Here is a 125,261-nt window from a genome sequence, read left to right on the forward strand (position 1 = left end):
TGTTGCTGTTGCAACACTGTTTGCCACTGGGTGTCCCCTTGAGCCTTGTTAATTACTTGGCTAATACTAACATTAGCATCAGCCACTGGCTCGTCACCATCCAGAGTATGTTCCGCACCGACATGGTGTACATTTGCACCACGTCGAGAACCCCGAGTTTGCTCTTCTAGATCTCTGAACAACTCGCGAGCCGCATCCCTCATTTGGGCAAAGTCCTGTTCCGGTTTGGCTAACTCCAAGCGTCTTAGCTCAAGCCTAACACCCGATTTCTCGCACCCGCCACAAACTGCCCAATCAAAACCCTATCTCTTAAGCCCTTCAATGCATTTTTTTCTGCTTCCGTAGCAACCTCTAAAATTCGATCATGCATTCGCATGAGCGAGCGTGAGAAATCCATAAGGGATTCGTCTTCCCTTTGCCGTCTTTCAAAGAGAGCCTTCTGAAGGGACTGTACTGACTCCTCAGCCCCAAACTGGCACCGAAGGAGTTTCTTTAGTGCTGCGTAATTGGAAGGCCAGAGGATTTAAAGAATGGAGTCGCACCCGGTTTTAATGTATGAAGATTTTAATAAATCAGCATTCAATTCTGCAATAAACCAAACAAATTCCAAGTACATGAATGAGTGCACATACCATACTCAGAATACTGCTAAACAGTCTTAACACGTGTAAACAGAAAGATTATTACAGTCCAAACATCTGAAACAAGTGAAAGTAATTAGAAACATAATGATTTTTAAACGGAAACATTAACTTACTACTGTGACCGGATACAACTAGCAGATCAGTAACGGTTCAGCAACAATAGTTCAGTCCAGTTAAACAGCATACAGTTCAGTTAATCAAAACGGTCTAAACAAAAGGAAAACATTTTAAATACAGGAACCTGCCATGTATACTAAATTTACCCTGAACAAATCACTTTTAAATCAATAAGATCATGCCCAACTGATTTACAGTAAACAAATCCTGGCCTCGATGATAATTGCTCTAGAATATTGTAGCGATTCCCGTCTGGTGGTCACCAGCACAGAACGAGCGGCAGTCCTGCTGGCACTTGGGGTGAGGTCGTTAGGCAACCATATATCGCCGCATGTAATAAAAATGTGGGGGAGGGGGTCTAGAAACTGTAAGAAACTACTGACATCCAAGGAGTGAGGGCAGAGACAAGTAACTGATTGACTATTGATCCGTTTTATTAATTATCTCTACAAAAGCACAGTAATTCCTGATTCCCACTTCGTAATCCTCCTTTCCTTAAGGCCAGAAATGGTCCCTTAAGGCAACTGACAACACTTAAGATCACCGAAATCCCTCAAGTAACTGGAAATCCCTTAAGCAAATGGAAAATCCCTTAAGGTAACTGGAACTAACTTAAAGTAACTGAACCGCACTTACGGTAAAACCAAAGCTGCCTTTAGGGCCTGATAAAATCCCGGACTCCGAGCAAACAATACAATGCACAATAGAATATGCCTTAAGGGCCTGATAAAATCCCGGACTCCAGAGCAACCAATACAATGCACAATAGAATGTGACCTCCTTACGGGAGTGGATTACCGCACGTCTCTACGTCCAACTTGCCATACATAACACAGAAAATAATCCAATAAAACCTACCCCTCGGTTACACAACTGTCGGCACCACGCACCGCAACTCCCAAAGCTCCGAACGCTAGCCCTGCTACTACTCCCGACACATTAACACACTACTCACGTCGCCTCCTTAATCCTCCCCGCCAATTGTTAAACACCACTATTGAAAACACGTCTGTACCATTCGCTGTCCAGTCTGCAACTGCCCGCTACGCACTCTCCACGCACGAGGCAGCAGCGTGCTCCCCAAAATGCCCCGCGGCAGCCAGAGCCCCGCCTAACCACCTATTCGCACGCTAAGGGCGCCTGCTCTCGCGCTAAGCCTGGAGCGCCACCGCGCGGTACCATTTCGTTACAATATTCATAAATTCTTACATAAGCAGAACTTGTAACTTGGAACCTTATAAAACGGATTTATAAACATCCGAACTTTAACCTTTGAACTTTGACGTGTATCAAATGCATGTACATGTAACATATTACAACTTCTCAAGAGCAGAAAAACCGTTAGAATTATCTTTAATACTACGAAACTACTGAAAGTCTTAGCCAACAATACAATTCTATAACACTCACCCTAAACGCCGATCAGTAAACCTAAGCAGTATCAGTACAAATTTAAGCAGTTTAGATAACCTTTTATATCAGTAAAGCTATCGAGAAATACAGTTTCTGATGCGTTTATCGGAAAACGGTCGCCTCAGGCGACAGTTCGTAATAAACAAAACTCGACAAAACAGTAATCACACCCGTCACATTGTCATTGTGGCATTTGATTTCATCGCGAGCAACACCCGCTAAGTGGTGAACAACCACCTTGGCCTTATCTGCCTCAGGAATACGACACTGTTGCAGATACACCTCTGCATCTTCAAGCCATTAAATAATGGTTGGATCTCCCGGTCTACCATAGTATTTACTCAACTTCAAGGGCCTCTGAATGACAGATTTAGGCTTATCTTGCCGAAGTGCATCAGTAAGTCCTGCCACCAAACGCGTCACCAGATCAGCCTCAGGTAGGGCCATTGCAAGTCAAGAAATTACGATTCAGTTACTAAAAAGCAAACTAACTTGTACAATCAGAAACAATCATAAACACCTACACCCAGGTGAAGTTCTACTTAACTGTTTCAACAGGATCGGTTGGTTTTTACTATGACTAAAACTAACACAGGTCTACACAATATCATGTGATATTAAACTGAGTGGTTAACTCTTTATCTAAATGTTAAAGTGCTAAATTTGAATAACAATCAAACCTCACACTGCTGATCAATCACTGGTCGTTGCTCTTCACAGGTATAGGCCTACATGCACATGCTCATGACATGTATAGATTGAGTCTGTGTTCCACAGGGTCCAATAGCACTCCACTTGCACTGCTCCCGAACAACGAATCACCACCAGCCAGTCAGGTCTGGAACTCCAAGCTCACACTTTATCTTGGTGGTGTCCACTGCAGCTTGGATCACTCCCTCTCTGGAACTCAGTCAATGCACTGAATGTACCGGACGACAACCAGCAAAGTAGCACAGTTTAGCAACCCCATCGTGTTACCAAAATTTGTAGTGTTTTTAATTTAGTCCGAAGACAAATAAATCAGGCTTGACACCTTGTTTGGGTTGCGTAGGCTCAATTCACACCCTCCTCAGCATATCATGATATATTTACATCTCCATTCAATTCCAAAGAAAAACCTAACATAAAGATACAGTCAATACTTCGTATAAGTTCTTACATCAAATGACAACAAGATTACAGATTACTTAGAGAATCATCCACCTTAGTTTACACTCCATCAGTATGCATGACACTTAACGTTAATGTTGCCCCATGCCTGTTTACATTGTACACCATGTGCTATTTACTCGGTAGACTATTGTCAACATTATTTAGCCTAAATAATGAATTCGAAAATGCCAAAATCTAACTTACCAACCGATCTGTCTTCTATAGAACAATTATTTGGTCATCTGGTCATCTGGTCATCTTATTTCTCTGTTAAAAACAACTTTTAAGAGCTTCTCTCCGACCACACTCCTGGCAACTTGGCGACCAAAACAGAAAAGGGACCAAAAGTAAACCCTGTTCCGTAACCCGGCTAATGTTCATACGCCCCAGCCTAATTAAGTTACTCAACTTACTCATAAAGACCTGGAAGTTGGTTATCACATTCTAAATATTTAGATAATTATTTGCAAATAATTTACATACTACCGGTATTGATGAGAATGAGACTAAATTCCTCTGACAATAAAATAATCCCAAAAGTCTGGCCTTTTCACAACCTTACAACATGTATCCTCACGCTCACCGTTAAAGTGAAAGAGCGCCCTCAGTTGGTTACGGCATCATTCAACAAAAGTGTGATGTATACCAAAATTCGTTTCACCACACGAGGTTAAAAAAAACATATAGTACACTGTACAAACATTAAAAAATGCATTCAAATTTAATAATAATAATAATAATAATAATAACCAGATTTGTATAGCGCTATCCCATCTAGATCATGGTTCTCAGCAACAACATGCAATGTACAAGCATGGTTACTATTGACCTCCTACTTTGGGGACATTAATTATCACAAATAGAAAATTTAACAGATTAGTTTAAAATTTCTCACTTTAGGCTCTCTGTATTCAACAAGTCACGCGTCCTAAAAAAACAAGTACAGAAGTGTGTAGAAGAACCCTTCAGAGTCGAAATGCCAAGCTGAAGACACAGTTGTCAACAATAAGTGGTGGTCAACCAAGTTATCAGTTACACCAAATTCTGATAACAACTCCCAGAGATGAGCTGCAAAGTCTGCTGCAGGATATGCAGTTGAAGTCCTTCATCCCACCTCTTGAAGAACTTGCCCTGAAAGCCTCTTTGAGAATGTCCTGGGCTTCACTTCGAGAACTGAAAATGTAAGAATAAGATTTCATTTCATTTCACACTGTGACTGTGCACATGGGAAAATATTAAACCTTCTAATAAGATAACATTATACTCGTTCCTATAAAAGAGTATTAAAACAATATTTTTCTTTAACCTTCAGGTGGTTGAGAAAGTACAATGTTGTAATGGCAAACGAGCAAGCAAGTAGAAAGATCGGCAAAATGTGCGTGTCTCAAGAGACCCTAAAAGGAGACTTGATGCCATTTCTCTTTCACGAGAAGGATTCCATTGTGACCAAGCAAGCTCCATGTGTGTACATCATTGATTTGCATAAATACACAATGGACATTTTGGAGTACGGAAGGTAATTTAGTTGCAATTAATCTCAGAGATAAAAATAACTTGTTTCTAATAATAACCAAAACAGGCCTTTATAACTCAGTTGATATACAAATTTCACATGTCTAATTGGTGTATCCACATGCAATACATTTTACAGGTGCGGTAAGCTTACATGGGATAAAGGACAACCAACAAACGAAGTCTGGATCAAATTGGGTGGGGACAAGGGCGGAGGCTCATTCAAAATGATGCTTCAGTTTGCCAATGTCGAGAACCCCAACTCAAGACGAAACACAAGTGTGATCTGCGTCTTCGAGGCAAGCGACTCTGCCGCAAATCTGCATGTAGCACTTGACCACTATAAACCACAGGTTGAAGCTTTGTCCAGTAGCACATGGAGGTAATCTTTTGATAACTGGTATTCCCGTTATAATTCCATAATGTAACTCTTGCCCCCCCCCCCCAATCCCGGTCAATAAACAATATAACAAAATAACAAAACAAAAACTTTTTCAATTAGTGAGTATTATGTGACTAACATGTTATAACTCAAGAGCCTCCACCATTGTCCCCTCACAATTTGACCCAGAATGTTATTATTATTATAGCAAGTTTTGTAATTACCATCTCTTTTCTTTTTCAGGGGAAAGAAACTTGTAGTGTTCATGTTCGGTGATTACGAGTTCCTTTGTAGGATGTACGGCCTGTCTGGTCCCAGCGGTAAGTTGCAACCTGAAATGTGAATTGTATTGGTTAATAATATTTTGCAGTATTCTATTTTATAACCATTGTTGCTAAATATTTGTTATAGGTCGCCATTCATGCCTCTGGTGTAATGTAGTTAACAAGGACACGATAATCCCCAAGGCCCAGCATCCTCCTTGTGATCTACGAACTATTGAGTCCCTCAAGATCCATCACCAACAATTTCTGGCAGCTGGAGGCAGGCTCAACATGGCAAAGAAGTTTAACAATGTCATCGATGAGGCATTCTTTGCCATTCCAATCCACTGTGTAAGTAATATTTTATACTTGTGTCACTCATTATTAAAACTTTCTTATGTCACGTTACAAGCCAATTTTACCTTTTAATAAGTAAATACATGTAATTTTCAATTCCTCTTCTCAGGTATGCCCGCTTCCCCTGCATATCAGTCTTGGGCTCTGGTTTAAGTTTTATACTTTGATGGAGTTGGAATGCAAGGAGCTTGGTGAAAGTATCGCCAAAGAACTTGCAAAATCCCACAAGGTGCAGCTGGTCTCGGAAATGGCCCCTTTCCACTGTATGTCGCACAAATTGCAGAGGTTTCTCAGGCTGAACAAAGATGTCAGGAAATCCACAGTGAGATGAGAGAGTTGCAAGACCAGTTGGCATTGGTTGCACTCGTTAATGACAACATTGACGTTGCAGAGGTTGTTGCAAGTGTGACATCTGACATGAATGCCCTGGGAGAGGAACTGATAAGACAGGTACATTTCAAGTTTAATGTTATTCAAAAATTGTATGTAACATTTTCAGCCATGAAAAAGTATGATACTAAACAGCATGTAATCACTTGTTTATTTTGTTTTATTTACAGGAGGCAATCAGTTCAACAAATGTTAAAACTTTGCCTGAACATCAGAATCCACTGCTGCTAAAATTGGATAACACGTTGCAAGAGATTAAAGTTCGAAGACAGGCTTACTATTCGAACACGTTGGAAATCATGGAAATCATGTCAACAAGTGTCTACAGGTAAGATATATATCCCGTATGTCAATTATTAAAAGAAAAGCTTTGACAAATAATTTAATTTCTTACCAGTTGCTTGTTCAATTGCATTTCAGGAAATGAATATCACCAAAGTGACCGGTACAATCGTTCAGGAAACCAAACATCTGTGTCCGATGCAAGTACATCAAGCTGAAATGATTGCAAACAAGTTCTCTGAATTATTCCGTCTTTTTGCCAACTGCCACAATGTGTACAATAAAGCAAGCTTCTTAAGTGACAGTGAAATCGTAACACTTGGTAAGTAAATGCTGATTTAGTATACTATAGGCCTATACATTTTGTTTCAAAAAAATATTCAGTTGAAACTTAACATGTAATTAATGTATTTAAATTTATTTTGTGCCAAGCTATCTAAAATGTTAACCAACCAAATAACTTTATTTTAGATGAAGACATAAGCCACTTCATGTTGTACTACCGCACAACATTTCCTGGTAAGAGCTTTCCGCCAAAAATGCACATCCTGGAGGAACATGTTCTGCCATTCATCAAACTCAACAAGCATGGTCTGGGACTTTTGGGAGAGCAGGGTGGCGACTCCATGCACGCAGTGTTCAACAACAGTACTAAGCGCTTTGATGGGGCTCGAAACACCAAAGAAACCAACCCTGATCTCTACAAATTGATGTGTGTAATGCAAGACCACCTTCTCACTGTCCACCCATCGATTTCAAGCAAGTGTCCCCAACCAAGAAGCCGGAAGAGGAAGTGCTGCACAGCTACTCAATCCCCACCCTAGAAATAAAATAGCAATAGGTGCGTAGATCAGTTTCAAAGAATTTTTGAGCAAGTATTTTTTCTTTTTTTAGTTCATTTTATTTGTAGTCCTACGAATTGTGCAATCAGTATTTTAAACTAAAAAGTAAAAATACATCAATTGAAACACGCAGTTGTTTATAACTCTACAGGACACTACACGTATAAATCCGCAATGACAGTTTTTGTAAAATGGTTTACTAGGGAACAAAAAGGCATATAAAACTCAGCATCATTTTATTCATAAATGATTATTGAAAGGGGCTCCCCAATGTTTTTTATTTAATATTATTATTTTTATTTTTTTACTTTTTAAAATGGCTGACAGACTAAGTCTTCCCCCCCCCATCATTAAAATAACAACTATGACTAGGCCTATAGTATTTAGAATAGAAGGACATCGTCAATAATCACCATTTACATTGATAAATAGTCATGTATAAATTATATAATTAAGAAACGTGTATGTCAGAGTATCACATTGCGACGCATCCCGGCCAGCGCGCCAGCATGGTGTGTGCAATGTCACAATGTGAAGTATCAATTACTCCGTTTTGCACATGTTTTGATCGAACATGACTGAGATTTGATAAGGGTTTGCTGACTCGCCTTTCGCACCAGTCTCTTCCTTATGAGTCACTCTTCACATGAGGATTTCATTAAATCGTGGATTAACTTCCCTACTTCGTTAATTTCGAGCAGAAAATCCAGTAAAAACTCAGTTTCAGTGTTTATACAATGCCAAAAACGTCGGCTTGCACCACGCTCTTTGGGTTAACGTATCTCGTGACACGAGACAGTGTGTCCGTTGGCATGTATTTTAAACGACAGTTCTCATCGTGACCTTTGAAATTATGTAGAGAAAAATATTGTTTATTATTCATGAACCTCGCTACGTCGCACTTTGCATATACAACCGTTGCCAAAAAATTTAAATACGCAATGTAAACAACGTTACAGCTGACAACAGCGAGCGCCCTTCACAGAACGGATTTGCGCGCGTGCGTACAACCGTTTGTCGCCCCGCAACAGCGGTGGATACGCGCGGTCCGCTATCACCCAAAATCACGTGACCAAAAAGGAGGAATTCCTCCTCTTTCGAAGTTATCCGAACGGTTCCGAACGTGTTGTCGTTAACATTCGGACAGTATCGTTGATGTTCAGTACGGACTCGTAATGTCAGTCCTGTCGGCCGTAGCTCATTATATATTCATAGCCGCGACGGTCATGAATACGAAACAAATGAAATGAAAGGTTTTTCTGACCGGTGCGCCTTGACTGAGTTTTTATGCCAGTTATTCCAAATGTAGGCAGGCGTTGTGCCTAAATAAGCATTTGCAAAGCGATGCGACAAGTTCAAAATATATAAACCTGGGAAATCGCTCCGGGATCTGGTGAATTTTTGTCCTTTTTCTTCAAAAATATTTTTTCAAAGGTGTTTTGACATGTGAGTGTTCATTAGACATTGATTGAGGATTAAGTTTCATGATTTTTAAAAGTGGTAAAAATGGGGCAAAATCGGGTGACTAGCTGTCGAAATTATACGTGTTGAACCAGATTGTAAGTAATTGCAATCAAAATAATCTCGTAACCCTCCGGCCTGGCGGCCGTTGGGAGGAGGGTTACGTTATCGCAACTAGTAGTACGTGCAGACGTGGTTTCCCTGGAGATGACCCCCGACCCTGACAAGTTGCGTCATGCTCTATTTTTAACCGTGGGTGATACCTGACCTAAGATTTTTAACAAGAGACGTCAAGGAATCTTTGGTCAGGGAACCAGACTAATTGAAAAGGGGCCTATTTTAGGGGTTCCGTGGTCCCCATCTCCGGACCGCATGAAATTTGATGCAGAAGGGTTTTCAATGGTACTGAGTCCGAATTTGGTTGTTGCTAAGCAACAGACCAATTTTTGGGTCATGATTGTTAGGTCAAAACAGTATTTTTTGACAACGTCTGTATACACTGGGACTATTTACCAATCGTTCACGGCAGTGCAAGAACCTTTTCCAAGTGTTTAATCTGAACGAAGTAAATTTTCCCCTTTTCTGTCGGATTACATGCAAAGGCCTACAACAAAAACCCATGATTTTTATTAATTTAACATCAAGTACAATGCCATTTGTTTTTCGTTGCTACGACGTGCGTGTGTTAAATTTTTATTATCACACGCGCGGCCGAGTTATGGGACGCAGACGCATTATCAAAAGTTTGTTCGTATTTCCACTCGCGCTTGTGTGATAACTTATCATTTTGTCGAACGAGCTTGAAATCGGCATCCTTTTGTTCAGGGGTTTGAAGAAGTATGTTAGAACGGTACAGTGTGGGAACGAAACATGATAATGCTTCGAATGACGTCACCCACATCGCAGGCTTCTGAGGATTTTTAGATCACTATTTGTCGCCGTAATTGTTTCTTTTCGGGATACGGTGCAGGATTTTCGCCAAGCAACAGCAAAAATTGCCTGGTCCAAAAGTGGGGACTACGGTTTTGAACAATTCTAGCGATCATCCCATGGTCTAACAGCAAAAGGGAAACTCCCCAGCACGCAATTAATGAGGTCCCGACTTGATGGGAGTGTGGAAGCGCTGGCCATCGGTAAATATTCATTCATAAACACCTCAGACAATGAAACAGTCGTGTGTTATAGTTCATTCAAGATGGCAGACACTACACCGTTTCGGACTAGTGTTTAGGTATTTTTTTTGGGGGGGGGGGTTATAATTATTTATTTGTTTAGTTGTTTTAGTTTGTGTGTGTTCGTTTGTTATGCGTGTGTTTGTTTTCTTTTCTTTTACCCGTCCTTTTTTTTTTTTTGTGGGGAGGGTAAATTTCCATTTTGTTGTCTAGTGTCTTCCCGATTGGTTCACGGAAGTACGTGTGGTAATTGTTATGTTCTTTCATGCATTTTGTGCGTAAACAAATGAAACATAGCATTCTTACGACGACCCTATGGGTCGTCGTAACTTACGACGACCCTATGGGTCGTCGTAACTTACGACGTGTTCTTCCTCGTTGTCAAGGAACTTGCGGCGCATCCAAATCGTAACTTTGATGAAATCGATTTCATATGCATCGCAACTTACGACGTGTAACCGGTCGCAACTTGCACTTGCGACGCGTCACAGCGCTTCGTGAAATCGGGGGCAGGTCGCCCATTTTCTGTATAAGGTATGTGGGTGATTACGAGGTGTCGTTAAACGACCGCGGTACCACAGGTTCGACTCTTGAAGTCCCTTCGTTGGAGCTCCTTCTCTTCCTTCCCCATGGTCTTACACAGTGCAATATTTGAGTTCAATGATAAAGACGGTCAGACATAAAGGGGACATTATACAATTGTTGCACGCTGTGACGGGGTACATGGCGTTATGTACACCCGAGGGGAAATGGCACCCGAGGCGAAGCCGAGGGTGCCATTTGTGTACAAAACCCATGGACCCCAAAAAACAACGTACAACAATTGTTTTGTCATACATTGGTAAAATGATTAATCCCCTTCTCAAAGTTATGTTGTCATCTTCAAACATTATAACGACGGAGTGTGCGTAGTTTAATAAGCAGACGAACAGTTCTTCACTGTTCCCTCAAACCCACGAACGTTTCGTACTAAGCGCTGGAAATCGACCACATATCTATTGAATGCCAATATATCTTCTTTTAGTGCTTGTTCTAACAGCAGTTTCAATGTAGTGTGTAGAAAGTGTGCTCCTCATATCGATCCCAGTCTTGTCAAATTCTCTGGTCCAGTAAAAGTCTTGAGAATTTTTTCCCCAAAATCGAGCCCTGATTGTATTAACCATGTAAACAAACTGTTGAAAAACTCTTCTTGAAGATAGGGCTATGTAAAATAATGAATTTTTTTTTGTGCAAGTTTGCAGGTGAAGTTTGTATTTTGTTAAAGTCCCAATCTTAGGTCAAATTGTTTGTTTTGTCTCCCTGTATTAGAACAGTGGGCATACTTTCTACACACAACAAAACCTCCAGTTTGCCAGCCACACTTGCAGCATCTGTGATAAAAACAAATGGACACAAGAAGGACATCCTTTGACACAGACATCTGATACATCAATGATAATAATGTTGAAGGAAAGCTGCGATGAAATCCTTAACTTTAAAACTTTACTTTAACAATGATAGCCCATCAATTTAAATTTCCTTGTGCATTGTATTAACTACAAACATTTTACAGCTACTCAAGTCATTCCTGTTGATTTATGCACTTGCTTTTCTAAAAAAAAAACATTATTTAAAATATAATCGGTAAAAATTGATAAATTTGCCGCTGCATTAGTTATGCAAAATTATAGCTTAATGTTCGTTGTCCTCTTCTGTACATACTGATCACTCTCTTGCATGACAGACAACACTGTGAGAAAACGATCGAAACTGGAATTTTTTAATGTTGGAAGCTGCATTATTTCACGAAAATGACGGATTTGTGAGGAAAATATGAGAACCAAAACCCACCGCAGAAAAATGTATGCCGCCATGGAATGTGAATCTGTTGAAATTAGTGGCTTGTTGCAGGTAAGATTTAAGTTATGAAGCTGTGAAATTGTTCCGCCCCAGAAACGGGCCTCATTAGTTAGGACTCTGTTCCTGTGTACAGAGAAAGAGTCCTATATAGGGCTAAGCTGGAGGGGTGTTGTGTTGAAAAAAATCATTGAACAATTATAATTTTTGCATTTATTTTACTTTTTGACCAAAAGTGTTGATGTTTTTTGACCGAAAAGGTATTTACGAATGGGAATCAAAGTGTGTTGAATCGGTTTTCAACTAGTGGTTTAAACCCGCCGAGGCATGGTTCTTGTTCGTCTCGGTAATATTATCAAGTACCAGGCCTTGTTGGGATTATATTAAACCACTACTGAAAACCGATTCAACACACACTGATTCCCTTATTAAACTCTGTGTCATCACAGTGCAGAAGACATTCTAGTACGCGTCTAGACCAAAGATATAAACAACTAGACATAGTGTTTTTTGTTAATTACAAAAACACGGTGTTCGGTTGGACGTTACGTGATGACGTAGTTCAAAAACATTGAACCATAAAGATGTTTTTTATACAATGTGTCGTTATTTTATAGTTAAACTTGTATCACACTTTTGAACGCCTTGTTTCTTCACAAATGCAATATGTTTGTGTGAGATTGGCATCAGTTTTTTGTTTGCAACTTATGAAAGCCCTTTAAAAATCTAGCTCACCCCTGCACTTGATGCTGTACACAGATTTGATAATCAACAGCGCCCTCTTTGGTGGGCAAAAAGAGAGCGCTGTTGGGAATTCCCCCAAAAACTTTCGCGCCATATGATTTTTACACATTTTATTGTTATTCAATACCTGTTGACGTCATTATGACGTAATTAGGCCTGTGTTGTCTTAAAAATGCTAAGGTTCAACTATCTATTGAGTTTCAATGTTCAAATCGATCTCAATCTTGAGTTATGCCGTAGATAAGCTCAAAAGTTGTTTTTTTATGAAAAAAACACGAAGGCGAACTTTGACCCGAACTTCGACCCGGAAGTTAAGGTCGTACGATTTTAGCGTTAACTTTTCAAATGTTGTCCAAGTCTTTATCTATCCGATGCCCAAGTATGAACATCATAGCTTTTATATTCGTTGAGATACTTCAACAAGCAAATGATCATTTTTGAACATTAAAAACCCTGTCATGACGTCATCAATTACGTCATCAATCCAAAAAAGTGGCGGTTTTATCTAATCACTATTACCTATGAACACAGTAAGTTTTAAGTTTGTACAAGCTTTACTTTTGTTTAAAAGCTCAAAAGTTGTTTTTTGATGTAAAATACACAAAGGCGAACTTTGACCCAGGGTAACGACCCGGAAGTTAAGGTCGTACGATTTTGGCGTTAACTTTTCAAATGTTGTCCAAGTCTTTATCTATCCGATGCTGAAATATGAACATCATAGCTTCAATATTCGTTGAGATACAGCAACAAGCAAATTGTAATTTTTCAACATTAAAAACCTTGCCATGATGTCATCAATGACGTCATCAATCCAAAAAAGTGGCAGTTTCATCTACGCACTAGTGCCTATGTACAAAGTAAGTTTTAAGTTTGTACAAGCTTTACTTTTGTTTTAAAGCTCAAAAGTTGTTTTTTGATGAAAAAATGCGAAGGCGAACTTTGACCCAGGGTAACGACCGGAAGTTAAGGTCATACGATTTTGGCGTTAACTTTTCAAATGTTGTCCAAGTCTTTATCTATCCGATGCCCAAGTATGAACATCATAGCATTCATATTCGTTGAGATACAGCGAAAAGCAAATGTCGTTTTTCAACTTTAAAAACCTTGCCATGATGTCATCAATGACGTCATCATTCCCAAAAAGTGGGAATGAACAGATTGTTGATAGCTTTTTAATTTTCACAAAAAGTAAAAGTGTAAATCTATTACATTTATACCTTTCTTTGCACAGAAAACAAATGCTAAGGTTAATACTTATAAAGCGATGTATTTTATTAGTAAAGAGCTAACTATGTGCAAAGTTTGAAGGTTTTGTGATCCTTGTGATGTTTAACTCAAGAGTAAACTTCTTAAAAGATTTTGGGAAACTTTATACGAAACAACAGTTTACTAATTTTAGACTTGTGAAGTAAATAACTGTAAAAGACTTATTTATGAAGTATTACAGAGGTTTCGCAAGTGTACGGCACGGGTACAGATACAACTACGATAACTGGGATGCACGTTAGATTTTGTTAGGCATTAAATAAACACTTATTTTGAAAAGCAATGATTTGTACACAAAGCTTTACCGTGTAGCGCGCTAAACACTGCCTTGAGTGCCGGATAGAAACACCCTTCACGAGTCGATGTCACGAATCCGCTTCCCGGTGTTTGATCAAAACATAACCAATGTTCGTCTTTTTCTGGTTGCATTTTCTCACATTATTAAAAGTCATACGAATCACTGAAGTAGGTGGCCATCTCAGCGAAGCTTCGTCTTTAATTCCGTTTTGATAATTAAGCCATGAGAAGGGCGAACAGGGGAACAATTTGACGCCGAATATGAGCGGACTTCAATTGTAAAATGTTGGTACACCATTAAACTAACGCTACGTTGTAAGTACAACTAGACATAGTGTTTTTTGTTAATTACAAAAACACGGTGTTCGGTTGGACGTTACGTGATGACGTAGTTCAAAAACATTGAACCATAAAGATGTTTTTTATACAATGCGTCGTTATTTTATAGTTAAGCTTGTATCACACTTTTGAACGCCTTGTTTCTTCACAAATGCAATATGTTTGTGTGAGATTGACATCAGTTTTTTTGTTTGCAACTTATGAAAGCCCTTTAAAAATCTAGCTCACCCCTGCACTGGATGCTGTACACAGATTTGATAATCAACAGCGCCCTCTTTGGTGGGCAAAAAGAGAGCGCTGTTTGGAATTCCCCCACAAATTTTCGCGCCATATGATTTTTACACATTTTATTGTTATTCAATACCTGATGACGTCATTTTGACGTAATTAGGCCTGTGTTGTCTTAAAAATACTAAGGTTCAACTATCTATTGAGTTTCAAGGTTCAAATCGATCTCAATCTTGAGTTATGCCGTAGATAAGCTCAAAAGTTGTTTTTTTATGAAAAAAACACGAAGGCGAACTTTGACCCAGGGTAACGACCCGGAAATTAAGGTGGTACGATTTTAGCGTTAACTTTTCAAATGTTGTCCAAGTCTTTATCTATCCGATGCACAAGTATGAACATCATAGCTTTTATATTCGTTGAGATACAGCAACAAGCAAACGGTCCTTTTTTAACATTAAAAACCCTGTCATGACGTCATCATTCTAAAAAAGTGGCGGTTTCATCAACTCACTGGTGCCTATGTACATAGTAAGTTTTAAGTTTATACAAGCTTAACTTTTGTTTAAAATTGCTTGGGAAGGTTCAGAGGTAAAGAAGAACACAAGGAAAATTAAATCTATGAACAGATTGTTGATAGCTTTTTAATTTTCACAGAAAGTAAAAGTGTAAATCTATTACATTTATACCTTTCTTTGCACAGAAAACAAATGCTAAGTTTAATACTTGTTAAAGTGATGTATTTTATTAGTAAAGAGCTAACTATGTGCAAAGTTTGAAGGTTTTGTGATCCTTGTGATGTTTAACTCAAGAGTAAACTTCTTAAAAGGTTAACTGGATTTGGGGAAACTTTATACGAAACAACAGTTTACTAATTTTAGACTTGTGAAGTAAATAACTGTAAAAGACTTATTTATTAAGTATTACAGAGGTTTCGCAAGTGTACGACACGGGTACAGATACAACTAGAATAACTGGGATGCACGTTAGATTGTGTTAGGCATTAAATAAACACTTACTTTGAAAAGCAATGATTTGTACACAAAGCTTTACCGTGTAGCGCGCTAAACACTGCCGTGAGTGCCGGATAGAAACACCCTTCACGAGTCGATGTCACGAATCCGCTTCCCGGTGTTTGATCAAAACATAACCAATGTTCGTCTTTTTCTGGTTGCATTTTCTCACATAATTAAAAGTCATACGAATCGCTGCAGTAGGTGGCCATCTCAGCGAAGCTTCGTCTTTAATTCCGTTTTGATAATTAAGCCATGAGAAGGGCGAACAGGGGAACAATTTGACGCCGAATATGATATGAGCGGACTTCAATTGTAAAATGTTGGTACACCATTAAACTAGCGCTACGTTGTAAGTACAATGACCTGAGACTTGTCAAAACATGAATCGAAATCACGCGTACAGTCAAACGATGCACTATTCCGAGCAGAACACACAGGCCTCATGGACTGATAAAGGTGTGATCAATGGAGCGGAACGGCCAGCCAAAGGGCTTTTGCAGTGTACACAGTTATCACGCGGGTCAACACATCCGTGGGCTTTATCGTCCGATTTCGACCAGAGTTTCAGGTCAAATTGGTATCATCTCTGTGGGAAAGTTTGAGCAGGATCACTCATCTATAACGGGATGCAAAATTTATGTTGAAAAGTTACGTAGTTTTAGAGATCAAAAATTGTAAAATTGTTCAACTTTTGATTTGAACCGGAAGTCAAGGTCAAATGGGGTCATTTTGTGTGTAGCGTTTTTTGAAGTTTGATCGACCTGTCCGATGATATGTAGATTGTCAAAATCGACCATGTGGTTCAGGAGTTATGATTTCTTTAAAATATTTAACTTTGATTTGTTGTAATTCAAAACCTGATGACGTCATCATGACATCACTAAGTTTGTGTGGTCTTATTATTAAGGTTCAATTGTCTGATAAGTTTCAATGTTAAATTCCATATCAATCTTGAGTTATGACAACAAATTGTCTTTTTTTACAAAAAAACACAAAAAACACAAAGGCAGAGTTTGACCTTCCGGTACGACCGGAAGATGAGGTCATACGATTTTGGCGTTAACTTTTCAAATGTTGTCCAAGTCTTTATCTATCTGATGCCCAAGTATGAACATCATAGCTTTTATATTTGTTGAGATACAGCGAAAAGCAAATGTCGTTTTTCAACTTTAAAAACCTTGCCATGACGTCATCAATGACGTCATCATTCCCAAAAAGTGGCGGTTTCATCTACTCACTATTGCCTATGTACATAGTAAGTTTTAAGTTTGTACAAGCTTTACTTTTGTTTAAAATTGCTGGAGAAGGTTCGCAGGGAAAGAAGAACGCGAGGGAAAAAAAAACAAAAAACAGAACAATAACAATAGTTGTTCGGCTATTGGCCGAACACCTAATAATACCTAGGTATTATTCCAGTATGTCTATGGTTTGCAAAACTCGAATATTTGGGAAGTACATTTCTCAACGACTTTTAATACAATGGACCTTTATCATAATATTATGATAAAGGTCCATTATTGCTGCCCCCATCTTGGTCATGTTCCTCAAATCGAATAACAATAATGAATGCTAACACTCCTTTTGAAAATAGGAACCAGACTATTTAGTTCGTCCAGCCTCGGTTTGGTAATTGGTAAAATTGATATTAACGGGAGAAATTAAAGATGGCTGCACCGTGATGAAGGTCTATATCCAACACCAACCCCTTATTGCATGACTGCTGATGAGTTTACCCGCCCTGGGCACGCGCGCACACCACGTCATAGAATATAATATTATTATTTTTATTCTGATTGGTCGATCCATAGCAACAAGTGTGATATTTTTCACATATTGACCATGGAAGATATAGGGGACATCGTAAGCCATAAAAATAACGGCGTGGAGTCCGGGTCCGCTTTAGGGCCCAGGAAAATTTTAGGCCGGAGATGCTTTATGGTGCAATCTAGGGAGTATTAGGGATGATGTGCCCCTCTCAGATGTTGCAATGTAACGCCTATTTCCAATGATGGTGCACCATTTTATTCTCTAACTGCATCTATAAAATAAAATAAACTGCAGAACGCAAAACCTTAAAACACGTGGGGTCCGGGCCTCTCAAGGGCCCGGGAAAATTTATCATTGTAGATCCTCTGTGGTGCAATCTTAGACCAATTTTGAGGCATAATGAAGCAGAACATAAAGCCTTTAAAATGTGTGCAGCAGTAGAACCCTTTGGGTTAACAGCTTCTTCAGGTGTGGATCTGTGACACGAATTCTAGGGGGCAAATCTGTCAAAGAGTAAGCATGATTGTAAGTGTGTTACGGCGTGGGGCCTGGCCCGCTGCTGAAAGGGCACGGGAAAATTTTGCATTCTAGATGCTCTGTGGTGCAATCTTAGGCCATGTAGAGGCCAAATTTTCGAACGAAACAATACAAATTTAAGCAAAACGACTTTTGCACTTTTGGATTTTGAAAATACTTGACTTTTCATTAAAACAAAATTAACATAAAAGGGTATGTTTAGTCGATTGCTTGCAATGTTTGTACGCAAGGTTTACGGAAAATGAAAACAATCTCAGAAACGTCTCAATGAATTTGGTGTCAAATGGAACAGAAATAACACCACTGGGTGCGCAGCCTGAGGTTAGGAGAGGACCGATATCGCTCGAGCTAGTCATGGGGGCCGCAATTACAGACAGAGACAGCGCTATAATTACAAGAGAACTAAAAAGTATGGAAATGACTTGCACGTGCCCTTATAAGTTTATAAGACACACGAGCTAACATAAATTGGGGAAACACCCCCCCCCTGGATTGATGCCAATGACGGGGACAGGGTTTGATCTTAACAGTGCAAAAACTAAGATGGTCAAAAACATGGAGGGACATTTGATTTGTGTCCCCTTATTTACATAGATTCATGCCCGTTACGTGTAAGTCTTACCATGGAGGAAGGAAGAGAAGGAGCTCGAACGGCCCGCAAAATCGCAGAGTAACAGAAGAATACCCTGACAATGCCCCTGTCTGACCAAGGAAAAAAAAATAGGAGACCTCCAGCTGGACGGCCGATTAACTATTAGATCTCTTTGTACAGAAGGTGTGGTACCGCCAGACTGCACCGTTGCCTTCGTGTAAAGTTGAATCATTGGAGACAAGAATTGTGAATATACACGTTTTCATTTACCGTTTGTGGTGTTTCACGGAAACATCATGACATATTTTCACATTTTTTTTTGACTTTCCGGTCACTAGCGGTGGTTCAAAATTTGGGTATTAGCACACGAGGGTGGTTGGTATTCAATTGTGTTTTTTGATTTGGTGGGCACAAGTGTACATAATTTTTATCAGGTCTCAAAAAACATTGTTTTTTTCTGTACTAAATCCATACGACATACGACACCGGCCATACACATAGTTGAGTGAAGAACCAAGTGCGCACGTGCAAACTCACATCACCAGCCCCCGATTTCACGAAACTCATCGCAAGTAGCGACGCATCGTAGGGTTTTCGATGCGTCGCAGACCTAAGACACGTCGCGGCTGCTACGAGCTCCACAATACATTTCACCAAACACGCCGTAAGCGCGACGAGTCGCAATACAAACTATTTTCACTCTTAATAAAAACAACCCTTTGGACGAGGATGAATTGCTAAAGTTCTTCGGCTGTTTTATGTTGTGTACAACTTGGTCATGAAACAGTCGTGTGTTATAGTTCATTCAAGATGGCAGACACTACACCGTTTCGGACTAGTGTTTAGGTATTTTTTTTGGGGGGGGGTTATAATTATTTATTTGTTTAGTTGTTTTAGTTTGTGTGTGTTCGTTTGTTATGCGTGTGTTTGTTTTCTTTTCTTTTACCCGTCCTTTTTTTTTTTTTTTGTGGGGAGGGTAAATTTCCGTTTTGTTGTCTAGTGTCTTCCCGATTGGTTCACGGAAGTTACGTGTGGTAATTGTTATGTTCTTTCATGCATTTTGTGCGTAAACAAATGAAACCTAGCATTCTTACGACGACCCTATGGACCAAACAAACTTCACAATATTTGTTACCGAGGTATAACATCTTTCAAAAAGGGAAACGCCCTCTTCACTCTTTTGAGCATCGGGTGAACGCTTTACGGCGTGGGGCCAGGCCTGCTTTAGGGCCCGAGAAAAATTGGCATTTCATATGCTCTGTGGTGCAATTTAATAGGCAAATTTTGAGGGGGGGGGGGGGACGTTTGATATAGTGTCCCCACCCATCAGAATGTGGCGTCATCCGTTTCCCCCATGGATTGATGCTGGCGCGGGACAGTGTATAGCTGAGCTGGTCAAAAACATGGGGGACGTTTAATTCTGTGTCACCACCATTTTAAACGATTGACGCCCATGATATTGACTGGCATAATTCTGTAAATAGTGTAGGCTACTATTTCTCGTCCTATTTCTCGGCTTAGGTCCCTTAGAGGCCCAAGGGGGAATAGACGTGCACTATTTACCGAATTATGCCAGTCTATAAATATGGAAATATTGACTGCTATGAGGGGCACAATTAAAATTATAGGCCCAAGGTAATGTCAAAACCATGACTATGCCCGAAGCGAAGCTGAGGGCATAGCCACACATTTTTAACTGTGCCCCGATCATTACAATTCCAGACCCGCCAACCTTGTAAAAAGAATTTGAGTACTATCGCAGCGGCATAAACATGATCGCCCAGTGCACAACGGCATATGGCTCAATGCTTACGGTCAGTCAGCAAAAACCATGGACCACTTCATTTTAGATGAACCATTCATTTAATGTAATTATATATCATATTCACACAAAATACAGGCTACTTCATAAAAAAAAAAGTTGTCTCATAATATCAGTGTTTATCTTGGGGGTGGTTGATGTGGCCTTTTCTGACTTTTTGTGCATGTGACCTTAACACTAATAACAGTCTGAAAAAAAAAATCAGTTGACTGCTGGAACTATGTTCCAAATGCCTAGATCAAGGATTCGTACCTTTTGAAGGTACGAAGTGTCTTTTGGACACTTCGTACCTTGGACACTTCGTACCTTCAGACGAGACACTTCGTACCTTCAGGATTTCTGCATAGTTTCTGAATTTCTGCATCAACTGAAGGGTCACATTGCTAGTGTCGCGACATGTCGCCAATAGACATATTGCACCGATTGAGGGCGCTGTGCATTAATTACTTAATAATAAGGCCGTGTCCGAATTGGACACTTCGTACCTTGGACACTTCGTACCTTCCCTTGAGACACTTCGTACCTTCCCGTGAGACACTTCGTACCTTCTCACGAGACACTTCGTACCTTCAGACGAGACACTTCGTACCTTCAGGATTTCTGCATAGTTTCTGAATTTCTGCATCAACTGAAGGGTCACATTGCTAGTGTCGCGACATGTCGCCAATAGACTTATTGCACCGATTGAGGGCGCTGTGCATTAATTACTTAATAATAAGGCCGTGTCCGAATTGGCGACTTCGGCTACAGCTACGGCTAGATCAGCGCGTCTGTCAGTGTTGAAGGATAGGCAGACGCGCGCGATCTAGCCGTAGCTGTAGCCGAAGTCGCCGTTTCGGACACGGCCTACTATTACGTGTTTCCACATGTAGCTGTGAATTAAAGAATTAAACTCAAATGGTGTTTTATTTAATTACTTGTCAACTGATTATGTTGCGCTTCGTGATGAGTATGAAATAAAAACGAATCCAAATAATGTTTTATTTATTTACATGTTGAATGATAGTGATGAGTAGGCTATGAAATAAAAATGAATCAAACCCAAATGGTGTTTTATTTAATTACTTGTCAACTGATTATGATGCGCTTCGTGATCGATGAGTTGGGGTTTTTGCAAACCAGTGGTTAACAAACCATTAACAGCTAATGACCCATTACAGCTAATGACCCATTACCACCGCAAAACAGCATACTGCAAACATCAAAAAACCAATAGCGCGTGTCATTGTCATGGAGTGCACTTTTACAAGTTAATCCAGCTACTTCATCAAGAATCATCCCTCGTCACAATCCAGATTAGGCTGGTAAAGGAGTCCAAGCTACGTCGTTACCAGAGGCAGAAATATCAGAGAGTCCAAGGTATCATTCAAATTAGACCAATCAAAGACTCTCATTACCTAAACAAAGCATTCATGTAGCATTACTGATTTTATCATATTTGTATAAACCTCCATTATATTTGTTTCAGATTTTTGAAAATTACACACCACGAGTCCCTTTGCAGCATACTGTGCGCGTGTACTACACTAACACTGCTATGCGTACAGTTTACAATTTCATCAACGCCACGGGTCGATTTGTAAAACGCTTTATCAATACGTTATCATTCAAACGAAGCCAATCAAAGACTGTCATTCCCTATAAAAAGCATTCATGTAGCATTACTGATTTTATCATAATTTTATAAATCTCCGTTATATTTATTTCAGTTTTTCGAAAATTACACACCACGAGTCCCTTCGCAGCATACTTTATGGTGTACATCACTGCTGTGCGTCAATTTACAATTTCATCAACGCCACGGATCGATATGTAAATCGGTTTATCAATACGTTATCATTCAAACGAAGCCAATACAAGACTGCCAGTACTCAAACAAAGCATTCATGTAGCAATACTGATTTAATCATAATTTTATAAAGCTCCGTTATATTTATTTCAGATTTTTGAAAATTACACACCACGAGTCCCTTTGCAGCATACTTTGTATGTGTACTACACTGCTGTGCGTACAGTTTAAGATTTCATCAACGCCAAGGGTCGATTTATAAAACAGTTTATCAATATGTTATTGTTCAAACGAAGCCAATCCAAGACTGCCAGTACTCAAACAAAGCATTCATGTAGCAATACTGATTTAATCATAATTTTATAAAGCTCCGTTATATTTATTTTAGATTTTTGAAAATTACACACCACGAGTCCCTTTGCAGCATACTTTGTATGTGTACTACACTGCTGTGCGTACAGTTTAAGATTTCATCAACGCCACGGGTCGATTTGTAAAACAGTTTATAAACACGTTATCATTCAAACGAAGCCAATCAAAGACTGTCATTACCTAAACAAAGCATTCATGTAGCATTACTGATTTTATTATAATTTTATAAAGCTCCGTTATATTTATTTCAGATTTTTGAAAATTACACACCACGAGTCCCTTTGCAGCATACTTTGTACGTGTACTACACTGCTGTGCGTACAGTTTAAGATTTCATCAACGCCACGGGTCGATTTATAAAACAGTTTATCAACATGTTATTGTTCAAACGAAGCCAATCCAAGACTGCCAGTACTCAAACAAAGCATTCATGTAGCATTACTGATTTAATCATAATTTTATAAAGCTCCGTTATATTTATTTCAGATTTTTGAAAATTACACACCACGAGTCCCTTTGCAGCATACTTTGTACGTGTACTACACTGCTGTGCGTACAGTTTAAGATTTCATCAACGCCACGGGTCGATTTGTAAAACAGTTTATAAACACGTTATCATTCAAACGAAGCCAATCAAAGACTGTCATTACCTAAACAAAGCATTCATGTAGCATTACTGATTTTATCATAATTTTATAAAGCTCCGTTATATTTATTTCAGATTTTTGAAAATTACACACCACGAGTCCCTTTGCAGCATACTTTGTACGTGTACTACACTGCTGTGCGTACAGTTTAAGATTTCATCAACGCCACGGGTCGATTTGTAAAACAGTTTATAAACACGTTATCATTCAAACGAAGCCAATCAAAGACTGTCATTACCTAAACAAAGCATTCATGTAGCATTACTGATTTTATCATAATTTTATAAAGCTCCGTTATATTTATTTCAGATTTTTGAAAATTACACACCACGAGTCCCTTTGCAGCATACTTTGTATGTGTACCACACTGCTGTGCGTACAGTTTAAGATTTCATCAACGCCACGGGTCGATATAGATAAAACAGTTATTGTTCAAACGAAGCCAATCAAAGACTGCCATTACCTTAACAAAGCAATCTTGTAGCATTACTGATTTTATAATGTATTTCTTTTAACGCTCCGTCAGATTTATTTATGATTTTTATACCACAAATGTGGCATCTGAAGAGAAGAAAGAAATACACCAAAAAATGGTGAGAAAATAAAAATGTGTATCTATTGTATATACAATATCCTTCTATTTCCTTTCAAGTTATCTATTTAATTTAGATTTAATTAAAGCCTGTTTGTGGGTGACAGTAATTCAAACAATTGAAAAACACTATGGGGGAAATTAATGGTGTACAGAATAACAAACCTTTTAATATTTTCGTAAATTATAATAATTAAATTGAGATCTGGCGAAAAAAGCTGTTAACCTGTAAAGGACACTAAAATAAATTATCCGGTAACTTCCCAATTCGTTTGTGCCGTATTGATTTGCCCATACAGTTTGAGCACCGTTCTCCAGTTTCGACCACAAAGGGCGCTTTTTTCTTGTAATTAATTTCTAACTAAAACAACTCATTACTGTGCAAGTTTTACCCTTGACAACTTTAACATTTTATGAAAGTCTACCATAAGTAAATCTGGGGGAAAAGTTTAGGTAGTTGCAGATAACTCGAAAACTAGCGCCCTTTTTGATGATGAATCCCACGGTCTAATAATAACCGTGGAGACAATGCAGCAAATTTGACAGCGTCATTTACTCGTTTTCCGAGTACTGGTAGGTACGGTAGGTACTGCATTCAATTTTAGATCGAGCGCAACCTTTTGAAATGGAGAATCCATCCTATATTTATTTATTCATTTTGTATTTATTTTGGGGGTTGGTGGGGGGGGGGGAGGTGTATGTAATGGAAAATGACCAAGACTTACCTAAAAAAAAAAAATTGTGCGACAGGTATCTTGGCAAATGTTGTTCAACTGTAATTTTTGGCCTAATGGTAATGTTGCATTCGATTTAACAAAATAATCATTCAATTTAAAATTCATCAAAGCAGCATTCAAATTCGCAGACGCTTCTTGAGGCGGTTGTGTCACGAACAAGAATGACGGTACGCTACATTGAACAGAGTGCTACAGGAATTTGACTCGACTCAAAACAAAATTGAATGGCCGAATTTTGAATTTGAAACGCAGTAACAACTGGAGAGGCAAAACAGCTTGAATTCGAACGCATGAAAATAAAATTGACTGCTCATTTGCAGAATTTGACCAAAAAACCTAAATAATAAAGGAAGCAACTTTTTAACCAAGTGTTATGTTTTACATTGCACAATCCAAAAAATGACTGGCCAAAAATGAGTTTAAATGAAAAGACACACCCTTCAAGAAACTCCAGCGAACTTGAATGCTATCTCTAATGGATGAATTGTTAAGTTTTTGAGTGGTGAACTTTACGAGTATAAACACCATGCACATTACAAAATTAATGGATTAACTTGCCATTATATTTGTTACTCGTCGAAACTTGCAAATGCTTAAAACAGTTGTTAACTCTTTTCACTGCTTTTATTGTTTTATATTAACAGATTGTTCTTAAACTTCATTATACTCGTTTTGCTAAATTCAATAAATGTTGTCTTACTCCCATTCACAAGAGAAACAAAACGGCGTGTCTTCAGTTTAGATATAAGTTAAGTTGTTTGTTTCATATTATTTGGAATTGAATACATGCAAACCATTGCTTCCAGTCCATCACCAGCAATCGTTTTCTACATTCGTGTAAGTTGTAGGACGATCAGCGAACGACCATCAAAGGGCGGGTCCTTTCGATAAACTGTTCCACAAATCGTTGGTGAAATCTTAAACTGTGCGCACAGCAGTGTTGTACACACGCACAATACGCTGCAAAGGGACTCGTGGTCTTTAATTTTCAAAAATCTGACATAAATATAATGAAGCTTTACAAAAACATGATAAAATCAGTAATGCTACATGAATACTTTGTTAAGGGAATGAAAGTATTTGATTGGCTTCGTTTGAAAAGTACTGTGTTGATAAATCGATTTTTCAAATCGGCCCGTGGCGTTGATGAAATCGTAAACTGTACGCATAGCAGTGTTAGTGTAGTACACGCGCACAGTATGCTGCAAAGGGACTCGTGGTGTGTAATTTTCAAAAATCGGAAATAAATATAACGGAGCTTTATAAAATTATGATAAAATCAGTAATGCTATATGAATGCTTTGTTTAGGTAATGACAGTCTTTGATTGGCTTCGTTTGAATGATAACGTGTTTATAAACTGTTTTACAAATCGACCCGTGGCGTTGATGAAATCTTAAACTGTGCGCACAGTAGTGTAGTACCCAGTACACGCGCACAGTATGCTGCAAAGGGACTCGTGGTGTGTAATTTTCAAAAATCTGAAATAAATGTAACGGAGCTTTATAAAACTATGATAAAATCAGTAATGCTACATGAATGCTTTGTTTAGGTAATGACAGCCTTTGATTGGCTCCGTTTGAATGATAACGTGTTGATAAACTGTTTTACAAATCGACCCGTGGCGTTGATGAAATCTGAAACTGTACGAACAGCAGTGTAGTACACGTACAAAGTATGCTGCAAAGGGACTCGTGGTGTGTAATTTTCAAAAATCTGAAATAAATATAACGGAGCTTTATAAAATTATGATTAAATCAGTAATGCTACATGAATGCTTTGTTTGAGTACTGGCAGTCTTGGATTGGCTTCGTTTGAACAATAACATGTTGATAAACTGTTTTATAAATCGACCCGTGGCGTTGATGAAATCTTAAACTGTGCGCACAGCAGTGTAGTACACGTACAAAGTATGCTGCAAAGGGACTCGTGGTGTGTAATTTTCAAAAATCTGAAATAATTATAACGGAGCTTTATAAAATTATGATAAAATCAGTAATGCTACATGAATGCTTTGTTTAGGTAATGACCGTCTTGGATTGCCTTCGTTTAAATGATAACATGTTGATAAACTGTTTTACAAATCGACCCGTGGCGTTGATGAAATTTAAAACTGTGCGCACAGCAGTGTAGTACACGCGCACAGTATGCTGCAAAGGGACTCGTAGTGTGTAATTTTCAGAAATCTGCAATAAATATAACGGAGCTTTATAAAATTATGATAAAATCAGTAATGCTACATGAATGCTTTGTTTAGGTAATTACAGTCTTTGATTGGCTTCGTTTGAATGATAACGTGTTGATAAACTGTTTTACAAATCGACCCGTGGCGTTGATGAAATCTTAAACTGTGCGCACAGCGGTGTTGTATACACACGCAAAGTATGCTGCAAAGGGACTCGTCGTGTGTAATTTTCAAAAATCTGAAATAAATATAGCGGAGCTTTTTAGAATTATGATAAAATCATTTTCAAAAATCTGAAATAAATATAGCGGAGCTTTTTAGAATTATGATAAAATCAGTAATGCTACATGAATGCTTTGTTTAGGTAATGCCAGTCTTTGATTGGTCTAATTTGAATAATACCGTATTGATAAACCGTTTTACAAATCGACCCGTGGCGTTGATGAAATCGTAAACTGTGCACACAGCGGTGTACGTTGTTTACACACGCACAGTAGCCTATGCTGCAAAAGGACTCGCGTGCTCTTTAATTTTCAATAATCTAAAATAAATACAATGGAGCTTTATCAAATTATGATAAAATGAAATCTTAAACTGTACGCACGGCACAGTGACTTGTCACAGTATATGAAGCAATTTTAGGGGGACTCTCGGTCTTAAATATTTAAAAATCTGAAATAAATACCAGACAGCTTCATAAAAATATAATAAAATCAGCAGAACTAGATGAATCTCTTGTGTACTGAAAGGGAATAGACCAGTCTTTGATTGGCCTTAACTTGAATGATAACGTACGTTCGTGTCGAGAAGTTTTGCAACGTGGAGAGTGATACGTATGTACCCCTGCAGTGGGTCCGATCGACTCGCAACAAGACAAATTCTGGACGGACTTGGTCAAGTCTAAAAGCGTTCTTACCAGTGTGGTTATTTCGGATCCTTTTCACGTGTAACGCTCGACTCCTGGCGTTTGGAAACTTTGGCCGTGTCCGAAACGGCGACTTCGGCTACAGCTACGGCTAGATCGCGCGCGTCTGCCTATTCTTCAACACTGACAGACGCGCTGATCTAGACGTAGCTGTAGCCGAAGTCGTCGTTTCGGACACGGCCTAACATCTACCGACGCCGAACGAATTAGAGCCGAACACGTGCGTTGTGTGCACGTACATGTACATGTACATCCATGCTTAAGGCTGTACATGTACTACACCAGTTGACCAAACTGGTATGCGCCATTCCCACCCCCTCTGTTACGCATTGGTTTATTAGTTTTCCAGCGGGAGTAAGAATTTAAAAAATAATTCTAAGCCCAACCTCTTTTTTATCGAAGCGCATAATTATCACTCAGATGTGGGGTGTTTTTGATCTGTTGTTTTTGCACTTGGGGTCGAACGAATAACAGTTGATTAAAATGAGAACAAAATTGTCCGTTCGTGCTGCAGTTTTAAAACACCGCGATACCCAGGTCGAAATTCCAGTTGAACCTAGTTAAACTGGGTTTAACTGGAACTAGTTGAAACCAGTTGATAAACTAGTTAAACACAGTTAAAACCAGTTGGTGTCACATAACCACGGGAGGTGGCTCCATACAACAAATGTAAGAAAGACGAACAAGCCATGCACTCATGAAATAAATGAACAGTGAAAGAAACACTTCTAATTTACTATATACATAAATATTTAATTATGAAATTCCTCATCGAACTCTATCAATCAAAATGTATGTCCACTATTCTTTGGCTCTAATTACAATTCCTTGATTCGAATAAAATCTCCTCCAAAATTAAACCAAAATGATGTATCTATCCTTACTAATTGAAACTTCAAATCTCAAAACGTTGTGAACTTAACTTCAACTTACTATCTTCATTCAATGAAAATCAATAAAGAAAAACTATACTCTGTTCTCAAACTCCACAAACTTCTTCAAATGTCAATATAATAACTTGGGCTAGTAGAAACCCTCCACTTCACTTCAAATCTAAATTACGTCTTAGAACAACTTCTTATCCCAACTTCTGCTCACAACTGGAGTGTATAACAACTCCCTTAATCTCAAATAACAATATATCTTCCCAACTTCTTTTTCACAACTGGAGAATAAACAACTCCCTTTTCTCAAATAGCAAATATTCTTCCCAACTTCTTTTTCACAACTCGAGAATAAACAACTCCCTTTCCTCAAATAGCAAAATTTCTTCCCAACTTCTTTTTCACAACTGGAGAATAAACAACTCCCTTTTCTCAAATAGCAAAATTTCTTCCCAACTTCTTTTTCACAACTGGAGAATAAACAACTCCCTTTTCTCAAATAGCAAAATTTCTTCCCAACTTCTTTTTCACAACTGGAGAATAAACAACTCCCTTTTCTCAAATAGCAAAATTTCTTCCCAACTTCTTTTTCACAACTGGAGAATAAACAACTCCCTTTTCTCAAAATCCAAAATGTCTTCACCAAAATTTATGGCTATGGCAGAAGAAAATTATTCTCCCCAATGTTAAATGTATAATGTCAGCAAATACAAAATTGCAATCCAACCTGGCTTTTACTGACTATCTACAAAAAGTGTCTTTACTCTCATGGAAGACAAAAATTACTTAATAAATTGCTCCCATCTTCCTATGATAAATATATTTATATAAGCATAGAGTTTTTATATACAGAACCAGTGTTCCAAAATTAGCGGGCTAGCTGTTCTTTCGACGGAATCCGTTCAGAGGATAAAAAGCTTGAAGCTATACCCAGTCTTCATTCTTGACGAAATTCCACAGTTCAAATGGTTAGCTCAATCATGGTTCATCCAGTGTAGGGTGGTAGGAAAATGAAGTATCCAGATTAATGTCTGTCGCAAATGTTTACCCCGGAACCAGTGCCATCTACAAAATCAATACCAACCACACAGATTTACCATAATGATAATAATTGAACAGTTCTGTCTGGAAATGCTTATAATCAAATAATTTCTACACTTGGTTTGCACTATAATCATAAACTATCAAACTGTACATCTCGTGCTAAACTTAGAATGAATTTCAAAGCAATATTTGTTCACAAAGTATTTCACAACTTACGGTTAGGAGTTCCCTTTAAAACTTAAACGGTGTCTGCTTTAATAGATTTCTGTGGAAACAGCAAAATCTTCAACTTGTCGCAATGATACAATTCATCAAAAAAGATTCTGCATGAAGGTCCTGCAGTATGTCTGACCTCCCTGATAGCAGATCTTGGAATGACCAACCACACCCTAATCTAAGGCTGCAAGGAATTCTAAAACTCACCCAACCATGGCACCCACTCTACAGAACAACAGTCACCTCTCAATGCACACACATACACCCTACATCAGCCCACTCATGTCTTCCCAAATAAGGACTTGTTCACTCAACTGTAGTTCACTGACTGCATCACAGAACTAACTGAATATTCATTGGATCTCTAAACTCTTGACCAATAAAATAAATGAGGGTAATATAAAAAATACACATGGGTTATTTACAGTACTAGATCACTTGTGACAGTTGGTTTAATATGGAAAATGGACAGAGACCATGACTGGTTTATAATTTCAACCTAGTTGAACACAGTTAAACCTAGTCCAAACCAGTTGGTTAATATGGAAAATGGACGAGTTTGATCACTATCCAGTTGAAGCAGTTGACCCCAGTTAACTAGGTTCAACTGGAATTTTTACCTGGGTATAGATATAGCTTTTTGCGTACGTTCTGCAGAATATCTCGTACCACCGTACTCAGGGGTGAAAATGCGTGCATGGTACGCAAAATGCGTACAGGTTGGCAGGTCTGCAATTCATAATGCGACACAATTCATAATTGTGACATTTTCACCCGTTTCTTTTGGTTCGGCATGTTAGATTTAACAGTTACCGTCGACTTTTGCGTTTTGTACAGGTATTTTAAGACATACATACGCCGAATAGAATGAGCACATGTGCCTTTCAGTAGTCTTGGTTACAAGACTCTCAGTTGTGCACGAAAATCTAACCGCTATCTATCTAAGCCGACAGCACTATCACCCCAATAACCACTCGCCACTAGAGGGCGCTCTCATTTCTCTACTACAGAGCCGTATCTTAGGCCGTGTCCGAATTGGCGACTTCGACTACAGCTACGGCTAGGGCACGCTTGTCTGCTATTCTTCAACACTGGTAGACGCACTGATCTAGACGTAGCTGTAGCCGAAGTCGTCGTTTCGGACACGGCCTTATGCACATGACGTCATTTCAGTAGGGCGCCCTTACCTAGAGGTCAAAAGGAGATTGTTCATTGGCCAATCCTGTGTGCCGCGCGTACAAATCTGTGCGTTTAGATTGTTTCGTCACCGTTTTTCCACTAAGATGGCCGCTGGATGACGTCAATGCATAAGGTCTATTGGGTATACGGCTCTGCTCTACTAGTGCTACGGCTCTGCTCTAGTGGCGAGTGGTTATAGACTGTGCAAGTCTCGCGCGCACCGGAGCGAGAAAACACAACAACTGAAGAACTTAATATTTTTATGAATTAAATCTTTGCTTTTATTTTTTCTTAATGCCGAATCTGAACAACTTGCACAGTCTATTGGGGCGCTAGTGGTTAGGTTTTCGTGACTACACAACTGGAGAGACTAGCCTTGCAGTGCTGCATTACCAAAGAGGCACGCGAACGCAGTTATGTTTTATGCACAGTGCAAGCGACCGGCTACTTGGAGATAATAGATATTAATAAATACCTTGGACGGTTTCAAGTCTCTGATTGCTCAAAACCCGGTCACGTGTGAGAGTGTTAACGGTGGTAAAGACCGGCTTTGGAAAATAGCGAAAAGTGGCCACTAAATCAGCATACATTGTGTAAACCTTGCGCGTTGCACTGTTATCGCATGCTTATTTATATCCCTGTTAGTTTCATTGCAACTTCGCGCACTCACGCGTACGCGCGCTGAAAATGTATCAATTTTGAGTGCGCGCCTGTAACATGACGCCGAGCTCATGTGCGCGTTTTAATGCACAAGGAACAGCTATCGTCCAATCATTTGCCTCCTTTGACCCCAGTGAAGGCGCTGAACAGATCATTATTTAAAAGAGTCACTGGTCTCAAAGATCAGTAATGTGATTAACGCACGAAAGAGATGGGAACCATCAAAAGCTCAAATATGGCCCCTGAACATGTCTGGAAGTACCGCCGAGAGAAAAGTCACAAAATTTGGACAATTTTAGCCGTTGAATTCGCTAAAAAAGGTATTTATTAATGGGAATAACAGTGTTCGTACCCGGTCTTCACTGCGTGGTAATGACCTTGGTTGGTGGCTGGCGCTGTACGGCGCCAGCCACCAACCCGGTCATGGAACTTATCGCAAATACTCGGTACGCGCACAATAGACGTGGAATGAGGTGCATGCTGGTCTAGCTAGCTACCAAGTTGGTCGCTAGCTAGACCAGCATGCACCTCATTCAATAGTTTGCGCTTGCGCAATGGTATTTGCGAAAAGGTCTATTACCACGCAGTGAAGACCGGGTACTCGCACTGTTATTCCCTAATTAATATGAGCATTATTTACAACAAGACATGAACCAGAAAGAGCATATTTTAAAGGCAGTGGACACTATTGGTAATTGTCAAAGACTAGCCTTCACAGTTGGTGTATCTCAACATATGCATAAAATAACAAACCTGTGAAAAATTGAGCTCAATCGGTCATCGAACTTGCGAGATAATAATAAAAAGAAAAAACCAACCTTGTCACACGAAGTTGTGTGCGTTTAGATGGTTGATTTCGAGGCCTCAAGTTCTAAACCTGAGGTCTTGAAATCAAATTCGTGGAAAATTACTTCTTTCTCGAAAACTATGGGAGCCGTTTCTCAAAATGTTTTAAACCATCAACCTCTCCCCATTACTCGTCACCAAGAAAGGTTTTATGCTAATAAATATTTTGAGTAATTACCAATAGTGTCCACTGCCTTTAATCAAGTTTTGACTTTTTTCTTATTTTGACAATTTTTTAAAAACATTTTGGCAGCCTTTTGTCGGCCGTCTGGAGTGTTATGCAAGTAGGTGCGCAATAAACTCGTACTTTATTCAAGTTCATTCATGCCTTTATCACTTTTGGCCTGTTATACAGTTTTTCATAAATTATACTACTTTTGGGCCAAATTGGCCACCAATGGCCGCCATCATGGAATTGAAGCATGATAGGAAAAAATGGATACCATAAAGGAAGTGGGATAAAAAAACACAATAAATATTTTAAATCGTGTTTCTATGTTGTTATTTGGATGATAATAAATTACATTTCCCAATTTTTACTAATTTTTGCGGCCATCTTGGCGGCCGCCATTTGGATATCTCTATAGTTCATCCGGGTTGTCTTCATCGTTTAAGGACCACAAAAACCAACCCCAAAACATTGGTGTGGTTACGTTAGGGGGGTGCATGGGGGTCCCCGGATACTCCCCTAAGACGTAAGCTTTCTGTATCTGTGTTGTATGAATGGAGGTGAAACATGCCAATGTATTTTTACGATTAACAAATTTTTTAATCAATTGTGCGCGCCATACTAAACCTAAGGTCTTTCCAATCCACGGCCCTTTTCGAAACTACGCCTTCACACTCTCGGCTGCTCAGGCTAGCTTGGCCCCTGTTGGTTTGAGTTGCACGTGCTTTGCGTATGTGCGTTCTCATGGCTTCAGATAGACTTGTGGACAAGTCGTTAAATCGGCCCCACGCGCTGAGATAGTGGTCTCGCGAGATCACTGCTCTCGCGCGAACTGATGGCTCCCCGATTTCGACAAATCGATTTCGACAAATCGGGGAGCCATCAGTTCGCGCGAGAGCAGTGATCTCGCGAGACCACTATCTCAGCGCGTGGGGCCGATTTAACGACTTGTCCACAAGTCTAATGAGAGGACGGAGCCTGAAGCCGAAACCATGGATTCGAAAAGAGCCCTATAGCTGAGCGCCTATGCAAATTCCTCTGCCATGCCATAAACATCACACACAGAATTTCAAAATGGCGTACCTCCACACGGCCGGTAGTTGAGTGATAAGGTTTACCATGTTTTGCACACAATCGAACGTGTAACTTTCGTAACGGTAAGTTTGGAAGGTACTGCTAGTGTTAGTGAATGCTATTAACATTAACATTAGACCATGATCATCATGGAGGTAGATTCATAACTGATGTAACTTGACTTTATCATTGACTTGGCCCATGATCTAATTCTACCTCCATGCTTAGCTCCACTTGTGTGGCCAAGGCTAGCAGGATTGTGGGGCCATCATTGACTTTGACTAATGTGAATCGTTAGGAAGTCCTGTTTCAACAAGTTACTGTTTCAACAAGTTACAAGGTGTCCCTAAAATCGTGGCAAATCTTTTAACTCTCTGTGCGCGATGTAAACAGTCCCTAGACTTATACAAAAATTTTGGTTTTATTTGCTAAGCTAAGCAAAGAGTCTCCTCTCCCTTGAGTCAAGGCTTGACCAAAACTTAGAAACACGTAGGCCCTAAGGCTCCACTGGTTATTTGCACTTGTATTTTTTGTAAATGCAAAAAGTTTGGTATTTTTGGCATTTCAACAAAAAACCAAGGTACAAAAATTATGTCATATAATGTTGAGCTTTTGAGGCTATATATCATATAAAAAAAATTGCCCACCGAAAAAGTTTCATCAAACACTATTTCAATTCACAATTCACGATAGTCAAATCATGTGACTGAACATTCTGCTGAGCATTCTAGAACAAAAAATACAGAGGCTTAAAGAAGTCATGTGCCTTCTATCATTTTCTAATATTTTTTGAGATTTTTTTTTTAACCCTTGTATCAGGTTTAAAAGCCAATAATTATTCACACTTTTTATTTAATTTTAAATTTGTTTTTATTTTTTTGCAAATTACATGTACCATGGTAATTTTTTAAATGTCATAAAAAATATTGTGAAAAAATGAAGACAACTGCTGGCTCTAGTCATACACAGAGTCTCACAGAACACTTGCAGTCACTGCAGATATTTCTTCCACGTATGGCTTCACCGGGAAACCATTCTTTCTCGTTAGCCTTGAAAACAGGAAAAACTCTAAACAAATGGGACCAGTTGAAGTCATTGAAGATTGGTGTGTGGTGTGAAAATTTCAATGTCCATCAAGTTTTAATTTATGTTTGCATACTTAAGATAAGCAAATGAAGATAATTAGGGCATCGGTTGATATATCGCATCATTATTTTTTCCCAATTCAAAGAAAAAGGCATACGTAATATCATGAAAATTGGTAAGAGGAGGATATGCACTTGAGTCTTCACTTGACTTGTCTCTTGAGACAATAATTTAATAACAAGCTAGTATGATTAATACATTTTTAAAATTACAAAAAACTTTTGAATTTGAAAATGTTATCGTTTCGTTCCAATAATTGTTCTCGAATTAATTTATAAACAGAACTATACTGACTACTGTACTACATGCTAGACCCAGTAACTGGGGCGTTGTACTTCTTTTTTCGAAATGTTGTCATTATCGGTGTGCTGCAGTGACCTTGTTTTTCATTGAGCTGTAACTTAAGTGTAAACAAAAATGGCTCTCTTTAAAGGCAGTGGCCCTTTTGGTAATTACTCAAAATAATTATTAGCATAAAACCTTACTTGGTGACGAGTAATGGGGAGAGGTTGATAGTATAAAACCCTCTGATGAAGTGAAGTAGTTTTCGCTAAGAAGTAATTTTCCACAAATTTGATTTCTAGACCTCGGATTTAGAATTTGAGGTCTCGAAATCAACCAACGAAAAGCACACAACTTCGTGTGACAAGGGTGTTTTTTTCTTTCGTTATTATCTCGCAAATTTGACGACCAATTGAGCTCAAATTTTCACAGGTTTCTTGTTTTATGCATATATACACCAAGTGAGAATACTGGTCTTTGACAATTACCAATAGTGTCCAGTGTCTTAAAAAAATCGGTCTCATGTAATGGCTACTCAACTGTGTTGAGACCGATTTTTTAAAAGAGAGCCATTTAGTGCTCAACAAGGTGGGCTAGTAGTAGTACCAAGAAGTAGGCCTAGAGGCAGAGGTATCAGAGTCAGAGCGCCCCAGTTTAAACTCTTACTAAACTCTGGGTCTAAACTCTAACTGACTACTTACGCTACTTATCTGTAGCTACTACTAGCTGTTGTAGTGTTGACGTACATGTACATGTAAACACACACTGATGCTAGCCCTAAGTAATAGGTTTTTCATATTTTTTAAGTATTTTTTTTATTTTTCTATTTTATTGTCAAGCAAGCTGTTGCTTTATTTCGTTGCACAGAGTAGACTAAGGTTCCCTAACCACTGTTCAACTAGTTGCGATAACATAGGCCTAACCCTCCTCTCGATGGCAAAGCCGGAGGGTTACGAACTAGTAATCGGTATTGTCCTCAAAACGGGAATTTGGTCAAACACAAACAATTTTGACAGCTAGTCACCAGATTTGCCCCTAAACATTTAATATAGTCAACCAAATCGGTGACTTTGAAACTCAACATAGATCCAGAGGCATTAAACAGTCATTCAAGAGGCACAGAACTGACTTGTATTTTTAAAAAGCATTATGTTGAGTTAACGGATATTCATGTTTATAAACATATTACCCGCGGTCCCATCTTACCGTACTAAAAAACAAATTCCCAAATTTGTTTATTCACATCCCGGCCCCGTAGTACCCAAATATAACTTCCAATCCCGTCGTTTTCCATGTAAAAAGCTCATTCCCGTCCATGTTTCTGTCCCGTAAAAAAAACATTCCGGTTCCATCTTCCTGTATATTTTTTTATATACATATTTTTATACAGTAGTTTTCTGCTAATCATAATTGCTGCAAAAGATTATCAAAACTGCTAAATTGTCTCTGACGCCCACTTTTTCAACTTGATGGGACAACATCGTAAATCACTAAAACTATGGAAATAAATCAGAGCTTACACGCAGCCTGCAAGTTAATGGCTGAAACTTTTGTCAGTCGAAGCTGGGAGTAAAGAAAAATATTTCTAGGATTCACATGTTTTGATCATGTAACCAAGTCTTAAATAGTACACATGGATTTGCAGAAAACTGCTCTAAGTACATGTATGGCATCCACCCCCACTTTGCTTTTTGCCCTGCAATAGTAAAGCAATTGTTCACCACTTGCATTCCTCAGCGTTCCTCAGCGGTTCGGCCAGTCAGCGAGTCGCTTAACTGCTGTGGCAATCATGCTTATTGATATGTGGTATAGCTCTGGAGTGGTTTAAAAGTTATTTATCAAAAAGGAAACAATCAGTCTCATATAACTCTGCTACTTCATTAGAGAAACCTATTACATGTGGAGTGCCTCAAGGCTCTGTTTTAGGACCTTTGTTGTTTATTATCTATGTCAACGACATATGCAACACCTGTGACATTATATCATTTTGTCTTTTTGCTGATGATACAAGTTTAGTTTACAGCCACAAAAATGTTACCGTAGCTGTCAATAATTTAAATATTGAGCTTGTAAAAATAAGTACTTGGCTTAAAGCTAATAAGTTTATATGTATTAATTTGTTGAAATGTAATTATATAATATTCTGTACAGCACAGAAAAGATATAATCAGTCTGTTCCTCTAGTTTTGGACGGTGTGGGGCTTAACAAATTGGAACACACTAAATTTCTTGGTTTAGAAATTGATGAACATTTATCCTGGAGAAATCATATTAGTGAAGTTACTAGTAAAATAGCTAAAAATATTGGTATAATTAATCGTCTAAGGAAATTCGTACCCGGTTATATTTTACTAACACTTTATAACTCTTTAGTTCTGCCGTATCTAAAATTACTCAATTCTTACATGGGGTGGTTCCTTGTCACAATGCAATAAACTTCTTACATTGCAAAAGAGAGCTGTTCGCATAATTTCCAATGCTGGTTTTCGCGAACACACAGCTCCATTATTTTTCAATCTTAAAATACTACAAATCATCGACCTTTATCATCTTAATTTGGGTAAAGTTATGTACAAATTTATGACTAACGCATTACCAAGCTGTTTTAGTTCATTTTTCACTTTAACTTCAAAAGTCCATTCATATAATACTCGAAGTACTGCAAAGACAAATTTGTTTGTTTCCCGCCAAAGAACATCATTATACCAAAAGAGTTTTGTTCAGCGTGGAGTTGGGTTCTGGAATGGTCTGAGTAACTCAATTAAAAAATCAATTACTCTACCTGTCTTTACAAGAAATTTGAAAAAGCAACTACTTGTCTGATGGATATTCATAGATTATGACTGTTTCTGCATTGCCTAGGTTATGTTATCTTTCAACACACCTTACATTAGCCGTTGTTGTGTTTGTCTGTCAAGTCTATTGTCTGTACAATATGTGCTGGTGCTGTTATTTTTGTGTTAGTCTGTCCATAGGTTAAGGAACAAAAGCCACGGCTTCACCTGAACCTAATTGTTGTCCAACCGCTTATTACATATAAAATTGTTGTTAATCTATTATTTATATTGCGTATACATTGTAATAGCCTACTTTATCATAAACATGTTATTGTGTAACTGAATGTAATGTTAATCTATGTATTGTAAGATGAATGGGCAACGACGAAATAAATGTTAATTAATAATAATAATATAAATATGCTGGACCTCACAGAAGCCGACCTGTCTCTCCGCAGAGTCACTGGAATATTTATGTTTATTGACATATGTACGTCGTTATGGCCGTGGACCTGCGCGTTGCAATGCGTTCTTTTGTTATCAAAGATGCAGTCTCCCGCACTGGACCTCGCAGAAGCCGACCTGTCTCTCTGCAGAGTCGCTGGAATATTTATGTTTATTGACATGTACATCGTTATGGCCGTGGACCTGGGCGTTGCAAGCGTTCTTTTGTTATCAAAGATGCAGTCTCCCGTAGAATGAACGCGGCTTTATATTAAAACAATTTTAAATTACATTTTTGTCCCAAGAATGGCTACATTGTACTTAGAATTTTGAGATAGACACGTTGATTCAGTTTACAAATAGTGTATAATACAGAGCATATCACAAGGTATGACAGTATGAAGCACAAACACTTCATCACATTTTGTTTCCCCCATTTCAGACCAGCCATGTTTGGTTTCAGGAGATAAAAAATCTGTTTATATTTTCTCTTTAATGTAGACATATTATTTATTACGTTTGTCAGAATTTATTAAAGTCTTCAGTTAATCCAAGATTTTTTCACGTAAAATATTTTAAATTTTCCCCCATATTGGCACGCCATAGAACCCCAAATACATGTAGCAACCACATGATATGATCTAACCTGTAGGGTTCATCTCCAGCCCCCTTACTCATCTTGACATCTTGGACTTGGGCTTTGAAGGCAGAGATGGATTGGTGGAAGATGTCAATGGAAGGGTTGGTTTGGGTGATGGAATTAAACAGGGAGGTGAGACGGTGTATGAAGCCCTTTGTAGTGGCGTTGACCCTGTATTTAGGGACAATAAACAGATCAGGGTAACAGAGGTTGGGACTAGGGAATTTAAGGGGGGAATGGGAATAAAGTACAGGTAAAATTAGAATTAACACATTGTTGTATGAGTAACTCTTTTTTCTTTTTTTGTATATTCTGCAGGATTAAACATAGCTCGGAATACCACCAAGGCCTAACATTGTAATTTAAATGAAAATGACATAATGTCATCATTAAAACCAAAAAGTACTCGACCAAGGTTGACCAGCCAGCAAACTCAGGAAAAAGGTACAGTATTTATACCTAATGCTTCAAGTTATGGATTCTGAATTGAATTCTTTTTACAATTAGATGATGATAAAGAGAAGTCTGTAAATCAGGAAGGATGTTCCCACTATTCACTATTCACTATTCTAGGGAAACCCACCAAGAGTATGACATTTGATACATATTGTCATTTAAAGGGTTTGGGTTCTTTTTGCCATCACAAAACACAAACGTCAACAGATTCGCATTAAACTGACACGATTAAATGAAGAACATTACAGTAAAAATAATAGGCGCTGTAGTTTTTGAGAAATCAGTAAAACAGTCGCCAACATAATTTTGGCATAAACAGCGATTTTAAGGATACTCTCCTGAAAACAGTGCTCCGTTATTTTCAGGTTTTTTTCGTGAAGCTGAAACACAAAAATGGTAAATTAGATACATCTTCATTCACAGCGAGTAGGGATTCATGTCATGGCAACAAAACTTGATCTACTTAAAAAAGGTACCAAAACCCTTGACAAATATACATGTAGGTAAGAAAAGGGACTTTTAAATGAAACAGGACAGGATAATAATAAACTGAACAGGCGAAAAAATAAGCGAAACAGGGGTTTAAGTTGGACTGGGAAAGAACCACTAACGGGAACCGCGCGAAACTGGATTATGGATGAGACTGACAATAATAAGCAAGGGATAAAAAAAAGACGGCAAGAGTAGATTTCACAAAGCACTAATATTCGCCTTAACTTATGATGAGTTGTTTTGCCACACTGTGATTTGTATTGTGACTGTGATTGTCCCTCCACTACCCTTACCCCTACCTGCCTTACACCACGCTACATTTGCATTATTTTTTCATTATTCTCTTGCAACTTCGATTTAGTTTAAATTTTCACAGCCAACTTGCATATGTTGGAAGTGAGAATACTGGTCTTGGACAATTACCAAAACTTATACCATGTAACCTATACCCTAAAATATATGAATATTTATCTTCACTCACATTGAGTACGATTCATGTCATTGCAAAAGAAAATCGATCTTCCAAAATATCAAAACTTTAACAAAAATAGGTTGTTTGAGAAATAGTTCTGGAGTCTAGTGAGCCAAATAAGGGATTAAAAGAGTAGGAGACGAGTTCTTAAACAGTCGTTTAAAACCGGCAGGGTCGTGGCTGTTTGATGAAGGCCCGAGCCGATGGCGAGGGCCTCTGTGGCACAGCCACATCCCTGCAAGGCCTTTTAAAGGCCGTTTTAGAACGAGTCACTAGTCTTTCATTCCCATTCATAAATGCCCTGATGTTAAAGGAACACATTGCCTTGGATCGGACGAGTTGGTCTTTGAAAAGTGTTTGAGACTGTTTGTTATGAAATGCATATGATTAGAAAGATATTTTAAAAGTAGAATATAATGATCCACACAAGTATCAATTGAAATTGCGTGGTTTTCCTTTTACATCATCGACTAACACGGTCGGCCATTTATGGGAGTCAAATTTTTGACTCCCATAAATGGCCGACCGTGTTAGTTCGTAAAGTAAAAGGAAAACCAAGCAATTTCGAGGCAAATTTGTGTGAATCATTGTATTCTACTTTTAAGTCATCTTCCTAACCAATGCATTTTTATAACACGGTTACAAACGCTTTTTAAAGACCAACTCGACCGATTCAAGGCAACTTGTTCCTTTAAAAAGCGAAATAATCTCAAAATTATAGACAATATGACACTGTTTCTTTTGCGAATTTTTTTGAAGTTTGCAAATTTTCAAAAACTTTTGTAAAACTGGTTGGTGCGTGTCGGTCGGTGTGTATACGCGCGCGCGTGTACACACACATTACGCCCTGTTACTAGCTATGAATTGAGTTCCGTGTAATTTAAATTGGCGTACATTAGCTTGCGCGCCCAACATGCGAAGCCGGCCGCTCTTAAAGGATTTGGGTACTTTTTCAAAATGTCCATAGATTTACATTAAACTTACAGGGTTTGAAGATAATGATAGTGGAAAGCTTCCCTTCAAATATTACCTACTGAAGTTGTGCCGTAGTTTTTGAGAAATGAGTAAAACAATGTCATGAAAATAATTTTCGTCTCATGAGATGAAAATTATTTTAAGCATTTACAAGTGTATTTTCATGAAATTGTTTTACTCATTTCTCAAAAACTACAGCACCTCAGCACGTAATATTTTCAGGGAAGCTTTTTACTATCATTATCTTCAAACTGTGTAAGTTTAGTGTAAATCTGTGGACATTGTGTTTTTTGTCCTACAAAAAGTACATACACCCTTTAAACAGCTTCAACTGTGTCTTTATCAACTGTTTAAACACCCCCACGTGACCACTCTCCACCAATAGGATTAGTGAAACTGTCCAGGGTATTTATGAATAAGTTATGTCTGTATTTTTAAACTGCTTCATGATGTTATATCTACACAGATCAAGGTCCAAGAGGTTGCAGAAAGCTTCAATTTGAGGCGCATAAGCCCCTCAAGGGTAAATCTTTCTACCTTGATGTAAGGAAACAAGTCGCTAAACTAAAGAAGGATCTTGAAGACCTGGGAGGTGTAAGTTAAATAAGTACACATTATTTTAGGTAGTCTTGGCTTTCCTTGTATTTTCCTAGAACATTACTCAAACTGTACCATGGTTTGAAACTTGCCTGTAAAGAGTTCCCAATGCACTTTTTCTTCCGCTGCCACAAGGAAAGTTACCTTGACAGGCTTTGGTGAAATTCTGCGCTCCCACCTGGACTTATATTCCCTGATGTTTTACAGCGTGGTCGCGTTAGGTTTATAACGCGGAGCCAACCCCATTGGACTTTAAGAAGCCCTGTTTAGTTACTGTGGCTGTGTGACCTCTTTTGGCCTGTTAATTCTACATCACAGTCGCTGTAAGTGGACTGGGATGTCAGTTTACCATGTGTCCCCATTGGACTTAATTTTGTAATTCCACAGAAAAGTTGCGGTACATGTACTTTAACAAAAAAAGTCTGTCGAGAACACAGCTTAAAACACTGTTGATGCTAATTGAACAGGTATTCCTATTTTGTTTTTGAAAATTCAAGAACTGACTCGGCGGTAGTGAGGTTATACAATTCTATAAGTAGTCCTGCCAATTTTCTATACCTTCCGCCAGGGTAGTAGTTAAAAAACTGGACAGTTCTTTTCAGAACTGAGAAGTCTCCCGAACATCCCGTAAATCTAATGCGGTAGTAGAATAAGGAAAGACAGTTCTCTAAGAACCAACTCTACCTGGCAAGTCGATACACACATAGTGTTACCGTACACCAAATATATATTAAAATTGTAATACATGTACATTATATGCTGTTTCCAGGTGGTTGAGACATTTCTGAGCAAGGATGTGAGTTACGTTGTGTCAGATCGACCTGAAGTCAAGCTGGAATACACTAAGAATGCAGGTTTGATCGTACCTTCTGGAGCTAGCCCTGCAGTCTCCACACCAAGTCCATTCCAACAAGGCAAAGAGTAAGTTTGGCCATCTTCAAAGATTGCGCAAAGCACCCTCTAGCATTCTCTCTCTTCAGTAGCTTACAGTAAATTTTTGGGGAAAACGTTTGGAAAGCGTGTGTGTCTGCGTGCTCAGTGTGTGACAATAATCTCTATAAAACTATATTTTTTTAGAAAAAATCTTTAAACAAAAATGAAAAAATACACAATAAAAAAATACAAACTTTTATTTTATTTTTTATGATGAAAACAAAAAGCAATCTCTTTACGTACGTTATGGTAAGTGTTCTTTTCTCATCACAGTGGACTTGTATGTGTTAATGTACAAGCAGAGACTGGGATTCTATGACAGAAATAACAGTATGTGGTGTGGCAAGCCCACATCGGTTGACATTGCGTCTTGTCTGGCGGGGCAGGGCGCCTTGTTCGTTGGACTTTGAATAATTTTTTCGTAAATTTTGGGTGTGCATCTTGTCCGCCAAGTGTCTTATCCGCAGGAAATGATGGTAAAATGTTTTGTACAATGATTTGTGTAGTCACAAGTTACCACTTAAAGTTTGAATTCCTCAGACTATAGAGACAGTTGCAATGTTGCATGGTTTTGGGCAAGCCTTTGTATAGCAACTTCCAGATGAGCAAACCCTGGTACCATTGTGTCATTCAAATTCATTCACAATTGTGCATGGGTGTTTACCACCACTTATGTAACAACGCAAAAGCTTGCCCTAATCATGTGACATGTAGCGACTGTCTCTATAGTCTGAGTAATTAAAATTGAAGTGGTAGCTTGTGATCAAACACGTCATTCTTCCAGACAATATTATACAAATAATGAATGTTTATGAGTGCAATTGTGTGAATATGTTCATGAGTTGAAAGATGGACCGCCGAGTTGAATGGAACATTCCATCTTTCAATGAACAAAACCAACTACTGCACAAATGAACACGATCATTATTTGTTTTTATATAACATCCACATAGATCTTTGTCATTTTGATTGGAAGATACAACTATCAAAACAAACAAAGCGTAGGCCTACAATTTATAATTGTGAAATTACACTCGTTTCTTTTGGTTCAATGTGTGTCTGTTCAGCTGTTGTGAGACACACAGACGGCGAAATATTATGTGCCTTGCAGTAACACTGCTGCATAACCAAAGACACGCGCGCGCAGTGATGTTTTAACACTTTGTGCAATAGTACTTTTCAGATGGAACAAAAAATACATGCTGAGTGATGTAGCGTGCAATAGTAATTTCATTAACTAACACATGACAGACAATCCTCCAATCAAATGGCAAGGATCTGCTTGGGTGTTATATAATCAAATCTATCATGCAAATGGCTTATTGGGATACGGCTATAGCTTTTACGCACTGTGGTTGACCTACAATGTAAAATGTACTCAGTCATTTAATACATCGAAAGATCCAAGAGGTTTAAGTGATAATGATGAATTGTATCATGCTTGTATTTTAGTTCCACGCATGGAGCAACAGATTCACCAAGTGCATCAGGAGAAGGCATGGTAAGCAGATATTCATTATACCTGGTAGTTTGCATCCTTCAATGACATCTTCCTCTCCTCATCTTGTTGTCAATTTGTTGGTGATCGTGTCTCATCCCATCATACAGCATAGACATCCAGCTGGAGTGGTGGCTAGCCAACTGAGGCCATGACCTGGTGGCAGTGTTCTCCAACCTATAGAAAAGACGTGGCGCCCGCCACCCTTTCTGGGGCGCGCGCCGCGCTTTATAATCATCGCCAAGCTTTAAAATACCGAATATACCCTAAAAAAAGTCAAAGGGAAGTGGCCAGGATTCACATTAGAATGCACCACAGAGCATCTAGGATCCAAAAAATTAACGCGGATCCAACGTCGTAAAGGCTTTGTACTCACATTGTACGTACCCCACGAATAAGCCCCACCCCAGCACCAACCTTTAATTTTAAGAGTTGGAGAACACAGGATGGGGATGTCTACCAAATCTCTCTTCAAGACATCTTTGAGTTTGGGACGACTGACTGGTCGGTCTCCATTTTCGAGGACTCCATTAAGTATGGAGCGGGGGATTTGACGTGGTTCCATAGGGGTCACATGACCAGCCCAGCAGAGACGGATGAATTTTAGCATTGATGACAACGGCTGAGACTTGGTTATCCTGAACAGTTCCATTGGGAAGTTTGTCCTTCCAGGTGACTGCCAGAATGGAACGGAAACATCTTGTGTGGAATGCTTTCTTGTCACTGTATGTCGGCCAGGTTTCAGCACCATAAAGCAGAACACTAAGCACACAGGCATCATAAATGCGGACTTTGGTGCAGATGGAAAGTTGTGGGTTATTCCATACACGCTAAGAAAGGTGCCCTAAAGTAGAAGCAGCCTTTCCAAGTAGAACAGAGATTTCTGGGTCAAGAGTAGCGTTGGAGGTAATTGCTGAGCCGATGTATGCGAACCTGTTAACTCGGTCCAGTGTAGTGTCATTGACGGTGAGCTGGTGGTTGTCCAGTAGCTCAGAGGACAGGGTCACCGTCTTCATCAGGCTGATGGTTAATCCAAAGTCTGTAACTGGTGGTTGTCAAGTAGCTCAGAGAACAGGGTCACAGTCTTCTTCAGGCTGATGGTTAATCCAAAGTCTGTAACTGGTGGTTGTCAAGTAGCTCAGAGGACAGGGTCACAGTCTTCTTCAGGCTGATGGTTAATGTAAAGTCTGTAACTGGTGGTTGTCAAGTAGCTCAGAGGACAGGGTCACGGTCTTCTTCAGGCTGATGGTTAATGTAAAGTCTGTAACTGGTGGTTGACAAGTAGCTCAGAGGACAGGGTCACGGTCTTCTTCAGGCTGATGGTTAATCCAAAGTCTGTAACTAGTGGTTGTCAAGTAGCTCAGAGAACAGGGTCACCGTCTTCTTTAGGCTGATGGTTAATCCAAAGTCTGTAACTAGTGGTTGTCAAGTAGCTCAGAGGACAGGGTCACCGTCTTCTTTAGGCTGATGGTTAATCCAAAGTATGTAACTATGAGGTTGTCAAGTAGCTCAGAGGACAGGGTCACGGTTTTTTCAGGCTGATGGTTAATCCAAAGTCTGTAACTAGTGGTTGTCAAGTAGCTCAGAGAACAGGGTCACCGTCTTTTTCAGGCTGATGGTTAATCTAAAGTCTGTAACTATTGGGTTGTCAAGTAGCTCAGAGGACAGGGTCACAGTCTTCTTCAGGCTGATGGTTAATCCAAAGTCTGTAACTGGTGGTTGTCAAGTAGCTCAGAGGACAGGGTCACTGTCTACTTCAGGCTGATGGTTAATCAAAAGTATGTAACTATGGGGTTGTCAAGTAGCTCAGAGGACAGGGTCACAGTCTTCTTCAGGCTGATGGTTAATCCAAAGTCTGTAACTGGTGGTTGTCAAGTAGCTCAGAGGACAGGGTCACCGTCTTCTTCAGGCTGATGGTTAATCCAAAGTCTGTAACTAGTGGTTGTCCAGTAGCTCAGAGGACAGGGTGACAGTCTTCTTCAGGCTGATGGTCAATCCAAAGTCTGTAACTAGTGGTTGTCAAGTAGCTCAGAGGACAGGGTCACAGTCTTCTTCAGGCTGATGGTTAATCCAAAGTCTGTAACTGGTGGTTGTCAAGTAGCTCAGAGGACAGGGTCACCGTCTTCTTCAGGCTGATGGTCAATCCAAAGTCTGTAACTAGTGGTTGTCAAGTAGCTCAGAGGACAGGGTCACGGTCTTCTTCAGGCTGATGGTCAATCCAAAGTCTGTAACTAGTGGTTGTCAAGTAGCTCAGAGGACAGGGTCACCGTCTTCTTCAGGCTGATGGTTAATCCAAAGTCTGTAACTAGTGGTTATCAAGTAGCTCAGAGGACAGGGTCACGGTCTTCTTCAGGCTGATGGTTAATCCAAAGTCTGTAACTAGTGGTTGTCAAGTAGCTCAGAGGACAGGATCACGGTCTTCTTCAGGCTGATGGTTAATCCAAAGTCTGTAACTGGTGGTTGTCAAGTAGCTCAGAGGACAGGGTCACGGTCTTCTTCAGGCTGATGGTCAATCCAAAGTCTGTAACTAGTGGTTGTCAAGTAGCTCAGAGGACAGGGTCACAGTCTTCTTCAGGCTGATGGTTAATCCAAAGTCTGTAACTGGTGGTTGTCAAGTAGCTCAGAGGACAGGGTCACGGTCTTCTTCAGGCTGATGGTCAATCCAAAGTCTGTAACTAGTGGTTGTCAAGTAGCTCAGAGGACAGGGTCACGGTCTTCTTCAGGCTGATGGTCAATCCAAAGTCTGTAACTAGTGGTTGTCAAGTAGCTCAGAGGACAGGGTCACAGTCTTCTTCAGGCTGATGGTTAATCCAAAGTCTGTAACTAGTGGTTGTCAAGTAGCTCAGAGGACAGGGTCACGGTCTTCTTCAGGCTGATGGTCAATCCAAAGTCTGTAACTAGTGGTTGTCAAGTAGCTCAGAGGACAGGGTCACAGTCTTCTTCAGGCTGATGGTTAATCCAAAGTCTGTAACTAGTGGTTGTCAAGTAGCTCAGAGGACAGGGTCACGGTCTTCTTCAGGCTGATGGTTAATCCAAAGTCTGTAACTAGTGGTTGTCAAGTAGCTCAGAGGACAGGGTCACCGTCTTCTTCAGGCTGATGGTTAATCCAAAGTCTGTAACTGGTGGTTGTCAAGTAGCTCAGAGGACAGGGTCACGGTCTTCTTCAGGCTGATGGTCAATCCAAAGTCTGTAACTAGTGGTTGTCAAGTAGCTCAGAGGACAGGGTCACAGTCTTCTTCAGGCTGATGGTTAAACCAAAGTCTGTAACTGGTGGTTGTCAAGTAGCTCAGAGGACAGGGTCACGGTCTTCTTCAGGCTGATGGTCAATCCAAAGTCTGTAACTAGTGGTTGTCAAGTAGCTCAGAGGACAGGGTCACGGTCTTCTTCAGGCTGATGGTCAATCCAAAGTCTGTAACTAGTGGTTGTCAAGTAGCTCAGAGGACAGGGTCACAGTCTTCTTCAGGCTGATGGTTAATCCAAAGTCTGTAACTAGTGGTTGTCAAGTAGCTCAGAGGACAGGGTCACAGTCTTCTTCAGGCTGATGGTTAATCCAAAGTCTGTAACTGGTGGTTGTCAAGTAGCTCAGAGGACAGGGTCACGGTCTTTTTCAGGCTGATGGTTAATCCAAAGTCTGTAACTGGTGGTTGTCAAGTAGCTCAGAGGACAGGGTCACTGTCTACTTCAGGCTGATGGTTAATCAAAAGTATGTAACTATGGGGTTGTCAAGTAGCTCAGAGGACAGGGTCACAGTCTTCTTCAGGCTGGTGGTTAATCCAAAGTCTGTAACTGGTGGTTGTCAAGTAGCTCAGAGGACAGGGTCACCGTCTTCTTCAGGCTGATGGTTAATCCAAAGTCTGTAACTAGTGGTTGTCCAGTAGCTCAGAGGACAGGGTGACAGTCTTCTTCAGGCTGATGGTCAATCCAAAGTCTGTAACTAGTGGTTGTCAAGTAGCTCAGAGGACAGGGTCACAGTCTTCTTCAGGCTGATGGTTAATCCAAAGTCTGTAACTGGTGGTTGTCAAGTAGCTCAGAGGACAGGGTCACCGTCTTCTTCAGGCTGATGGTCAATCCAAAGTCTGTAACTAGTGGTTGTCAAGTAGCTCAGAGGACAGGGTCACGGTCTTCTTCAGGCTGATGGTCAATCCAAAGTCTGTAACTAGTGGTTGTCAAGTAGCTCAGAGGACAGGGTCACCGTCTTCTTCAGGCTGATGGTTAATCCAAAGTCTGTAACTAGTGGTTATCAAGTAGCTCAGAGGACAGGGTCACGGTCTTCTTCAGGCTGATGGTTAATCCAAAGTCTGTAACTAGTGGTTGTCAAGTAGCTCAGAGGACAGGATCACGGTCTTCTTCAGGCTGATGGTTAATCCAAAGTCTGTAACTGGTGGTTGTCAAGTAGCTCAGAGGACAGGGTCACGGTCTTCTTCAGGCTGATGGTCAATCCAAAGTCTGTAACTAGTGGTTGTCAAGTAGCTCAGAGGACAGGGTCACAGTCTTCTTCAGGCTGATGGTTAATCCAAAGTCTGTAACTGGTGGTTGTCAAGTAGCTCAGAGGACAGGGTCACGGTCTTCTTCAGGCTGATGGTCAATCCAAAGTCTGTAACTAGTGGTTGTCAAGTAGCTCAGAGGACAGGGTCACGGTCTTCTTCAGGCTGATGGTCAATCCAAAGTCTGTAACTAGTGGTTGTCAAGTAGCTCAGAGGACAGGGTCACAGTCTTCTTCAGGCTGATGGTTAATCCAAAGTCTGTAACTAGTGGTTGTCAAGTAGCTCAGAGGACAGGGTCACGGTCTTCTTCAGGCTGATGGTCAATCCAAAGTCTGTAACTAGTGGTTGTCAAGTAGCTCAGAGGACAGGGTCACAGTCTTCTTCAGGCTGATGGTTAATCCAAAGTCTGTAACTAGTGGTTGTCAAGTAGCTCAGAGGACAGGGTCACGGTCTTCTTCAGGCTGATGGTTAATCCAAAGTCTGTAACTAGTGGTTGTCAAGTAGCTCAGAGGACAGGGTCACCGTCTTCTTCAGGCTGATGGTTAATCCAAAGTCTGTAACTGGTGGTTGTCAAGTAGCTCAGAGGACAGGGTCACGGTCTTCTTCAGGCTGATGGTCAATCCAAAGTCTGTAACTAGTGGTTGTCAAGTAGCTCAGAGGACAGGGTCACAGTCTTCTTCAGGCTGATGGTTAATCCAAAGTCTGTAACTGGTGGTTGTCAAGTAGCTCAGAGGACAGGGTCACGGTCTTCTTCAGGCTGATGGTCAATCCAAAGTCTGTAACTAGTGGTTGTCAAGTAGCTCAGAGGACAGGGTCACGGTCTTCTTCAGGCTGATGGTCAATCCAAAGTCTGTAACTAGTGGTTGTCAAGTAGCTCAGAGGACAGGGTCACAGTCTTCTTCAGGCTGATGGTTAATCCAAAGTCTGTAACTAGTGGTTGTCAAGTAGCTCAGAGGACAGGGTCACAGTCTTCTTCAGGCTGATGGTTAATCCAAAGTCTGTAACTGGTGGTTGTCAAGTAGCTCAGAGGACAGGGTCACGGTCTTTTTCAGGCTGATGGTTAATCCAAAGTCTGTACAGGACCTTGAGAACCCATCAAGCAGCTCCTGAAGTTGTCCGGTACTGTTTGCACATAGTGCTGCATCATCAGCATAAAGTACATGTAGTTCTCTAGTGACGAAATGTTGCACACCGGTTTTTGCTTTGAAGCGAGACACACTGAAGAAATTACCGTCATCCCTTGTATGAAGTGATACTCCAGTAGAGGCAGGTAGATTGTTGGAGGCCCTCTAAAACATGAAAGAAAAGTATACACCAAACAGCGTCGGAGCCAATACGCACTGTGCATTGTTTATTCATAACAAGATTGTGTCATCACCATTATTAGTATTTAGTAAATAAAAAGGAATTGTAATGAAAAGATAACAAATTTGATCAAAAAACAAATTGCATTATTGATCAAGTCTGTTTCTTTTTTTTTTCAGGTCACTCGAGGAAAAGCTATTGTCCAGAAAGCCACTATATCTCAGGTAGGTCTATAGTACCATTTTAATTACAAACAAGTTGAAGCGAGTAATTTTGACAATTTGGCATGGCAGCTTCAGCTATTGCCTAGGACCAATTTCATAGAGCTGTTAAGCAGAAAAAAACTGCTGGGTGAATTTCTTTGCCAAGCTAAAAATGAGTGGGGCACCGGTTGCAATAATGTTACACTAGTAAAGCATAGAATGCCTAGTGATGTGAAATAGCAAGCACATAAACCAAAAATTCCCGCTAACCCGTGAAATTAGCTTGACCTAAGCGCAGAGATTCCGGCTTCCATAAATGCGACATTGGCCTCTGTTCTTGTTGTCTGGTGCTGGTTTCAAAATGTAGTGAGTCTGTATGCTGGAATCAGAACCAAGATTCTCAGGTTAAAAGACTTTCTAAAAGAGGAGAACGTGTGAAATTGTGGGTGAAAAATCATCAACCAACGACTAGTGATCTACTGAAGTCAAAATGGCAAACAATCTGTAAGACTATATGAATTTAGCCAAAGTGAAGAGGGGAAAATTAGATAAATAAATCTAATTGAAGATTGATATTTGTTCTCAACACTCAATGAATTCATTTTAAACTGCTCCTGCATTTTGCTGTTGAGTTACTTATGCCTGGATGATACGTTTCAACAAATGTCTTTCTTTGAATCTTCTCCTACTGGTTTCAGCTCGGAATGGGTTAAAGCCATCGGACACTTTCGGTAAACAGTATTGTCCAATGCCTACACTTCGTGTATCACAACTTATATATAAAATAACAAACCTGTGAAAATTTAGGCTCAATCGGTCATCAGCGTCGGGAGAAAATAACGGGAAAACCCACCCTTGTTTCCGCACATTTCGCCGTGTGATGACATGTGTTTACGCATTTCATGGAATAATATTTCAAGAGAAGTCTTCCACCATTACTTTCTGTAAAACCTGTAAGTTATTTGTAAATCTGTGAACTTTTATTTTGTTTCTGTTCCGAAAGTGTATAATTGCTTTAAACAGCAGCTACAGAATGCTCAGAAATATAAAGTTGTTAAGTTTTTGTAATAGAGCAGTCCATAAAAAAAATATATAACGAGTCTCTTACCTCACTTTAAAACATGGTAAAATTGTTTTTTCTCCGAAAAACACTCCCAAGCCAAAATTCTGAAAAAATTTAGGTAAAACAAACCTGCACGACAAAGGAATTGTGACGTTATCTGCGCTATTTTTTGTGGGAAATAGCGCCCTCCATTGTCCAAAACTGGAGAACTGTGCACAAAACTATTGGGAAAAATCGCCAATGACGTCAAGGGGTCATTGCATATCATTATCATAGATAAGCAGTTTTTGACTCTCGGCTGAAAATGCGGTGCGGAAAGGTGCATTTTTGACTTGAATTATGAACCAGAACTGGATCCAAAATTCATGAAACCACCCAAGCTGAGTGTCCAAGAGCTAGTAGTAATATTATAATTTAAATGTATTGTTCAATGGAGTGTTGTATGCTAATGTTTTTCACATTGTGGTATTTCAATAAACATGTTTATGATTAGACCTTACAAGCAGATTAAAAGCTTAAATAGTATTTTTTCTTTCAGACATACGGAACAAGTAATGTGTTGGCCAATGCACACAACTGGAACGTCAACATCCGATATATTGACTGTATCCTTAAAGTTGCAGTTCACTGCAATATTACACAACTTACTGTGGAAATATTAATTTGTTCAAATAATTGACTGGTAGGTATTAACAATTCTGAATGCCCTTTTGAAGGCAGTACAAATATTGATCAACGCTAGCTCAGATTTGTAAAGCACATTCTGTAATAGTCAAACCCTAAATGTTATTATATATTTCAACGGTAGACTAAGCAGTTGTTGAAATTGAATTGTTATCCTGCTATTATTAAGAATGTTAGAAGAATCCTTAACATTGTTGCTTTAGCTGTCATTAAGTACATCAATAAGGAGAAGAAAAAGATCAAAGAAGCTGAAGTTCTATCGCCAAAGGTATTAAGGATAAACCAATTGACACCACTAATTGGAATGTTGGGATGATTTTCCATTCCCAAAATCAAAGGCTGGCAGCAAGCAGCCAATTCAGGAAAATTAGAATCCATGAAGTACAAGGCGGTGAAATTTCTGTCTTCCCTTCTTTCTGTTTTAAAAAAATTGTTCTTGAAAATACTGTGCTGTCACTATAGTCTATCCATTATTCACTGTGACATTTAAGGAATATAAGTTTGGCCCACATTCAAACCTGCTATTCTGTGCTTGATATGAAATTCAGGCGCTTTTTCACATGGGGCGTATTTTCTCAGCGGCTGATATATTCTGGCCCAGACACCAAAACAACAGTGTTGTAATGGGAGTTCCTTTTGTGTAGGGCCACTGATTTTCCGCAATCGCGGAAAACGGACGGAATTCGCGGAATCCGCCCTTCTTTTTTTTCTCTTGACGCCAAAACTATTGAAATTGCATTCTTTATTAAGATTCTTTTTGTTAAACTAAAAAAGCATCAGAAATCAGACCATTAAAAAGTACGAGATCGTAACCGTGGATCATTCTGTTCTACTTCACACCATCATCCATGTTTACACACACCATGTACACACGTTGTTAACATGGTTCAGCGAAGGGCATTAATCGCGGCACGTTTTGAACATTTTTTGTTCACCCAAATTGCATTTTCTCCCTCTCTTTTACCAACAATAATACACAAACTAGCTTACCTAAGATCTATAAGAACACATACAATGTTTTTTCTTCTTGGAAAGGTCTAAAATAAAACCGTAAACTGTCAACATTCTGTCGCCAAAGCGAAAACAAAATGGCTGACATTTTGTTTGTGGATGGAGAACGGTCACGTCCATAGACTTGTTCCCAAGTCTTTGATCATGCTGAAACAGCGCCCTCTTGTGGATACAATCCTGTTTATTAGCCTATGATGTGGCTGATTCAGAGATTCAACTGCAGTTTTAGACTTGGAGTCTATCACATCATGTGCATTGATACTGCAGTTACAGTGCAACCTTTTTACCCCGACTACATGTTTTTGTTTCATCGAACAGCAGTATACAAAATAATCCACAATTAAAAAAAAAAAATATTAAAGTATTTTTTTGAAATTTGTCAGTTCAAATGAACATTTTACGAATTCAGCAGTGTAACTTATCTCAAATTGATTTTTATAAGTGTGTCCCTGGGTATTAAATAACTTTTTATCTAATTAAAAAAACATGAAACGAAATTTGTTGTGCCTGAAACGGAATTCATGTTTTTGCCAAACGGAATTTGCACTTTTCTGAAACGGAAAATCAGTGGCCCTATTTGTGCTCTTAAGTTAAGTTATTAGCGAGCAAAATACTTGCCATTAAAAATAGATGGATTCCAACATCCACAGCCATCAAGATTGTGCAATATCGCACCCACCCCTCCACCCCCCGGTTAAGCCAGTTGAATTATAAGAGATATTTAACTCACTTATTGACTTAAATAATTATTGTTTATAAATTTGATGTACCTATCCACAGACTGGCTCCCAACACAATCGGGTAAAGCCTGGTACTACAAAAGGTATGTTGGCATCAGTATTAGATTATAACAATGTCAATTCGGTTTTTACTTCAAATAGCACTTTTGACAAAATTGAGCCCAAGTGAGGAAAGCAATTTGTGCAGAGAAAGCACCCGATGGCATTTGCCATTGTCTAGTTTAGTTCTGAATCTCTAATGACTGTCTTTGCTGTGTCTTTGCCCTGCTCCACCCCTACTCACAATCTCTCAGCTTGCAAATGAATTTCACGCTGAACCCAAATTAATCTTTGTTTAACAAAATAACTATAGTTTCTGAAATACTCTTGGTCAATTGAGTTAGGGGAGTTTGTTTTCTTGAGCGAAGGAAGATTTTAAAGAAATTTAAGTATGAAAAATGTAGCATTTCTGTTTACATTGGCAATTGTTTTGTATTTACAACTCTTGTTTAAAATGTGTTTTGTCTGCAGAAAGAAAATTAAGCAAGCCTGCGCTGAAAGCTGAAGATGCATCTCGGTGAGTGTTTCTTTGAATTCTTATTACTGTTGCTGCAAACTTGAACTGGAGTTTAATTTCAATCTCAACCCTCGCAGGTATCAATTAAATTTATACCCCTGGGTGAAAAGAAGCAATTGTTGCATCTTGCTCAAGAAGAAAAGTGTCATGACCGGGACAACCCACACTCTGATGACTTTATTTCAGTGCTCTTATCCACTTGGCCATGACACTTTAAAGGTAAAGTACACGTTTGGTAATTATCAAAGACCAGTGTCATCACTTCGTGTATCCCATCGTAAGCATAAAATAACAAGCATGTGACAATTTGGGCTCAATCGGTCATCGAAGTTGCGAGAAAATGATGTAAGAAAAAATTCCCTTGTTGGACGAATTTGTGTGCTTTCAGATAGGAGTAAAAAACTTCTAGCTCAAAGTCTTTTATTATTTTAGTGAGAAATTACCTCTTTCTCAAAAACTACGTTACTTCAGCGGAAGTTGTTTCCCACAATGTTTTATACTACCAACAGCTCTCCAATGCTCGTTAACAAGTCAGTTTTTAAGTTAATATTTGTTTTGAGTAATTACCAAACGTGTACCTTCCCTTGGGATAATGAATGTAATGAATATGTGAATGTGATTTGTTTGCAGCCATTATAGACCATCCACCCAGGAGATGTCTTCCTGGCCAAGGCTTAGTATGGATGGACCATCAGGTAGCTGCCCATTTGATGTGACAGTATCTAGAGACAAACACATGAACAGCCCTGAGACACACCAACCCAAAGGCAAGCAACAGCGCTTTGATTTATCTAGAAATATGAGGAGTCCTGAGGCACACCCATCACGCCTTAGCAAGCAACGCCTTATTGAGAAGGAAGTCACAGTAACTACACCTATTCAAAGGAGTCCTGAGGCACACCCATCACGCCTTAGCAAGCAACGCCTTATTGAGAAGGAAGTCACAGTAACTACACCTATTCAAAGGAGTCCTGAGGCACACCCATCACGCCTTAGCAAGCAACGCTTTATTGAGAAGGAAGTCACAGTAACTACACCTATTCAAAGGTCAGTAAGACATTAACATATATTCACTGTTTAGATGATCTTCCCATCAAGGAAACTTGGCAAAATCTAACCAACGATTTCTCTCATACAAACATTGGTTTAACATCTATCTAAACTATTGTGATGCTTAAATCGCGTGGGGGCCGCCATGTTCTCACACACATATAGTGGTGCCCACACCCTGCTGAATTGATGCGTCCTGGGGTCAATTTCGGGGTAACCGTGGGTTGTGGGTTTGTGTTGTTTGTGACATTTTAGTCAAGACGCGAGCGTGTAGTAACTTCAGGGTTGGGGCTATCCTTGAGCTGTCGGGGGTTCTGCGTTATACTATCCCTGTCAGGCGCCCTTTGTGATGTCGCAGTCATAGCGCGACCATCCAGTAACTTCGCATGTACAGTGGAAACAAAGAACAATGCACGGGATCATCAGGGGGAATTAACAGAGGCACGATGGAGGTGGGGGTTATTAGAGCATGTGGGACATGGACAAGGAAGGGGCACACAGTGGTACGTCTGTGGGAAGGGGGATGGGGAACGGCAAAATATGATAAGAACATATCGTAGCGTCATACGTTATCGACCCTCATATGTTTTCGGTCCCCAACTTTGATTCCCATTTACCGCAAGATTGTGCAAGCTGCACCGGTGACAGAAGCTATGCAGTTTACTCACGGTCTGTATTTTCATCAGGCTTAATCATGCTGTCGTTGGTTATGCTCAAACATTTATAAAATGATTGTTTTTTGGTACTAATCACTAGTGCATTATTATGCCAACATTCAAATGAGTCAAAGAAACATCAGCCAACCTCGAAAGTTCAAAACAAAATTGCTATCTGCTAGATTGAGTTGCATTCTGCTTTAGTCACTAGATGGATCACGTGAGGTGGTTACTATTTGGGATTCTATGGTGTGCAAATGTGGGGAAAATATTAAAATATTTGAAGTGAAAATGACCCAAAAATTATTTTTGGATTTACTGCATACTGTAATAAATTTTGATAAAGCGTACAAATATTAAGTCTACATTAAAGAGAAAATATCATAGATTGGTTTCTTATCTCCTGAAATCACATTACTGGTCTGAAATGGGGGGAAACGGATTGTTATGAAGTGTGTGTGGTTCAATGGGGGGGGGTGTTTTACTTTCATGCCTTATGATATCTCTGGATTCTAATATAGTAGCCATAATGCCTTGGGACAAAAATGTAACTAAATTTGTTAAGTAGTAATTGAATAATATTTTTGATTTATTTTGCACGCCATACTAGCTTCTGAATATTCAATAAAATACCAACCAATGAAAGGTGTGAAAACATATGACGTTGCTCCAATGTCGTGCATGCATAAGCACTGTTAATGGCGGACTGTCTCTCGCAACGTAAAACCAAAACTTTAAAAATTTCAACACACCATGAAGTGTAAGTGTTATTGTTAAAAAATTTAGTGTTTGATTGTGAACAGTTTTCCTGTTATCCTGAAAACACATGCCACCAGGATATTAAAGGGGGAAATAATACGGCAAGGAGAAAATAAAGAGGGACTAATGATGACATGAACAGGAAAGTAGTAAAACTGAACAGGAATAATACACGGAAAGGAGAAAGATCTACTAGCGGAACCTGCGCGGACTGGGAAAACATGATTTATGGGCCGGCAAACAGTGCATGCAAAGAACCTGATCACGGGGGCGAGAGTTAGATGTGGGACCGGGAGAGGAGGAAGGGGCACACAGTGGTACGAGAAAGACATCATTTATTAACTAACTGTATCAAGATTTTTACACTTGCAAATGAGTTTTTACATTTTACGTCCTGAGAACCTGCATTGGTTTGATAGTCACTCAATACAGGTGCTAGCTGACACTAGTCATACCAGTCACTGAATCAGTCAGAACAATTAAGGAAAAATCCTAATTGCTTGATTAGATTGCTGGATTGTTAATCCTAGTTTGGCAAGGACAACTAAGCCTAGGTGACTAGTGAAAATAATCCAGCAATTAGGATTTTTCCTGTAATTGTTCTGACTGATTCAGTGACTGGTATGACTAGTGTCAGTTGGCACCTCTATTATTTGCTGCAGGCGCAATAAAGTAAAATTCAAGCTGAAAGGATTGAAAGATTGTGTCACTGATGTCTGAGGTTTAACAAGCAGGAAGTCGAAACAGCGCGATTAACCGTGAAGTTGAACAACGGTAGTCACGACTCACTAGTTGGGACTTTGACACTAGTCACACTAGTCGCCCAGGCTTAGTGATAACCCTCCAATTATGACAAACTCATGTAGCAGTTAATACTGATGGCAAACAATTGATACTACGGCTGTTGATGACAAATTCTTTGATTTTGTCTTAATTGATTTAGATCTACTGCACGGAAAGCAACGTCTTATACACCAATCAGACATAAGGATACAGGAGTTAGAGACAGTAGAAGAGGTTATTGTGAATGCTGTCTCACTAAGTATGCAGATCTAGAAAAGGTTGGTTGGCAACTATTACATAAGTTCAAACTATTGTAGGATAACCCACTTCCCTGACATGTTTGCATTGAAATACATGCACAAGCATTCTCCTTTAAAGGCACTGGACACTAATGGTAATTACTTAAAATAACTGTTAGCACAAAAACTTGCTGGGTAAAGAGCAACAGAGCGCTTTTGATATTATAAACGGCTTTTGTGAAAAACGGCTCCCTCTGAAGTAACACAGAAAGAGGTAATTCCCCACTCGAATATTAAAAGGTTTATTGGGTATCTGAAAGCACACACAGTTGTGCAACAAGGCTGTTTTTTTTTTCATTATTCTCTTGCAACTTCGATGACTAATTGAGTCAAAGAATTATTGAATTTATGCATATGATGGGATACACCAAGTGAGAATACAGGTCTCGGACAACTACCAAAGGTGTCGATGCCTTTAACAGTGGTCCACTGGCCACATGCTAGTTATAACACATAATCAGTTAGAATTCTCTTCAAGTGGTCCAGCTGGCTAGTGCAGTGTTGACAATCATTTCTATTTAATATGAAATATGGACCAGTGAAAAACTTGTGGATGAGTGAAATGACAGGGTAACTGGTCCTGCCTGGCTAGTCACTGACAACCCTGGACAAACTTCTGATCATTATGAAGTTCCTACTCTTTTGTTTCTTGTTTAGTGTCAGTAGGATTTGAAACTTTGCGTGGTGGAAAGGTTTAAAGTACCACCACTAATGAGTTTGGGTGGTTCGGAAAAAGAACCGTTGGTTTCAACTCGACATTTCGATCAGTATGCTCTGATCGTCTTTCTCCAGAAGATGATCAGAGCATACTGATCGAAACGTCGAGTTGAAACCAACGGTTCTTTTCAGAACCACCCAAACTCATTTAATAGTCATTACAATGTGTTAGCGCAAACCTTTCTGTATGTTTAGTGTCAGTTGTGTTTAAAATAAAAATCATTCATGTTTAGTTTAAGTTAAATTAAATTAATTTCACCGATGACGGAACCGGGGGGCCAGTGTTCCCCCCACTTTTGAAAAGTGTAGATTTTGCCCCCCCCCCCACTTTTTATTGAGCTTTGAAAAAAACAAAAAAAACACAAGGGTTTGTGTGTAAGGCTTGCAAACATTTGATAAAACCCTGATGTCCTCTTTATAAAGGCACCTAAAATATTTCTACTGTACTTCATAGTTAGGCGTTGGCAGTTCATATTATTAGTAAGAATTGTCATAAAATGATGAAATGTTATTTGTTTTTCCGGGACCATAACCCCCACCCCCATTCTCTGTTTACGCGCGCACAGACATGTACCTACGCTGACGACTACATGTATGTAACATTATATAAATGTGTTAAAACACCCAATGTGTGTTATGCACTTCATTTAGTGGTCAGCGGTGGTGACACTATAATTGAAGGTCGAGTGTTCGGGAGTCCACGCTCGTTTCATTCGAAGAAACAAAACTATCCCCCAAAATTAAAAACATTGTTTTGTTTTTTTAATGTTTAAGTTTGATTCTTATCTTTAAATCAACAGTGTTACCTTTTCTTTTTCTAAATTGTAAATTGTTAGCCCAACATAACCTGTGTGCATGCATGATGATGTTTGAAAAACACATACTCTGACTGACATAGGAACAAAAATTGCCCCCCCCCCCACTTTCAAAAGTGTTCTGCCGCCGTTGATGAAATTGCACTAGTTGAACAATGACTTGCAGACAGAGTCCTACCCGGTACTCATAACCTTCTGTGCATTAAAGTTCTCCTCACCTAAATACATCGCTTCTCTCATCATTGTCCATAAGCCATCTCGCTCTGGTCTCCTTTCTTCAAGTCATCTATCTCTAGCAGTCCCAAAATTTAAAAGATCATGGTGAGCATTTGCCACTGCCGCCCCTTGCTTGTGGAACAAACTTCCCATCTCAGTGATGACATGTGTGACTGTTGATAATTTCAAGACCATATTGAAAACACACCTCATGACACGCCATTCTTAATAACTTTCCTTCTTGTTAGCGCCTTGAGCACCCTTTGAGTGGATATGATTATTTCATTTCATTTTATTAGTATCACATTTCGTTGCCCACAGGCCTATTTGGACGTGATTTACAATAATTAAAATAAATAGTAAGTAGGATTTAAACATGATGTTAAAAACACACATGTTTAGGACTGGGGGAATGCAATCAATAAAACAGGACAAATAGGACGTGAAGATTTACAATAAAAAAATAGCACTACATGTATATATAGAACAAAAACTTAATCAAATAGCAGGTAGGATTCAAACACGTCAACAAAAACACACATGAACAGGACTGGATGAGGAATACAATCAATAAAACTAGCCAAATACAACCATTGTAAAAACATGGAATAGATAATGCAACCAGAGAAAGAGTTCAAACAATCCACAGTTCATTAGGTGTTAAGCAAATTAATAAAATAAGGAATTAGACTAATTGAAAACGATTGGTTCTGACACAGAGCTGTGCGTTATTATTATTATTGCTTTCTTCAGAGGACGATCAGAGCATACTGATCGAAACGTCGAGTTGAAACCAGAACCACCCAAACTCATTAGAGATAGTCGTACATGGCGTTACCGCAAACCTTTCTTTATCATATTTCCACCATGCAAAGTTTCAAATCCTAATTATTATTAATGTTGTTATTTTTTATTATTATGATATGTTTGATTGTTATTGTTATTATTTTTTATTATTATGATATATTTGATTTGATTTGATTTGATTTGATTTGATTTGAAGCATCTGGTGAGTGAGCAGCATAGAAACTTTGTTCGTGAGAGTAATCACTACGCTAATCTAGACGTGATGATTGATGAAGGACCTAACATGGGTCAGTTCCTGGATGATGTCATGCAGAATCATGAATGGCAGAGACTAGAAGGAATACGGTAAGAGGCTCCTTCAATCATAACTTCATCTGCTTCAATTGTGGTGTATCATGGCCTAGGTGATTTCAAACTCTAATGTTTCTGATCAGCAGAGTGTGGGTTCAAGTCCCTGCCGTGTCACCTGTGTCCTTAAGCAAGACAGTTAACCATTTGGATGGGACGTAAAGCCATTGGTTGTGTAATGCACATAAACAAAAACAGTGCACAGGTGTTCCTGGTTTGATTGGCAGCATATTGCGCCACAGCACCTTGTAGACCATAAGTCTCATAATTCAAACATAGTCCCACAAACCTTGCAGGAAAATACTGTTTGTTAAAGTGCCTTGGGCGTCACTGAGTGACGGATATGCATGCTGTATAAGAAGCTGCTTTTATTATTATTACTGTTATTATTATTATTATTATTAATATTAATAATTCAATTCAGTTAAGGATTTGGTTATTTTGTGTACGACACAAAACACAAACGACAACACGTTCACATTTAAAGATAGCAATAGTAGAAAGCTTCCCTTGATTTATTACAAGCTGAGGTGCTGTACATTTTGAGAAATGAGTAAAAACAAGTCACAACATTTTTTGTCACACTGAGACGAGTGTTTACTCATTTTTAAAAACTACAGCACCTCAGCACGTAATATTTTCAGGGAAGCTTTCTACTATCATTATCTTCAAACTGTGTGGGTTTAATGTAAATCTGTTGTCATTGTGTTTTGTGTCCTTCAAAAAGGACCCAGACCACTTAAATATTTACAATACAAAAAACATATTTTCAAATTAAAGCCTGGGGATTGGCGCAAAGCGAAGCCAACTACTAAACAAACGAAGCCATTTGTTTATCATGTACATCTAAAATATTTATGAAAACAAGACACACTCTAATAAAGTCTAAATTCTGAATAAGACTTGAATCCTATATTTTAGGAGGGAAAGGACTGAATAGTGTACAGTGCAAACACACATCGACGTAGGGGTTAAAACCAATTTCACTTTCTTATCTAATGCAAATTTAACATCACTGAAATTGTTGCAGTACCTGCTGCTAAAATAACGGATTGAAACTGCCTCAAGCTACCAGGCAATCTTGGTGGTGTAGCTAAAATAACGGATTGAAACTGCCTCAAGCTACCAGGCAATCTTGGTGGTGTAGCTAAAATAACGGATTGAAACTGCCTCAAGCTACCAGGCAATCTTGGTGGTGTAGCTAGTAAGACATCTGCTCTAGATTGCAAAGGCAGCGGGTTTTAATCCCAACCGAGTATCATGCCTGTGATTTTGTTCACAGAACTCTGGAAAGCTCTGAGTATACAGTGCTTACACACATCGGTGTAAGGGTCAAACTGAAATTTATATTCTTTATTCTTGATGAAAATTTAACATCTTTTATATGCTGAATACATGTAGATTGTTGTACTAAACATTTGTTGTTGCTTTGTATTTACTCACAGGAGCATGGGAACAACTGATGGAGTGAATCTTATCTCATCCCCTAGTAAACTTGTCAACAGAGGAAAAGACGTGTGTGTGCAAAGACATAAAACCAGGCAACAAAATGAAGAAACACTGGACAAAGATACTGCACAATCTACAAGTGTAATTAGTAAGAGACGTCCTGTACAAAGTAAAGAGTCTGCTGTACATCAATCCTTTCCTGCTACAAACACTCTTGAGTCAGTTGCTGATGCTGCAACTACATCCATTGCTGTACATCAGGAGAACACAGTGCCAGTTGGTAACTCTGATCAGCATGACGGTGTGTGTCAAGCCTTAACACCACCAAGACGCTCAAGCAGACAAAGGAGTACAAACCTCATCATTATGTCATCAACAGATGCTAGCAAACAGGATGAAATGTTACCATCGCCACAGGGGGAAGAGAAAAGGTTATCAAGCAGTAGACCAACAAACATTGACAGTACTCAACAATCTCCAGCAACCCCTGGTAGAAAGTCTTCAAGACTATCGTTGTCCGCAAGACGAAGACAGCTACAGAAGACTAGGACTGGTTCCCCTGAGAGTACATCACCCATAGAGGTTACTAGTAAACAAGATAGTCAAGTTTCTGTTAATACACCTCCTACGAAGGACAAAAGACACAAATGTCTACGGCTATCACTGACAGCGAGGAAACGACTGTTGAAGGAATCAATGAACAACAAATCACTCCCTGTTGATGGAGTAGAAGAAGCTTCAGCCACACCTGACCCTAAAACATCCCAGCAGGAAACTACCACTGATGTTGTACAAGGAGTAACCAATCAACCTAGTACATCAATAAAACCAAAACAAGGTGGTAACAACCAGGGAATCAGTCAATCACAAATGAACAAGACTGGTGCATCTAAGACTCTGTCACTGAGAAAGAGAAAACTATGTGACCTTCATGATAGCATCTCCCCAAAGCATATAAACAAAACGGGTATTAACACTGTTCACAAGCAGCATACACAGCCGGACAGATATGACAGACAAGAATCTACTAAGGAACAGAGAAGAAAGAAAAGCAAGACCAGAGTGACTGTTGTTGACAGTCAAGAGTCACCTTGTGATTCAGATTGCAACATACCTGATGTAAGCAATTGCCCTGTAGGTAAGCAGACACAAGGACCTGCCAAACAAGCATCAGCCCCAACAAGTAGACAATCAATGCATCATGCCAACTTTGAAACCATATTTCAAAGTGATCCAAATGTAGAACAGTCAAGTTTCTTGGGGTTCAGTACTAATGACATTACTGAGACAGAGCAGCGCCTGCAACAATTGAGTGCTTCATCTCTATCCTACACAGACAAACTTGAGGAAGCTGCTCTTAATGTCTGCTGTATCCCCTCATCTGAATTGTGTTTACCAGAACAGGATGATGACTCCTGGAGTGGTTCTTCAGATGAAGATCATGTGGAGGAGGTATTTGTTGGCATGGCACTAAGGAATCTTGCTAACTTTCCTTCGGATGGATCAGATTGGGAAGCCAAAGTAGGAGGGTTTATGTCGGTCAGACTGGACAAAGCTATGCAGGTTAAGAAGAAAGAAACCATCATGCCACAAGTAGGTATCCAAGGCAAGGAGAACATCCATGGACATCTATTCAGACAGGTTGAGAATATGCCTGATAAGATAATCACAAGTGATATGAGTAGACAGCTGGAACAGTTGCCCAATACCTCACAAAATATACCAAGAAGTAAGGACGAAACAGTGTCAAGGAAAACAGAACGTAGGTCCAAGCCAGTTGATGCTGAAGTTCCTACAAAAAATCGTACAATAAACTGTGTTCCTAGTCATAAGACGAAATCAATAAAGCAGAGTACACAAGCATCTTTATCATCAGGATCAGTGAATGTGGAAAAGAGAATAAACACCCATCGACATCCAACACCTTTGAACGGTCCTTGCAGAGTTGCTTTCTCAAATGCAGTGTCAGTTTCTTCGCCTGGCCAGTCTCAAAAGCCTGTATGTAGCACTCCCCAACAGAACAAGTCACAAACTACTGGGAAATATCAGCTCGTGTTTTCTCCTGACACTCCTGTGGATGAACGGCAAATTATTTTGAATCATTATGTTCATGATGTATCAGAAGAAGATATTGATTTCCCTAAGTTTTCAAGCCCTGGACAGTCTGATTTTATTGTATCTCCAATTAAGAACTTCACCAAGAATAGATCTCCAAACCTAAAGAGAGGTTCCAGATCATCTTACAAGTTGAAGGCCCCCAAGGCACTTAGTGATTTATCTCCTAGAGCAAGCTCCTCAAAGAAGTCTCTATTTACCAAGAGACCTACCAAGAGGAGGAGAAGAAACTCCACTCCATCACAACCAGGTAGAGTTTTTCATCTTCATTTAAACCCACCAGGTTCACCCAGAAAAAGAGATGTATTGCCATCTGGGCTTTCCTCACCCATCAAGCAGTCAGTGGCTAATATTAAGCAGTCATTACATTTCCAGTCTGGTTTGGAACCTACACACCCACAATTCAGCTATATGCCAATCAACGAGTACAATAAAACATCACCCACATTTTGTGCTGAAACAAAGCCACACTTTTCCTCTCATATTCTTGATCCTGGCAACAAACGGCGACGTAGTGATAGACTCAGAAGGCATAGTCATCCCCAGCAAACGCTGCAACGACCTTCAAGAACATGGTCACTTTGTGTATCTTTTGATGATGACATTTGTCGCAGTGAAGATGTGTATGAATTTATAGATGAAAGCACAGAGTTAGAGACGGGAAACAGCAGTCAACAGTCAAAGGATGGTGCGGTCAAAAGAAGCAATACACCTAAAAAGACTGCATCTTCAAAGCTACGTGCACCTAGAGATAAAGCATGTACATCAGTGCAGAAATCAAGTGAGCATTCCGATGATCTTGTTATGGAGGATTATGGCTTACCTTTTTCATTTTTTATGTAACTTGTTAATAACATTGATGAGCAATCAGATGAAGTACTCTACATGAGGATGCAATGTAGGCAACTTATACCTCATAGTCTATATTTTCTGTACTTGATGTTTTTGTATGATTTTGTTGATATTTTGAGGAAAGGTAAAAGAGGATGAAATTGTGATAAGATTTTTTACTTTAAAGGTTATTGTGGCTTATTTAGTTTGGTTTTATTTAAATATCATGCTATTAAATGAAGTGTTAGACTACAGTATTCATTATTTATCATGAGGGCAATAATTTTAAGGGCATAGTGAGGCCGTATCCAAATTGGTGTCTACAGCTACGGCTATGACTGTTGCTAAGGGTGTTGCTAAGGATGCCTATACTTCAACGCATGATGACGCATAGCCGTAGCTATAGCTGCCAATTGGGGCGTGGCCTAATGGTGTCTACAGCTACGGCTACGACTGTTGCTAAGGGTGTTGCTAAGGATGCCTATACTTCAATGCATGATGACGCATAGCCCTAGCTACAGCTGCCAATTGGGACGTGGCCTGATGGTGTCTACGGCTATGACTGTTGCTAAGGGTGTTGCTAAGGATGCCTATACTTCAATGCATGATGACGCATAGCCCTAGCTACAGCTGCCAATTGGGACGTGGCCTAATGGTGTCTACGGCTACGACTATTGCTAAGGGCGCCCTATACTTCAATGCATGATGACGCATAGCCGTGGCTATAGCTGCTAATTGGGACGCGGCCTGATGGTGTCTACAGCTACGGCTACTACTGTTGCTAAGGGCGTGCTAAGGATGCCTATACTTCAATGCATGATGACGCATAGCCGTAGCTACAGCTGCCAATTGGGACGTGGCCTGATGGTGTCTACAGCTACGGCTACGACTGTTGCTAAGGGTGTTGCTAAGGGCGCCCTATACTTCAATGCATGATGACGCATAGCCGTAGCTACAGCTGCTAATTGGGACGTGGCCTAATGGTGTCTACAGCTACGGCTATGACTGTTGCTAAGGGTGTTGCTAAGGGCGCCCTATACTTCAATGCATGATGATGCAAAGCCGTTGCTATAGCTGCTAATTGGGACGTGGCCTGATGGTGTCTACATCTACGGCTACGACTGTTGCTAAGGGTGTTGCTAAGGATGCCTATACTTCAATGCATGATGAAGCATAGCCGTAGCTACAGCTGCCAATTGGGACATGGCCTGATGGTGTCTACAGCTACGGCTACGACTGTTGCTAAGGGTGTTGCTAAGGGCGCCCTATACTTCAATGCATGATGACGCATAGCCATAGCTATAGCTGCCAATTGGGACGTGGCCTGATGGTGTCTACAGCTACGGCTACGACTGTTGCTAAGGGTGTTGCTAAGGGCGCCCTATACTTCAATGCATGATGACGCATAGCCGTAGCTACAGCTGCTAATTGGGACGTGGCCTAATGGTGTCTACAGCTACGGCTATGACTGTTGCTAAGGGTGTTGCTAAGGGCGCCCTATACTTCAATGCATGATGATGCATTGCCGTAGCTATAGCTGCTAATTGGGACGTGGCCTGATGGTGTCTACAGCTACGGCTACGACTGTTGCTAAGGGTGTTGCTAAGGATGCCTATACTTCAATGCATGATGACGCATAGCCGTAGCTATAGCTGCCAATGGGGACGTGGCCTGATGGTGTCTACAGCTACGGCTACGACTGTTGCTAAGGGTGTTGCTAAGGGCGCCCTATACTTCAATGCATGATGACGCATAGCCGTAGCTACAGCTGCTAATTGGGACGTGGCCTAATGGTGTCTACAGCTACGGCTATGACTGTTGCTAAGGGTGTTGCTAAGGGCGCCCTATACTTCAATGCATGATGATGCAAAGCCGTTGCTATAGCTGCTAATTGTGACGTGGCCTGATGGTGTCTACATCTACGGCTACGACTGTTGCTAAGGGTGTTGCTAAGGATGCCTATACTTCAATGCATGATGAAGCATAGCCGTAGCTACAGCTGCCAATTGGGACATGGCCTGATGGTGTCTACAGCTACGGCTACGACTGTTGCTAAGGGTGTTGCTAAGGGCGCCCTATACTTCAATGCATGATGACGCATAGCCGTAGCTATAGCTGCCAATTGGGACGTGGCCTGATGGTGTCTACAGCTACGGCTACGACTGTTGCTAAGGGTGTTGCTAAGGGCGCCCTATACTTCAATGCATGATGACGCATAGCCGTAGCTACAGCTGCTAATTGGGACGTGGCCTAATGGTGTCTACAGCTACGGCTATGACTGTTGCTAAGGGTGTTGCTAAGGGCGCCCTATACTTCAATGCATGATGATGCATTGCCGTAGCTACAGCTGCCAATTGGGACATGGCCTGATGGTGTCTACATCTACGGCTACGACTGTTGCTAAGGGTGTTGCTAAGGGCGCCCTATACTTCAATGCATGATGACGCATAGCCGTAGCTATAGCTGCCAATAGGAGACTTTCCAACGCTAGGTGGCAGCAGACATACCGGGTAAATTTCCATTGTTTACGTAGTTCTGAACATGCGCATAATTCTGCGAACAATGGATTTACCCGGTAAGTCTGCTGCCCTCTATCGTCCCAGAAAGTCTCCCATTGGGACGTGGCCTGATGGTGTCTACAGCTACGGCTACGACTGTTGCTAAGGGTGTTGCTAAGGGCGCCCTATACTTCAATGCATGATGACGCATAGCCGTAGCTACAGCTGCTAATTGGGACGTGGCCTAATGGTGTCTACAGCTACGGCTATGACTGTTGCTAAGGGTGTTGCTAAGGGCGCCCTATACTTCAATGCATGATGATGCATTGCCGTAGCTATAGCTGCTAATTGGGACGTGGCCTGATGGTGTCTACAGCTACGGCTACGACTGTTGCTAAGGGTGTTGCTAAGGATGCCTATACTTCAATGCATGATGACGCATAGCCGTAGCTATAGCTGCCAATTGGGACGTGGCCTGATGGTGTCTACATCTACGGCTACGACTGTTGCTAAGGGTGTTGCGAAGGATGCCTATACTTCAATGCATGATGACGCATAGCCGTAGCTACAGCTGCTAATTGGGACGTGGCCTAATGGTGTCTACATCTACGGCTACGACTGTTGCTAAGGGTGTTCTAAGGATGCCTATTCTTCAATGCATGATGACGCATAGCCGTAGCTATAGCTGCCAATTGGGACGTGGCCTGATGGTGTCTACATCTACGGCTACGACTGTTGCTAAGGGTGTTGCTAAGGATGCCTATACTTCAATGCATGATGAAGCATAGCCGTAGCTACAGCTGCCAATTGGGACATGGCCTGATGGTGTCTACAGCTACGGCTACGACTGTTGCTAAGGGTGTTGCTTAGGGCGCCCTATACTTCAATGCATGATGACGCAAAGCCGTAGCTATAGCTGCCTATTGGGACGTGGCCTGATGGTGTCTACAGCTACGGCTACGACTGTTGCTAAGGGCGCCCTATACTTCAATGCATGATGACGCATAGCCGTAGCTATAGCTGCCAATTGGGACGTGGCCTGATGGTGTCCACAGCTACGGCTACGACTGTTGCTAAGGGTGTTGCTAAGGGCGCCCTATACTTCAATGCATGATGACGCATAGCCGTAGTTATATAACTGACATACAGATCCTTGTCATTTGATTGGTGGAACTTACTTCACGTGACATTCACTATTACTCCCATCCACACCGGCTATCAAAAAGACCTATGCGCCCATGGGGACTAGCATTTCCATTCAACAGTTAGGGTCATCCTTGTTCCCAATGTTTTTGAGCAGTACAGCGCCGTCGCGCCGCTGCTTAAACAAAGGAGCAACTGTGCAAAAGTGTGTGATCCGGTTGCTATTAAATTTGTGCATTGTTACCGCTATGCGGCGCTATATAAGAACCAGTAATTTGTGTGATTTTTCATAATGTTTTACTTTTAAAATACAGCAAATGACAAGGATCTCTAGTCAGTTATATAAAACAAATATTGAGTGGCTTTAATTCGTGGAATTGAAGGAATATTATCGCTCGGTAAAATTTGGACTGTTCAAACAGTCCAAATTTTCTGTTCCACTCTGAGCCACTCAATATTTGTATACTATAGCTGCTAATTGGGACATGGCCTGATGGTCATTATGGTGTCTACAGTGAACAATTCAGTTCACAAACACACTGACAAATGGTCAAAAATGTGGCAAATTTTAATCGTATCTTAAAGGCACTGGACACCTTTGTACAGTTGTAATTGTATTCTCACTTGGTGTGTCCCAACATATATGCATAAAATAATAAATTTGTGAACATTTGGCCTTAATTGGTCATCAAAGTTTCAAGAGAATAATGAAAGAAAACACCCTTGTTGCACAAATGTGTGTGCTTTCAGACGCCTAAAAAGGGCCAGTTAATATTGAGTAAAATTACTTTTTCTCAACGAGTATGTTACTTCAGAGGCAGCTGTTTCTCATGTTTTATGCTTTCATCAGTTCTCCATTGCTCGTTACCAAGTAAGTTTGTATGCAAGCAATTGTTTTGAGTAACTACTAATAGTGTAAAGTGCCTTTCAGTGTTATGATAAGTTGGTAGAGCACTATTCACATACGCACAGTTACATGGTTTTTTTTAAGGGTCTTTTAGTTTTAAGAAGTGCACAAGTTTATTCCAAAAGTGTGAATATCTGCACAAATTATTGACCAACTTAGACATGAATAAAGAGAGAACGCTCAACAATGAGTTTATGTCTGTAAAGAAATAATGGACATAGTGAGCAGGGATTCATCTCAGCCAAAAACTTGATTTACAAGGCGCACCAAAACCCATTAGACTACAGAATGTCACTGAGCTACCTTCCATTGGGTACATGTAGCTATAGCTTGTTGAGTGTGGTATGGTGTGCAAACGTGGTGTATACTGCTAGCCAACGGGCTCAGTTGATAGGTCTGTCTAAACACTGTATTCATCCTTGGTTATTTCCATGGTATTACTTGTTTTAATTGAAAGAAATACATTTCACTTTTGATTCTGTTAAGGTTTTTTCTCTAAAAGCTAAATCATTCTGTAAAGGAAGTAGATTAGCTTCAACCATCTGTATTAAGCCACAGCAGGGCGCAATTTAATGAAGCTGTAACAAAGAAGATACTGTTGATGAACTAATTCCTTTGTTTAGCACAATATGAGTGGGGCACCAGTCTCTACAATGTAACTACAATGCCTTTTGACACATGTCCACATGATAACAATGTTATTTTCTAAGCTTGTTCATTTCTATCAAGTGCCTTATTTAATGTTGAAGCTGCATTTTAAAGTTGTCATGCTCCTGTGTGGCAAGTAAGTGCCAAAATAACAGGTAGCACAATGAATTGAAACATTGGTGTAGCTTTCTAGGTATTTGTGTGCTATATACCATTGCACTGCCATTGAACATTTTGAGTTCATGTCACTTGAATTTCTTCTTCATGTATCTCAGGTTGCACAAGATGTGTTTACTTATTAAGGTTTATCTAGTGCTATATTTCTCCTTGACATTGTAGATTTTTAAGATATTCTATAGAGTTTAGCTATTGTTTCCCTTTCATATGACTTTCAGAAAGGAGTCAGCTTTCGTTGTATAATTTGTACTATATTTGTCTTTGAAATTAAGAAACCTAAACTTGAACTGATATTTTTCCTTGTGTTTTCCTTTACAACATTAGTTTGTACAATTATTTTGTTCTGTAATTACAGAATGATCCTTCAAACATGTTTCTGTACACAATTATAAATATACTATACAAAGATAAAGTTGATCCGAGTTCCTTTGTAGCAAACATATAATCACAAAAGGAACACGTTGCCTTGGATCAGTCGAGTTGGTCTTTGAAAAGCGTTTGTAACCATTGGTTTTAAAATGCATTTGGTTAGAAAGATGTTTTAAAAATAGAACATAATGATCCACACAAATTTGCCTCGAAATTGCATGGTTTTCCTTTTACTTTGCGAACTAACATGGTTGGCCATTTATGGGTGTCAAAAATTTGACTCCCATAAATGGCCAACCGTGTTAGTCGACGAGGTAAAAGGAAAACAAAAATTTTGAGTGATACTTATGTGGATCATTATACTCTACTTTTAAAATATCTTTTTAATCATATGCTTATGATAACAACTGGTTACAAACGCTTTTCAAAGACCAACACAACTGATCCAAGGCAACGTGTTCCTATAAGCCCGGTTCTTACTTCCTGCCAATGCGAATGATATGCGAATGTAATGCGAATTTTGACAACATATGGCTACTTTTGCAGCAAATGTTTCACAGGAGTTATATAAACTAGGATAGCAGCCTGGCAGCACAAGGGGAACATTCAACATTTGTGTCCCATCACAAGCTTTTATTATATGTATGCACTTCTTTTTGATGTTCCAAGTTTTGCCTGCGTCAATTTTATAACTGCTATCATAGAGCTATGGACTCGATTGTCCACCCATTTTTATTTCAATATGCAACTTTTCTTTGGCACTGTGTTTTTGTGTTTAGTTAGGTTTCACTTGCAATTGTCTCTTTTTAATGTTTCGGAAAAGATGAATTTTAAGGTCCCAAGTCTGTCCATATCGGTCTAAAGGTTTTCATTTTTTTATGACTATTTCTATATTTCAAACATTGCTTTTGCTTTTGGTGATTGTTTAAAAGGAACAAGTTGCCTTTGATCGGTCGAGTTGGTCTTTGAAAAGCATTTGAAACCATTTGCTAGAAATGCAATATGGTTTGATAGATAAATTTAAAAGTAGAATATAACGATCCACACAAACATGCTTCTAACCTGCACGGTTTTCCTTTTACGTCCACATAAACAGGTAGTCGGCCATTTTATGGAGTCAACATTTTTACTCCATAAAATGGCCGACCGTGTTAGTGTGCAACCTAAAAGGGAAACTTCCCTGACATGTAAAAAAATTCCAAAAGATTAAATTTTGAACTAGTAGTTTCAAAATTAGCTTAACTTAAAACTCTGTTTTCTGGAAACAGACATATTTGGATGCAGGGGACTTTTTAGCCCTTTGTGAAAGTGCTGACGATATGTTCAAAGCCTTTCAATCTCAGCTTTGTTCCCAAAACAATCAATCCCACGTTTGTCCAAACAGGGCCTACCGGGATGCTATCTACATGGCAAGTTTTTTTAGCAAGAGTTTTTGACTTTATTTTGTGTTTGTTGGTAGGCATGTTCGAATGAAGAGGCATGTGGATAAAGCCTTTATATGTTTTTTTTGTGCCCTGGTTATGTTGTCTTTGTTTTGCTGTTAATGTCAGGACCATTTCAAATTAGAATTTAACAAATGTTTCAACGGAATTAAAGTCTTACAATCTTAAGGGTTTCTCATATATGTCTCAACCAGTGTTGCCCACTACAGATACTTAATTCACTGCTCTGGACCAAACTGGGGCAGTCATCATTTTTATCAAAAATTGCATTGTCCCTCACTTAGAGATAATGCCTAATTTGTTTCCCTCAAAATATCTGCCTTTAAATATGCAGCTTATCGAATCAGAAAGCTCACATAACATAGAATTTGAATGCAAACGATTAGAAAACGTTTGCTTATAAATGAAATTGAATGATTGACCAGGTCTTGCTGCTGGCTTTTACAAAATTGAATGATTCTTGCGGCCTAGTGAAGTTGAATGATCTGATTTGACCTGTGATTGCTAAACTAGTGAAATTGAATGCTGATTCAACAGGGCATTCGTATTAAATACAAACAAAATGGAATGAGCCAGGAGTTAAAATTAGTAGATTTTTGATGACATTGGCCGGGAAAATCTATACTGTAGAATCATTCATCAGGTTTCATCATTGCACCCTATGGGCCCTAATGGGGGTGGAAGTGGAAGAGGTATATAACAATTGGAGCTCTACGATGGAGTACTGATGCAACAAGATGAGCACAAGAAGGCTGAGATTAGCAGGTGACTGTCTCAGACATACTGAGCTGGCAGTGAGCAAGCTGGAGCTATGGGCCTCTACTCAGGGTCACTGTTCCCGAGGCAGACCACAAACCACCTATGTGGACACCTTCTGCTGGAACTCTGGACTGCATTTGGAAGAGCTGCGTACAGCAATGCAAGACCAACGTGTTTGGAGGGCCATCAACTGATGCTCCGCATCGACTGAATTGAATCAATAAAGAGAAGGGGGGGGCTGGGATGGTGATCCAATTCTCTCCTAGTACTGAATGGTCAAGGGAGGTTTCCACAATAGGAGACTTTCCAACGCTAGGTGGCGGCAGACATACCAGGTAAATTTCCATTGTTTATGTAGTTCGCATACATGCGCATAATTCTGAGAACAATGGATTTACCCGGTAAGTCTGCTGCCCTCTATTGTCCCAAAAAATCTTCCATCACACAATTTGTTTTCTTTTCTGTTCAAAGTTCTTGCAATATTAGAACTAAGTCAAGTTTGTTTGTTTGTTTGTTTGTTATACAAAAGACACGTGATTTACACAAAGAATACCTCAGAAAAAATTAAACGCCTCAAAAAAGATATCAGCCAAAGTTACATTTCAATGTTAATTAGTGTTATTCAATAAGAATGGGACAACAATTAACTTGAACTAAATAATACATACACGACCTTAGAGTACTAATGGTTGGTGGGCTTTGTAGAGTAGAGATTGGATAACAATATTAAGCACAATATGTGCAACGAATTACATCAACTTGATAATATGAAATATTAAATTGAATTAATATGAATTTATATTCTGTGATAAAGAGCTTCTGTATCCAATGAGGCCAAAGGCTGCACTTGGATATGGGATGCAGCTGCACTCACCAAAGTTTGGTATTTCATGAGAAGGCATACGCTAGCAAATTTAGCTTCAAAGGCCCTCTACACATTTGGTAATATTCAAAGACCAGTGTTCTCTAGACGTTTGGTAATTGCCAAAGACCAGTGTTCTCTAGACGTTTGGTAATTGCCAAAGACCAGTGTTCTCTAGACGTTTGGTAATTGCCAAAGACCAGTGTTCTCTAGACGTTTGGTAATTGCCAAAGACCAGTGTTCTCTAGACGTTTGGTAATTGCCAAAGACCAGTGTTCTCTAGACGTTTGGTAATTGCCAAAGACCAGTGTTCTCCAGACATTTGGTAATTGCCAAAGACCAGTGTTCTCTAGACGTTTGGTAATTGCCAAAGACCAGTGTTCTCTAGACGTTTGGTAATTGCCAAAGACCAGTGTTCTCACTTAATGTATTCCATCATAAGCTCAAAATAACAAGCCTATGAAAATTTTGACCAATTGGTCATCGAAGTTGCGAGAACATTATGAAAGAAAAAAACACTCTTGTTGGACGAGTTGTGTTCTAGCAAGAAGTCTTTTATTTTTTTAGTGAGTTCTCAAAAACTACGCTACTTCAGAGGGAGTCGGTTCCCACAATGTTTTATACTACCAACAGCTCGTTACCAAGTCAGTTTTAGGTTAATATTTGTTTTGAGTAATTACCAAACGTGTACCTTCCTTTTAAGCCAAGTGCAACTTTATACAGTTATATTTGCAGAAATTGCAATGGCAAGCACTTGGCATCAACATGAACAAAGAGATTTTTAATGATGCTTGATATATTTATTTGTATAATAAAATATTCTAAAACTGATTAGAAATGTAGTTGAAAAAAATGTGTTTACTTTCTGTATTTAAATATCTTTTGAGCATAACCTGTAAACCAAAGACTGATTGGAGAATATGTCCTCATTAGTACATCAACTGTAATATAAGGACCAACAATCAACATGAAGTAACAACAATCAACATGTTTATGTATGTCTTGCAATTATTGTAAATGGTTTTTCTTTGTAAAATAAAAATGTTCTCCAAATTTATATCTTACCCTACTTCCCCCCCCCTCGAAAAAAAGAAAAAAGAAATAAATATATGTCTAGTTGAAACCACTAATTGACAAGATGCATTGTTATACCTCGGTAAAAAATTGCAAATTTTGATTGGTCGAGTACCAATCATGTGACGTGCAACAAATACGCATGTACCATGGCTAAGGATGCGCGCTGCTCGTAATGTATAGCGCGGTAGGTAACATGAAAAGTGATGTACACCGGTTCAATCACCTTGATCGTTCCCAGTGTTGGTCGATTTCCAGCGCTGTGTACAAAACACCCGCGGGTTCGAGGGAACAGTCAGGAATTGTTTCTTGTTCATCTGCTTATTAAACAATGGATACTCTGTCGTAATAAAGTATGAAGATTACAACAGAACTTCGAGAAGAGGACTATTAATGTTACCAAGGTATAACAAAACAATTGTTGCTGAGGGTGCAATTTCCCTTAAACAGATATATCGGTACCCTGAGTCTTAAAGCATGGACTACCAAACTACTTGAAAGTTTTTAGGGGATGATGTTGTCCGTCTTTTATTAGTGTCCATGATGCACAAGTTCATCCATGTCGTTTGATTGGAGGATTGTATGTCACCTGGTATTAATTAGTCTAACCATTACATGACCTACATCTTGCATCAACACCTTAAATGTATAATTCTCTGCATGAGTAGAAAGAACCAATTTAATAGCAAGAGTTGTTTAGATATGTTACTTAAAGGAACGAGTTGCCTTGAATCGGTCGAGTTGGGTCTTTGAAAAGTGTTTGTAACCGTTTGTTAAAAAATGCATATGGTTAGAAAGATGTTTTGAAAGTAGAATACAATAATCCACACACAATAGCCTCAAAATTGCTTGGTTTTCCTTTGACTTTGAAAACTAACATGGTTGGCCATTTATGGGAGTCAAGATTCATGGGAGTCAAGAATTTGACTCCCATAAATGGCCAACCATGTTTGTCGACGAGGTAAAAGGAAAACGATTTTTGGCGTTGAACAAAGAATTGACTAGAGTGGGATTCGAACCAACGACATCCGGATTAACGTGCCGGCGCTCTACCAACTGAGCTATCTAGCCCTATATTGGCGGTGTCACTGTTTTGTCAATATCTTTGTTCGGGGGTGCCAGTCAGAAGCCATACAACCGTTAACTGCCGTGTAGCCAGCGATCACACCCAAATTACGATACAACCTGGGAAGCGGCAGCTAGGGGATCACCTTAAGGGGATGCGACTTTTTGTTTCAGATATCAGAAACTGACTGGGTAAATTTGTAAATGATTTTTGGCATTGAACAAAGAATTGACTAGAGTGGGATTCGAACCAACGACCTCCGGATTAACGTGCTGGCGCTCTACCAACTGAGCTATCTAGCTAAAAGGAAAACCACGCATTTTCAAGTGATACTTGTGTGGATCATTATATTCTACTTTTAAAATATCTTTCTAATCATATGCATTTTATAACAAACGGTTACAAATGCTTTTCAAAGACCAACTCGACCGATCCAAGGCAACGTGTTCCTTTAATTTCTGGTTTTTCATTTTGGTTTTACCCATGTACACCGATGTGTGTTGGCACTGTATACTTTCCTGAGCTCTGTGACAAAAATCACAGGCATTATTTAGACCACAGAAATTGCTGGTAGCGAGAGGCAGGTCGAACCCTACACACCTCTAGCTATTGAGCAATCTCAGTGGTCTAGTTGGTACGGTATGAACTGCTCTAGATTTGCAAAGTTTGTGGGTTTGAATCCCACCCAAAAAGATACCTGTGATTTTTGTTCACAGAGCTCGGGAACGTACTGAGTAAACAATGGGTAATACCAACATTAATATTTTTTATCCTTGGTGCAAATTTCTATCTACTTTCTTGTTATCATCCAAACTGTTGAAGTGTTTTAAATGAAAACGATAGTTACATGACAACTAGACAATGTTTCAAGCCACAAATATATATATCTTGTAAACTTACTATCACATAGATTATTTACATTAAATGAATGCTGGAATTGAAGATTGCATCTGCATTGTTTTTCTCAGCCAACTTGCCACTGTTAATGTCAAAAGGAAAAACAGGTAAAAATCAGTGGATGAAATATTACTGCTAAAGGGAAGGTACATGTTTGGTAATTATTCAAAAAAAATATTAACTTAAAAACTAACTTGGTAACGAGCATGGAGATGGAGAGCTGTTGATAGTATAAAGCAATCTGAGAAACGTCTCCCTCTGCAGTAGCATAGATTTTGAGAAAGAGAAAACTTCTCACTAAAAAAATAAAATACTTCTAGCCAGAGGTCTTTTATTCTTATCTGAAAGCACACAATTCAAACTGGTCCAACAAGGGTGGTTTTTCTCTCATCGTTTTCTCGCAAATTCAATGACCAATTTAGCTCAACTTTTCACAGGCTTGTTATTTAATTATTATGTTGGGATACACCAAGTGATAAGTCTGGTCTTTGTCAATTACCAAACATGTACCTTCCCTTTAATATGTCACACACAAACACCAAACTGCAAAGTTTAACAACCTTCTCCACATAAAAAGAGGCTTATAAGATTCTTAGGAAGATGCTCAACTTACCGCTAGTTGGTTTTCTCCTGCTCCTTGTTGCTGTAATGCTTCAGCCTGTTTATCAGCTTCATCTTTTTGTTGCTGTCGTCTCTTCAAACCCTCAGGGTCTTTAATACCTCGTGATTCCTCCTGTTAATTTTTTCACAAAAGGTAGCTATTAATAACAATGGTGGTTCATATAATATTAAACCACCTGATATGTTTTTCTAACTTCTTTAAATCAAGTTAAAATTGAGGCACATCAGTGTATGGGTATTCCAAACCATAATCCACGTACAGTACTCACTTTGCCTCACACGGAATTTGCAACATCAAGAGAAATTAACCTGAGGGAGTATACCGCTGTGCCTTAGCTCAGTTGGTAGAGCATCTACCTGGAGTGTCAGGGGTCTTGGGTTCAAATCCAAATGAGGACAATTTGATTTGTTATTTATTATTGATATCCAATAGCGGACAGCCACCACTTACAGGTGTCATCCAAAGTTTGTTTATTTGTTGTTTGACTTCTATTGAAGATTTCAAGAGGTTAATTTCAAAGAGCTGGTACCTGTTTGATGCGTTTTTCAGCTGCTTCTGCCTGCTGTTGGCGCCTTTCTTCCTGTAATATAATGAGCAGACATACGTTTGTTGTTGTACAGTCAATCAAGCCATATGAGTATATCATAATAACATAACAGAATAGATGTTAAATTAATTTGCATCAGGATATAGATAAATGTGGATTCAAATTGCCTGTATCTACCGGGCAATCTCGGTAGTCTAGTTGGTAGACACTGCTCTAGAATTGCAAGGTTCATGGGTTTGAATCCACCCCAAGTACTGTGACTGTTATTTGTTCAAGAACTCTGGAAGTAATGGAAATACTTTTTGTGTTTATGCTTATCATTAATTATGTTGATTTATACTATTGGTATTTTGTATTGTTGTTTTTCTTGTAAAGTGCTTCGAGACTTTCTGTGTGAAGCGCTATATAAAAGCTTTGTATTATTATTACTATTATTACTATTATTATTGCTATTATTATTTCCATTGAATACAATGAATACTTATATAATATTGGATGGCTTTGAGGGGGATACAAGAATATATTGCACGAGCTATGACAATATTGCACGAGTCAAAGACGAGTGCAATATTGTCATAGCGAGTGCAATATATTCTTGTATCCCCGAAAAAAAGCAATCCAATATTATTGTTATTATTTATATCAGGCTGAGGACTATTTGAACACTATTTTGGCTCCAGATTTTCAAATTCAATTTTATTATGGTTTTTTTCTATTTCAATGCTGTTGAAAATCTTGAATGCGCCATACTGTGGGCAATTTCACTGTGCGTTTTTATATATAACTTTATGCTGTGCATTATGCAGTGAAAATGCACATTTTATGCGACGCGGCGTTAATACACGTAAATCTAACTTACCCAACATGGTGAGCGTTGCATCAGGCGCCGCGTGTGACGCGCGTGCAAGTGTTAAAATACCCGGATGGAGCAATATTGAAGCAATATTGCTCAATCCGGGAACTTTTACTGACACAATATTGCTGTCATCTGGGTACTTTTTACAAAAGCGTTCAATACGCTGATATATTTTTGCCTCTGAAAGCCTGATATAAATAATAATAATTTTTATTATTCGGCATAACAAAAAGAACAGTACAAAATACAGGAATAACAAAACAAAACAGCAAGGACAATGCCAATTGCACATGCCTGAACTAAAAAGGTTAACTAAATATGACTTGGAAGTCCAATGCCACTGTTGGATATTACATTGGTGTAGATGTTGGTGTGGGGTTAGAGCTGCAAATGGAAAATATTCATAGTATGGTATTGTAACGATTCCGGGGTGGGGTATGATGGTTCTTATCGATTTAACCAAGCCACCACTCTGGAATCTGAAGCCACAGGGGAAAGATGAAACATATGGGGGATGGGGGGGTTGTCCTTTAACTCCACTTAAACTGAGGCACATTGAAATAAATCCACTGTTTCAAACAGAGGGTTGACATTAACCGTAAGGAACTACACAGAGTGTATTTTATTCAATCATGTTCAATTACAAAATGTACATAGCGCCCTCTCTTGATGTAAACGGTATTAACTTAAGGTAATCTCTGTATTCAATCAGTCCGCTGGGTAATAATTGTATTGGGGTGATCGCACGAAACAGTTTTGGTAGCCGTGGCTGAGTGCACATCATCTAATAAAAGTGTGAGTTATAAGAGTATCTTGTGTTTCTTAGTCGCTGGCATCTGTTTACATCTTCAGGCCTTTGGTCTTGTAACGTCGTACCCGTCTGGTAGACTGAGCCCTGAGCTAAAGTTTTCATCGCTTTATATAGCCTAGAAGAAATGCGCGCTGCACGCAGCTTGCCTAAACCAGGGAACTGATTGGTTAACATGCAAATAATAAGAACATAAATGTAAACCCATTCACTAGCCTGCGCGTTTTCAGTAGTCAGCGTGCGCATTTGCGTGCACGCGAACACACCGTCCAAATCACACAACCAAATGTGTGAACACTCAGTTTATACACACAAAGGAAAAAAGCAATGAATTAGCAGGACATTATAAGTATTAAAATAAGAGATAATATAAATTGTCTCAACAACTCTATAAGGTTAAGCAAAAAGCGGTCTCCGCCACAGTATCATAGTATTTCAAGTACACCAAATTGCTGTGGTGTATTTGGAATAGGTTTACAGACAATGAATACACACATTGTGCAAAGGAGCTGCCATCCTGGAAAAACATTTCATTTACTAAACCTGGGAATGCAGGTCATGGTGTGACCTTTGACATGAGGTGTATGCAAAATTATATAATGTAGCCAAGCGGGCCAAAGCAAATATATCACACACGTCATATGAAGCTACCAATGGACACGACAGAATAGTGTTATAGAAGCACTGTACATGTACCCTCATTTGGTATTTGTCAAAGACCAGTATTTTACTTGGTGTATCCCAACAGATTCATTAAATAAAAAACCTGTGAAAATTTGAGCTCAATTGGTCATCAAAGTTGAAAGAGAATTCAATGAAATAAAAAACACCCTAGGCCTAACATCTAAATACTTAAGTGAGAAATTACCTCTTTCCCAAAAACTAAATTAGGGAGCCGTTACTCACAATGATTTGTACTGCATGTATCACCAGCTCTATATTGCTCATTACCAAGTAAGTGTTTATGCTAACAATTATTTTGAGTAATTACCAATAGTGTTGGGTGCCTTTATACTTACAGGGTCTGTTTCTTCATAGTCGTCTGCACTCCCAAATAGGCAAGGCATGCATGCACCCATAATTAATCATACACTGTCAAATCTGCATTGAATGAAAAACAAGAAATGAACGACAATATAAAGCATACCAGCTGTGCCCTGTTGTACAGATCGTTGGCCTCTACATAGTTGCACATTCAATAAAATGATATCACAGAATAATTTTAAAACAACTCACCTTTAATCACACAATAAATATATAAAAGTACAGCAAGATGAATGTTTAAAAGAACACATTATGGAACGGTCAAGTTGGTTTTTGAAAAGCGTTTGAAACCTTTTGTTATAAAATGCAAACTTGGTTAGTAGAATGATCCATATATCCACATGCCTCAAAATTGCACGGTTTTCCTTTCATGTCGCAAACTTACACCATCGGCCATTTTAGGGAGTAAACATTTTGACTCACCAAAATGGCAGACCATGTTTCTTTGCGACATAAAAGGAAAAAAAATTGTAATTTCGAGGCATGCTAGTGTGTGTCATTATATTCTGCTTTTAAAGTATCTACATGGATCTAACCATTTGAATTTCACAACAAATGGTGTCAAATGCTTTTCAAACACCAACTCGACCAATCCAAGGCAATGTGTTCCGTTATGGAAATACTTTCTGTGATGCTCAACTGCAGAGTACCAGCTAAGAATAATTGTTTGCAATACAATTTACATGTAGTTTTGGGAGAGTGTTGAATCAAACTATTGCTATCACAATTAAAAACTGAAGTATTTTTTGTTATCATCTATCCAACCTTTTTAAAGACACTTGCACTTCATCATGTGTTGAAATCTTAAAAGTTTTGGTAGTACGTTACAAAAGATAGTCCGCTATTTACAGTGCTAATGCATGCACGACATTGGAGAGACGCCATACATGTATGTTTTCAAACCTGTCATTGGTTGGTATTTTATTGAAAAAGCTAGAGTTTCGGGTGTGTAGTTTAAAGGAAATTTTAGTTATTGATGGCGAACGGTGTCGTAAAACTTTCATTGTGTATCAACGCCGACTTTAAAAACATATAGCGTTAAGGAGGTGTAGTGTATGCAGACTCAGTGATCTATTTATAGAATATGATGTCATTGTTTCACGCAAGATCTTGTTGTACGAGAGCTCTGTTGTTTTGCTTGTTTTTAACCACGTGAATAGAACCCAAGTATTGTCTGTTATTACCTATATTGACGACGTAAGAACACAACAGGAGGTCTCACAGGAAGCCTCTTATAGATTCTAGAAGTACCCTAAACCTACCCCTACCCCTAACCTTATATTCTAAGTACCGGTCACTTCGGCACCTTGCAAACTCGGCACCTACAACCCGGCACCTTGCAAACCAGTTGAAAAAATTTGATTTTCACTGTGTGGAAGGCCTCATTTTTTATGTAATTCAGTCCATGGAGGAAGATATAGAGTTCCACTATAGTCCCATTAAAAGCTTGATTCTGTTACAAATTTGTTAGTAATAACATTACAAATATTTTATAGTAAAGTTTACCAGAAAATAGAAGCGACATTCGGTCACACTAAATACAGACACCTCACGACTCCTCCCGACAACAATTTCCACCATGCAAGAAGGCTGCCGAAAAGCATACAACTTCTTCATTAACAAGATCTGCGACGAAATGTAAACCCCAAAAAGTTCTGGTCCTTCATCAAAAGTAAGCGATGTGACAACTCTGGCGTAGCCCCTTTAATGAAGAATGGCATCCTACACAATGACAGCAAGTCGAAGGCAAACATCTTAAACGACCAGTTTACATCAATGTTTACCAACGAGGATACAGCCACACTTCCATACCTTGGCACTAGTCCCCACCCAACAGTACCTGAGTTTGAAATTGGTTGTGAAGGAGTGCGTAAACATCAAGCGCTTTACTGCACCAGGTCCTGATAACTTACCTGCCTACATACTCAAGGAAGGGTCTGATGAGCTTGCACCAGTCTTGACTCTCCTCTTTAAGGCCACACTCCACCAGGGCAAAATCCCTCAACAATGGAAATCAGCAAACGTCTCGCCCATCTTCAAAAAAGCAGACAGACACAAGCCTGAAAACTATCGCCCTATCTCGCTGGCATCCATTGCCTGCAAGATCATGGAACACATCATCCACAGTCAAGTCATTCAACATCTTGATGATCAAGGGATTCTGTCAAGCAGGCAATTTGGCTTCAGGAAGAGACACTCATGTGAATCGCAGATCATCCTAACAATAAACGATCTTGCAAAAGGATTAAACGACAAGGAGCAGATTGACGCCATCCTGCTGGAATTCTCTAAGGCCTTTGATAAGGTTCCACATGAACGTCTTCTTCTTAAACTACATCAAGTAGGAGTTCGTGTGACACTTCTATTCTGGATAAGAGACTTCCTGACAAGCAGATCCCAACAAGTCATCCTGGAAGGAAAGGCAAGCAGCATTTCAGCGGTCTCATCTGGTGTCCCCCGGGGGCGGTCCTAGGCCCTCTACTCCTCCTAGTGTATATCAACGAACTACCAGACGCAGTATCATCCGAGATTAGCCTTTTTGCCGATGACGCCCTACTGTACAGGCCGATCCAATCAGAGAATGATGCTGCTGACCTGGCAAATGACCTAAAGCTTCTCCAGGAATGGGAAGACACATATGGCTTATGTCCTTCAACCCAAACAAGTGTGAAGTTCTACGTGTCACCAACAAGAAGAAAAACATCTTGTCTTCACAATACACCATCCATGGGACTGTTCTTCGCACCGTCGCCCAAGCCAAATACCTCGGTGTGACGATCCAAAGCAACCTCAATTGGAAGCCTCACATTAACAACATCTGCCAACAGCAGCAGAGCTTTCCTTCAACGCAACCTGAGGAAGTGCCAACCCAAAATCAAGGAACAAGCCTACAACACCTATGTCCGACCTACCCTGGAGTATGCTTCAACAGTCTGGGATCCACACACTCAAGACCCCATCTCCAAGATTGACATGGTACAGAGACCAGCAGCCCGCTTTGTCATGCATTATTACGACCCACGTCACAGTGTAACCTCAATGCTACAAGATCTGCATTGGCAGACACTGTGCGAGAGACGAGCAAAAAGCAAAGTCATCATGCTTTACCGAATCACTCATGGCTTTAGTGGCAATACCATCCTGTCCACCACACCTAGTTCCATCTACATCACAAACCAGAGGTCACCCCGTCCAGTTCCAGATACAACACTACCGGATCTCAGCATTCCAGTATTCTTTCTTTCCAAGCGCCATCTGCCTGTGGAACAACCTGCCAGCATCAGCTGTGACCGCCCAAACCATGGAGCAGTTTAGGAGCAGACTGAGTCCACTGACCCTACGTTAGGACAGATGGGTGGCGTTATTTACTTTTTTCCACTTGTAAATAGAGGATGTCGTGTTCCTGGTCGCGCACTTTGCACCTTTCACAGTACGACTATACTCTACTACAAGAGGAATGTACTTCACCATATAGATAGATAGATAGTATGTAGTAGCGATAACGTCCCCCTCCTCCCGACGACCGAGGCCGGAGGGTTACGAGTTTGTTTAGAGCGGAAACGGTTGATCTGGTCCAACACGTACAATTTTGACAGCTAGTCACCAGATTTGCCCCATTTTTACGTCTTTCAAAAATCATAACACAAATTCTGAGGGTACGAACTTAATCGCAATATGCAGCCTGCCATAATACTCAAAACACCATTTAGGAAATATTTCGAAGAAAAATTGACAAAAACTTACCAGATCCCGGAGCGAATTCCCAGGTTCATATTTTGAACCTGTCGCATCGCTTTGCAAACGCATTATTTTGTTGTTGGGCTAAACCATTCTGTAAAAGAGGTGTTACAATTTTGCAGTGCGTGTGCGCGCTGTCCGTGTGCTTTGCACGCCGTTCACTCATAATGGCGCGCACGCACTGTAGCACTGCAACAGTACCCTCAGAATTTGTGTCATGATTTTTGAAAGTGGTAAAAATGGGGCAAATCTGGTGACTAGCTGTCGAAATTGTACATGTTGGATCAGATCAACCATTTCCGCTCGAAACAAACTCGTAACCCTCCGGCCTTGCGGCCATCGGGAGGAGGGTTACGTTATCGCAACTAGTAGTATGAAGCCACACAACATGGTTGTGGCACAGAATTGGGCAGCATAATAAATTAATATGTCGGTTCGTATGATCTTTGGTCGAGTACACAGTCTCACTCAGTCTACATGTACTCTCAGTCTTAGTTGCGTACTTAGTCATGTTAGTTGCGTACTCGTAACTCGTATTCGTAACCCTCCGGCCTGGCGGCCGTCGGGAGGAGGGTTATGTTATCGCAACTATCTCAGTCTCAGCTTAGCCTCACTTGTGTGGCCAAGGCTAGCCCCATAAATCGGTCCAATGGTCCAATCCACTCCGTATCCTTGGTACGGAGTGGAATTGGACCGATTTATGGGGCGCGGACATGGCTACTCCTAGAACTATTTCGATTTTGTCCGGCTATCGTCTCCCGTATCGTAGGAGGTCCTGTTTTGGAGGTGTCCCTAAAATCGTGGCAAATCTTTTACCTCTCTGTGCGCGATGTAAACAGTCCCTAGATAAAAATTGTGTGGTTTTTGCAAAGCAAAGAGTCTCCTCTCCCTTGACCAAAACTTAGAAACACGTAAGGCTCCACTGGATATTTGCACTTGTAAATGCAAAAAGTTTGGTATTTTAGGCATTTCTACAAGGTACAAAAACATGTCATAATGTTGAGGCCATATAAAAATATTTGCCAACCGAAAAAGTTTCATCAAACACTATTTCAATTCACAATTCATGATGATCAAATCATGTGACTGAATATTTTGCTGAGCATTCTGGGAAAAAAATACAGAGGCTTAAAGAAGCCATGTGCCTTATATAAATTTCTAATATTTTTGGAGATTTTTTTTTTAACCCTCCGATCAATATTATTATTAATATTAAAATTTAAACGATCAGCTTGTTGATTCAATTATCACTGTTTATTTATACGCTTTATTATAAATTTTAAGAGAAAAAAAGGGGAAAAAAATAAATAAAAATCAGAATTGAAAGCCAATAATTATTCACACTTTTTATTAAATTATTTATTTTTGTTATTTTTTGCAAATTACCATGGTAATTTTAAAATTTCATTAAAAAATATTTTGAATAAAACGAAGACAACTGCTGGCTATAGAGTCATACACAGAGTCACAAAGAACACTTGAAGTGTATTTTGTAGTCACTGTAGATGTTTCTTCCATGTATGGCTTCACCGGGAAACCATGCTTTCTTTTGTTTGCCGTGAAAACAGGAAAAACTCAAAACAAATGGGGCCAGTTGAATGAAGTCATCGAAGATTGGTGTGTAGTGTGAACATTTCAATGTCCATCAAGTTTTAATATATGTTTGCATACTTCATATTATTATTATTATCAACAAAAGAAGGTAATTTAAATTAGGGCATCGGTTGATATAAGGCATCATTATTTTTTTCCCAATTCAAAGAAAAAGGCATAATAGCGTGAAAACTGGTAAGGGGAGGACGGGAGGCGATAGCCGGACGAAACCGAAATAGTTCTAGGAGTAGGACGGGAGACGATAGCCGGACGAAACCGAAATAGTTCTAGGAGTATAGGACAAGGCTAGCCTTATAATATTAATATTATCAGATTCAGATAAACAAAAAAACCATTGAAAAGTCATTCCATACCTCAAAAATGCGATTCAAGATGGCAACAGTACACAGATTAACGCAAAAACTAGTGCCAATTCTTATATATCGATGATTTTCATATTTTTGGAAGAAAAACGACACACAAATTGATCGGTGTGACTGTGAGGCTGTGATTGTGAAGCTTGATTGAAGTTTGTTTCTCTTGTTTTGTGTTGCCTTGGGCTCAAAAGTGGGGCTAGTTTCTTATTTGACATTCGAATGTCAAAACAAGAACCAGTTACTTGTTTGACATTCAACATTCATTTGTGCATAAATTCGAATTCCAATTTCTTTGCTAACAATTATCTGCTAAGCAGTAATAAGCAGGATATCAGTCACAAATTGTACATGTAACATTGTTGTTATTTGGCTGGTAACCTTTTCCTACTAAGCATTATTTTTTGTTGTGCTTAGCTCTGTTTCGTCCCAACTTGATAATCGTCCCAACTAAACCATAGACTTGTGGACAAGTCGTTAATTGTTAATGGTCCCACGCGGTGCTTTCGCGAGAACACTGCTCTCGCGCGAACAACACCAGCGTCTTGCACCAAGACTACACAAGATAGACTGTGTGTAGATATTTGGCATTGGGTCGTCGTGCGTCGTACGGACGGCGGACGGGGGTTTGTCGTCAATGCATGCAGCAGAGAAAGCTATTGCTTGCGCACAGCCAAGATGTTGATGTCATTTTAGGTAGCTAGCTAACGATAAACAATGAGTAAATCAAGGCATTTGCCGGACCATGGATGCCATCTGTTTTTCTGCTGAACTATCGCGTTCAAATTAGACTCTCATACCAGCAAGAAAATAGATAGTGTGACGTTTGCTGAATACAGAGTGGTTACGGTGTGGTGGAAAACTTCACACGAAAGAACGTTTACTCTGGCTGTCACTGGGCCGTCACTGTGGCGTAATAATAGTATACTGTATAGTGTAGTGGTTTTCTCAATTTGATACTTGACAGTGACATGACATCGCGTCTACAATACACTAAACCTTCGTTCGGGCGGTAGCCACATTTTTGGTAAGTATAACCATCTAGCTAGTTCTCCACATGACTGTTTCATTGAAATAACTAATAAATAATAACATTAATAATAACCTGATAACCTCCACAATAACATGACTAAAAATGTTTCGACCATCCATCAGCCGACCATGCATTGCTACATTACATTTGAAGATGATGATTGGTGCTGAATCTCACTTCTACTTCTACTTATACTTGAATACTCGGTAGGGTCTATAGCATAAGTCAGGATGTAAAGCCGAGGGACTACTTGTCCATGAGCGTTGCAGGGTTGCGTTTGTACAAGGTGCAAGTAAAAAAGACTCAACTGAAGGGGTGGTGATGATGTTGCCGGGGAGTGAGTTCCACCAGATGACAGTTCTTGGGAAAAATGAGTTTGAGAATGACTGTTTTCTACCTGCGATGATCTGATATTTATTTGGGTGGAATGATCTAGTATTACATGGGATGCTGGGTTGAGGTATAGGTCTGGATTAACTGCAATAGTTTGGTTCTGGATTTTGTAGAGGAGGGTGAGGCTGGCTGCCTGGCGTCCCCTTTCTAAGATGTCCCATTCCAAGGTATTCAACATGGCCGACACGCTTTCAGTGCGGTAGTACAGCTGCAGAACGAACAATCTGACACATGACAGCCATGATGATGGAAAAGTTTCCGTATGGCGCCACCACGTTTTCATTCGATATGAAATAATATAGTATCTAATTTACCTCAATGAGATATCCCTTTTTGTAAAAATGAGCGAAAAAGTGGTGGCGCCATACGGAAAGTTATCCATGATGATTTCTGATGATTTATCATCACCAAATAAGTTAAAAATGGAAAGGGGGAAGTTGGTATTGACTTGCTCAGCTCAGTACTGTCATTGTTTGTGTGACCTTTTTAAAACATACATAGTCTTACTAAAAAACATTACGCTTGCCTTTATGGATTCTACTCATATTTTGTTACCTGCCCCATTTTTGATTAGGGTTATTAACTATATAATCTTTAAGTCTGGATGTAACACCGATGTGTGATAATGGGATAATCCGCCCCTTCTTATGCGCCTGGAGTGGTACTTAGATGGGATTGTTTTTTGTTCTTTAGTTTAAATGTACAAAGGTCAAATCCAAATTCAATTGTAACATCAATTATTTTCAATCCTGCTGCTACGTGTAATCTATGTAGCTTTTGATGTGTTCTCCAGTCACTGGGTACTCAGTCAGTGGCCTGGTGTGGTTGACAACTGCCCTGTATTATAGTCTGATAAAGTGGTGGGTGTGTATCCTCCCCTTACCAGTTTTCACGCTATTATGCCTTTTTCTTTGAATTGGGAAAAAAATAATGATGCCTTATATCAACCGATGCCCTAATAACCTTCTTTTGTTAATATGAAGTATGCAAACATATATTAAAACTTGATGGACATTGAAATGTTCACAGTACACACCGATCTTCGATGACTTCAACTGGCCCCATTTGTTTTGAGTTTTTCCTGTTTTCACGGCAAACAAGAAAGCATGGTTTCCCGGTGAAGCCATACATGGAAGAAACATCTACAATGACTACAAGTGTTCTTTAGACTCTGTGTATGACTCTATAGCCAGCAGTTGTCTTCGTTTTATTCAAAATATTTTTTAATGAAATTTTAAAATTACCATGGTAATTTGCAAAAAATAACAAAAATAAATAATTCAATAAAAAGTGTGAATAATCACTGGCTTTCAAATCTGATTTTCATTTATTTTTCCCCCCCCCCTTTTTTTCTCAAAAACTTTATAATAAAGCGTATAAATAAACAGTGATAATTGAATCAACAAGCTGATCGTTTAAATTTTAATATAAATAATAATATTGATCGGAGTGTTAAAAAAAAAATCTCAAAAACTATTAGAAAATGATATAAGGCACATGGCTTCTTTAAGCCTCTGTATTTTTTTTCCAGAATGCTCAGCAACATATTCAGTCACATGATTTGATCATCATGAATTGTGAATTGAAATAGTGTTTGATGAAAGTTTTTCGGTGGGCAAATATTTTCATATGGCCTCAACATTATGACATATTTTTGTACCTTGTAGAAATGCCTAAAATACCAAACTTTTTGCGTTTACAAGTGCAAATATCCAGTGGAGCCTTACGTGTTTCGTAAAAAGGGGAGGAGTTACTGGGGCGCTGTACTCCTTTTTTCGAATTTCGACATTATCGGTCGTACCTAGTACGAAAGAGAATGTCAAAATTTCGTAAAAAGGGGAGGAGTTACTGGGGCGCTGTACTCCTTTTTTCGAAATTTGACATTATCGGTCGTACCTAGTACGACAGAGAGAATGGCAAAATTTAGAAAAAAAGGAGCTACGACCAATAATGTCAAAATTTCGAAAAAAGGAGTACAGGGCCCCAGTTACTGGGTCTAACCAATAACTACAACTATAAACCTCATTACAATCAACTAATTATTGTTATTTTGCTAACTTTTTGCAGATAGAATTTGCTGCATTTTTTGCTGAGTGAGTGAAGAGTTGGTTTGCAGGAATCACAATGAATTCTTCTTTGATGAAGCCTCTTGCGGCTGGTTTGGCAATTCCAGGACTGTACATAATGTACAAATTCCACGAATACAGAGAAAAGGAAAGAAAACGAGAAAGGAGAAGATTTACAGACAAAGACCTGCAAACACTGAACCGCAAAATTGTAAGTATAGGCCTACTGTTTATTTTTATTAGCCAAGTTCATACTTCCTGCAAATGTGAATGTGATACAAATTTTGAAATGACAATGGTATTTGCAAAAACGGCCATGTGACGTCAAATTTGCTTTGCAAGTATGAACCAGGATTTACTACATGTCTCAGACTCGTTCTTGTGTCGTCTCTATTACAGCATTTGGCAAGACGACCTTGTCAACTTTTGATATGTCTACTGCTACAAACTAAATGTATGTGATAAATTAAATTAAAAACCTTGCCAAAGTTGACACTTTGGAAATAACACATTGACAGACCTAGAGTTACATCTTTGATAGGACAAGGCCATGTTTATTGCAAGGGCACTTTAAATCAAAAATATTGAAATCTATGGGGAACTTTGAAGGGTCACCAAGGCCAAGACCAGTCGATGGAGGCCAAGGCCTCTGTTGTCTCTAATTAATTCCAGGCCTACATTTAGTGTGATTGGTTTTCTAATGGAACCCATTCAGATTGTTCATCTTACAGAGTGTTACTAACTTGATTATCAACAGATTGGTATGAATGAATTGTTACCAACGGATGAATAAATTGTTATCAAGCATCCTTCATGAATTGAATTCCTCAATAGATTGTATGAAGGTCAAGGTTAGGATAACGGAGCAGGTGGTTTGAGATGAAGAAGTGAGAAATATCATTACTTAATATCAATCAACATAGACTCATTGCTCAACAATTAGATGAAAACAAATTAGGTGAAATCGTCATGCAACCAATTGTAAAAACTCATTACGCTTAATGAAGAAAACAAATAAGTAATATACTTAGCAATACACATTATTTAATAACCCTGCATTTTTATGAATACAATTTTCAATTCCTTTACAAACATGTAATGCACATTTTCCTGTTAAATCACTCAAATGTGTCAGTCATGAAATTGAAAATGGTTGGAAAAGCAAGTATTAACAATTGTGTATTTTGTTGCTGATGGGAGAGATTGTTTGTTGTGTATTTTTGTCTGAGGTTTTTCTAATGTTTGTGCATTTTGTCTTTCACAGCAACAGCTTTTAAAAAAGTTAGAGAAGTATGAAGTGACTGAGCCGATATCTTCCAAAGATGAGGAGGTAAGATTACTTACGATCAATGAGGTCTTAATTATTCCAATGACATAAACATTGTTTGAAGCTGACATTAAAGGCACTGGACAATATTGGTAATTACTCAAAGTAATTGTTAGCATAAAAACTTACTTGGTAACAAGCGATTGAGAGCTGTCTTAGACTGTAGTTTAAGACCAGCCAGGGTTGTGGCCCTGCAAATTGCAGCGCCACAACACTGTAAGGTATTAAACAAAGTTCCCCTGTTTAAGACTGAGAAGACTCTGTTAAAAAGTATAACAATTTGAAGATAAACTGTAATTACTTTGAATTTTGAAATGTTCAATTCCTGTTACATCCCCCTGCTACTGTTTGCGAGGGGTCAGCTTGTTGGTAATGTTTAATGAGCGGGTATGCACACATAATAATTGATTTTACATTGAGTACTGGTACATATTGATTGCGAAATGCATAAATTAGCCTCTGCCAAGCTTAAGAAACCAACACGCAAAGTCTACTTGCCGAATTACCCAACCCATCTTAAACAGCTCTATAGCAACATGTACAATGTACAAGTGTATCAGCCGTTTATTACCGGGTAAATATGGTCATGTGACAACCCTTTAACCAATAGGACTGCCTAAACTATTTGGGGGACATTATTAAATAAATGTCAGTTTTACGAACAGAGAAAATTAGACTGCCTAATGTGTACACAGTAAACATCATATTTTGCATGATGTACATACAATTGTAGCACAGTGTCAAATACTTTACTTGTTTGTTTCTTCTTACACCTGACCTGTTTCTTCTCAAAATGAACCTACAATATTAATAAAACTGAAAAATATGGATTATTTCCCTTGAGCGTAATGTACACTCTTCTCCGACAATAGTGTTACATGTATATTGGCCAAGCTATTCGAGACTCATTTTGAATATGGTAGAATTCAATGATAGCTAAATCAGATAAGACTGGCTGAGTCCGTGAACATTGCAGAAAGTCAGGAACTCACTGCAACATCCCTTTAGGCTTCAAATGCCTTTTCTGTCAGTAAAACCTAAATCATGGATTAGCTGATGAGATAGCCTTGGATTGGAACACCCACGTCATCGCTGCATAGCCCATGGACACACAAATTGATTGAAGAGATTTCTGGTAATGCACTGTAAACAGACAGCAGTCAGTGGGTTATAATTTAGTGTTGGCCATGATAACCTTAGATAGGTGCAGGTGTTGATTTTAGCAGGTGTATAATATCCCCATCTGGAAGAGTGTTGAGCACATCAATTCATACAAAGTGTCAAAAAGGCTGACTCCTCTTGAATATTAAACAGGGTTTTAAACTTAACTCACAGAAGGTTATTTGTTGATATGATATTATTCTTGCTGAAGTGCTCACTTCACTACTGTGGAGGAATTAAGGTTCTATCTAATACGACATAATTCCACAGTAAAACATGCTCACCAACTACAGTAATTCCACAGTAAAAAATGCTTGCCAACTACAATTTGTTTCCAAACAAAGTCGCAGGGTTATCCTGTCATTTTGAAAAATAAAAAAAACAAAAAATAGAAAATAAACAAATAATATTTAAAATATTTCCAGTGCAGTAGTCCACCTAGATATTGTTTTCTATTTGTAGATTTTACATCTTTTTATGGCAAAAAAATGATCACAAAATAAATATGTATATTTAATATACTGGCCTATCTTCTGATTTTGAAGTGTATTTTGACTGTGTGCATTTCAGCCTGGCAAATGTTAAGCCCTTGGAGCGCTGTACACTACAATGGCAAGTCCATCACATTATACTAGTCCTGATGGCAAACAGGCTGCTTAATTCAATTGAATCCAACCCAATTAAATGGATGTGTGAACAGCAAGCGTATTGGAAGCGCATTAATTACTGCATGGAGGAATACGTACGTACGTACATGTTGAGAGTGTTTGCTAGAATAGGCAATGGCAAGTGACTCACATACATGTAGTGTTTACCATCACTACCCAATACGTGCACATTATCACAAAACAATTTTGTACACACCCCCCTAAAGCACAAATTGACTTCTCTGAAATAAATTCAATTCAGTTAAATTAAATAAATGCCATTTTCCTCGTACTGTTCAATTAGCATTGTAAACATCTAACATTCAGGTGGACCATGGTTTCGTCCTTTTTCAATAAACCAAAATTGAACAGTTTACAGTAATACAATTTTAAATTTGCATCGGGATAAAGAATATTAATTTATGCAAGTTGAACGGTTTGTCATCAATTATTGTTTTGTTTTGCTGTGTATTTGCTTGGTTTAAGCGCAATATTATTAAGTCTATGCCCAACTTTGAACATCATGCACTTTCTGAACTGAATACGTGAATATTAAATCACAGAAAATCACCATTGAATACAGCGGAGTATTGACAGCTGTGAAAACAATTGCTCTTTAAAAAGGAGTTGGCTTCTTTTAGATTAACCCAGATTTACATTAAACAGTTTAAAGATAATGATGGTAGAAAGCTTTTCTATAAATATTACTTGCTGAGTAACACACACAAAAATAATTTTGTCTCAATGAGACCTTCCTCTATGGTGAGCCAAACAATTATTTTAGCATACGGCAGATTTACGCAATTATCCTGAAAACATTTCTTGTGGTTTTCACCTTTTTTCCCTGAAATAAAACATCTACAGGTAAATTATATTACATCCTCATTCACAGTGAGTGAGGATTCATGTCATGGCCAATAACTTATTACGAAAATTATCAAAAACCATAAGAAATAAATTGCAACTCTGCATGCTGACATGTCTGAGGTTACACACATTTATTTTGAGATCGTTCAGAGTTGGGATCTCAATTTATGTAATGTTGAAAAATATTGATGAACAAATAAATAGTTCCATTTAGAGTGTTAATAATTAAAGTGTAATTCATCATTGTTTAAAAACAAATTCTGCTAAAAGTAAAACCTTGTTTTATTTTAAGTGCATCAATCTATCTTGATTATCAATGGTTTGCTTTGTTTACAGTATTTAACGGGTATATTACCCTATACAATGTACATTGATGATTATTACAGACTACAGACTTAAAGGCAGTGGACACTATTGGTAATTACGCAAAATAATTAATAGCACAAAACCTTACTTGGTAACGAGTAATGGGGAGAGGTTGGTAGTATAAAACATTGTGAGAAATGGCTCCCTCTGAAGTGGAGTAGTTTTCGAGAAAGAAGTAGTTTTCGAGATAGAAGTAATTTTCCACGAATTTGATTCCTCAGGTTTAGAGTTTGAGGTCCCGAAATCAAGCATCTGAAAGCATACAACTTTGTGTGACACGAGGGTGTTTTTTTCTTTCATAGTTATCTCGGAACTCCGACTACCAAACAAGGTCAAATTTTCACAGGTTGTTATTATGTATACATGTTGAGATACAACAAGTGATAGTGTCCACTGGCTTTAATGTGTACAGTAGGCCTTCGGGTACCATACCTTGAAATTTAATTCATGTAGACAAACAAATAATCAATGCTAATAAAAAATAAATTCTGGCTTGAAAGTTTAACAGGTCACTTGAAACTTGAAGACATGCTCTGAGGACGTTTTGCCTGCTGCTACATGTAGCTCTTATAATCCTGAAGGGTGCGAGCTTACAGCTCATTGAAGTTTCATGGGAGCTCAGTCTAAAAAGAGGAAAATGGAGCGCTATTTAAAACATTCATTTTGTGCTGCTTGTCACACACACACACACATACATGGTACATGTTCCTGATTTGTGTACACAACTATAGAAAAGGGCTTTAGGCCCGGTCCCACTGCAGCGATAACGATAATGACGCAAAGAGAACACGTTCTATTGGTTGAAGTGCTCCACGCAGAATATGCACACGCTCATTCAACCAATAGAATGCGTTCTTTTTGCGTCATTATCGTTATCGTTATCGTTATCGCTGTAGTGGGACCGGGCCTTTAGGCAAAACAAATGTATGCCCTGACAATCACCACGTTTCGCTAACAATTTGACCCCCCTCACCCCCACTGTGAAACTGAGTCTGAAAATAATGACAGGAAAAAAAAAACGTACAAAACAGACAAGTTCCACTGATTTTCTTATATTACGCTTTTTAACAAAAAGGGATATTTATGAATATGAATGAAAGAGTAGTGACTTGTTCTTAAATGGCACTTTAAGATCTTGTAGGGTTGTGGCCTTGAGACAAAGGAACTTGGCTTTGGTTCAGTTTGGATATACAGTATTACATGGCCCAGACCCTGATGTTCTGAAACTGCCAGGTACAGGCGTAGCCACCAATGAATTGAATCAGCCCATCCTTTTGTTAAATAGAAATGAATTGAATCAGCCCATCCTATTGTCAAATAGAAATGAATTGAATCAGCCCATCCTATTGTCAAATAGAAATGAATTGAATCAGCCCATCCTATTGTCAAATATAATTGAATTGAATCAGCCCATCCTATTGTCAAATAGAAATGAATTGAATCAGCCCATCCTATTGTCAAATAGAAATGAATTGAATCAGCCCATCCTATTGTCAAATAGAAATGAATTGAATCAGCCCATCCTATTGTCAAATAGAAATGTACGATACTAATTTGTTGACTGTTTTTTTTTCAGTGTGTAGTGTGTATGAGCAGTCCGGCATCTATTTGTACCAAGCCATGTGGTCATCAAGTGATCTGCCGACGTTGTTTTGTCAAGACTATTCAGATGGCTGTCTCACAAAGATTATTACCTCTAAGATGTGTAGTATGTAGAGCTAAGGTAACTCAGCTTCAACAAACCACCTTTGCTACACACACTTCTTCTTAGAATGGGCTTCCTTTTCACAACTAGCAATGTACATTTATTTAAAACTTAACTTTATTGCACACTTAATCCAGATTTCCAGAGGAAAGCATATTTTATCTGTAAGTGTGGTAACTATTGATACACATGGAGAAGTCTTTCATAACTTTTTCAAGGGTTTTCTGATCTGTTTAAAATGTGTACATGATGTACAGTGTCATTTGTAGAATATTGGAAGCTAGTGCTAAATGATATCAATTAGGAATATATATTGCAAAGTAATGTACATGTATTGTACCACTATAATACTTAGAGGGGTCTTTCAAATAGTATGCAATCTGTTTCTTAAATGTCCGTGCTTTAAATGATATATTTGTTTTTTTATAATTGCAAATAAAATGTTCCTTTAATAACAACCTGGATATGCTGGAGTTAAAGGTACTGGACACTATTGGCCATTACTCAAAACAATTATTAGCATAAAACCTTACTTGGTAACAAACATTGGAGTGCTGTTGATAGTATAAAACATTGTGAGAAACGGCTCCCTCGGGAGTAACATAGTTTTTTAGAAAGAAGTAATTTATCAGTAAAATATTTGAATTGATTTCGAGCGCTTGGTCTCGAAATCAAATGACATGATTTAATAATCCATTCTTGATGTGTTTTATTGTCTTTTAGACATTGTTAAATTGTTACATTGCTTCTGAGGTTGCATATATATAACATCGAATTACAGACTTTTTGTTTTGTGTTACCCAAGAAATCTGACCAAATGAATCTAGTATGTGGGCGAATACTTACATGCACTGTACATTGAATAGAACTTTAAATGTATTTTTGAGGAAACTCATACATTATTATTGTAAGCAATAACTTTTCAAAAGGTGAGATTATCAAGTGGTTGCATTGACAACCAGAATTGTATCTAGTTTGTGAACCGCTGTATAGCTATTTTGATTATCAAGTGGTTGCATTGACAACCAGAATTGTATCTAGTTTGTGAACCGCTGTATAGCTATTTTGATTATCAAGTGGTTGCATTGACAACCAGAATTATATCTAGTTTGTGAACAGCTGTATAGCTATTTTGATTATCAAGTGGTTGCATTGACAACCAGAATTGTATCTAGTTTGTGAACCGCTGTATAGCTATTTTGTTTGTACATTGTAGTTAGTTTGCTGGCATTTCTATAAGTGTCCGGCCGATCAAGTCCGCTAACAGTAATTTAACATGTACAATTAGGGATGAGACACTGCAGATATTGTGTTGGATTTCAGCAGACATTTTAACGATTGGTCCACTGTAGAGAGTTTGCCATTTCATTGCAGTCATTGTGTTAAAGCAGAGATTTTGGCCCTTGTTTTTATAGCACCGTGATGTACTCGCGCATTTTTAACGTTTTTAGTGTAAAACATCCCAGTACAATCATTTAGGATAACAATAATTCTTCCATGTTCAACAATTTTGCTATGCATACTTATTGATTGAAAAAGAGATTTAAATGAACTGTTAATAACTAAACTATGTCTTGTTAGAGTGTAAATTTGTATTAAGTACAAGTTATTATTGCATTAAAGCACAGTATTTAGGTAGAATGGAAGTCTATATACACCTCCAAGACAAGTTAAAAGATTGTTAACCACTTTGCGTCAGATAAAGTGTGTACAGGGCCAATTATTCAAGGCTTGCCTCTGGGGGTGTTTTCATGGAGCCCACTAGTTCACCCTTACAAAGAGGGGAAGAAGGTTCTGGAAATTATGCTCTGAATATCTCTGAAGTAAATTCAAAGCTGTCAATTTACTTACCAAAAAGCCCTTATAAAATGACCATTCAAGTCGCCCAAGTGCCAGTCACGGGTGATGGTCAAACAAGCAGTAGAACCAACGTACTGAGAACCACACAAATTGCAGCTAGGAGTTTTTTCAGTCCATTTTCCACAGATAAATTACGCTTCAGATTCTCCCAAAATACTTGAGGTGAAGTCTGGTAGTATAATGAACAGTCTAAATGAAGCTTAAGTAAAGTTGTTAAGTCAAAGGTACACAGGAGCAAAGAACTGTTGCATCAAAATACTATCCTCAAGGCAAGCAGTGAACTCACAAACCAAAATGGCATTGCTCAAAGGTCAACTGCTGTTGCATGGCACAAATAATATACAAATGTACAAAATCAACTGCTGTTGCATGACTTGCTTTTAACAATATTAGTCACAACATGTACATCTGTTTAAAAGGCTGAAGCTATGTGATGCCCTGTGGGTGCCTATGCTCACATTTCTCACAAGACAAAATCAAATCCGGTCGGGTGCGTATCATGAGAACCTTTGTTTTTTTGTCTGCATTAAGTCAGGGTTTGAATGTGGCAACAGTAAAAAAAAATATATATATATTTCACAAAGCTCCCAAAATTCCCAACAATAATACCATGCTGAGGCACAGACGTTGTTTTCGTAACACTGACACATAAGTGGTTAAAACAATTGGAACATGTTCAGCATTAGACACACACATTATTTACATTCAATTTCTTCTTTGAAGTTTATGCAACATAGTACATGAAGTTGTATTGCCTGAAGCCAGTGATTTTCAGATGGGATTACAGTGAATTTGCTTAGTAGTTTTAATGGGGTAAGTTTATGGCAAGTATTTGTAATATCAAGATGTTTGCAAGAAGGTCAAGTAATACTCCTAAAGCAATTTCATGATTGTTCGTGTTTCATTGACAGTAGGATTCAGCAATCTGGTTTTATCATTTTGTTGAAATAAATGTCAAAGGTAATCTTATGGGACCTATCTTGACATTTTAGGTAAAAACAAACAGTTAAGGAAAACCCCAGAGTTCTAAGTAAAAGAGTCAAGTTATGGTCAATGGAGCATAATTAACCATGGAGTTTCTTCTGTTGAAGAGATGGTTTTCTTAAAGATCCATTTGTAGATGAGTTTTGTACTTTAATCAATTCAATAAGTGATCATGTATTGAATCATTTGAAATCACAACATCCATTGTTTATTTAGATGTGATTGCCATATAGCATCATTGTAAACATCAATAGTGTCAAGATTAACTATATCTGTAAGAGCCCTTTTTGATATACATAGTTTATGTACAGGGCTGTTTTTGTTTTTGTATTTAAATAAAAGTCAATTAACTTCCAAGACAGGTTAATTTGTTAACTGTACTTTGATTCCGAGTCTGACTAAGTGTTTGCTGCCTTCTTTGGGTTTGTATAATATCATGGGATGAATTTGAATAGCCATCATGATTGGGAAACAACACTTTGTAAGTACATTGTAGCATTCCTTAATTCACCATTACACAGACCCATCCCATGAAATATGCATATAATGTACATATTGATTAGCAGCTATACAGATAAGCAGTTACGAGACGCACAATCGCACATACAAAACAGCGCAATGTTCCCTCATATTGCAAACCAAAATGTTAGTGATCCCAACCATAGTGATCCTGACCATGGTGATCCTGACCATGGTGATCCTGACCATGGTGATCCTGACCATGGTGATCCTGACCATGGGGATCCTGACCATGGTGATCCTGACCATGGGGATCCTGACCATGGTGATCCCGACCATGGTGATCCCGACCATGGTGATCCCGACGACCATGGTGATCCTGACCATGGTGATCCCGACCATGGTGATCCCGACCATGGTGATCCCGACCATGGTGATCCCGACCATGGTGATCCCGACCATGGTGATCCCGACCATGGTGATCCCGACCATGGTGATCCCGACCATGGTGATCCCGACCATGGTGATCCCGACCATGGTGATCCTGACCATGGGGATCCTGACCATGGTGATCCTGACCATGGGGATCCCGACCATGGTGATCCCGACCATGGGGATCCCGACCATGGTGATCCCGACCATGGTGATCCCGACCATGGTGATCCCGACCATGGTGATTCCGACCATGGTGATCTTGACCATGGTGATCCCGACCATGGTGATCCTGACCATGGTGATCCCGACCATGGTGATCCCGACCATGGTGATCCTGACCATGGTGATCCTGACCATGGTGATCCCGACCATGGTGATCCCGACCATGGTGATCCTGACCATGGTGATCCTGACCATGGTGATCCCGACCATGGTGATCCTGACCATGGTGATCTTGACCATGGTGATCCCGACCATGGTGATCCTGACCATGGTGATCCTGACCATGGTGATCCTGACCTTTAAAAACTACACCAAACTCAACTTGTTAGAATCAAATTGTTTATTGTTCAATCAAGCGAATTAAGGCAAAGAGTTAAACATCAGAAGTAAGTTAAGCTGCAACTCATCATCTGTACAACTCTATCTACCTTAAGGTTTGGTCAGTTTGAATACAAGCTTTGCAAGCTCAGCTTTTGCAAACAGGGACTTAACCTATTACAAAGTTTGTTTCTTCTTGCTACGTAAGTGTCACTTATCTAATCTTCCAGACATTGCATTTACATCCATGAAGAATTAAATACAATGGACTAACTGTACAAACACAAACAACATCAGTGATCAGATATATTGGGTTAAATTTACCTGCTAAATTTATTTGAAAATCTAGCCAATCTAATGTTTTATAGGCTGTCCGGTCTTGCAATGGAGGCATAAAGGAACTTTGTTTGTTTCCAATGTAGCAATACCAATGCCCCCCCCCCCCCAAAAAAAAAAAAAAAAAATAAAATAGTTGTTACCTTTGTGAGAGACTTGCAGAACTTTTAATGATTGTAGAAATTACAAACTCACTGTGTATTATTCTAGGTAAATTAACACAAATAAATCTTTTATAAGACAATTGTGAAGATTACAAACCTTATTGGCATGTGCTTAATACAATGTACATGATTACCCCAGATTTGATGCTAATTGTCCCTATATTTAGATGTACATCAATGTCTTCTTGGTGTCAATTTAAAAAAAAAATCAAAATGAAACTTTATGCAGTCAATAAAATACACTAACTTAATCATACACTCAATCCATCAACAGGTGTGTAATTAACAGACTGATAATCAAACACACAGAAACTCTGCACTTGGGTTGGATTATAGAATATTGGCTTCATGGAAGTCCACTTAAATTCAATTTCTTCAGTTTAAAAGATGAGTGAAAGGTGTAACTGCTACCTTGTGTGTGTTAATGAATTGCTAGTCTATAACATCTGATTGTAGCTTCAACTATTGATCAATCATTTGCTCCTTTACAGGTTGACATTTAACCTCTTAAAAACACAAGGAATAGATTCAAGAATGTACTCAAACAAAATAGCAGGATTTATAGAACTGACATACAGGTCCTTGTCATTTGATTGTTGGAACTTAATTCATTTGACATTCACCATTACTCCCATCCGCATCGGCGATCAAAAAGACCTATTCGCCCATGGGGAATAGCATTTCCCATTCAACAGTTAGGATCATCCTTGTTCCCAATGTTTTTGAGCAGTACAGCGCTGCCGCACCTCTGCTAAAACAAAGGAGCACTTGTGCAAAAGGTTGTGATCCGATTTGTGCATTGTTGCCGCTACGCAGCGCTATATGATTTTTGGTTGTCAGTAATTTGTGTGATTTTTCATAATGTTATACTTTTTAAAATACATCAAATGACAAGGATCTATATGTCAGTTATATAAACAAATATTGATTGGCTTTAATTCGTGGAATTGAAGGAATATTATCGCTCGGTAAAATTTGGACTGTTCCATTTCACTCGTTTTCGTCTCGTGAAATGGAACAGTCCAAATTTTACCTTGCGATAATATTCCTCCCATTCCACTCTGAGCCACTCAATATTTTTACAGTGAGCAGTTCAAATGCAACACAATAGTACTAGGTTAATTTAAGAACCTTAAACTTGATATTATAATCAGTATTATTGGATCAGTCTAACATGTTTTCTTTAACAGTGTATCCAAGTTCCTGTACATGTATATACAGCTACTATAAAAATAAATCACTACAAAATATGTTACAAAATACTCTCACTCAGTTTGCATTGAAAGTATGAAATTAGCAAAACAGGAACTGCATGTATTCTAACAAGTTGCTCTCTGTTTGGTGTGTCCTGTGGTATTACCTGCTTATTGGGCTACATTGGGTGGGTACCAATGGGTACCATTGGGTGGGTACCATTGGGTGGGTACCATTGGGTGGGTACCATTGGGTGGGTACCACTGGGTGGGTACCATTGGGTGGGTACCATTGGGTGGGTACCATTGGGTGGGTACCATTGGGTACTATAACCATGGATGCCAGGCTGGGTCCATACGACACAGATTGTCTGGGCTGTTTGCAGCTGCTACTAATGTACTCACTTTACTCTCGCCTCCTTCAAACTGAGCAAGATCTGTAATACAACAAAGACATTCAGTCAGTCAAACAAAACATTTAGCAACATATAACTCACGTTTTAGTTTCTAGTGGATGTGTCATGAAGTGAGTTGCTTCAGTAATGATTGGTTGACAGGTTCAATGTTGAAGCAAATATGAGTCCCTTTTATAGAGAGATTGAAGGTTACTTGGGAAAGGTTTGACTGAATTTGAAGTCAGTTTCAAACCATTAATAAACTTCTTTAAATTGAACATTTGAGGTGGTTAAATATAACAACACATTATTTGGACGGAAGCTGCGCAACATTTTCAACTGTAGCGTCATTTCAAACTAGAACAAAAAGTCCACAAAATAATATTAAAATCTGCTATGTCACTATCTGTTAGTACAGTCTATGGTAACATGATGCAGTACTTACTGCTAGTACAGTCTATAGCTACATGATGCAGTACTTACTGCTAGTACAGTCTATAGCTACATGATGCAGTACTTACTGCTAGTAGAGTCTATAGCTACATGATGCAATACTTACTGCTAGTACAGTCTATGGTAACATGATGCAGTACTTACTGCTAGTATAGTCTATAGCTACATGATGCAGTACTTACTGCTAGTACAGTCTATGGTAACATGATGCAATACTTACTGCTAGTACAGTCTATGGTAACATGATGCAGTACTTACTGCTAGTACAGTCTATGGTAACATGATGCAGTACTTACTGCTAGTACAGTCTATGGTAACATGATGCAGTACTTACTGCTAGTACAGTCTATGGTAACATGATGCAGTACTTACTGCTAGTACAGTCTATAGCTACATGATGCAGTACTTACTGCTAGTACAGTCTATAGCTACATGATGCAGTACTTACTGCTAGTACAGTCTATAGCTACATGATGCAGTACTTACTGCTAGTACAGTCTATGGTAACATGATGCAGTACTTACTGCTAGTACAGTCTATAGCTACATGATGCAGTACTTACTGCTAGTACAGTCTATAGCTACATGATGCAGTACTTACTGCTAGTACAGTCTATGGTAACATGATGCAGTACTTACTGCTAGTACAGTCTATGGTAACATGATGCAGTACTTACTGCTAGTACAGTCTATGGTAACATGATGCAGTACTTACTGCTAGTACAGTCTATGGTAACATGATGCAGTACTTACTGCTAGTACAGTCTATGGTAACATGATGCAATACTTACTGCTAGTACAGTCTATGGTAACATGATGCAGTACTTACTGCTAGTACAGTCTATGGTAACATGATGCAATACTTACTGCTAGTACAGTCTATGGTAACATGATGCAATACTTACTGCTACAGTAGTACAGTCTATAGCTACATGATGCAGTACTTACTGCTAGTACAGTCTATGGTAACATGATGCAGTACTTACTGCTAGTACAGTCTATGGTAACATGATGCAGTACTTACTGCTAGTACAGTCTATGGTAACATGATGCAGTACTTACTGCTAGTACAGTCTATGGTAACATGATGCAGTACTTACTGCTAGTACAGTCTATGGTAACATGATGCAATACTTACTGCTAGTACAGTCTATAGCTACATGATGCAGTACTTACTGCTAGTACAGTCTATGGTAACATGATGCAGTACTTACTGCTAGTACAGTGTGTAGCTACATGATGCAGTACTTACTGCTAGTACAGTCTATAGCTACATGATGCAGTACTTACTGCTAGTACAGTCTATGGTAACATGATGCAGTACTTACTGCTAGTACAGTCTATGGTAACATGATGCAGTACTTACTGCTAGTACAGTCTATAGCTACATGATGCAGTACTTACTGCTAGTACAGTCTATAGCTACATGATGCAGTACTTACTGCTAGTACAGTCTATAGCTACATGATGCAGTACTTACTGCTAGTACAGTCTATGGTAACATGATGCAGTACTTACTGCTAGTACAGTCTATGGTAACATGATGCAGTACTTACTGCTAGTACAGTCTATGGTAACATGATGCAATACTTACTGCTAGTACAGTCTATGGTAACATGATGCAATACTTACTGCTAGTACAGTCTATGGTAACATGATGCAATACTTACTGCTAGTACAGTCTATGGTAACATGATGCAATACTTACTCTGTAGTCTAGTCATGATGGCATTACAGGCTTTATTGACTGTAGATATCAATACATCACTGTCCATATTGGAGAGCTGGGATCCTGGGGCACTTGTATCATCTTGCTTCTGCTGTATTAGAAAGTAGAGTAACAAAAGCTCTATAAGCACCCTGTTTATATCATGATGTAGGGTAACAATGTCATGTTATTCATCATCATGATTAGTCTGGATTTTAGGATCCTTAGGTTTCAATCATACAAATCACACTCAGCTATTTCCTCACAACTACTTATGGCGACGTTTCAATCATCATGATCTAGCAATTCAAACCAAGCTTCTTGTTTACAGTGCTCTTGTAAACCTCTCGTTATTGTAAGGTTGTGAAACTTGGGTTACAAATCGCAGAAAACTTGCTGACATTTGAAAGCTACCACCAGCGCTGCCTCAGAAGGATCCTTAACAGCAAATGGGAAGACCGCCGCACGAATGCAAGTGTCCTCGCTGAGGCAAAAACCACCATGGGAGCAAATCAAACACCAGCTGAGATGGTCTGGCCACTGCGTGTGGATGACAAATGAGCGCCTTCATAAAAAAGTAGTCTACTCCCAGCTAAGCAAAGGACAACGGACTCCTGGAGGGCAACGTAAAACGCTATAAAGACACCCTTATAGCGTTAATACTAAATTGAAGGCAACCGTCCTCAAAGCCGCTGCAGGCGCAGATGACACAAAATGTCATCATTAACGTCGCAAAACCATCTGTCGTCCAAAACGAAAACTCCCTATTGTCTGTAATTCACATGTACCTTTTTATCCCATGCAATCATTTCATCCCTGAGTATAGCTCTGAGTAATGCAGGAGTCTGGAAGGCTGGTTGTACAAAACATCTTGCTGAGGCAATCATACATGCAGTCAGTATGCCATTCACTCCTACTGTAGTTAGGAACTCAGTGATGTTTGGTGTCAAGCGGAAAGGTACTGGTCTATTTGCATCCAATTCACCTACAATCAATTACAACATTCATAGTTTATATAACAGTAATCATCGAGAAGGTGTTGGTCTATTTGCATCCAATTCACCTACAATCAATTACAACATTCATAGTTTATATAACAGTAATCATCGAGAGAAGGTGTTGGTCTATTTGCATCCAATTCACCTACAATCAATTACAACATTCATAGTTTATATAACAGTAATCATCCAGAAGGTGTTGGTCTATTCACATTCAATTCACATCCAACAACCAATAACAACATTTATAGTTTATATAACAGTAATCATCCAGAAGGTGTTGGTCTATTCACATTCAATTCACATCCAACAACCAATAACAACATTCATAGTTTATATAACAGTAATCATCCAGAAGGTGTTGGTCTATTTGCATCCAATTCACATCCAACAACCAATAACAACATTTATAGTTTATATAACAGTAATCATCCAGAAGGTGTTGGTCTTTTCACAACCAATTCACATCCAACAACCAATAACAACATTTATAGTTTATATAACAGTAATCATCCAGAAGGTGTTGGTCTATTTGCATCCAATTCACATCCAACAACCAATAACAACATTTATAGTTTATATAACAGTAATCATCCAGAAGGTGTTGGTCTTTTCACAACCAATTCACATCCAACAACCAATAACAACATTTATAGTTTATATAACAGTAATCATCCAGAAGGTGTTGGTCTATTCACATTCAATTCACATCCAACAACCAATAACAACATTTATAGTTTATATAACAGTAATCATCCAGAAGGTGTTGGTCTATTCACATTCAATTCACATCCAACAACCAATAACAACATTCATAGTTTATATAACAGTAATCATCCAGAAGGTGTTGGTCTATTTGCATCCAATTCACATCCAACAACCAATAACAACATTCATAGTTTATATAACAGTAATCATCCAGAAGGTGTTGGTCTATTTGCATCCAATTCACATCCAACAACCAATAACAACATTTATAGTTTACATTAAATTAATCAGTGCTACAACCAACAACAATGGAATCAAAAGAAGGAAGAAGTTTATCTTAACTTTCTGTTGTCAATTATCTAATTACAAATTGTTCTGAACCATTTAACGGATAACTTTCCGTATGGCGCCGCCAATTGTTCACAAATTTTTACAAAAGAGATATCTCATTGAGGTAAATTAGATACATTATTTCATATCGAATGAAAAAGTGGTGGCGCATATGGAAACTTTTCCCATTTAACCCACACATTCAAGTGCAAGCCTTCAACTTTGCTCAAGAAGGAGCACAGCAATTTCCATCTGATAAGGGGCACTTGGGAAAATGTCAATTGGTATTGGAATATTGCAAAGAGGACCACAGCAAAAGCACAGGGCACCACGGCAATTGCTGTTAGTGCCATATAGTTTCAAACAGGCTCATAATGAAGTCCTGATTTACAATAATAATAACGGTATTTGTAAATCGCCAAATTGCCAAAGGATACAAGGCCCTGAAGAAAGAAGGTCAAGACAGAACACAGACCAGACGACCAGCTATGAAGAGGAGAAAGGTGGTTTTCAGAGCATGTTTGAAGGCTGGGACACTGTTTGAGTTTTTGATTATTCAGAGGTCTGGCTGCGTTATAGTTCAGGCTTGCATTAACATAAACTAGAACATCTTATTCAAACAAATTCAACTTGGTATGAATCCTACCTGTTCCATCATCCATATCAAATCTGAAATAAAAGATGGAGAGTAGTCCAGAGTTCCTCTCTACTTGAATAATTTCAGGGTTGAGTCGAGTCAGATGCATTACAAACTCCACCAATCCAAGCAATGCAAGCTGCGTAGTAAACTGCAATTATAAACAACAAGAACTGGTATTAACCTCTAACCCAACATGATCAGGCACATCGGAAGGACAAAGCAATGGTTATAAGTGTCTTGCTTAGGGACACAAGTGTCATTACTGGGACTCCAACTAACACTCTGCTGAACCGAAATACCAGAGTTTGAATTGGGTGCTATTAACTGCTAAACCACGACACTTCCATAATGTATTCTGGTTTATCAGGCTACCAGTAGGAGCAGGTGTATCTCAACTTACCATCTTACGAAATGCAAAGTAGTCTGTTGCATCTGGGAATGTATGCATGGCCCATTCTTTGAGCATTCCTTTAGGTACAGTATTAGTCTGCACCTCCTTTAAGACATCTCGTAGTACTTGGTGGCTAGCTTGGGAACCTCTTGACTGAACTGTCGCTAAGCGTTTATAGTAACGGTTAATAGGTGCATCATACTCCACTTGGTTCTTAGCACAACGCTGTTCGGGTGAAGAGAAATCAAAACAATAATCATCAATTCAGAATACAAACAATCTATGAAGGTTCATCAAGCTAGGAAAACAACTTTATGTTTTGTCTAAGATTTAGTGAAAATGAGTATACGTGCATCAATCAAAGGGGCAAAGTCAATTATTAAAGATCAAATTGTTTTCCCCTGGATCTTTAGTTCAGGTATAACATTCATAATCAGTGACCTTTCAGAATGAAACCACATAATTGTTTTTGACAGTTATTCTTGATCTCTGCACCGCTTGAGGACAACCAAAAGGGATTTTTGTTTTTTATTGAAGCAAGGGCCACAAGCACTTTTGTGGATACAGGAGCTATATACAGTGTCATTATGATTATTATGATATATCCTGAAGGCGTGAAATAGTTTGAATGTGATAATAACACTAACCTGTTTATAGATGTCCAGTAGAGATAGAGAAGAAGTACTATCTTCAATTAATCTCATCTGTGGTGATACAGCGACTACCTTAGGCACAGTGAACTGAAGCTGCCTCTTTGTTGTTTCCTATAAACGAATCAACAACAGTCAAACAGAATCATAAACAAGAGGCAAACAAAGAAGAATAAGTCAAACTGAGAACAAACTTGAAACAAAAAAAGATTAATAAATGAAACAAACTCGAAACAAACAAAGAAAAATATATGAAACAAGCCGACAATCAAAGAATTTGAACATATTGAAGTAGTGGGTAGCTGTGTTAGTCAGGTAATTACAAGAAGGAAAGTAAAATGTAGCATTTAGTGACTGAGTAGTAACAAATAATTGCAGCTATTTAGTTATTATTACTAGTTAGTCATTCAAGTACTAGAGTTTTATTTTCCTCTTTGAAATCTTGATAATAATAAAAGTAAACTGACCTTTCTCTTTCCCAGGAAGATATTGAGCATTCTGAGTAGTTGTAAAACTCGCTCCTCTCTACGTGAATCACCCATCGATGCATCATTGACTACTAGGTAGGGATAAATCTACAACCACAACAATATATGATAACATTAATAGTAGTCAATAATATTCACCCAAGTGGTGTTTGAAGCTTTGCATGGTGTGAAGGATAAGAATAAACTAGAAATAAGAGAAAACTTGTGGGTACAACCGTGTACAGCTTCTCTTTTGAGGGAGTGTTGACTCTGAAAAGTGCTGGTTTGGTTTTGTCGTTTTGAGAAGTACATGTGTACTCTGTTCGTCTTCTCTTTTGGGGGAGTGTTAGCTCTGAAAAGAGACGGTTTGGTTTTGTCGTTTTGAGAAGTACATGTGTACTCTGTTCGTCTTCTCTTTTGGGGGAGTGTTAGCTCTGAAATAAGACGGTTTGGTTTTGTCGTTTTGAGAAGTACATGTGTACTCTGTTCGTCTTCTCTTTTGGGGGAGTGTTAGCTCTGAAAAGAGACGGTTTGGTTTTGTCGTTTTGAGAAGTACATGTGTACTCCGTTCGTCTTCTCTTTTGGGGGAGTGTTAGCTCTGAAAAGAGACGGTTTGGTTTTGGTGTTTTGAACAGTATACTCTGCTCGTCTTCAGGAGAAAAGTTACACGGTTGAACCCGCAAGTTGACTAGTAGTTATAGCTAACTCTTAATATTCACTCATTCAAAAAGTCTCTTGAAACAAACCTCATGTCTAAAACGTGCTAAGGTGTAATTGTCATTTACAGATTAGCAAGAAAATTAGGCGGCCATCTTGCGTGTTTACAGTGGATGTGTATTTTTCTGGGATTAATTTTTGTGCGGTTAGCACCGAAGGGTTAGCATGCCTTTTTGTGTGCTTACAGTTAGCAGCACTATGAAATGGAATTTGCGCGATAAGCACAAAATGGGTTGTTACTGGACTCTAAGACATAGGGCCCTGATTGGCATGTTGTGTTCCTGCAGTTCTACTACGATACGTACCTTCCCATTACTGCCTCTAATGTACAACCTCCTAGCTGCTGTATTGTGTTTATGTACTATCTCTACCCGAGGCATAAACCGAGCTATCTTGACACTGTAATGGCTGTGTCTTGGAGTCAGGAATTCACCAGGTAGTTCTACATCTGCTGTACTTGATGAGAAGTTACTCAAGAAGCGACAGTACTCTTCAATTAGGAACAACCTAAGGAGATAACCACATGTCAATACATACTCAATAACATTACACATCATCTAACACAGTTTGGTTTCTGTAAAGTGAAAGTCTGATTTCTGAAAATAAAACAGTAAAAACAGAAAGTCAGAAAGAACTGAAGTTTTCAAAATGTAACATCACATTTCCTACAAAGTAAAAAAAATTCACCAAATATCAAAAATCTCAACAATTAAACATGAAATTCAAGCATAGACATCAATACATCAGAAAACATTTATAAACTCACTTGGGTAGTAGCTTGGTCCTTGCTTCCATCACTTTGATCCATTTCTTGAGCTTGAAGATCAAGTTATGCAGCTTCATTGCTCCCGGCAATGAGAAGTCAAAATCAGTAGAAAACTGTGGCTTCAACTTCTGAAAGACAGGATCTTGAGTTGTAGCTTGGACTCTCTTAGCTAAAGATTCTGATGCTGCACTAGAGAAGGTTGTAGCTACACTACTCACATTCTCAATACCAACACCAAATGTAGTCACTAGCTTCTTAATAAAGCTTAGCGTGTGTGGAGTGACTTTAGCTTCAACAACTGCAAAATGAAAAGATGATACAATAAGACAAATGTAGTCACTAGCTTCTTAATAAAGCTTAGTGTGTGTGGAGTGACTTTAGCTTCAACAACTGTAAGATGAAAAGATGATACAATAAGACAAATGTAGTCACTAGCTTCTTAATAAAGCTTAGCGTGTGTGGAGTGACTTTAGCTTCAACAACTGTAAGATGAAAAGATGATACAATAAGACAAATGTAGTCACTAGCTTCTTAATAAAGCTTAGCATGTGTGGAGTGACTTTAGCTTCAACAACTGTAAGATGAAAAGATGATACAATAAGACAAATGTAGTCACTAGCTTCTTAATAAAGCTTAGCGTGTGTGGAGTGACTTTAGCTTCAACAACTGTAAGATGAACAGATGATACAATAAGACAAATGTAGTCACTAGCTTCTTAATAAAGCTTAGCATGTGTGGAGTGACTTTAGCTTCAACAACTGTAAGATGAAAAGATGATACAATAAGACAAATGTAGTCACTAGCTTCTTAATAAAGCTTAGCGTGTGTGGAGTGACTTTAGCTTCAACAACTGTAAGATGAAAAGATGATACAATAAGACAAATGTAGTCACTAGCTTCTTAATAAAGCTTAGCGTGTGTGGAGTGACTTTAGCTTCAACAACTGTAAGATGAAAAGATGATACAGTAAGACAAATGTAGTCACTAGCTTCTTAATAAAGCTTAGCGAGTGTGGAGTGACTTTAGCTTCAACAACTGCAAGATGAAAAGATGATACATACAATAAGCCAAATGTAGTAACTAGCTTCTTAATAAAGCTTAGCGTGTGTGGAGTGACTTTAGTTCAACAACCGAAGATGAAAAGATGATACAACAAGACAAATGTAGTCACTAGCTTCTTAATAAAGCTTAGCGCGTGTGGAGTGACTTTAGCTTCAACAACTGTAAGATGAAAAGATGATACAATAAGACAAATGTAGTCACTAGCTTCTTAATAAAGCTTAGCGAGTGTGGAGTGACTTTAGCTTCAACAACTGTAAGATGAAAAGATGATACAATAAGACAAATGTAGTCACTAGCTTCTTAATAAAGCTTAGCGTGTGTGGAGTGACTTAAGCTTCAACAACTGTAAGATGAAAAGATGATACAATAAGACAAATGTAGTCACTAGCTTCTTAATAAAGCTTAGCGTGTGAGGAGTGACTTAAGCTTCAACAACTGTAAGATGAAAAGATGATACAATAAGACAAATGTAGTCACTAGCTTCTTAATAAAGCTTAGCGTGTGAGGAGTGACTTTAGCTTCAACAACTGTTAGATGAAAAGATGATACAATAAGACAAATGTAGTCACTAGCTTCTTAATAAAGCTTAGCATGTGAGGAGTGACTTAAGCTTCAACAACTGTAAGATGAAAAGACGATACAATAAGACAAATGTAGTCACTAGCTTCTTAATAAAGCTAAGAGTATGAGGAGTGACTTTAGCTTCAACAACTGTAAGATGAGCAGATCAATAGAGTGTCTTCATAGACAATGTAATGCGTTTATCAGTAGACAAGTTACCAGCAAATAGAAATCAATCCATAGTATTAAATGGAAATAATGATATGTGCATAGCTCAGTAGAATCCTATGTTAATCCTACCTGCTCCTCTGTTCTCAAATGCTACAGCTTGACATTTAGCTAAAGCCAATCGTAACTGTCTTAAGACTTCTTCATTCCAGGTTTCTCTGAACCATACCATCTGTAATATAATCAAATTAAACAATTAATATGGTCACACTGTATGTTGTAAGCCTAGTATCAAAGTCATGACTATTGATTTCTTAGTCCAGTCCCACTACTTGGTTAAGGGAGGCCGTCTTTAACTAACCCCCATTTTCCGCCATAAACCGCCGGATCCCGGCGGCTTTTAACTCAGTGAAAACTTACAAAAGGATTGCATAAATCATGAATATGCCAGCACCCAAGAGGTCATGCTCTGGCCGAAGGGTTCATTAAAACCCCAGTCCCTTGCCACGGGGATTAACATCTGAATAAGCAATGGGACAACAAAGGAAGTTTGGGAGGTGTTGGGCTATTGTATACAGCGGATTAGGGCTTGTCCGGTGAAGCGAGCAGCCATAACAAAGCGGAGCAATCAAAGGGTTACATCTCAATTACTAAAGATCTCTGCAGAAAGGTGCCGGTAATTGGTCCCTTTGTTGAAGCAACTGCCCCAGCCTGTTTGAGTAAAGCTCATGCATATTCGTGTGACGTAGTGTAGCTTTGTGAATTGACCTGTAGATAATAAGCTCATTAAAGTGGTGAAAGAAAAACCACCGGGATCCGGGGGGGGGGGGGGGGGGGGGGGGGGGGGTTTACGGCGGTAAATGGGGGTTAGTTAAAGACGGCCTCCCTAATCATGTCACAAAAAACACCCTTGCTGCACAAATTTGTGTGCTTTCAGATGCCTATTAAAGGCTTTAGATAATTGAGTGAGAAATAACCTTTCTCAAAAACTAGGTTACTTTACAGGGAGCTATTTCTTACAGTGTTTTTTACTATCAACAGCTCTCCATTGTTCGTTACCAAGTAAGGTTTTATGCTAACATTTATTTTGAGTAACTACCAATAGTGTCCACTGCCTTTAAGGGAACGCTTTGAATAAAATACTGAACAATTCACTGAATGAGAAAACAAAGATTCTTACTTCAGTTACTGAAACAGAAAAGAGTAATGAGCTTACCTGATCCACAATACCTTCCAATGATGAGAGTAAAATAGGATGTAGATCTCGCTGTACTTGCATGATGCGACTACATCTGACCATAGGGACTGAAGCTCTAATAGGACCAGGATTAGATGACGCTGAGCTTGATCCTAGCTGGTTAGATGAAGATTGGGCACCTGTAGTTCCTGATCCATTCGAATCTACAATTCAAAGTACTGCTGAGTTTAGAGAACCTGCTCACATCTTTAACAATTGTACACCACTTGTATGGAGTTAAATTGCATAGTTGCAAACAGTAAAGTAATGTTGTCAAATCCATTTCACAACACCGAGCAAATGTATACAGTTAGTGCATGGGGCAAAATGTATTGCCCTAAGCCTGGTTAATACTTCCTGCCATTATGATACAAATGTTTACATCACAAATTGGCAACAGATAATTTGCATGACTTGACTTGTGCTCAACTCCTGCTGAACATTCGCTGTGAAAACAGCCCTGTGACCTCAAAATCGCTTGGCATTCGCATTTGCAGGAAGTATGAACCGGGCTTTACTCAGCAAATTTTAGATAATGAGTACGAAACACCAGTATATATCTTGAATTAAAACATGAATCATATTGCAATAAGGATTGGATGTAGTACTTGACATTAAATTGAGTTCAACTTGATACAAACTGTAGAATCTAGCCATAGTTTACCTGTGGATTGTGATGAAGTAGATGTGGATGTAGTTGTACCATCTCCTGGCTTACTTGTTGAGGAGTTTCTACGCAGACTTCCCAGGTATTCACTGCTCTTATCTTACCACACAAATAAATAATCACATCTTTATATAAAAAAACATTAAGGGGCCCAAGGGGTTGATTTCACAAAGAGTTAAACTAATGTAGTCCTAACTTATGACCAGTCCTAGGAGATATTACAAACGCATGGCTAGTCCTAAGTAAAACATTTAGCAAGACAGTTCTGAAAGCGCCAATCCAATAACTTTTTTTGCATTTATACCATAGATCCTTTTGGTCGATAAAGCAGTTTGCAACAGTTTGACTATTTTCTCATGATTGAGTATTAGGATATAGTCCTGCCAAACAGACAGGAACAATACTCTTGTGTACAAAATAGAATGTAGAACATGATAAATGCAGTGATATGTAAGAGAAGGAAAGGGACTACTTACATCTCTCTCGATGCTCTATCTTCAATGTTAGATAGAGCGTTCTAATAGGGAAGTACAATGCTTGAGGGTAGACTCGGCCAACATTCATTAATACATTAATGATGAGGTCTCCTTCCGATCCAACCAGACACGTCAATAACTGTGGGATCCTAAACATTAATCCAAATCAACAAGGCTATCAATTACATTCTAAGAGTATCAAACAGTTGTATTCATTGATTAATTCATCCAAGGTTCAAAACTCTAAGGGCCTTGTCACACGAAGCAACTTTTACAGGTAGCTTGGAGGCAACCAACTGCAGTGCATGTTACAGGAACACTTTGGTAGCATATGAGTCTTTCTTCAAACAATGTATTCTAGTCCCCAAGAAAAATAATGTGAAGATATAAATATGAATGGCTTTTCTTCTTAGGGATTGCTTGGAACTGGTTGCCTGTAAATTGCTTTGTGTGACAAATACACAAATACCAATAAAGGTATCGGCTGGCAAAATGATCAAATCATTATATAAAAACAAACAGCAGATTGAGTGTACAGTGAAGACCAGGGCCCAGTATCATTAAGCTGTTTAGCAGAACATTCTGCTCAGCAAATTCCTTTGCTAAGCAAGAAATGAGTGGGATACCAGTCACGGCCAAGGTACAAGTCTGGTATTTTGGCCGGTAACCCATTTTTGCTAAGCAAGAGTTGTGCTTGCATGCTTTTTGACATTGGTCCTTAGTTGGAGCAATCTAATGAAACGCTACAATACTATCAGGTCATTGAACAATTCTTCAAAGCTCTTGTAAGCATTGATTATTCATTACCATGGCAACCACTGAATGGGCGGAACTCCAACAGAATACTTGTCCACAGCTTCAGCCAATGGGTGTGCGTTGTTATCGTCATCATACGTGAGCAGCCACAATACCTTAGCCAAATACTTGCGTGATTTGGTTTCATTCTGATGACGGCACGCATGAAGAAAGCATACAATGGCTGACACACCGACTTGAGTTTGCCTAACAATGGAAAAGGGATATAACAATAGTTACTACTTATTGGTATGTGTAATGTCAAACACAGAATGGCCTTTCAAAATCATAGTGCACTTGAATGCAATTAACATGGAAAAGGGTCAATCTTTAAACTTTATTTAATGTAGATAGAGTAACAAATTCCCTTGTGACAGTGGGAAGATAGTTCCAAATCATTGGCCCAGCTACACTGAAAGCTTTTTGACCTAGAACTTTGTTGGCTCAGGGAAATTTCAAGCAAGTGATGTCAAGTGTGGACCGAAGAAATTGTGGAGGAGTGTAATGAGACAGTGAATTGAAAATATATCGAAGAATGGTTTTATTCAACATCTTTAAAAAGCTGGCTTGTACTCACCTATCTTTGCAGTAGATTTGTTCCAAGTAATCACCCCATAGTGCCCATGCCTTGACTAACGTATCATGCATCTGAACTGCTGCAGAGAAGGCTTTATTGGCTTCATCTGAACGACTACAGATATACAACAAATAATAACAATCTAAATATTAATATCAAAGTCTTATATGGCACACGTATCTACCAAACAAGTTACTCAGGGCACTTAGTTATCACATTTATACAGAAAAAAGGCAATATTTAGCGGAGTGGCAGTTGCATCAATCGGCTTCTGAAAACTTGCAGGGGCTTGACCGATACAACTGAGGCTGGGAGGGCATTTCATAAGCAGAACCTGCTTGGGAAATAACTGTGTTGGTAAGCAAGTATTCTACAGTGTTGCTGTCTATTTTGGAATTGGTGACCTCTGGTAGCTTTGCTAGATGATTGAATGATATAGGGTGGGGCAGCTGGGATGGCGATAAGTTGATGGACCATCCTGTACAGCACGATAACCCTTGCTGTGGGCACAATGTTTCATTATGGACACAGCAGTTTTTGTTTCTCTATTGAATGGTTAGTTGTTACATTGTGATGACTAAAATACCTTCCAACTTGAGCCAAGAACATTCCCTTCAGAGCATAGAATTCTGCTGTCATCTCACGAGTAAAGAATTTCAAGTTAGTAGATTCAATGACCTCTAGACCTTCTTGTAGTTCCTGCTTGCCCATCGTACTTGCCATCTGTAGATAACATTTCACTTGTTGACGTATCTTCTGAAAACAGTCTACGATTGGAACGCTAGGTATTGTGTGGATCCTACATGAACGGAAAATCAACAAATCAAAATGATTACAATAAATCAACAACATGAACCCAGCGTTAATTGGAACGCTAGCTATTGTGTGGATCCTACATGAAGGGTAAATCAACAAATCAAAATGATTACAATAAATCACAACATGAACCCAGCGTTAATTGGAACGCTAGCTATTGTACATTTGGTTTAGAAAACAAATTGACGCACAAAACTCTGAAATCATAGATACATTGTTGGCGTCAAGTTACTGCACAAGCTAAAAGCAATGCCAGAGACTTGTACAATACCATAGTCAGCATTTGAGAACAAGTTGTTTGTAAATGGCTACTGGACTTGATCATAATTTTCAGTTTTTACCCCTTATCGTTGGCAGATTGTTTTGTGTGCAACACCCTAAATGTGGGCTTACAACTTTCTTGAGTATATACACATATTTAAATCAAAATTTTCAGAGCAAAATTGGCCAATAATTAGTGGTAGAGTCTTAATAGCGAGTTACATACCTGCTAAGTGAGTCTAAAGCTGGACCGATCAAATGATGTTTACGAGCCACTTTACCATAGTTAATAATAGACTGTGCTGAAGCATGTACACCCAACATGGCATGTTGCTGCTGCTGTAACAATCACAATATAATCAATTATCCAGCATTTCATATCAATTCATACTTTAATATATACTTAGTTTGCAGTAACACCATGTATCTACTTTCCAGGTAGAGTTGGTTCTTTAGACATGTATTCTACTACCGCGGAGTAGATTTATCAGATTGTTTGGGAGACTTCTCAGTTCTGAAAAGAACTGTCCTGCTTTTGAAGTACTACCTAGGCAGAAGGTGGAGAAACTTGGCTGGGACTACTACTTTAGCTTTTAGGATCATAATTAACTGCACTAGCGTGGAGTGAGTTCTCAAATTGGTCTCTACGCATACTTCCATGTTCAAACATATCTAACCTTTTTCCCAACAGAACTCAGGAAATATTCAATATCCCTGATGCACATTTAACATCTATAAAAGATGTCAATTGACTTTACAAATGAGCATAACAAATTGATGTTAAAAGTGGAAGGTGGACTCAGTGGAAGGATGAATGTCAGTATGACTTACCTCCTTGGCTAGACTTCCTCTTGGTGTCTGGCTAGCTTCTAGACCAGCACGACTCTTCTGTTGAGAGATAAAGTAACATCAAGTCATTATGATATACAGAGAAAGCTATGCAGACTGTAGATCCAGATTGCATTATATTGATGAGAGATGATGATGATCAATGTACAGCAACTAGCTTTGCTTGCTTTAAAAAGAAATCATAAATAATGACGACACCTATTCATTTGCTACACCACCACATGACGGAGTATCCAGGCTTACCTCAACAATTCTGATTGGATTTGATTTGTTCTAAATCCAGATTTATAAAGAAAAACATAAGAAACCGCAAACATGTTGTAAAAGGCCTCATGGCTAATTCTCCACTCAGTGTGTGGTCTTCTGTTCCAGTCCTTTGGGATGGTGACTCTACGAAGATGTCCAAGCCACAAAGGCCTTGACAAAAGGCTACTACAATTTGAAATAATGCATGATCAAGCTTCAGTCACTCAGCCACTTACCATATCCTGTGAATTCAGGTTGTCGTACGCACTCACAATAGCCTGGTAATGGTGTTGCCTCCACATAAAGATATCACTCCAGTGAGTCAAGTCATCAGACACCATAGGCAGACGATTCCTGACAAAAACAAATCAACAGTTTTCAAATCTCAGTTTACACTTTACCATGGCGGTTGCAGGCTAAAGGGTTACAACCCAATGCCCCCCCCCCTTCCCCCTTATTCCATTACTGGGTTTGGCATGTTGTGGCCCAATAGTCTAGTTCACCAGGCCCAAGCTCCGGTGTTGTCAGCAGCAGAGTGTTTGAATGCTGGTCATAACACTTGTATCCATGAGCAAGGCACTTAACCATAATTGCTTCGTAAAAAGTTGGGAAGGTAGTGCTAGTGGATGATACCCATGCCTACATCTTTACGGACTGAAAAGGGAGTAGCCATGTATCAGCCCCAGAAGTAGATGGCAACGTGTCCCTGTTAAAAGTTGATTTGGGTCGATAGCCAAATTCAGTTAAGTGTGGCCCTCACCTTGAAGTGGCCGGTCCGCCCTTGTAAGTTGGGCAATATCTCGTACAAAAATCAACAATAATGACTACTTCCCAAGAGATGTTACTACATTGCATGACGCAACCCTTACCTCCATGTCTTGACAATAGCTTTCATATCATGTAGGCTTTGATTCCTGCCTAGATTAGCTGGTTGTAATCCTTGATGAATCTGAGACGCTTCATGGAGCTCAATAATACGCTGAGCTGCTTGTAACAATGGAGTATGAGCTTGAGTTACATAGTCTGGTAGACGACGCCATTCCTTAATAGCTTGACTGCTAGAACTCTCAACAAGTCGCTCAATCTAAAGTACATTCAAAAACAACAGTTCCAGTTTAGCATCAATGGTCACAAAAAGAGGCATGATATTTGCTCTTTGGAAAAAGTGTAGGAACAAGGATTAGAGTACAAGTGCTAACCTACATGTTCACTAAGTCACTGGACACCTTTGGTAACTGTCAAAGACCAGTATTCTCACTTGGTGTTTCCCAACATATGCACAAAATATTTTTTGACTGAAATGGTCCTGGAGGTTGCAAGAAAATAATGAAAGATAAACACCTTTGTTGTACAGATGCCTAAACGACTTCAGGACTTTGGCCTAGGCCTGATAAAACCCAACATGAAACCTGCCAGACCTCTTTTATATGAATGAATGAATGTAGGATGACAATAAGTGATTTACCCAACATGAAACCTGCCAGACCTCTTTAATAGTATAGATGAATGAATGTAGGATAACAATAAGTGATTTACCCAACATGAAACCTGCCAGACCTCTTTAATATGAATGAATGAATGTAGGATAACAATAAGTGATTTACCCAACATGAAACCTGCCAGACCTCTTTATAGTATAGATGAATGAATGTACATGTAGGATGACAATAAGTGATTTACCCAACATGAAACCTGCCAGACCTCTTTAATAGTATAGATGAATGAATGTAGGATGACAATAAGTGATTTACCCAACATGAAACCTGCCAGACCTCTTTATAGTATAGATGAATGAATGTAGGATGACAATAAGTGATTTACCCAACATGAAACCTGCCAGACCTCTTTATAGTATAGATGAATGAATGTAGGATGACAATAAGTGGTTTACCCAACATGAAACCTGCCAGACCTCTTTAATATGAATGAATGAATGTAGGATGACAATAAGTGGTTTACCCAACATGAAACCTGCCAGACCTCTTTTATATGAATGAATGAATGTAGGATGACAATAAGTGGTTTACCCAACATGAAACCTGCCAGACCTCTTTAATATGAATGAATGAATGTAGGATGACAATAAGTGGTTTACCCAACATGAAACCTGCCAGACCTCTTTTATAGTATAGATGAATGAATGTAGGATGACAATAAGTGGTTTACCCAACATGAAACCTGCCAGACCTCTTTTATAGTATAGATGAATGAATGTAGGATGACAATAAGTGATTTACCCAACATGAAACCTGCCAGACCTCTTTTATAGTATAGATGAATGAATGTAGGATGACAATAAGTGATTTACCCAACATGAAACCTGCCAGACCTCTTTAATATGAATGAATGAATGTAGGATGACAATAAGTGGTTTACCCAACATGAAACCTGCCAGACCTCTTTAATATGATAGATGAATGAATGTAGGATAACAATAAGTGGTTTACCCAACATGAAACCTGCCAGACCTCTTTAATATGAATGAATGAATGTAGGATAACAATAAGTGATTTACCCAACATGAAACCTGCCAGACCTCTTTATAGTATAGATGAATGAATGTAGGATGACAATAAGTGGTTTACCCAACATGAAACCTGCCAGACCTCTTTAATATGAATGAATGAATGTAGGATGACAATAAGTGGTTTACCCAACATGAAACCTGCCAGACCTCTTTAATATGAATGAATGAATGTAGGATGACAATAAGTGGTTTACCCAACATGAAACCTGCCAGACCTCTTTAATATGAATGAATGAATGTAGGATGACAATAAGTGGTTTACCCAACATGAAACCTGCCAGACCTCTTTTATAGTATAGATGAATGAATGTAGGATGACAATAAGTGGTTTACCCAACATGAAACCTGCCAGACCTCTTTTATATGAATGAATGAATGTAGGATGACAATAAGTGGTTTACCCAACATGAAACCTGCCAGACCTCTTTATAGTATAGATGAATGAATGTAGGATGACAATAAGTGGTTTACCCAACATGAAACCTGCCAGACCTCTTTTATAGTATAGATGAATGAATGTAGGATGACAATAAGTGGTTTACCCAACATGAAACCTGCCAGACCTCTTTATAGTATGAATGAATGAATGTAGGATGACAATAAGTGGTTTACCCAACATGAAACCTGCCAGACCTCTTTAATATAGATGAATGAATGTAGGATGACAATAAGTGGTTTACCCAACATGAAACCTGCCAGACCTCTTTATAGTATAGATGAATGAATGTAGGATGACAATAAGTGGTTTACCCAACATGAAACCTGCCAGACCTCTTTATAGTATAGATGAATGAATGTAGGATGACAATAAGTGGTTTACCCAACATGAAACCTGCCAGACCTCTTTAATAGTATAGATGAATGAATGTAGGATGACAATAAGTGGTTTACCCAACATGAAACCTGCCAGACCTCTTTATAGTATAGATGAATGAATGTAGGATGACAATAAGTGGTTTACCCAACATGAAACCTGCCAGACCTCTTTTATAGTATAGATGAATGAATGTAGGATGACAATAAGTGGTTTACCCAACATGAAACCTGCCAGACCTCTTTTATAGTATAGATGAATGAATGTAGGATGACAATAAGTGGTTTACCCAACATGAAACCTGCCAGACCTCTTTATAGTATAGATGAATGAATGTAGGATGACAATAAGTGGTTTACCCAACATGAAACCTGCCAGACCTCTTTAATAGTATAGATGAATGAATGTAGGATGACAATAAGTGGTTTACCCAACATGAAACCTGCCAGACCTCTTTAATAGTATAGATGAATGAATGTAGGATGACAATAAGTGATTTACCCAACATGAAACCTGCCAGACCTCTTTAATAGTATAGATGAATGAATGTAGGATGACAATAAGTGGTTTACCCAACATGAAACCTGCCAGACCTCTTTATAGTATAGATGAATGAATGTAGGATGACAATAAGTGGTTTACCCAACATGAAACCTGCCAGACCTCTTTTATAGTATAGATGAATGAATGTAGGATGACAATAAGTGGTTTACCCAACATGAAACCTGCCAGACCTCTTTAATAGTATAGATGAATGAATGTAGGATGACAATAAGTGGTTTACCCAACATGAAACCTGCCAGACCTCTTTATAGTATAGATGAATGAATGTAGGATGACAATAAGTGGTTTACCCAACATGAAACCTGCCAGACCTCTTTTATAGTATAGATGAATGAATGTAGGATGACAATAAGTGGTTTACCCAACATGAAACCTGCCAGACCTCTTTAATATGAATGAATGAATGTAGGATGACAATAAGTGATTTACCCAACATGAAACCTGCCAGACCTCTTTATAGTATAGATGAATGAATGTAGGATGACAATAAGTGATTTACCCAACATGAAACCTGCCAGACCTCTTTAATATGAATGAATGAATGTAGGATGACAATAAGTGATTTACCCAACATGAAACCTGCCAGACCTCTTTAATATGAATGAATGAATGTAGGATAACAATAAGTGATTTACCCAACATGAAACCTGCCAGACCTCTTTTATAGTATAGATGAATGAATGTAGGATGACAATAAGTGGTTTACCCAACATGAAACCTGCCAGACCTCTTTTATATGAATGAATGAATGTAGGATAACAATAAGTGATTTACCCAACATGAAACCTGCCAGACCTCTTTTATATGAATGAATGAATGTAGGATGACAATAAGTGATTTACCCAACATGAAACCTGCCAGACCTCTTTAATAGTATAGATGAATGAATGTAGGATGACAATAAGTGGTTTACCCAACATGAAACCTGCCAGACCTCTTTATAGTATGAATGAATGAATGTAGGATGACAATAAGTGATTTACCCAACATGAAACCTGCCAGACCTCTTTAATATGAATGAATGAATGTAGGATGACAATAAGTGGTTTACCCAACATGAAACCTGCCAGACCTCTTTAATATGAATGAATGAATGTAGGATGACAATAAGTGGTTTACCCAACATGAAACCTGCCAGACCTCTTTAATATGAATGAATGAATGTAGGATGACAATAAGTGATTTACCCAACATGAAACCTGCCAGACCTCTTTAATAGTATAGATGAATGAATGTAGGATGACAATAAGTGGTTTACCCAACATGAAACCTGCCAGACCTCTTTAATATGAATGAATGAATGTAGGATGACAATAAGTGGTTTACCCAACATGAAACCTGCCAGACCTCTTTAATATGAATGAATGAATGTAGGATGACAATAAGTGATTTACCCAACATGAAACCTGCCAGACCTCTTTAATATAGATGAATGAATGTAGGATGACAATAAGTGGTTTACCCAACATGAAACCTGCCAGACCTCTTTAATATGAATGAATGAATGTAGGATGACAATAAGTGGTTTACCCAACATGAAACCTGCCAGACCTCTTTTATATGAATGAATGAATGTAGGATGACAATAAGTGGTTTACCCAACATGAAACCTGCCAGACCTCTTTAATATGAATGAATGAATGTAGGATGACAATAAGTGATTTACCCAACATGAAACCTGCCAGACCTCTTTATAGTATGAATGAATGAATGTAGGATGACAATAAGTGATTTACCCAACATGAAACCTGCCAGACCTCTTTAATATGAATGAATGAATGTAGGATACAATAAGTGGTTTACCCAACATGAAACCTGCCAGACCTCTTTATAGTATAGATGAATGAATGTAGGATGACAATAAGTGGTTTACCCAACATGAAACCTGCCAGACCTCTTTATAGTATGAATGAATGAATGTAGGATGACAATAAGTGGTTTACCCAACATGAAACCTGCCAGACCTCTTTTATAGTATAGATGAATGAATGTAGGATGACAATAAGTGGTTTACCCAACATGAAACCTGCCAGACCTCTTTAATATGAATGAATGAATGTAGGATGACAATAAGTGGTTTACCCAACATGAAACCTGCCAGACCTCTTTATAGTATGATGAATGAATGTAGGATGACAATAAGTGGTTTACCCAACATGAAACCTGCCAGACCTCTTTAATATGAATGAATGAATGTAGGATGACAATAAGTGGTTTACCCAACATGAAACCTGCCAGACCTCTTTTATATGAATGAATGAATGTAGGATGACAATAAGTGGTTTACCCAACATGAAACCTGCCAGACCTCTTTAATATGAATGAATGAATGTAGGATGACAATAAGTGATTTACCCAACATGAAACCTGCCAGACCTCTTTAATATGAATGAATGAATGTAGGATACAATAAGTGATTTACCCAACATGAAACCTGCCAGACCTCTTTAATAGTAGAATGAATGAATGTAGGATGACAATAAGTGGTTTACCCAACATGAAACCTGCCAGACCTCTTTATAGTATAGATGAATGAATGTAGGATAACAATAAGTGGTTTACCCAACATGAAACCTGCCAGACCTCTTTAATATGAATGAATGAATGTAGGATAACAATAAGTGGTTTACCCAACATGAAACCTGCCAGACCTCTTTAATATGAATGAATGAATGTAGGATGACAATAAGTGGTTTACCCAACATGAAACCTGCCAGACCTCTTTAATATGAATGAATGAATGTAGGATGACAATAAGTGGTTTACCCAACATGAAACCTGCCAGACCTCTTTAATATGAATGAATGAATGTAGGATAACAATAAGTGATTTACCCAACATGAAACCTGCCAGACCTCTTTAATAGTATAGATGAATGAATGTAGGATGACAATAAGTGGTTTACCCAACATGAAACCTGCCAGACCTCTTTAATATGAATGAATGAATGTAGGATAACAATAAGTGGTTTACCCAACATGAAACCTGCCAGACCTCTTTAATATGAATGAATGAATGTAGGATGACAATAAGTGATTTACCCAACATGAAACCTGCCAGACCTCTTTAATATGAATGAATGAATGTAGGATGACAATAAGTGATTTACCC

The 125,261-nt window shown here is 38.9% G+C and overlaps 5 protein-coding genes and 1 long non-coding RNA gene across 15 annotated transcripts in view; 3 read left to right on the forward strand and 3 right to left on the reverse strand.

The window, feature by feature from the left end:
- Positions 1-1,174: 1,174 nt before the first annotated feature.
- LOC117299842 lies at positions 1,175-21,118 on the reverse strand. 9 transcript variants are annotated; one of them, XR_004520119.1, is made up of 7 exons: positions 20,930-21,118; positions 7,205-7,332; positions 6,625-6,726; positions 5,906-6,278; positions 5,445-5,552; positions 3,531-4,499; positions 1,175-3,292 (listed from the first exon to the last, which is right to left on the reverse strand). It is a non-coding gene; the product is annotated as an uncharacterized LOC117299842 (long non-coding RNA). The 9 variants fall into 9 exon arrangements; XR_004520113.1 differs by having other exon boundaries at positions 1,175-4,499; positions 20,996-21,118; XR_004520115.1 differs by having other exon boundaries at positions 1,175-4,499; positions 7,244-7,332.
- Positions 21,119-33,738: 12,620 nt separating this feature from the next.
- Positions 33,739-67,807, forward strand: LOC117299887. Of its 2 annotated transcripts, XM_033783476.1 has the most exons (15): positions 33,739-33,829; positions 39,354-39,479; positions 41,897-42,024; positions 42,797-42,948; positions 44,413-44,461; positions 50,427-50,471; positions 52,052-52,118; positions 52,401-52,465; positions 53,989-54,031; positions 54,459-54,504; positions 55,135-55,318; positions 55,400-55,551; positions 57,913-58,030; positions 60,803-60,951; positions 62,400-67,807. In XM_033783476.1, the coding sequence occupies exons 2-15, from the start codon at positions 39,416-39,418 to the stop codon at positions 65,359-65,361; spliced, it is 4,224 nt and encodes a 1,407-aa protein (XP_033639367.1). In that variant the 5' UTR covers positions 33,739-33,829; positions 39,354-39,415; the 3' UTR covers positions 65,362-67,807. The 2 variants fall into 2 exon arrangements, with proteins under 2 accessions (XP_033639367.1, XP_033639366.1); XM_033783475.1 differs by having other exon boundaries at positions 55,135-55,551.
- A 9,364-nt stretch (positions 67,808-77,171) lies between these two features.
- Positions 77,172-86,948, reverse strand: LOC117300136 (small VCP/p97-interacting protein-like). Its single transcript, XM_033783847.1, has 5 exons — positions 86,774-86,948; positions 81,044-81,125; positions 78,343-78,393; positions 77,805-77,924; positions 77,172-77,273 (listed from the first exon to the last, which is right to left on the reverse strand). Exons 2-5 carry the CDS (start codon positions 81,101-81,103, stop codon positions 77,259-77,261), a joined length of 246 nt encoding a protein of 81 aa, XP_033639738.1. The 5' UTR covers positions 81,104-81,125; positions 86,774-86,948; the 3' UTR covers positions 77,172-77,258.
- Positions 86,949-87,401: 453 nt separating this feature from the next.
- LOC117300318 (mitochondrial E3 ubiquitin protein ligase 1-like) lies at positions 87,402-96,821 on the forward strand. Its single transcript, XM_033784062.1, has 4 exons — positions 87,402-87,800; positions 90,267-90,476; positions 91,530-91,595; positions 96,210-96,821. Exons 2-4 carry the CDS (start codon positions 90,324-90,326, stop codon positions 96,402-96,404), a joined length of 414 nt encoding a protein of 137 aa, XP_033639953.1. The 5' UTR covers positions 87,402-87,800; positions 90,267-90,323; the 3' UTR covers positions 96,405-96,821.
- A 3,004-nt stretch (positions 96,822-99,825) lies between these two features.
- On the forward strand, positions 99,826-100,662 carry LOC117300256 (putative uncharacterized membrane protein YMR173W-A). Its single transcript, XM_033783986.1, has one exon. The coding sequence runs from the start codon at positions 99,826-99,828 to the stop codon at positions 100,660-100,662; it is 837 nt and encodes a 278-aa protein (XP_033639877.1).
- A 1,895-nt stretch (positions 100,663-102,557) lies between these two features.
- The window catches only part of LOC117300039 (transformation/transcription domain-associated protein-like), a 92,696-nt gene continuing 69,992 nt past the window's right edge, over positions 102,558-125,261 (reverse strand). The window contains exons 62-81 of the mRNA XM_033783697.1: positions 119,115-119,329; positions 118,482-118,599; positions 117,982-118,038; positions 117,377-117,489; positions 116,660-116,872; positions 116,074-116,187; positions 115,509-115,703; positions 114,702-114,850; positions 114,223-114,324; positions 113,538-113,722; positions 112,454-112,553; positions 110,532-110,829; positions 110,071-110,272; positions 109,049-109,156; positions 108,579-108,695; positions 107,941-108,156; positions 107,547-107,688; positions 105,653-105,849; positions 104,865-104,976; positions 102,558-102,746 (exon numbers count right to left, since the gene is read on the reverse strand). Coding sequence (XP_033639588.1) covers positions 102,637-102,746; positions 104,865-104,976; positions 105,653-105,849; positions 107,547-107,688; positions 107,941-108,156; positions 108,579-108,695; positions 109,049-109,156; positions 110,071-110,272; positions 110,532-110,829; positions 112,454-112,553; positions 113,538-113,722; positions 114,223-114,324; positions 114,702-114,850; positions 115,509-115,703; positions 116,074-116,187; positions 116,660-116,872; positions 117,377-117,489; positions 117,982-118,038; positions 118,482-118,599; positions 119,115-119,329 — 3,063 coding nt within the window. The 3' untranslated portion in view covers positions 102,558-102,636. The remainder of the gene's footprint in view (positions 102,747-104,864; positions 104,977-105,652; positions 105,850-107,546; positions 107,689-107,940; positions 108,157-108,578; positions 108,696-109,048; positions 109,157-110,070; positions 110,273-110,531; positions 110,830-112,453; positions 112,554-113,537; positions 113,723-114,222; positions 114,325-114,701; positions 114,851-115,508; positions 115,704-116,073; positions 116,188-116,659; positions 116,873-117,376; positions 117,490-117,981; positions 118,039-118,481; positions 118,600-119,114; positions 119,330-125,261) is intronic.

The sequence above is a fragment of the Asterias rubens genome, chromosome 15, assembly GCF_902459465.1.
Source record: "Asterias rubens chromosome 15, eAstRub1.3, whole genome shotgun sequence".
NCBI classification, from domain to species: Eukaryota; Metazoa; Echinodermata; class Asteroidea; order Forcipulatida; family Asteriidae; genus Asterias; species Asterias rubens.

Excerpts from the sequence above, each read along its gene's own strand:
- LOC117299887 (XM_033783475.1), top strand. The coding sequence starts at position 39,416 with ATGTCATCATTAAAACCAAAAAGTACTCGACCAAGGTTGACCAGCCAG. Across the intron at positions 52,119-52,400 it reads CAACATCCGATATATTGACT|CTGTCATTAAGTACATCAAT; the intron begins GTATCCTTAAAG and ends TTGTTGCTTTAG. Across the intron at positions 58,031-60,802 it reads AGTATGCAGATCTAGAAAAG|CATCTGGTGAGTGAGCAGCA; the intron begins GTTGGTTGGCAA and ends TTTGATTTGAAG.
- LOC117300256 (XM_033783986.1), top strand. The coding sequence starts at position 99,826 with ATGTTAGTGATCCCAACCATAGTGATCCTGACCATGGTGATCCTGACC.
- LOC117300136 (XM_033783847.1), bottom strand. The coding sequence starts at position 81,103 with ATGGGTGCATGCATGCCTTGCCTATTTGGGAGTGCAGACGACTATGAA. Across the intron at positions 78,394-81,043 it reads ACTATGAAGAAACAGACCCT|GAAGAAAGGCGCCAACAGCA; the intron begins GTAAGTATAAAG and ends ATTATATTACAG. Across the intron at positions 77,925-78,342 it reads CTGAAAAACGCATCAAACAG|GAGGAATCACGAGGTATTAA; the intron begins GTACCAGCTCTT and ends AAAAATTAACAG.
- LOC117300318 (XM_033784062.1), top strand. The coding sequence starts at position 90,324 with ATGAATTCTTCTTTGATGAAGCCTCTTGCGGCTGGTTTGGCAATTCCA. Across the intron at positions 90,477-91,529 it reads AAACACTGAACCGCAAAATT|CAACAGCTTTTAAAAAAGTT; the intron begins GTAAGTATAGGC and ends TGTCTTTCACAG. Across the intron at positions 91,596-96,209 it reads TATCTTCCAAAGATGAGGAG|TGTGTAGTGTGTATGAGCAG; the intron begins GTAAGATTACTT and ends TTTTTTTTTCAG.